The sequence below is a fragment of the Heterodontus francisci genome, chromosome 14, assembly GCF_036365525.1.
Source record: "Heterodontus francisci isolate sHetFra1 chromosome 14, sHetFra1.hap1, whole genome shotgun sequence".
NCBI classification, from domain to species: domain Eukaryota; kingdom Metazoa; phylum Chordata; class Chondrichthyes; order Heterodontiformes; family Heterodontidae; genus Heterodontus; species Heterodontus francisci.
In genome coordinates, this window is record NC_090384.1 from 21,483,635 (window position 1) to 21,605,530 (window position 121,896).

The 121,896-nt window shown below is 46.5% G+C and overlaps 2 protein-coding genes across 2 annotated transcripts; both read left to right on the forward strand.

Moving 5' to 3' along the window:
- The first annotated feature begins 56,852 nt into the window (after positions 1-56,852).
- c1qtnf4 (C1q and TNF related 4) lies at positions 56,853-121,546 on the forward strand. Its single transcript, XM_068046798.1, has 2 exons — positions 56,853-56,946; positions 120,322-121,546. The coding sequence occupies exon 2, from the start codon at positions 120,325-120,327 to the stop codon at positions 121,495-121,497; it is 1,173 nt and encodes a 390-aa protein (XP_067902899.1). The 5' UTR covers positions 56,853-56,946; positions 120,322-120,324; the 3' UTR covers positions 121,498-121,546.
- On the forward strand, positions 59,440-60,546 carry LOC137376889 (uncharacterized). Its single transcript, XM_068045847.1, has one exon. It carries the CDS (start codon positions 59,440-59,442, stop codon positions 60,544-60,546), a length of 1,107 nt encoding a protein of 368 aa, XP_067901948.1.
- Positions 121,547-121,896: the final 350 nt, after the last annotated feature.

The window sequence follows — 121,896 nt, forward strand, 5'->3', positions numbered from 1 at the left end:
GGAGAGGGTTCTCTGGGATGAATGTTGGGGATTTAATGGAGAGGAGTCTCTGGGATGAATGTTGGGGATTTAATGGAGAGGAGTCTCTGGGATGAATGTTGGGGATTTAATGGAAAGGGTTCTCTGGGATGAATGTTGGGGCTTTAATGATGAGGGTTCTCTGGGAGAAATGTTGGGGATTTAATGGAGAGGAGACTCTCGGATGAATGTTGGGGATTAAATGGAGAGGGTTCTCTGTGATGAATGTTGGGGATTTAATGGAGAGGGTTCTCTGGGATAAATGTTGGGGACTTAATGGAGAGGAGTCTCTGGGATGAATGTTGGGGATTTAATGGAGAGGAATCTCTGGGATGAATGTTGGGGATTTAATGGAGAGGAGACTCTGGGATGAATGTTGGGGATTAAATGGAGAGGGTTCTCTGGGATTAATGTTGGGGATTTAATGGAGAGGGTTCTCTGGGATGAATGTTGGGGATTTAATGGAGAGGAGTCTCTGGGATGAATGTTGGGGATTTAATGGAGAGGGTTCTCTGGGATGAATGTTGGGGATTTAATGGAGAGGAGGCTTTGGGATGAATGTTGGGGATTTAATGGAGAGGGTTCCCTGGGATGAATGTTGGGGATTTAATGGAGAGGAGTCTCTGGGATGAATGTTGGGGATTTAATGGAGAGGAGACTCTGGGATGAATGTTGGGGATTGAATGGAGAGGGTTCTCTGGGATGAATGTTGGGGATTTAATGGAGAGGGTTCTCTGGGATGAATGTTGGGGATTTAATGGAGAGGAGTCTCTGGGATGAATGTTGGGGATTTAATGGAGAGGAGTCTCTGGGATGAATGTTGGGGATTTAATGGAGAGGAGTCTCTGTGTTGAATGTTGGGGATTTAATGGAGAGGGTTCTCTGGGATGAATGTTGGGGATTTATTGGAGAGGAGTCTCTGGGATGAATGTTGGGGATTTAATGGAGAGGGTTCTCTGGGATGAATGTTGGGGATTTCATGGAGAGTGTTCTCTGGGATGAATGTTGGGGATTTAATGGAGAGGAGTCTCTTGGATGAATGTTGGGGATTTATTGGAGAGGAGTCTCTGGGATGAATGTTGGGGATTTAATGGAGAGGGTTCTCTGGGATGAATGTTGGGGATTTCATGGAGAGGGTTCTCTGGGATGAATGTTGGGGATTTAATGGAGAGGGTTCTCTGGGATGAATGTTGGGGATTTAATGGAGAGGGTTCTCTGGGATGAATGTTGGGGATTTAATGGAGAGCGTTCTCTGGGATGAATGTTGGGGATTTAATGGAGAGGAGTCTCTGGGATGAATGTTGGGGATTTAATGGAGAGGGTTCTCTGGGATGAATGTTGGGGATTTAATGGAGAGGAGTCTCTTGGATGAATGTTGGGGATTTAATGGAGAGGGTTCTCTGGGATGAATGTTGGGGATTTAATGGAGAGGGTTTTCTGGGATGAATGTTGGGGATTTAATGGCGAGGGTTCTCTGGGATGAATGTTGGGGATTAAATGGAGAGGGCTCTCTGGGATAAATGTTGGGGATTTAATGGAGAGGGTTCTCTGGGATGAATGTTGGGGATTTAATGGAGAGGAATCTCTGGGATGAATGTTGGGGATTTAATGGAGAGGAGTCTCTGGGATGAATGTTGGGGATTTAATGGAGAGGGTTGTCTGGGATGAATGTTGGGGATTTCATGGAGAGGAGTCTCTGGGATGAATGTTGGGGATTAAATGGATAGGGTTCTCTGAGATGAATGTTGGGGATTTAATGGAGAGGAGTCTCTGGGATGAATGTTGGGGATTTAATGGAGAGGAGTCTCTGGGATGAATGTTGGGGATTTAATGGAGAGGAGTCTCTGGGATGAATGTTGGGGATTTAATGGAGAGGGTTCTCTGGGATGAATGTTGGGGATTTAATGGAGAGGGTTCTCTGGGATAAATGTTGGGGATTTAATGGAGAGGAGACTCTGGGATGAATGTTGGGGATTAAATGGAGAGGGTTCTCTGTGATGAATGTTGGGGATTTAATGGAGAGGGTTCTCTGGGATAAATGTTGGGGATTTAATGGAGAGGAGTCTCTGCGATGAATGTTGGGGATTAAATGGAGAGGAGTCTCTGGGATGAATGTTGGGGATTTAATGGAGAGGGTTCTCTGTGATAAATGTTGGGGATTTAATGGAGAGGAGTCTCTGCGATGAATGTTGGGGATTTATTGGAGAGGAGTCTCTGGGATGAATGTTGGGGATTTAATGGAGAGGGTTCTCTGTGATGAATGTTGGGGATTTAATGGAGAGGGTTCTCTGGGATAAATGTTGGGGATTTAATGGAGAGGGTTCTCTGGGATGAATGTTGGGGATTTAATGGAGAGGAGTCTCTGGGATGAATGTTGGGGATTTAATGGAGAGGAGTCTCTGGGATGAATGTTGGGGATTTAATGGAGAGGGTTCTCTGGGATGAATGTTGGGGCTTTAATGATGAGGGTTCTCTGGGATAAATGTTGGGGATTTAATGGAGAGGAGACTCTGGGATGAATGTTGGGGATTTAATGGAGAGGGTTCTCTGTGATGAATGTTGGGGTTTAATGATGAGGGTTCTCTGGGATAAATGTTGGGGATTTAATGGAGAGGAGACTCTGGGATGAATGTTGAGGATTAAATGGAGAGGGTTCTCTGTGATGAATGTTGGGGATTTAATGGAGAGGGTTCTCTGGGATAAATGTTGGGGATTTAATGGAGAGGAGACTCTGGGATGAATGTTGAGGATTTAATGGAGAGGGTTCTCTGGGATAAATGTTGGGGATTTAATGGAGAGGGTTCTCTGGGATAAATGTTGGGACTTAATGGAGAGGAGTCTCTGGGATGAATGTTGGGGATTTAATGGAGAGGAATCTCTGGGATGAATGTTGGGGATTTAATGGAGAGGAGTCTCTGGGATGAATGTTGTGGATTTAATGGAGAGGGTTCTCTGGGATGAATGTTGGGGATTTAATGGAGAGGTTTCTCTGGGATAAATGTTGGGGATTTAATGGAGAGGGTTCTCTGGGATGAATGTTGGGGATTTAATGGAGAGGAGTCTCTGGGATGAATGTTGGGGATTTAATGGAGAGGAGTCTCTGGGATGAATGTTGGGGATTTAATGGAGAGGGTTCTCTGGGATGAATGTTGGGGATTTAATGGAGAGGAGGCTCTGGGATGAATGTTGGGGATTTAATGGAGAGGGTTCTCTGGGATGAATGTTGGGGATTTAATGGAGAGGAGTCTCTGGGATGAATGTTGGGGATTTAATGGAGAGGACACTCTGGGATGAATGTTGGGGATTAAATGGAGAGGGTTCTCTGGGATGAATGTTGGGGATTTAATGGAGAGGGTTCTCTGGGATGAATGTTGGGGATTTAATGGAGAGGAGTCTCTGGGATGAATGTTGGGGATTTAATGCAGAGGAGTCTCTGGGATGAATGTTGGGGATTTAATGGAGAGGGTTCTCTGGGATGAATGTTGGGGATTTAATGGAGAGGAGGCTCTGTGTTGAATGTTGGGGATTTAATGGAGAGGGTTCTCTGGGATGAATGTTGGGGATTTATTGGAGAGGGTTCTCTGGGATGAATGTTGGGGATTTAATGGAGAGGGTTCTCTGGGATGAATGTTGGGGATTTAATGGAGAGGAGTCTCTGGGATGAATGTTGGGGATTTAATGGAGAGGGTTCTCTGGGATGAATGTTGGGGATTTAATGGAGAGGTTTCTCTGGGATGAATGTTGGGGATTTAATGGAGAGGGTTCTCTGGGATGAATGTTGGGGATTTAATGGAGAGGGTTCTCTGGGATGAATGTTGGGGATTTAATGGAGAGGGTTCTCTGGGATGAATGTTGGGGATTTAATGGAGAGGAGTCTCTGGGATGAATGTTGGGGATTTAATGGAGAGGGTTCTCTGGGATGAATGTTGGGGATTTAATGGAGAGGGTTCTCTGGGATGAATGTTGGGGATTTAATGGAGAGGGTTCTCTGGGAAGAATGTTGGGGATTTAATGGAGAGGAGTCTCTGGGATGAATGTTGGGGATTTAATGGAGAGGGTTCTCTGGGATGAATGTTGGGGATTTAATGGAGAGGGTTCTCTGGGATGAATGTTGGGGATTTAATGGAGAGGAGTCTCTGGGATGAATGTTTTGGATTTAATGGAGAGGGTTCTCTGTGATGAATGTTGGGGATTTAATGGAGAGGAGTCTCTGGGATGAATTTTGTGGATATAATGGAGAGGGTTCTCTGGGATGAATGTTGGGGATTTAATGGAGAGGGTTCTCTGGGATGAATGTTGGGGATTTAATGGAGAGGGTTCTCTGGGATGAATGTTGGGGATTTAATGGAGAGGGTTCTCTGGGATGAATGTTGGGGATTTAATGGAGAGGGTTCTCTGGGATGAATGTTGGGGATTTAATGGAGAGCGTTCTCTGGGATGAATGTTGGGGATTTAATGGAGAGGAGTCTCTGGGATGAATGTTGGGGATTTAATGGAGAGGGTTCTCTGGGATGAATGTTGGGGATTTAATGGAGAGGAGTCTCTTGGATGAATGTTGGGGATTTAATGGAGAGGGTTCTCTGGGATGAATGTTGGGGATTTAATGGAGAGGGTTTTCTGGGATGAATGTTGGGGATTTAATGGCGAGGGTTCTCTGGGATGAATGTTGGGGATTAAATGGAGAGGGTTCTCTGGGATAAATGTTGGGGATTTAATGGAGAGGGTTCTCTGGGATGAATGTTGGGGATTTAATGGAGAGGAATCTCTGGGATGAATGTTGGGGATTTAATGGAGAGGAGTCTCTGGGATGAATGTTGGGGATTTAATGGAGAGGGTTCTCTGGGATGAATGTTGGGGATTTCATGGAGAGGAGTCTCTGGGATGAATGTTGGGGATTAAATGGATAGGGTTCTCTGAGATGAATGTTGGGGATTTAATGGAGAGGAGTCTCTGGGATGAATGTTGGGGATTTAATGGAGAGGAGTCTCTGGGATGAATGTTGGGGATTTAATGGAGAGGAGTCTCTGGGATGAATGTTGGGGATTTAATGGAGAGGGTTCTCTGGGATGAATGTTGGGGATTTAATGGAGAGGGTTCTCTGGGATAAATGTTGGGGATTTAATGGAGAGGAGTCTCTGCGATGAATGTTGGGGATTAAATGGAGAGGAGTCTCTGGGATGAATGTTGGGGATTTAATGGAGAGGGTTCTCTGTGATAAATGTTGGGGATTTAATGGAGAGGAGTCTCTGCGATGAATGTTGGGGATTTATTGGAGAGGAGTCTCTGGGATGAATGTTGGGGATTTAATGGAGAGGGTTCTCTGTGATGAATGTTGGGGATTTAATGGAGAGGGTTCTCTGGGATGAATGTTGGGGATTTAATGGAGAGGAGTCTCTGGGATGAATGTTGGGGATTTAATGGAGAGGAGTCTCTGGGATGAATGTTGGGGATTTAATGGAGAGGGTTCTCTGGGATGAATGTTGGGGATTTAATGGAGAGGAGTCTCTGGGATGAATGTTGGGGATTTAATGGAGAGGAGTCTCTGGGATGAATGTTGGGGATTTAATGGAGAGGGTTCTCTGGGATGAATGTTGGGGCTTTAATGATGAGGGTTCTCTGGGATAAATGTTGGGGATTTAATGGAGAGGAGACTCTGGGATGAATGTTGGGGATTTAATGGAGAGGGTTCTCTGGGATGAATGTTGGGGCTTTAATGATGAGGGTTCTCTGGGATAAATGTTGGGGATTTAATGGAGAGGAGACTCTGGGATGAATGTTGAGGATTAAATGGAGAGGGTTCTCTGTGATGAATGTTGGGGATTTAATGGAGAGGGTTCTCTGGGATAAATGTTGGGGATTTAATGGAGAGGGTTCTCTGGGATAAATGTTGGGGACTTAATGGAGAGGAGTTTCTGGGATGAATGTTGGGGATTTAATGGAGAGGAATCTCTGGGATGAATGTTGGGGATTTAATGGAGAGGAGTCTCTGGGATGAATGTTGTGGATTTAATGGAGAGGGTTCTCTGGGATGAATGTTGGGGATTTAATGGAGAGGTTTCTCTGGGATAAATGTTGGGGATTTAATGGAGAGGGTTCTCTGGGATGAATGTTGGGGATTTAATGGAGAGGAGTCTCTGGGATGAATGTTGGGGATTTAATGGAGAGGAGTCTCTGGGATGAATGTTGGGGATTTAATGGAGAGGGTTCTCTGGGATGAATGTTGGGGATTTAATGGAGAGGAGGCTCTGGGATGAATGTTGGGGATTTAATGGAGAGGGTTCTCTGGGATGAATGTTGGGGATTGAATGGAGAGGGTTCTCTGGGATGAATGTTGGGGATTTAATGGAGAGGAGACTCTGGGATGAATGTTGGGGATTAAATGGAGAGGGTTCTCTGGGATGAATGTTGGGGATTTAATGGAGAGGGTTCTCTGGGATGAATGTTGGGGATTTAATGGAGAGGAGTCTCTGGGATGAATGTTGGGGATTTAATGGAGAGGAGTCTCTGGGATGAATGTTGGGGATTTAATGGAGAGGGTTCTCTGGGATGAATGTTGGGGATTTAATGGAGAGGGTTCTCTGGGATGAATGTTGGGGATTTAATGGAGAGGGTTCTCTGGGATGAATGTTGGGGATTTAATGGAGAGGGTTCTCTGGGATGAATGTTGGGGATTTAATGGAGAGGGTTCTCTGGGATGAATGTTGGGGATTTAATGGAGAGGGTTCTCTGGGATGAATGTTGGGGATTTAATGGAGAGGGTTCTCTGGGATGAATGTTGGGGATTTAATGGAGAGGGTTCTCTGGGATGAATGTTGGGGATTTAATGGAGAGGGTTCTCTGGGATGAATGTTGGGGATTTAATGGAGAGGGTTCTCTGGGATGAATGTTGGGGATTTAATGGAGAGGGTTCTCTGGGAAGAATGTTGGGGATTTAATGGAGAGGAGTCTCTGGGATGAATGTTGGGGATTTAATGGAGAGGAGTCTCTGGGATGAATGTTGGGGATTTAATGGAGAGGGTTCTCTGGGATGAATGTTGGGGATTTAATGGAGAGGGTTCTCTGGGATGAATGTTGGGGATTTAATGGAGAGGGTTCTCTGGGATGAATGTTGGGGATTTAATGGAGAGGGTTCTCTGGGAAGAATGTTGGGGATTTAATGGAGAGGGTTCTCTGGGATGAATGTTGGGGATTTAATGGAGAGGGTTCTCTGGGATGAATGTTGGGGATTTAATGGAGAGGGTTCTCTGGGATGAATGTTGGGGATTTAATGGAGAGGGTTCTCTGGGATGAATGTTGGGGATTTAATGGAGAGGGTTCTCTGGGAAGAATGTTGGGGATTTAATGGAGAGGAGTCTCTGGGATGAATGTTGGGGATTTAATGGAGAGGGTTCTCTGGGATGAATGTTGGGGATTTAATGGAGAGGGTTCTCTGGGATGAATGTTGGGGATTTAATGGAGAGGGTTCTCTGGGATGAATGTTGGGGATTTAATGGAGAGGGTTCTCTGGGAAGAATGTTGGGGATTTAATGGAGAGGAGTCTCTGGGATGAATGTTGGGGATTTAATGGAGAGGGTTCTCTGGGATGAATGTTGGGGATTTAATGGAGAGGGTTCTCTGGGATGAATGTTGGGGATTTAATGGAGAGGAGTCTCTGGGATGAATGTTTTGGATTTAATGGAGAGGGTTCTCTGTGATGAATGTTGGGGATTTAATGGAGTGGAGTCTCTGGGATGAATGTTGTGGATATAATGGAGAGGGTTCTCTGGGATGAATGTTGGGGATTTAATGGAGAGGGTTCTCTGGGATGAATGTAGGGGATTTAATGGAGAGGGTTCTCTGGGATGAATGTTGGGGATTTAATGGAGAGGGTTCTCTGGGATGAATGTTGGGATTTAATGGAGTGGAGTCTATGGGATGAATGTTGGGGATTTAATGGAGAGGGTTCTCTGGGTTGAATGTTGGGGATTTAATGGAGAAGAGTCTCTGGGATGAATGTTGTGGATTTAATGGAGAGGGTTCTCTGTGATAAATGTTGGGGATTTAATGGAGAGGAGTCTCTGCGATGAATGTTGGGGATTTATTGGAGAGGAGTCTCTGGGATGAATGTTGGGGATTTAATGGAGAGGGTTCTCTGTGATGAATGTTGGGGATTTAATGGAGAGGGTTCTCTGGGATGAATGTTGGGGATTAAATGGAGAGGAGTCTCTGGGATGAATGTTGGGGATTTAATGGAGAGGGTTCTCTGTGATAAATGTTGGGGATTTAATGGAGAGGAGTCTCTGCGATGAATGTTGGGGATTTATTGGAGAGGAGTCTCTGGGATGAATGTTGGGGATTTAATGGAGAGGGTTCTCTGTGATGAATGTTGGGGATTTAATGGAGAGGGTTCTCTGGGATGAATGTTGGGGATTTAATGGAGAGGAGTCTCTGGGATGAATGTTGGGGATTTAATGGAGAGGAGTCTCTGGGATGAATGTTGGGGATTTAATGGAGAGGGTTCTCTGGGATGAATGTTGGGGATTTAATGGAGAGGAGTCTCTGGGATGAATGTTGGGGATTTAATGGAGAGGAGTCTCTGGGATGAATGTTGGGGATTTAATGGAGAGGGTTCTCTGGGATGAATGTTGGGGCTTTAATGATGAGGGTTCTCTGGGATAAATGTTGGGGATTTAATGGAGAGGAGACTCTGGGATGAATGTTGGGGATTTAATGGAGAGGGTTCTCTGGGATGAATGTTGGGGCTTTAATGATGAGGGTTCTCTGGGATAAATGTTGGGGATTTAATGGAGAGGAGACTCTGGGATGAATGTTGAGGATTAAATGGAGAGGGTTCTCTGTGATGAATGTTGGGGATTTAATGGAGAGGGTTCTCTGGGATAAATGTTGGGGATTTAATGGAGAGGGTTCTCTGGGATAAATGTTGGGGACTTAATGGAGAGGAGTTTCTGGGATGAATGTTGGGGATTTAATGGAGAGGAATCTCTGGGATGAATGTTGGGGATTTAATGGAGAGGAGTCTCTGGGATGAATGTTGTGGATTTAATGGAGAGGGTTCTCTGGGATGAATGTTGGGGATTTAATGGAGAGGTTTCTCTGGGATAAATGTTGGGGATTTAATGGAGAGGGTTCTCTGGGATGAATGTTGGGGATTTAATGGAGAGGAGTCTCTGGGATGAATGTTGGGGATTTAATGGAGAGGAGTCTCTGGGATGAATGTTGGGGATTTAATGGAGAGGGTTCTCTGGGATGAATGTTGGGGATTTAATGGAGAGGAGGCTCTGGGATGAATGTTGGGGATTTAATGGAGAGGGTTCTCTGGGATGAATGTTGGGGATTGAATGGAGAGGGTTCTCTGGGATGAATGTTGGGGATTTAATGGAGAGGAGACTCTGGGATGAATGTTGGGGATTAAATGGAGAGGGTTCTCTGGGATGAATGTTGGGGATTTAATGGAGAGGGTTCTCTGGGATGAATGTTGGGGATTTAATGGAGAGGAGTCTCTGGGATGAATGTTGGGGATTTAATGGAGAGGAGTCTCTGGGATGAATGTTGGGGATTTAATGGAGAGGGTTCTCTGGGATGAATGTTGGGGATTTAATGGAGAGGGTTCTCTGGGATGAATGTTGGGGATTTAATGGAGAGGGTTCTCTGGGATGAATGTTGGGGATTTAATGGAGAGGGTTCTCTGGGATGAATGTTGGGGATTTAATGGAGAGGGTTCTCTGGGATGAATGTTGGGGATTTAATGGAGAGGGTTCTCTGGGATGAATGTTGGGGATTTAATGGAGAGGGTTCTCTGGGATGAATGTTGGGGATTTAATGGAGAGGGTTCTCTGGGATGAATGTTGGGGATTTAATGGAGAGGGTTCTCTGGGATGAATGTTGGGGATTTAATGGAGAGGGTTCTCTGGGATGAATGTTGGGGATTTAATGGAGAGGGTTCTCTGGGAAGAATGTTGGGGATTTAATGGAGAGGAGTCTCTGGGATGAATGTTGGGGATTTAATGGAGAGGAGTCTCTGGGATGAATGTTGGGGATTTAATGGAGAGGGTTCTCTGGGATGAATGTTGGGGATTTAATGGAGAGGGTTCTCTGGGATGAATGTTGGGGATTTAATGGAGAGGGTTCTCTGGGATGAATGTTGGGGATTTAATGGAGAGGGTTCTCTGGGAAGAATGTTGGGGATTTAATGGAGAGGGTTCTCTGGGATGAATGTTGGGGATTTAATGGAGAGGGTTCTCTGGGATGAATGTTGGGGATTTAATGGAGAGGGTTCTCTGGGATGAATGTTGGGGATTTAATGGAGAGGGTTCTCTGGGATGAATGTTGGGGATTTAATGGAGAGGGTTCTCTGGGAAGAATGTTGGGGATTTAATGGAGAGGAGTCTCTGGGATGAATGTTGGGGATTTAATGGAGAGGGTTCTCTGGGATGAATGTTGGGGATTTAATGGAGAGGGTTCTCTGGGATGAATGTTGGGGATTTAATGGAGAGGGTTCTCTGGGATGAATGTTGGGGATTTAATGGAGAGGGTTCTCTGGGAAGAATGTTGGGGATTTAATGGAGAGGAGTCTCTGGGATGAATGTTGGGGATTTAATGGAGAGGGTTCTCTGGGATGAATGTTGGGGATTTAATGGAGAGGGTTCTCTGGGATGAATGTTGGGGATTTAATGGAGAGGAGTCTCTGGGATGAATGTTTTGGATTTAATGGAGAGGGTTCTCTGTGATGAATGTTGGGGATTTAATGGAGTGGAGTCTCTGGGATGAATGTTGTGGATATAATGGAGAGGGTTCTCTGGGATGAATGTTGGGGATTTAATGGAGAGGGTTCTCTGGGATGAATGTTGGGGATTTAATGGAGAGGGTTCTCTGGGATGAATGTTGGGGATTTAATGGAGAGGGTTCTCTGGGATGAATGTTGGGATTTAATGGAGTGGAGTCTATGGGATGAATGTTGGGGATTTAATGGAGAGGGTTCTCTGGGTTGAATGTTGGGGATTTAATGGAGACGAGTCTCTGGGATGAATGTTGTGGATTTAATGGAGAGGGTTCTCTGTGATAAATGTTGGGGATTTAATGGAGAGGAGTCTCTGCGATGAATGTTGGGGATTTATTGGAGAGGAGTCTCTGGGATGAATGTTGGGGATTTAATGGAGAGGGTTCTCTGTGATGAATGTTGGGGATTTAATGGAGAGGGTTCTCTGGGATGAATGTTGGGGATTTAATGGAGAGGAGTCTCTGGGATGAATGTTGGGGATTTAATGGAGAGGAGTCTCTGGGATGAATGTTGGGGATTTAATGGAGAGGGTTCTCTGGGATGAATGTTGGGGATTTAATGGAGAGGAGTCTCTGGGATGAATGTTGGGGATTTAATGGAGAGGAGTCTCTGGGATGAATGTTGGGGATTTAATGGAGAGGGTTCTCTGGGATGAATGTTGGGGCTTTAATGATGAGGGTTCTCTGGGATAAATGTTGGGGATTTAATGGAGAGGAGACTCTGGGATGAATGTTGGGGATTTAATGGAGAGGGTTCTCTGGGATGAATGTTGGGGCTTTAATGATGAGGGTTCTCTGGGATAAATGTTGGGGATTTAATGGAGAGGAGACTCTGGGATGAATGTTGGGGATTAAATGGAGAGGGTTCTCTGTGATGAATGTTGGGGATTTAATGGAGAGGGTTCTCTGGGATAAATGTTGGGGATTTAATGGAGAGGGTTCTCTGGGATAAATGTTGGGGACTTAATGGAGAGGAGTTTCTGGGATGAATGTTGGGGATTTAATGGAGAGGAATCTCTGGGATGAATGTTGGGGATTTAATGGAGAGGAGTCTCTGGGATGAATGTTGTGGATTTAATGGAGAGGGTTCTCTGGGATGAATGTTGGGGATTTAATGGAGAGGTTTCTCTGGGATAAATGTTGGGGATTTAATGGAGAGGGTTCTCTGGGATGAATGTTGGGGATTTAATGGAGAGGAGTCTCTGGGATGAATGTTGGGGATTTAATGGAGAGGAGTCTCTGGGATGAATGTTGGGGATTTAATGGAGAGGGTTCTCTGGGATGAATGTTGGGGATTTAATGGAGAGGAGGCTCTGGGATGAATGTTGGGGATTTAATGGAGAGGGTTCTCTGGGATGAATGTTGGGGATTGAATGGAGAGGGTTCTCTGGGATGAATGTTGGGGATTTAATGGAGAGGAGACTCTGGGATGAATGTTGGGGATTAAATGGAGAGGGTTCTCTGGGATGAATGTTGGGGATTTAATGGAGAGGGTTCTCTGGGATGAATGTTGGGGATTTAATGGAGAGGGTTCTCTGGGATGAATGTTGGGGATTTAATGGAGAGGGTTCTCTGGGATGAATGTTGGGGATTTAATGGAGAGGGTTCTCTGGGATGAATGTTGGGGATTTAATGGAGAGGGTTCTCTGGGATGAATGTTGGGGATTTAATGGAGAGGGTTCTCTGGGATGAATGTTGGGGATTTAATGGAGAGGGTTCTCTGGGAAGAATGTTGGGGATTTAATGGAGAGGAGACTCTGGGATGAATGTTGGGGATTTAATGGAGAGGAGTCTCTGGGATGAATGTTGGGGATTTAATGGAGAGGGTTCTCTGGGATGAATGTTGGGGATTTAATGGAGAGGGTTCTCTGGGATGAATGTTGGGGATTTAATGGAGAGGGTTCTCTGGGATGAATGTTGGGGATTTAATGGAGAGGGTTCTCTGGGAAGAATGTTGGGGATTTAATGGAGAGGGTTCTCTGGGATGAATGTTGGGGATTTAATGGAGAGGGTTCTCTGGGATGAATGTTGGGGATTTAATGGAGAGGGTTCTCTGGGATGAATGTTGGGGATTTAATGGAGAGGGTTCTCTGGGATGAATGTTGGGGATTTAATGGAGAGGGTTCTCTGGGAGGAATGTTGGGGATTTAATGGAGAGGAGTCTCTGGGATGAATGTTGGGGATTTAATGGAGAGGGTTCTCTGGGATGAATGTTGGGGATTTAATGGAGAGGGTTCTCTGGGATGAATGTTGGGGATTTAATGGAGAGGGTTCTCTGGGATGAATGTTGGGGATTTAATGGAGAGGGTTCTCTGGGAAGAATGTTGGGGTTTTAATGGAGAGGAGTCTCTGGGATGAATGTTGGGGATTTAATGGAGAGGGTTCTCTGGGATGAATGTTGGGGATTTAATGGAGAGGGTTCTCTGGGATGAATGTTGGGGATTTAATGGAGAGGAGTCTCTGGGATGAATGTTTTGGATTTAATGGAGAGGGTTCTCTGTGATGAATGTTGGGGATTTAATGGAGTGGAGTCTCTGGGATGAATGTTGTGGATATAATGGAGAGGGTTCTCTGGGATGAATGTTGGGGATTTAATGGAGAGGGTTCTCTGGGATGAATGTTGGGGATTTAATGGAGAGGGTTCTCTGGGATGAATGTTGGGGATTTAATGGAGAGGGTTCTCTGGGATGAATGTTGGGATTTAATGGAGTGGAGTCTATGGGATGAATGTTGGGGATTTAATGGAGAGGGTTCTCTGGGTTGAATGTTGGGGATTTAATGGAGAAGAGTCTCTGGGATGAATGTTGTGGATTTAATGGAGAGGGTTCTCTGGGATGAATGTTGGGGATTTAATGGAGAGGGTTCTCTGGGATGAATGTTGGGGATTTAATGGAGAGGGTTCTCTGGGATGAATGTTGGGGATTTAATGGAGAGGGTTCTCTGGGATGAATGTTGGGGATTTAATGGAGAGTGTTATCTGGGATGAATGTTGGGGATTTAATGGAGAGGAGACTCTGGGATGATTGTTGGGGATTTAATGGAGAGGAGACTCTGGGATGAATGTTGGGGATTTTATGGAGAGGGTTCTCTGGGATGAATGTTGTGGATTTAATGGAGAGGAGACTCTGGGATGAATGTTGTGGATTTAATGGAGAGGAGACTCTGGGATGAATGTTTGGGATTTAATGTAGAGGAGTCTCTTGGATGAATGTTGGGGATTTAATGGAGAGGAGTCTCTGTGATGAATGTTGGGGATTTAATGTAGATGGTTCTCTGTGTTGAATGTTGGGGATTTAATGGAGAGGAGTCTCTGGGATGAATGTTGGGGATTTAATGGAGAGGAGACTCTGGGATGAATGTTGGGGACTTAATGGAGAGGGTTCTCTGGGATGAATATTGGAAATTGAGTGGAGAGGTTTGTTTACGATGAATATTGTTACGACCAGGTGAGAAAGAGGCCTCGGGTTCCCTCTCAGCCTTCACCTGGTCTTACTGTAACAGGGTTTAATTTTAAACACTCTGTGTTTTTAGCTCCCCCTTTGTGACTCCTTGTTCACTACTTTCCACTTATAAGGCAAAGAAACCAGCACAAACAGGCTTTCTTCCATTTAAAGTAAGAAAAGTGAAATTTTATTAAACTTAAACTCGAATTTGGTTAACGCCTACAAATTCACGATGCGCCCATGCTAGCATGCATATACGATACAGATAGATGGAGACCGAAAAGAGCAAAAGAAATAAAGTGGAAAAGTTTGAGGCAATATCTGAAGAGCTTTTGTTACGGGTCTTCGAGCTCACTGTAGAATCCTTGCTTGTAGGCATACTACTCTGTTGGGATCCAGTATTCTTCTTAAAACTTGTTCGCTGTCGGAAACTTTTCTCTCTTAGGGTTCACGTGTCTTCAGTGGATTTTTGGAGCTCTATGAGAAAGAGATGGGAGCAGACAGACAGGCCGGAGGTCTTAATTAATCCAGGAGCAAAGAGCTTTCTGCCAGTTCAAGCACTGTTGCTACAATGTAAAACTCGCCAAGTTGGCCAGCAGGAATGGGAAAGGTTTTCTGGGATGTATGCTGCTAATTGAATGGAAAGAGTTCTATGAGAGGATATTGGAAATTGATTGGGAAGGAAATTTAAAGAAATATTTCATAATTCTCAAAAAATCAGTCCCTTTGAGAAATCTAAACTCTATTGGAATAGCGATCAATCTTTGGCTAAGTAAAGAGGCTAAGGAGAGTAGTATACCTGAGGATTAGGAGAGAATAAGAAATCAGCAAAGGATGACAAAAAATTGGAGAGGGAGAAATCAGAATGTGAGAGTAAACTAGCAAGAAATGTAAAAACAGATTGTAAAAGCTTGTACAACTATGTAAAAAGGAAAAGAGTAGTGAAAGTAAACGTGGGTCCCTTTGAGGCTGAGTCAGGAAAAATTATAATGGGGAATAAGGAAATGGCAGCAACGTTAGCCAAAAGTTTTATCTGTCTTCACAGTAGAAGACATAAAAAACATACCTGAAATAGTGGGGAAACTAAGGGCCTAATGAGAGTGAGGAACAGTAAAATAATTAATATTAGTAAAGAAAAGTACTGGAGAAATTCATGGAACTGAAAGTCGATAAATCCCCTGGAGCTGATAACCTAAGGTTTTAAAAGAGGTAGCACTGGATACACTGGTTATGATTTTCCAAAATTCCCTAGATTCTGGAATAGTCCTTCTGGGAGAGGAGTGGACCTGCGGGGAGAATGCCGAGAGAGGAGTGGATAAATAGAGCCTGAGGATCGCGGCCTAGACACTTACCTTCCGGGAGAGGAACGGCCATGCGGGGAGAATGCCACGAGAGGAGCAGATAAATAGAGCCCGAGGATTGCAGCCTAGACATTTACCTTCCGGGAGAGGAGCGGACCTGCGGGGAGAATGCCGAGAAAGGAGCGGATAAATAGAGCCCAAGGATCGCGGCCTAGACACTTACCTTCTGGGAGAGGAGAGCAGTTCAGGCACGCCAGTGTTTTGAAAAAAAGGTCAACGGTGACATCACAGGAAAGCTGCAAGGTGATTGGTTGGTGAGTAACTGTTGTTAGGGAATAACTCTAAACAGCTGGGTAAGTAACCAAAGAAAAGAGAAAGGTCTACAGTTTTTTTTAATACAGTAGGTAGTGTTTTTTTAGGGAATCAAGGTGCCTAGTGTAAATAATCTAATTTTTGTGTAATTTAAGGGAGTAAATTAAGAGTAAGTCATGGCAGGGCAGCTCGGCAACTTAGAGTGCTCCTCCTGTGCAATATGGGAAGTCAGGGACACTTCCAGTGTCCCGGTTGAACACGTATGCAGGAAGTGTCTACAGCTGCTGCTACTCGAAATCTGCGTTTCAGATCCGGAGCGGTGGCTGGAGACAGTGTGGAGCATCCTCGAGTCTGAGATCATCGTGGATAGCACGTACAGGGAGGTGGTCACACCGCAGGTAAAGACTGCTCAGGCAGAAAGGGAATGGGTGACTGCCAGGCAGAGTAGAAGAACTAGGCAGGTAGTGCAGGAGTCCCCTGGGTCCATCTCCCTATACAACAAATTTTCCGCTTTGGATACTGTTGGGGGAGATAGCTTCTCAGGGGAATGCAGCAAGAGCCAAGTCTGTGGCACCACGGGTGGCTCAGCTGCACAGGAACAGAGGAAAAAAAGTGGGAGAGCTATAGTGATAGGGGATTCTATCATAAGGGGTATACATCGGCATTTCTGTGACCACAAAAATGACCCCAGGATGGTATGTTGCCTCCCTGGTGCTAGGGTCAAGATGTCACGGAGCTGTTGCAGGACATTCTGAATGGGGAGGGTGAACAGTCAGAGGTCGTGGTACACATTGGTACCAACGACATAGGTAGAAAGAGGGAGGAGGTCCTGCAATAAGAATTTAGGGAGCTAGGTAGCAGATTCAAAAGAAGGACCTCAAAGGTTGTAATCTCTGGATTACTCCTGGTGCCACGTGCCAGTGAGTATAGGAATAGAAGGATAGAGCAGATGAATGCGTGGCTGAGGAGATGGTGCAGGAGGGAGGGCTTTAGTTTGCTGGATCACTGGGTCTGTTTCTGGCGCAGGTGGGATCTGTACAAGTTGGACGGGTTGCACCTGAACCGGAACAGGACCAACAAGCTTGCTTAGTGCTGTTGGGGGGTGGAGGGCTTTAAACTAATTTGGCAGGGGGATGGGATACAGAGTGGAGGTACAGTAGGGGGTGATGCACATCCAAATATAGAAGAGAAACTGAATCAGTCTGGAAGGTACAGCAAATATAGACCTGTTAAGGCACAAGTGAAAAATGCAAGGTTGGATTGCATCTATTTTAACGCAAGGGGTCTTATTAGTAAGGCAGATGAATTGAGGGCATTGATTAACACATGAGAATTTGATATTATTACTATCACAGCGACATGGTTGAGGGAAGGGCAGGACTGGTAGCTCAATATTCCAGGGTATAGTCAGGCATGGCAGGGGAGGGGATAAAAGAGGAGGTGGCATTGCACTGTTGATCAAGGAGTCAATTACTGCAGTGAAGAGGGATTATATCTTAGAAGGTTCCTCAAATGAGGTCATATGGGTAGAAGTTAAAAACAGAAAGGGGCAATCACTTGGCTGGGAGTGTATTACAGGCCTCCAAACAGTCAGGGAGAGATCGAGGAGCAGATATCTGGGCAAATTTCAGAGAGGTGTAAAAATAATAGGGTAACAATAGTAGGGGATTTCAACTTCCCCAATATCAACTGGGATAGTCTTAGTGCAAAAGGCTTAAAGGGGGCAGAATTCTTAAAATGCATACAGGAGAGCTTTTTGAGCCAGTACGTAGAAAGTCCTACAAGAGAAGGGACTACAATTCAGTACTGGACCTAATCCTAGGGAATGAAGTCAGACAAGTGGTAGAAGTGTCAGTGGGGGAGCATTTCGGGGAAAGTGACCATAACTCTGTCAGATTTAAGGTAGTTATTTTTTGGCTTTTTTTTGGGCCTCCTTATCTCGAGAGACAATGGATACGCGCCTGGAGGTGGTCAGTGGTTTGTGAAGCAGCGCCTGGAGTGGCTATAAAGGCCAATTCTGGAGTGACAGGCTCTTCCACAGGTGCTGCAGAGAAATTTGTTTGTTGGGGCTGTTGCACAGTTGGCTCTCCCCTTGCGCCTCTGTCTTTTTTCCTGCCAACTACTAAGTCTCTTCGACTCGCCACAATTTAGCCCTGTCTTTATGGCTGCCCGCCAGCTCTGGCGAATGCTGGCAACTGACTAGTTGTTATGGAAAAGGACAAAGATGGACCGGAAATAAAAGGTACTGAATTGGGGGAAAGTCGATTTCAATATGATAAAACAGGATCTGGCCAAAGTGGACTGGGAGCAGCTACTTGTAGGAAAGTCTACATCAGACCAGTGGAGTCATTCAAAAAGGAAATAGTGAGAGTTCAGAGCCAACATGTACCCGTAAAGGTGAAGGGTAGGACCAACAAGTCCAGGGAACCCTGGATGTCAAGGGATATAGAGGATTGGATAAGGAAAAAAAGGAGGCTTATGGCAGATTCAGAGCGCTGAAAACAGCGGAGGCACTAGAGGAGTATAGAAAGTGTAGGGGGTTACTTAAAAAAGTAATTAGGAGAGCGAAGAGGGGATATGAAAAAACACTGGCAGGCAAGATAAAGGAAAATCCTAAGGCATTTTCTAAGTATATTAAGGGCAAGAGGATAACCAGGGAAAGAGTAGGGACCATTAGGGACCAAAGTGGCAATGTGTGTGTGGAGCCGGAGGACATAGGTGAGATTTTAAATGATTACTTTTCATCTGTGTTCACTGTGGAGAAGGATGATGTAGGTGCAGAGATCAAGGAGGGGTTTGTGATATATTTGAACAAATTAGCATTGAACGGGAGGAAGTATTAGCTGTTTAAGCAGGCTTTAAAGTGGATAAATCCCCAGACCCAGATGAGATGTATCCCAGGCTGTTATGTGAGTCAAGGGAGAAGATTGCAGGGGCTCTGACACAAATTTTCAAATCCTCTCTGGCACAGGAGAGGTACCAGAGGACTGGAGGACAGCAAATGTGGTGCCATTATTCAAGAAGGGTAGCAGGGATAAACCAGGTAATTACAGGCCAGTGAGTCTAACATCAGTGGTAGGGAATCTATTGGAAAAAATTCTGAGGGACAGGATTAATCTCCATTTGGAGAGGCAGGGATTAATCAGGAATAGTCAGCATGGCTTTGTCAAGGGGAGATCGTGTCTAACAAATTTGCATGACCTTTTCAAGGAGGTGACTAGATGTGTAGATGAGGGTAAATCGCTTGATGTAGCCTACACGGACTTCAATAAGGCTTTTGATAAGGTCCCAAAGGTTAAGAAGGTAAGAGCCCATGGGATCCAGGGCAATTTGGCAAATTGGATCCAAAATTGACAGTGGCAGGAGGCAGAGGGTGATGGTCGAGGGTTGTTTTTGCGAGTGGAAGCCTGTGACCAGTGGTGTACCGCAGGGATCAGTGCTGGGACCCTTGCTGTTTGTTGTGTACATTAATGATTTAGATGGGAATATAGGAGGTATGATCAGTAAGTTTGCAGATGATATGAAAATTGGTGGTGTCGTAAATAGTGAGGAGGAAAGAAAGCCTTAGATTACAGGATGATGTGGATGGGCTGGTAAGATGGACAGAGCAGTGGCAAATGGAATTTAATCCTGAGAAGTATGAGTTGATGCATTTTGAGGACTAACAAGGCAAGGGAATATATAATGGATGGTTGGACCCTAGGACCTACATAGGGTCAAAGGGACCTTGGTGCACTTGTCCATAGATCACTGAAGGCAGCAGCACAGGTAGATAAGGTGGTCAAGAAGGCATATGGGATACTTGCCTTTATTATCCGAGGCCTAGAATATAAGAGCAGGGAGGTTATGATGGAGCTGTATAAAACATTAGTTAGGCCACAGCCGGAGTACTGTGTACAGTTCTGGTCACCACACTATGGCAAGGATGTGATTGCACTGGAGAGGGTGCAAAGGAGATTCACGCGGATGTTGCCTGGGCTGGAGCATTTCAGCTATGAAGCGAGACTAGATAGGCTAGGGTTCTTTGGAGCAGAGAAGGCTAAGGAGGGACCTGATTGAGGTGTACAAAATTATGAGGGGCATTGATAGGATAGATGGGAAGAAACTTTTTCCCTTAGAGGAGGTGTCTATAACCAGAGGGCATAGATTTAAAGTAAGGTGCAGGAGGTTTAGAGGAGATTTGAGGAAAAAAAATTTCACCCAGAGGGTGGTTGGAATCTGGAACGCACTACCGGAAGAGGTGGTAGAGGCAGGAACCCTCACAACATTTAAGAAGTATTTAGATGAGCACTTGAAACGCCATAGCGTACAAAGCTATGGGACAAGTGCTGGAAAATGAGATTAGAATAGATAGGTGCTAGATGGCTGGCACAGACGCAATGGGCCAAAGGGCCTGTTTCTGTGCTCTATAGCTCTATGACTGAGTCCCAGAGGTTTGGAAGTTAACAAATGTAACATCATTATTCAAGAAAGGAGTGAGAGGGAAAAGCAGGTGACTACAGCCAGAATATTACGCCCTCCCTCAAGGGCAGGCTGGGAGGAGAGGTGGAGGAGCACTTAAAATAGAGTATGAAGTGGGGGCGCTATTCCTGTATTCTACCCGCCTCCACTACTATTTTACCAGTGGCACAGGAGGTGGCAAATGGCCTGCTGCCCCAGGGCAATTTAGGCCCTGAAGTGGCGAATCAATTGCCACTTAAGGGCCTCTTCCCACTGCTGCTTGCCTTTTACCAGAAGACAGGCACTTCAGCACTTTAGCCTCTTTGCAGGCTGGGGGCCCCTCCTGATTGGGCACCCAGTGCCCCACAGAGGCACCCCCCCCAGCAGCATGGACCGCCCCTAATAAAAGTACACCCCTGCCCTAGACTCTGAGCCCCACCCCCTCACTGGGGCCCAGCCGATTGTCCCTGGCGAGGCCTGATCCGCAATTACCCTTTAGGAGGCCAGAGGCCAGCATCCATCGTCTTCTTCTGACTGGGTGCAGTCCCAGCAGTGGCCACTGCTCCCGGTGACGCTGGTGGGACTGAGGAACTGCCGGACCTCTGCTTGGCTGACAGCTCTTGGAAGTAGGACTTCCTGCCTCGGGGGGGCGGAAGTCCCGACCGAGGCCTATTAAGGGCCTGGGACACACAAAATAGCAGCATGGCTTCCAGGCCTGGTGGAGGCGGGCTCAAGCCCAGCTTTTCAGCTGGTGGGTGAGGCTACTGCTAGAATGCAAAATTCCAGTCTACAGGCCAGTTAGCCTGACATCAATTGTTGGGGAAATGCTGGAATCTATTATTAAGTGATAATGGGGCACTTAGAAAATCATATGAATAGGCAGAATCAACATGATTTTATGAAAAAGAAATTATGTTTGACTAATTGATTAGAATTTTTTGAGGATGTAACTAGCAGGGACGATAGAGGAACCAGTGATACAGTATATTTGGATTTTCAAAAGACATTTCCTAAGGTGCCACACAAAAGGCTGTTGCAAAGATAAAGGTTAATGGGGTTGGGGGTAAAATATTGCTTCGGGTAGATTTATTTTCAGTGTAGCAGGCTGCAACTAGTGGAGTGCCGCAAGGATCAGTGCTGGGACCTCAGTTATTTACAATCTATATTAATAACTTAGATGAAGGGATCAATTGTAATGTATCCAAGTTTGCTGATGATACAAAGCTAGGTGGAAATGTAAGCTGTAAGAAGGACACAAAGCGACTACAAAGGAACATAGATAGGTTAGGCGAGTGGGCAGTAAGGTGACAGATGGAGTATAATGTGGGGAAATGTGAGGCTATTCACTTTGGTAAGAATATTTTTAAAATGGTGAGCAACTATTAAATATTGGTAACAAAAACAAGAAATGCTGGAATCACTCAGCAGGTCTGGCAGCATCTGTGGAAAGAGAAGCAGAGTTAACATTTCGGGTCAGTGACCCTTCTTCGGAACCTTCCGAAGAAGGGTCACTGACCCGAAACGTTAACTCTGCTTCTCTTTCCACAGATGCTGCCAGACCTGCTGAGTGATTCCAGCATTTCTTGTTTTTGTTTCAGATTTCCAGCATCCGCAGTATTTTGCTTTTATTAAATATTGGTATCCTTGAACAAGAAACATGATGTTGACAGGCATGTACAGCAAGCAATTAGGAAGACCAATGGTATGTTGGCCTTTATTGCAAGGGCGATTGGGGTACAAAAGTAAGGAATTTTGCTGCAATTATATAAAGCTTTGGTGAGACCACACCTGGAGTACTGGGTACAGTTTTGCTCTCCATATTTAATAAATAATATACTTGTCTTAGAGGGTGCAATGAAGATTCAGTAGATTGATTCTTGTGGTGAGAGGGTTGTCGTATGAGGAGAAGTTGAATAGAATGGAGTTTAAAAGAATGATTTCATGGTGATCTCATTGAAACATATAAGATTCAGAGAGGGCTTGACTGAGAGGTAATGACTGCGAGGTTGGTGAATTTAGAACTAGGATGAACAGTCTCAGGATAAGAAGTCAGCCATTTTGGACTCAAATGAGGAGAAATTTCTTCACTCAGAGGGTTGTGAACACTTCAGATTCTGTGGATGCTCAGTCGTGAAGTATATTCAAAGCTGAGATCAATTGATATTTGGATTCTAAGAGAATCAAGGGATATGGTGATCTGGCAAGGAAGTGGAGCTGAGTCAGAAGATCAGCCATGAAAGTGTTCAATTGTGCAGCAAACTGAGGGGCCAGATGATTTAAACCAGCTCCTATACCATCTGTTATTATGTACAATAGACGGGGAATCTGGTCCAGTCTGTTTAAGGGACGGGGAGTCTGGTCCAGTCTGTTTAAAGGACAGGGAGTCTGGTCCAGTCTGTTTAAAGGACAGGGAGTCTGGCCCAGTCTGTTTAAGGGACGTTGAGTCTGGTCCAGGCTGTTTAAGGGACGGGGAGTCTGGTGCAGTCTGTTTAAAGGACGGGGAGTCTGGTGCAGTCTGTTTAAAGGACGGGGAGTCTGGACCAGTCTGTTTAAAGGACAGGGAGTCTGGTCCAGTCTGTTTAAGGGACGGGGAGTCTGGTCCAGTCTGTTTAAGGGACGGGGTGTGGTGCAGTCGGTTTAAGGGAGTCTGGTCCAGTCTGTTTAAGGGACGGGGTGTGGTCCAGTCGGTTTAAGGGAGTCTGGTCCAGTCTGTTTAAGGGAGTCTGGTCCAGTCTGTTTAAGGGATTGTGATCCAGTCTGTTTAAAGTACGGGGAGTCTGGTCCAGTCTGTTTAAGGGATGGGGAGTCTGGTCCAGTCTCTTTAAAGGATGGGGAGTCTGGTCCAGTCTGTTTAACGGATTCTGGTCCAGTCTGTTTAAAGGACGGGGAGGTCGGTCCAGTATGTTTAACGGATTCTGGTCCAGTCTGTCTAAGGTACGGGGAGTCTGGTCCAGTCTGTTTAAAGGACGGGGAGTCTGGTCCAGTCTGTTTAACGGATTCTGGTCCAGTCTGTCTAAGGTACGGGGAGTCTGGTCCAGTCTGTTTAAAGGACGGGGAGTCTGGTCCAGTCTGTTTAACGGATTCTGGTCCAGTCTGTCTAAGGTACGGGGAGTCTGGTCCAGTCTGTTTAAAGGACGGGGAGTCTGGTCCAGTCTGTTTAACGGATTCTGGTCCAGTCTGTTTAAAGGACGGGGAGTCTGGTCCAGTCTGTTTAAAGGACGGGGAGTCTGGTCCAGTCTGTTTAAGGGAGTCTGGTCCAGTCTGTTTAAAGGACGGGGAGTCTGGTCCAGTCTGTTTAATGGAGTCTGGTCCAGTCTGTTTAAAGGACAGGGAGTCTGGTCCAGTCTGTTTAAGGGACGGGGAGTCTGGTCCAGTCTGTTTAAGGGAGTCTGGTCCAGTCTGTTTAAGGGACGGGGAGTCTGGTCCAGGCTGTTTAAGGGACATGGAGTCTGGTCCAGTCTGTTTAAGGGAGTCTGGTCCAGTCTGTTTAAGGGACGGGGAGTCTGGTCCAGTCTGTTTAAAGGACGGGGAGTCTGGTCCAGTCTGTTTAAGGGAGTCTGGTCCAGTCTGTTTAAGATACGGGGAGTCTGGTCCAGTCTGTTTAACGGAGTCTGGTCCAGTCTGTCTAAGGTACGGGGAATATGGTCCAGTCTGTTTAAGGGACGGGGAGTCTGGTCCAGTCTGTTTAAAGGACAGGGAGTCTGGTCCAGTCTGTTTAAGGGAGTCTGGTCCAGTCTGTTTAAGGGACAGGGAGTCTGGTCCAGTCTGTTTAAGGGAGTCTGGTCCAGTCTGTCTAAGGTACGGGGAGTCTGGACCAGTCTGTTTAAGGGACGGGGAGTCTGGTCCAGTCTGTTTAAGGGAGTCTAGTCCAGTCTGTTTAAGGGACGGGGGAGTCTGGTCCAGTCTGTTTAAGGGAGTCTGGTCCAGTCTGTCTAAGGTACGGGGAGTCTGGTCCAGTCTGTATAAGGGAGTCTGGTCCAGTCTGTTTAAGGGACGGGGAGTCTGGTCCAGTCTGTTTAAAGGACGGGGAGTCTGGTCCAGTCTGTTTAAGGGACGGGGAGTCTGGTCCAGTCTGTTTAAAGGACGGGGAGTCTGGTCCAGTCTGTTTAAGGGACGGGGAGTCTGGTCCAGTCTGTTTAAGGGAGTCTGGTCCAGTCTGTTTAAGGGACGGGGAGTCTGGTCCAGGCTGTTTAAGGGACGGGGAGTCTGGTCCAGTCTGTTTAAGGGAGTCTGGTCCAGTCTGTTTAAGGGACGGGGAGTCTGGTCCAGTCTGTTTAAAGGACGGGGAGTCTGGTCCAGTCTGTTTAAGGGAGTCTGGTCCAGTCTGTTTAAGATACGGGGAGTCTGGTCCAGTCTGTTTAACGGAGTCTGGTCCAGTCTGTCTAAGGTACGGGGAATATGGTCCAGTCTGTTTAAGGGACGGGGAGTCTGGTCCAGTCTGTTTAAAGGACAGGGAGTCTGGTCCAGTCTGTTTAAGGGAGTCTGGTCCAGTCTGTTTAAGGGACAGGGAGTCTGGTCCAGTCTGTTTAAGGGAGTCTGGTCCAGTCTGTCTAAGGTACGGGGAGTCTGGACCAGTCTGTTTAAGGGACGGGGAGTCTGGTCCAGTCTGTTTAAGGGAGTCTGGTCCAGTCTGTTTAAGGGACGGGGGAGTCTGGTCCAGTCTGTTTAAGGGAGTCTGGTCCAGTCTGTCTAAGGTACGGGGAGTCTGGTCCAGTCTGTATAAGGGAGTCTGGTCCAGTCTGTTTAAGGGACGGGGAGTCTGGTCCAGTCTGTTTAAAGGACGGGGAGTCTGGTCCAGTCTGTTTAAGGGACGGGGAGTCTGGTCCAGTCTGTTTAAGGGAGTCTGGTCCAGTCTGTCTAAGGTACGGGGAGTCTGGTCCAGTCTGTTTAAGGGACGGGGAGTCTGGTCCAGTCTGATTAAGGGCTGTGGAGTCTGATCCAGTCTGTTTAAAGGACGGGGAGTCTGGTCCAGTCTGTTTAAAGGACGGGGAGTCTGGTCCAGTCTGTTTAACTGATTCTGGTCCAGTCTGTCTAAGGTATGGGGAGTCTGGTCCAGTCTGTTTAAGGGACGGGGAGTCTGGTCCAGTCAGTTTAAGATACAGGAAGTCTGGTCCAGTCTGTTTAAAGGATGGGGAGTCAGGTCCAGTCTTTTTAAGGGACGGGGAGTCTGGTCCAGTCTGTTTAAGGTAGTCTGGTCCAGTCTGTTTAAGGGACGGGGAGTCTGGTCCAGTCTGTTTAAGGGAGTCTGGTGAAGTCTGTTTCAGGGACGGGGAGTCTGGTCCAGTCTGTTTAAAGAACGGGGAGTCTGGTCCAGTCTGTTTAAGGGAGTCTGGTCCAGTCTGTTTAAGGGACGGGGAGTCTGGTCCAGTCTGTTTAAGGGAGTCTGGTCCAGTCTGTTTAAAGGACGGGGAGTCTGGTCCAGTCTGTTTAAGGGACGGGGAGTCTGGTCCAGTCTGTTTAAGGGAGTCTGGTCCAGTCTGTTTAAGGGACGGGGAGTCTGGTCCAGGCTGTTTAAGGGACGGGGAGTCTGGTCCAGTCTGTTTAAGGGAGTCTGGTCCAGTCTGTTTAAGGGACGGGGAGTCTGGTCCAGTCTGTTTAAAGGACGGGGAGTCTGGTCCAGTCTGTTTAAGGGAGTCTGGTCCAGTCTGTTTAAGATACGGGGAGTCTGGTCCAGTCTGTTTAACGGAGTCTGGTCCAGTCTGTCTAAGGTACGGGGAATATGGTCCAGTCTGTTTAAGGGACGGGGAGTCTGGTCCGGTCTGTTTAAAGGACAGGGAGTCTGGTCCAGTCTGTTTAAGGGAGTCTGGTCCAGTCTGTTTAAGGGACAGGGAGTCTGGTCCAGTCTGTTTAAGGGAGTCTGGTCCAGTCTGTCTAAGGTACGGGGAGTCTGGACCAGTCTGTTTAAGGGACGGGGAGTCTGGTCCAGTCTGTTTAAGGGAGTCTGGTCCAGTCTGTTTAAGGGACGGGGGAGTCTGGTCCAGTCTGTTTAAGGGAGTCTGGTCCAGTCTGTCTAAGGTACGGGGAGTCTGGTCCAGTCTGTATAAGGGAGTCTGGTCCAGTCTGTTTAAGGGACGGGGAGTCTGGTCCAGTCTGTTTAAAGGACGGGGAGTCTGGTCCAGTCTGTTTAAGGGACGGGGAGTCTGGTCCAGTCTGTTTAAGGGAGTCTGGTCCAGTCTGTCTAAGGTACGGGGAGTCTGGTCCAGTCTGTTTAAGGGACGGGGAGTCTGGTCCAGTCTGATTAAGGGCTGTGGAGTCTGATCCAGTCTGTTTAAAGGACGGGGAGTCTGGTCCAGTCTGTTTAAAGGACGGGGAGTCTGGTCCAGTCTGTTTAACTGATTCTGGTCCAGTCTGTCTAAGGTATGGGGAGTCTGGTCCAGTCTGTTTAAGGGACGGGGAGTCTGGTCCAGTCAGTTTAAGATACAGGAAGTCTGGTCCAGTCTGTTTAAAGGATGGGGAGTCAGGTCCAGTCTTTTTAAGGGACGGGGAGTCTGGTCCAGTCTGTTTAAGGTAGTCTGGTCCAGTCTGTTTAAGGGACGGGGAGTCTGGTCCAGTCTGTTTAAGGGAGTCTGGTGAAGTCTGTTTCAGGGACGGGGAGTCTGGTCCAGTCTGTTTAAAGAACGGGGAGTCTGGTCCAGTCTGTTTAAGGGAGTCTGGTCCAGTCTGTTGAAGGGACGGGGAGTCTGGTCCAGTCTGTTTAAGGGAGTCTGGTCCAGTCTGTTTAAAGGACGGGGAGTCTGGTCCAGTCTGTTTATGGGACGGGGAGTCTGGTCCAGTCTGTTTAAAGGACGGGGAGTCTGGTCCAGTCTGTTTATGGGACGGGGAGTCTGGTCCAGTCTGTTTAAAAATGGGGGGTCTGGTCCAGTCTGTCTAAGGTATGGGGAGTCTGGTCCAGTCTGTTTAAGGGACGGGGAGTCTGGTCCAGTCAGTTTAAGATACAGGAAGTCTGGTCCAGTCTGTTTAAAGGATGGGGAGTCAGGTCCAGTCTTTTTAAGGGACGGGGAGTCTGGTCCAGTCTGTTTAAGGTAGTCTGGTCCAGTCTGTTTAAGGGACGGGGAGTCTGGTCCAGTCTGTTTAAGGGAGTCTGGTGAAGTCTGTTTCAGGGACGGGGAGTCTGGTCCAGTCTGTTTAAAGAACGGGGAGTCTGGTCCAGTCTGTTTAAGGGAGTCTGGTCCAGTCTGTTTAAGGGACGGGGAGTCTGGTCCAGTCTGTTTAAGGGAGTCTGGTCCAGTCTGTTTAAAGGACGGGGAGTCTGGTCCAGTCTGTTTAAGGGACGGGGAGTCTGGTCCAGTCTGTTTAAGGGAGTCTGGTCCAGTCTGTTTAAGGGAGTCTGGTCCAGTCTGTTTAAAGGACGGGGAGTCTGGTCCAGTCTGTTTATGGGACGGGGAGTCTGGTCCAGTCTGTTTAAAGGACGGGGAGTCTGGTCCAGTCTGTTTATGGGACGGGGAGTCTGGTCCAGTCTGTTTAAAAATGGGGGGTCTGGTCCAGTCTGTCTAAGGTATGGGGAGTCTGGTCCAGTCTGTTTAAGGGACGGGGAGTCTGGTCCAGTCAGTTTAAGATACAGGAAGTCTGGTCCAGTCTGTTTAAAGGATGGGGAGTCAGGTCCAGTCTTTTTAAGGGACGGGGAGTCTGGTCCAGTCTGTTTAAAGGATGGGGAGTCAGGTCCAGTCTTTTTAAGGGACGGGGAGTCTGGTCCAGTCTGTTTAAGGTAGTCTGGTCCAGTCTGTTTAAGGGACGGGGAGTCTGGTCCAGTCTGTTTAAGGGAGTCTGGTGAAGTCTGTTTCAGGGACGGGGAGTCTGGTCCAGTCTGTTTAAAGAACGGGGAGTCTGGTCCAGTCTGTTTAAGGGAGTCTGGTCCAGTCTGTTTAAGGGACGGGGAGTCTGGTCCAGTCTGTTTAAGGGAGTCTGGTCCAGTCTGTTTAAAGGACGGGGAGTCTGGTCCAGTCTGTTTAAGGGACGGGGAGTCTGGTCCAGTCTGTTTAAGGGAGTCTGGTCCAGTCTGTTTAAGGGACGGGGAGTCTGGTCCAGGCTGTTTAAGGGACGGGGAGTCTGGTCCAGTCTGTTTAAGGGAGTCTGGTCCAGTCTGTTTAAGGGACGGGGAGTCTGGTCCAGTCTGTTTAAAGGACGGGGAGTCTGGTCCAGTCTGTTTAAGGGAGTCTGGTCCAGTCTGTTTAAGATACGGGGAGTCTGGTCCAGTCTGTTTAACGGAGTCTGGTCCAGTCTGTCTAAGGTACGGGGAATATGGTCCAGTCTGTTTAAGGGACGGGGAGTCTGGTCCGGTCTGTTTAAAGGACAGGGAGTCTGGTCCAGTCTGTTTAAGGGAGTCTGGTCCAGTCTGTTTAAGGGACAGGGAGTCTGGTCCAGTCTGTTTAAGGGAGTCTGGTCCAGTCTGTCTAAGGTACGGGGAGTCTGGACCAGTCTGTTTAAGGGACGGGGAGTCTGGTCCAGTCTGTTTAAGGGAGTCTGGTCCAGTCTGTTTAAGGGACGGGGGAGTCTGGTCCAGTCTGTTTAAGGGAGTCTGGTCCAGTCTGTCTAAGGTACGGGGAGTCTGGTCCAGTCTGTATAAGGGAGTCTGGTCCAGTCTGTTTAAGGGACGGGGAGTCTGGTCCAGTCTGTTTAAAGGACGGGGAGTCTGGTCCAGTCTGTTTAAGGGACGGGGAGTCTGGTCCAGTCTGTTTAAGGGAGTCTGGTCCAGTCTGTCTAAGGTACGGGGAGTCTGGTCCAGTCTGTTTAAGGGACGGGGAGTCTGGTCCAGTCTGATTAAGGGCTGTGGAGTCTGATCCAGTCTGTTTAAAGGACGGGGAGTCTGGTCCAGTCTGTTTAAAGGACGGGGAGTCTGGTCCAGTCTGTTTAACTGATTCTGGTCCAGTCTGTCTAAGGTATGGGGAGTCTGGTCCAGTCTGTTTAAGGGACGGGGAGTCTGGTCCAGTCAGTTTAAGATACAGGAAGTCTGGTCCAGTCTGTTTAAAGGATGGGGAGTCAGGTCCAGTCTTTTTAAGGGACGGGGAGTCTGGTCCAGTCTGTTTAAGGTAGTCTGGTCCAGTCTGTTTAAGGGACGGGGAGTCTGGTCCAGTCTGTTTAAGGGAGTCTGGTGAAGTCTGTTTCAGGGACGGGGAGTCTGGTCCAGTCTGTTTAAAGAACGGGGAGTCTGGTCCAGTCTGTTTAAGGGAGTCTGGTCCAGTCTGTTGAAGGGACGGGGAGTCTGGTCCAGTCTGTTTAAGGGAGTCTGGTCCAGTCTGTTTAAAGGACGGGGAGTCTGGTCCAGTCTGTTTATGGGACGGGGAGTCTGGTCCAGTCTGTTTAAAGGACGGGGAGTCTGGTCCAGTCTGTTTATGGGACGGGGAGTCTGGTCCAGTCTGTTTAAAAATGGGGGGTCTGGTCCAGTCTATTTAAAGGATGGGGAGTCTGGTCCAGTCTGTTTAAGGGACGGGGAGTCTGGTCCAGTCTGTTTAAGGGACGGGGACTCTGGTCCAGTCTGTTTAAAAACGGGAAGTCTGGTCCAGTCTGTTTAAGGGAGTCTGGTCCAGTCTTTTTAAGGGACGGGGAGTCTGGTCCAGTCTGTTTAAGGGAGTCTGGTCCAGTCTGTTTAAGGGACGGGGAGTCTGGTCCAATCTGTTTAAGGGAGTCTGGACCAGTCTGTTTAAGGGACGGGGAGTCTGGTCCAGTCTGTTTAAAGGACGGGGAGTCTGGTCCAGTCTGTTTAAGGGAGTCTGGTACAGTCTGTTTAAGGGACGGGGAGTCTGGTCCAGTCTGTTGAAGATACGGGGAGTCTGGTCCAGTCTGTTTAAAGGATGGGGAGTCTGGTCCAGTCTTTTTAAGGGACGGGGAGTCTGGTCCAGTCTGTTTTAAGGGAGTCTGGTCCAGTCTGTTTAAGGGAGTCTGGTCCAGTCTGTTTAAAGGACGGGGAGTCTGGTCCAGTCTGTTTAAGGGAGTCTGGTCCAGTCTGTCTAAGGTACGGGGAGTCTGGTCCAGTCTGTTTAAGGGATGGGGAGTCTGGTCCAGTCTGTTTAAAGGACGGGAAGTCTGGTCTAGTCTGTTTAACTGATTCTGGTCCAGTCTGTTTAAGGTACGGGGAGTCTGGTCCAGTCTGTTTAAGATATGGGGAGTCTGGTCCAGTCTGTTTAAGGGAGTCTGGTCCAGTCTGTTTAAGGGACGGGGAGTCTGGTCCGGTCTGTTTAAGATATGGGGAGTCTGGTCCAGTCTGTTTAAAGGATGGGGAATCAGGTCCAGTCTTTTTAAGGGACGGGTCGTCTGGTCCAGTCTGTTTAAGGGAGTCTGGCGAAGTCTGTTTAAAGGACGGGGAGACTGGTCCAGTCTGTTTAAAGGACGGGGAGTCTGGTCCAGTCTGTTTAAGGGAGTCTGGTCCAGTCTGTTTAAGGGACGGGGAGTCTGGTCCAGTCTGTTTAAGGGAGTCTGGTCCAGTCTGTTTATGGGACGGGGAGTCTGGTCCAGTCTGTTTAAAGGACGGGGAGTCTGGTCCAGTCTGTTTAAGGGAGTCTGGTCCAGTCTGTTTAAAGGACGGGGAGTCTGGTCCAGTCTGTTTAAGGGACGGGGAGTCTGGTCCAGTCTGTTTAAGGGACGGGGAGTCTGGTCCAGTCTGTTTATGGGACGGGGAGTCTGCTCCAGTCTGTTCAAAAACGGGGAGTCTGGTCCAGTCTGTTTAAAGGACGGGGAGTCTGGTCCAGTCTGTTTAAGGGACGGGGAGTCTGGTCCAGTCTGTTTAAGGGACGGGGAGTCTGGTCCAGTCTGTTTAAAAACGGGGAGTCTGGTCCAGTCTGTTTAAGGGAGTCTGGTCCAGTCTTTTTAAGGGACGGGGAGTCTGGTCCAGTCTGTTTAAGGGAGTCTGGTCCAGTCTGTTTAAGGGACGGGGAGTCTGGTCCAGTCTGTTTAAGGGAGTCTGGACCAGTCTGTTTAAGGGACCGGGAGTCTGGTCCAGTCTGTTTAAAGGACGGGGAGTCTGGTCCAGTCTGTTTAAGGGAGTCTGGTCCAGTCTGTTTAAGGGAGTCTGGACCAGTCTGTTTAAGGGACGGGGAGTCTGGTCCAGTCTGTTTAAAGGACGGGGAGTCTGGTCCAGTCTGTTTAAAGGACGGGGAGTCTGGTCCAGTCTGTTTAAGGGAGTCTGGTCCAGTCTGTTTAAAGGACGGGGAGTCTGGTCCAGTCTGTTTCAGGGACGGGGAGTCTGGTCCAGTCTGTTTAAGGGACGGGGAGTCTGGTCCAGTCAGTTTAAGATACAGGAAGTCTGGTCCAGTCTGTTTAAAGGATGGGGAGTCAGGTCCAGTCTTTTTAAGGGACGGGGAGTCTGGTCCAGTCTGTTTAAGGTAGTCTGGTCCAGTCTGTTTAAAGGATGGGGAGTCAGGTCCAGTCTTTTTAAGGGACGGGGAGTCTGGTCCAGTCTGTTTAAGGGTCGGGGAGTCTGGTCCAGTCTGTTTAAGGGAGTCTGGACCAGTCTGTTCCAGGGACGGGGAGTCTGGTCCAGTCTGTTTAAAGAACGGGGAGGCTGGTCCAGTCTGTTTAAGGGAGTCTGGTCCAGTCTGTTTAAGGGACGGGGAGCCTGGTCCAGACTGTTTATGGGACGGGGAGTCTGGTCCAGTCTGTTTAAAGGACGGGGAGTCTGGTCCAGTCTGTTTATGGGACGGGGAGTCTGGTCCAGTCTGTTTAAAAACGGGGGGTCTGGTCCAGTCTGTTTAAAGGACGGGGAGTCTGGTCCAGTCTGTTTAAGGGACGGGGAGTCTGGTCCAGTCTGTTTAAGGGACGGGGAGTCTGGTCCGGTCTGTTTAAGATACGGGGAGTCTGGTCCAGTCTGTTTAAAGGACGGGGAGTCTGGTCCAGTCTGTTTAAAGGACGGGGAGTCTGGTCCAGTTTGTTTAAGGGAGTCTGGTCCAGTCTGTTTAAAGGACTGGGAGTCTGGTCCAGTCTGTTTAAGGGACGGGGAGTCTGGTCCAGTCTGTTTAAGGGACGGGAAGTCTGGTCCAGTCTGTTTAAGGGACGGGGTGTCTGGTCCAGTCTGTTTATGGGACGGGGAGTCTGCTCCAGTCTGTTCAAAAACGGGGAGTCTGGTCCAGTCTGTTTAAAGGACGGGGAGTCTGGTCCAGTCTGTTTCAGGGACGGGGAGTCTGGTCCAGTCTGTTTAAGGGACGGGGAGTCTGGTCCAGTCTGTTTAAAAACGGGGAGTCTGGTCCAGTCTGTTTAAGGGAGTCTGGTCCAGTCTTTTTAAGGGATGGGGAGTCTGGTCCAGTCTGTTTATGGGAGTCTGGTCCAGTCTGTTTAAGGGACGGGGAGTCTGGTCCAGTCTGTTTAAGGGAGTCTGGACCATTCTGTTTAAGGGACGGGGAGTCTGGTCCAGTCTGTTTAAAGGACGGGGAGTCTGGTCCAGTCTGTTTAAGGGAGTCTGGTACAGTCTGTTAAAGGGACGGGGAGTCTGGTCCAGTCTGTTGAAGATACGGGGAGTCTGGTCCAGTCTGTTTAAAGGATGGGGAGTCTGGTCCAGTCTTTTTAAGGGACGGGGAGTGTGGTCCAGTCTGTTTTAAGGGAGTCTGGTCCAGTCTGTTTAAGGGAGTCTGGTCCACTCTGTTTAAAGGACGGGGAGTCTGGTCCAGTCTGTTTAAGGGAGTCTGGTCCAGTCTGTCTAAGGTACGGGGAGTCTGGTCCAGTCTGTTTAAGATATGGGGAGTCTGGTCCAGTCTGTTTAAGGGACGGGGAGTCTGGTCCGGTCTGTTTAAGATACGGGGAGTCTGGTCCAGTCTGTTTAAAGGATGGGGAATCAGGTCCAGTCTTTTTAAGGGACGGCTCGTCTGGTCCAGTCTGTTTAAAGGACGGGGAGACTGGTCCAGTCTGTTTAAAGGACGGGGAGTCTGGTCCAGTCTGTTTAAGGGAGTCTGGTCCAGTCTGTTTAAGGGACGGGGAGTCTGGTCCAGTCTGTTTAAGGGAGTCTGGTCCAGTCTGTTTATGGGACGGGGAGTCTGGTCCAGTCTGTTTAAAGGACGGGGAGTCTGGTCCAGTCTGTTTAAAGGACGGGAAGTCTGGTCCAGTCTGTTTAAGGGAGTCTGGTCCAGTCTGTTTAAAGGACGGGGAGTCTGGTCCAGTCTGTTTAAGGGACGGGGAGTCTGGTCCAGTCTGTTTAAGGGACGGGGAGTCTGGTCCAATCTGTTTATGGGACGGGGAGTCTGCTCCAGTCTGTTTAAAGACGGGGAGTCTGGTCCAGTCTGTTTAAAGGATGGGGAATCAGGTCCAGTCTTTTTAAGGGACGGGTCGTCTGGTCCAGTCTGTTTAAGGGAGTCTGGCGAAGTCTGTTTAAAGGACGGGGAGACTGGTCCAGTCTGTTTAAAGGACGGGGAGTCTGGTCCAGTCTGTTTAAGGGAGTCTGGTCCAGTCTGTTTAAGGGACGGGGAGTCTGGTCCAGTCTGTTTAAAGGACGGGGAGTCTGGTCCAGTCTGTTTAAGGGAGTCTGGTCCAGTCTGTTTAAAGGACGGGGAGTCTGGTCCAGTCTGTTTAAGGGACGGGGACTCTGGTCCAGTCTGTTTAAGGGACGGGGAGTCTGGTCCAGTCTGTTTAAAGGACGGGGAGTCTGGTCCAGTCTGTTTAAGGGACGGAGAGTCTGGTCCAGTCTGTTTAAGGGACGGGGAGTCTGGTCCAGTCTGTTTAAAAACGGGGAGTCTGGTCCAGTCTGTTTAAGGGAGTCTGGTCCAGTCTGTTTAAGGGACGGGGAGTCTGGTCCAGTCTGTTTAAGGGAGTCTGGACCAGTCTGTTTAAGGGACCGGGAGTCTGGTCCAGTCTGTTTAAAGGACGGGGAGTCTGGTCCAGTCTGTTTAAGGGAGTCTGGTCCAGTCTGTTTAAGGGAGTCTGGACCAGTCTGTTTAAGGGACGGGGAGTCTGGTCCAGTCTGTTTAAAGGATGGGGAGTCTGGTCCAGTCTGTTTAAAGGACGGGGAGTCTGGTCCAGTCTGTTTAAGGGAGTCTGGTCCAGTCTGTTTAAAGGACGGGGAGTCTGGTCCAGTCTGTTTAAGGGACGGGGAGTCTGGTCCAGTCTGTTTAAGGGACGGGAAGTCTGGTCCAGTCTGTTTAAGGGACGGGGAGTCTGGTCCAGTCAGTTTAAAATACAGGAAGTCTGGTCCAGTCTGTTTAAAGGATGGGGAGTCAGGTCCAGTCTGTTTAAGGGAGTCTGGTCCAGTCTGTTTAAAGGACGGGGAGTCTGGTCCAGTCTGTTTAAGGGACGGGGAGTCTGGTCCAGTCTGTTTAAGGGACGGAGAGTCTGGTCCAGTCTGTTTAAGGGACGGGGAGTCTGGTCCAGTCTGTTTAAAAACGGGGAGTCTGGTCCAGTCTGTTTAAGGGAGTCTGGTCCAGTCTTTTTAAGGGACGGGGAGTCTGGTCCAGTCTGTTTAAGGTAGTCTGGTCCAGTCTGTTTAAGGGACGGGGAGTCTGGTCCAGTCTGTTTAAGGGAGTCTGGACCAGTCTGTTCCAGGGACGGGGAGTCTGGTCCAGTCTGTTTAAAGAACGGGGAGTCTGGTCCAGTCTGTTTAAGGGAGTCTGGTCCAGTCTGTTTAAGGGACGGGGAGCCTGGTCCAGTCTGTTTATGGGACGGGGAGTCTGGTCCAGTCTGTTTAAAGGACGGGGAGTCTGGTCCAGTCTGTTTATGGGACGGGGAGTCTGGTCCAGTCTGTTTAAAAACGGGGGGTCTGGTCCAGTCTGTTTAAAGGACGGGGAGTCTGGTCCAGTCTGTTTAAGGGACGGGGAGTCTGGTCCAGTCTGTTTAAGGGACGGGGAGTCTGGTCCAGTCTGTTTAAAAACGGGAAGTCTGGTCCAGTCTGTTTAAGGGAGTCTGGTCCAGTCTTTTTAAGGGACGGGGAGTCTGGTCCAGTCTGTTTAAGGGAGTCTGGTCCAGTCTATTTAAGGGACGGGGAGTCTGGTCCAGTCTGTTTAAGGGAGTCTGGACCAGTCTGTTTAAGGGACGGGGAGTCTGGTCCAGTCTGTTTAAAGGACGGGGAGTCTGGTCCAGTCTGTTTAAGGGAGTCTGGTACAGTCTGTTTAAGGGACGGGGAGTCTGGTCCAGTCTGTTGAAGATACGAGGAGTCTGGTCCAGTCTGTTTAAAGGATGGGGAGTCTGGTCCAGTCTTTTTAAGGGACGGGGAGTCTGGTCCAGTCTGTTTTAAGGGAGTCTGGTCCAGTCTGTTTAAGGGAGTCTGGTCCACTCTGTTTAAAGGACGGGGAGTCTGGTCCAGTCTGTTTAAGGGAGTCTGGTCCAGTCTGTCTAAGGTACGGGGAGTCTGGTCCAGTCTGTTTAAGGGATGGGGAGTCTGGTCCAGTCTGTTTAAAGGACGGGGAGTCTGGTCCAGTCTGTTTAACTGATTCTGGTCCAGTCTGTCTAAGGTACGGGGAGTCTGGTCCAGTCTGTTTAAGATATGGGGAGTCTGGTCCAGTCTGTTTAAAGGATGGGGAATCAGGTCCAGTCTTTTTAAGGGACGGGTCGTCTGGTCCAGTCTGTTTAAGGGAGTCTGGCGAAGTCTGTTTAAAGGACGGGGAGACTGGTCCAGTCTGTTTAAAGGACGGGGAGTCTGGTCCAGTCTGTTTAAGGGAGTCTGGTCCAGTCTGTTTAAGGGACGGGGAGTCTGGTCCAGTCTGTTTACGGGAGTCTGGACCAGTCTGTTTATGGGACGGGGAGTCTGGTCCAGTCTGTTTAAAGGACGGGGAGTCTGGTCCAGTTTGTTTAAGGGAGTCTGGTCCAGTCTGTTTAAAGGACTGGGAGTCTGGTCCAGTCTGTTTAAGGGACGGGGAGTCTGGTCCAGTCTGTTTAAGGGACGGGAAGTCTGGTCCAGTCTGTTTAAGGGACGGGGTGTCTGGTCCAGTCTGTTTATGGGACGGGGAGTCTGCTCCAGTCTGTTCAAAAACGGGGAGTCTGGTCCAGTCTGTTTAAAGGACGGGGAGTCTGGTCCAGTCTGTTTCAGGGACGGGGAGTCTGGTCCAGTCTGTTTAAGGGACGGGGAGTCTGGTCCAGTCTGTTTAAAAACGGGGAGTCTGGTCCAGTCTGTTTAAGGGAGTCTGGTCCAGTCTTTTTAAGGGATGGGGAGTCTGGTCCAGTCTGTTTATGGGAGTCTGGTCCAGTCTGTTTAAGGGACGGGGAGTCTGGTCCAGTCTGTTTAAGGGAGTCTGGACCAGTCTGTTTAAGGGACGGGGAGTCTGGTCCAGTCTGTTTAAAGGACGGGGAGTCTGGTCCAGTCTGTTTAAGGGAGTCTGGTACAGTCTGTTAAAGGGACGGGGAGTCTGGTCCAGTCTGTTGAAGATACGGGGAGTCTGGTCCAGTCTGTTTAAAGGATGGGGAGTCTGGTCCAGTCTTTTTAAGGGACGGGGAGTGTGGTCCAGTCTGTTTTAAGGGAGTCTGGTCCAGTCTGTTTAAGGGAGTCTGGTCCACTCTGTTTAAAGGACGGGGAGTCTGGTCCAGTCGGTTTAAGGGAGTCTGGTCCAGTCTGTCTAAGGTACGGGGAGTCTGGTCCAGTCTGTTTAAGGGATGGGGAGTCTGGTCCAGTCTGTTTAAAGGACGGGGAGTCTGGTCCAGTCTGTTTAAAGGACGGGGAGTCTGGTCCAGTCTGTTTAACTGATTCTGGTCCAGTCTGTCTAAGGTACGGGGAGTCTGGTCCAGTCTGTTTAAGATCTGGGGAGTCTGGTCCAGTCTGTTTAAGGGACGGGGAGTCTGGTCCGGTCTGTTTAAGATACGGGGAGTCTGGTCCAGTCTGTTTAAAGGATGGGGAATCAGGTCCAGTCTTTTTAAGGGACGGGTCGTCTGGTCCAGTCTGTTTAAGGGAGTCTGGCGAAGTCTGTTTAAAGGACGGGGAGACTGGTCCAGTCTGTTTAAAGGACGGGGAGTCTGGTCCAGTCTGTTTAAGGGAGTCTGGTCCAGTCTGTTTAAGGGACGGGGAGTCTGGTCCAGTCTGTTTAAGGGAGTCTGGACCAGTCTGTTTATGGGACGGGGAGTCTGGTCCAGTCTGTTTAAAGGACGGGGAGTCTGGTCCAGTCTGTTTAAAGGACGGGAAGTCTGGTCCAGTCTGTTTAAGGGAGTCTGGTCCAGTCTGTTTAAAGGACGGGGAGTCTGGTCCAGTCTGTTTAAGGGACGGGGAGTCTGGTCCAGTCTGTTTAAGGGACGGGGAGTCTGGTCCAATCTGTTTATGGGACGGGGAGTCTGCTCCAGTCTGTTTAAAGACGGGGAGTCTGGTCCAGTCTGTTTAAAGGATGGGGAATCAGGTCCAGTCTTTTTAAGGGACGGGTCGTCTGGTCCAGTCTGTTTAAGGGAGTCTGGCGAAGTCTGTTTAAAGGACGGGGAGACTGGTCCAGTCTGTTTAAAGGACGGGGAGTCTGGTCCAGTCTGTTTAAGGGAGTCTGGTCCAGTCTGTTTAAGGGACGGGGAGTCTGGTCCAGTCTGTTTAAGGGAGTCTGGTCCAGTCTGTTTAAAGGACGGGGAGTCTGGTCCAGTCTGTTTAAGGGACGGGGACTCTGGTCCAGTCTGTTTAAGGGACGGGGAGTCTGGTCCAGTCTGTTTAAAGGACGGGGAGTCTGGTCCAGTCTGTTTAAGGGACGGAGAGTCTGGTCCAGTCTGTTTAAGGGACGGGGAGTCTGGTCCAGTCTGTTTAAAAACGGGGAGTCTGGTCCAGTCTGTTTAAGGGAGTCTGGTCCAGTCTGTTTAAGGGACGGGAAGACTGGTCCAGTCTGTTTAAAGGACGGGGAGTCTGGTCCAGTCTGTCTAAGGTACGGGGAGTCTGGTCCAGTCTGTTTAAGGGACGGGGAGTCTGGTCCAGTCTGTTTAAGGGATGGGGAGTCTGGTCCAGTCTGTTTAAGGGACGGGGAGTCTCGTCCAGTCTGTTTAAAGGATGGTGAGTCAGGTCCAGTCTTTTTAAGGGACGGGGAGTCTGGTCCAGTCTGTTTCAGGGAGTCTGGTCCAGTCTGTTTAAAGGATGGGGAGTCTGGTCCAGTCTGTTTAAGGGAGTCTGGTCCAGTCTGTTTAAGGGACGGGGAGTCTGGTCCAGTCTGTTTAAGTGACGGGGAGTCTGGTCCAGTCTGTTTAAGGGATGGGGAGTCTGGTCCAGTCTGTTTAAGGGACGGGGAGTCTGGTCCAGTCTGTTTAAAGGATGGGGAGTCAGGTCCAGTCTTTTTAAGGGACGGGGAGTCGGGTCCAGTCTGTTTAAGGGAGTCTGGTCCAGTCTGTTTAAAGGATGGGGAGTCTGGTCCAGTCTGTTTAAGGGAGTCTGGTCCAGTCTGTTTAAGGGACGGGGAGTCTGGTCCAGTCTGTTTAAGGGAGTCTGGTCCAGTCTGTTTAAAGGACGGGGAGTCTGGTCCAGTCTGTTTAAGGGACGGGGAGTCTGGTTCAGTCTGTTTAAGTGACGGGGAGTCTGGTCCAGTCTGTTTATGGGACGGGGAGTCTGGTCCAGTCTGTTTAAAAACGGGGAGTTTGGTCCAGTCTGTTTAAAGGACGGGGAGTCTGGTCCAGTCTGTTTAAGGGACGGGGAGTCTGGTCCAGTCTGTTTAAGGGACGGGGAGTCTGGTCCAGTCTGTTTAAAAACGGGGAGTCTGGTCCAGTCTGTTTACGGGAGTCTGGTCCAGTCTGTTTAAGGGACGGGGACTCTGGTCCAGTCTGTTTAAGGGACGGGGAGTCTGGTCCAGTCTGTTTAAGGGATGGGGAGTCTGGTCCAGTCTGTTTAAGGGATGGGGAGTCTGGTCCAGTCTGTTTAAGGGACGGGGAGTCTGGTCCAGTCTGTTTAAGATACGGGGAGTCTGGTCCAGTCTTTTTAAGGGACGGGGAGTCTGGTCCAGTCTGTTTAAGGGAGTCTGGTCCAGTCTGTTTAAAGGACGGGGAGTCTGGTCCAGTCTGTTTAAAGGACGGGGAGACTGGTCCAGTCTGTTTAATGGACGGGGAGTCTGGTCCAGTCTGTTTAAGGGAGTCTGGACCAGTCTGTTTAAGGGAGTCTGGTCCAGTCTGTTTAAGGGAGTCTGGACCAGTCTGTTTAAGGGAGTCTGGTCCAGTCTGTTTAAGGGAGTCTGGTCCAGTCTGTTTAAGGGACGGGGAGTCTGGTCCAGTCTGTTTAAAGGACGGGGAGTCTGGTCCAGTCTGTTTAAGGGACGGGGAGTCTGGTCCAGTCTGTTTAAGGGATGGGGAGTCTGGTCCAGTCTGTTTAAGGGATGGGGAGTCTGGTCCAGTCTGTTTAAGGGACGGGGAGTCTCGTCCAGTCTGTTTAAGATACGGGGAGTCTGGTCCAGTCTGTTTAAAGGATGGTGAGTCAGGTCCAGTCTTTTTAAGGGACGGGGAGTCTGGTCCAGTCTGTTTAAGGGAGTCTGGTCCAGTCTGTTTAAAGGATGGGGAGTCTGGTCCAGTCTGTTTAAGGGAGTCTGGTCCAGTCTGTTTAAGGGACGGGGAGTCTGGTCCAGTCTGTTTAAGGGAGTCTGGTCCAGTCTGTTTAAAGGACGGGGAGTCTGGTCCAGTCTGTTTAAGGGACGGGGACTCTGGTCCAGTCTGTTTAAGGGACGGGGACTCTGGTCCAGTCTGTTTAAGGGACGGGGACTCTGGTCCAGTCTGTTTAAGTGACGGGGAGTCTGGTCCAGTCTGTTTAAGGGATGGGGAGTCTGGTCCAGTCTGTTTAAGGGACGGGGAGTCTGGTCCAGTCTGTTTAAGATACGGGGAGTCTGGTCCAGTCTGTTTAAAGGATGGGGAGTCAGGTCCAGTCTTTTTAAGGGACGGGGAGTCTGGTCCAGTCTGTTTAAAGGACGGGGAGTCTGGTCCAGTCTGTTTAAAGGATGGGGAGTCTGGTCCAGTCTGTTTAAGGGAGTCTGGTCCAGTCTGTTTAAGGGACGGGGAGTCTGGTCCAGTCTGTTTAAGGGAGTCTGGTCCAGTCTGTTTAAAGGACGGGGAGTCTGGTCCAGTCTGTTTAAGGGACGGGGAGTCTGGTCCAGTCTGTTTAAGGGACGGGGAGTCTGGTCCAGTCTGTTTAAGTGACGGGGAGTCTGGTCCAGTCTGTTTATGGGACGGGGAGTCTGGTCCAGTCTGTTTAAAAACGGGGACTCTGGTCCAGTCTGTTTAAAGGACGGGGAGTCTGGTCCAGTCTGTTTAAGGGACGGGGAGTCTGGTCCAGTCTGTTTAAGGGACGGGGAGTCTGGTCCCGTCTGTTTAAAAACGGGGAGTCTGGTCCAGTCTGTTTAAGGGACGGGGAGTCTGGTCCAGTCTGTTTAAGGGACGGGAAGACTGGTCCAGTCTGTTTAAGGGACGGGGAGTCTGGTCCAGTCTGTTTAAGGGATGGGGAGTCTGGTCCAGTCTGTTTAAGGGATGGGGAGTCTGGTCCAGTCTGTTTAAGGGACGGGGAGTCTGGTCCAGTCTGTTTAAGGGAGTCTGGTCCAGTCTGTTTAAAGGACGGGGAGTCTGGTCCAGTCTGTTTAAAGGACGGGGAGACTGGTCCAGTCTGTTTAATGGACGGGGAGTCTGGTCCAGTCTGTTTAAGGGAGTCTGGACCAGTCTGTTTAAGGGACGGGGAGTCTGGTCCAGTCTGTTTAAAGGACGGGGAGTCTGGTCCAGTCTGTTTAAAGGACGGGGAGTCTGGTCCAGTCTGTTTAAGCGAGTCTGGTCCAGTCTGTTTAAGGGACGGGGAGTCTGGTCCAGTCTGTTTAAAGGATGGGGATTCTGGTCCAGTCTGTTTAAAGGACGGGGAGTCAGGTCCTGTCTGTTTAAGGGAGTCTGGTCCAGTCTGTTTAAAGGACGGGGAGTCTGGTACAGTCTGTTTAAGGGAGTCTGGTCCAGTCTGTTTAAGGGAGTCTGGTCCAGTCTGTTTAAAGGACAGGGAGTCTGGTCCAGTCTGTTTAAGATCCGGGGAGTCTGGTCCAGTCTGTTTAAAGGATGGGGATTCTGGTCCAGTCTGTTTAAAGGACGGGGAGTCAGGTCCTGTCTGTTTAAGGGAGTCTGGTCCAGTCTGTTTAAAGGACGGGGAGTCTGGTACAGTCTGTTTAAGGGAGTCTGGTCCAGTCTGTTTAAGGGAGTCTGGTCCAGTCTGTTTAAAGGACAGGGAGTCTGGTCCAGTCTGTTTAAGGGAGCCTGGTCCAGTCTGTTTAAAGGACGGGGAGTCTGGTCCAGTCTTTTTAAAGGACGGGGAGTCTGGTCCAGTCTGTTTAAAGGACGGGGAGACTGGTCCAGTCTGTTTAAGGGATGGGGAGTCTGGTCCAGTCTGATTAAAGGACGGGGAGTCTGGTCCAGTCTGTTTAACGGATTCTGGTCCAGTCTGTCTAAGGTACGGGGAGTCTGGTCCAGTCTGTTTAAAGGACGGGGAGTCTGGTCCAGTCTGTTTAAGGGAGTCTGGTCTAGTCTGTTTAAGGGACGGGGAGTCTGGTCTAGTCAGTTTAAGGGACGGGGAGTCTGGTCCTGTCTGTTTAAAGGACGGGGAGTCTGGTCCAGTCTGTATAAAGGACGGGGAGTCTGGTCCAGTCTGTCTAAGGTGCGGGGAGTCTGGTCCAGTCAGTTTAAGGGATGGGGAGTCTGGTCCAGTCTGTTTAAAGGACGGGGAGTCTGGTCCAGTCTGTTTAAGGGATGGGGGAGTCTGGTCCAGTCTGTTTAAAGGACGGGGAGTCTGGTCCAGTCTGTTTAACGGATTCTGGTCCAGTCTGTCTAAGGTACGGGGAGTCTGGTCCAGTCTGTTTAACCGATTCTGGTCCAGTCTGTCTAAGGTACGGGGAGTCTGGTCCAGTCTGTTTAAGGGACGGGGAGTCTGGTCGAGTCTGATTAAGGGACGGGGTGTCTGGTCCAGTCTGTTTAAGGGACGGGGAGTCTGGTCTAGTCAGTTTAAGGGACGGGGAGTCTGGTCCTGTCTGTTTAAAGGACGGGGAGTCTGGTCCAGTCTGTTTAACGGATTCTGGTCCAGTCTGTCTAAGGTACGGGGAGTCTGGTCCAGTCTGTTTAAAGGACGGGGAGTCTGGTCCAGTCTGTTTAAGGGAGTCTGGTCCAGTCTGTTTAAGGGACGGGGAGTCTGGTCTAGTCAGTTTAAGGGACGGGGAGTCTGGTCCTGTCTGTTTAAAGGACGGGGAGTCTGGTCCAGTCTGTTTAAAGGACGGGGAGTCTGGTCCAGTCTGTCTAAGGTGCGGGGAGTCTGGTCCAGTCAGTTTAAGGGATGGGGAGTCTGGTCCAGTCTGTTTAAAGGACGGGGAGTCTGGTCCGGTCTGTTTAAGGGATGGGGAGTCTGGTCCAGTCTGTTTAACGGATTCTGGTCCAGTCTGTCTAAGGTACGGGGAGTCTGGTCCAGTCTGTTTAAAGGACGGGGAGTCTGGTCCAGTCTGTTTAAAGGACGGGGAGTCTGGTCCAGTCTGTCTAAGGTGCGGGGAGTCTTGTCCAGTCTGTTTAAGGGATGGGGAGTCTGGTCCAGTCTGTTTAAGGGTTGGGGAGTCTGGTCCAGTCTGTTTAAGGGACGGGGAGTCTCGTCCAGTCTGTTTAAGATACGGGGAGTCTGGTCCAGTCTGTTTAAAGGATGGGGAGTCAGGTCCAGTCTTTTTAAGGGACGGGGAGTCTGGTCCAGTCTGTTTAAGGGAGTCTGGTCCAGTCTGTTTAAAGGATGGTGAGTCTGGTCCAGTCTGTTTAAGGGAGTCTGGTCCAGTCTGTTTAAGGGACGGGGAGTCTGGTCCAGTCTGTTTAAGGGAGTCTGGTCCAGTCTGTTTAAAGGACGGGGAGTCTGGTCCAGTCTGTTTAAGGGACGGGGACTCTGGTCCAGTCTGTTTAAGGGACGGGGAGTCTGGTCCAGTCTGTTTAAGTGACAGGGAGTCTGGTCCAGTCTGTTTAAGGGATGGGGAGTCTGGTCCAGTCTGTTTAAGGGACGGGGAGTCTGGTCCAGTCTGTTTAAAGGATGGGGAGTCAGGTCCAGTCTTTTTAAGGGACGGGGAGTCTGGTCCAGTCTGTTTAAGGGAGTCTGGTCCAGTCTGTTTAAAGGATGGGGAGTCTGGTCCAGTCTGTTTAAGGGAGTCTGGTCCAGTCTGTTTAAGGGACGGGGAGTCTGGTCCAGTCTGTTTAAAGGATGGGGAGTCTGGTCCAGTCTGTTTAAGTGACGGGGAGTCTGGTCCAGTCTGTTTATGGGACGGGGAGTCTGGTCCAGTCTGTTTAAAGGATGGGGAGTCTGGTCCAGTCTGTTTAAGGGAGTCTGGTCCAGTCTGTTTAAGTGACAGGGAGTCTGGTCCAGTCTGTTTAAAGGATGGGGAGTCTGGTCCAGTCTGTTTAAGGGAGTCTGGTCCAGTCTGTTTAAGGGACGGGGAGTCTGGTCCAGTCTGTTTAAAGGAGTCTGGTCCAGTCTGTTTAAAGGAAGGGGAGTCTGGTCCAGTCTGTTTAAGGGACGGGGAGTCTGGTCCAGTCTGTTTAAGTGACGGGGAGTCTGGTCCAGTCTGTTTATGGGACGGGGAGTCTGGTCCAGTCTGTTTAAAAACGGGGAGTCTGGTCCAGTCTGTTTAAAGGACGGGGAGTCTGGTCCAGTCTGTTTAAGGGACGGGGAGTCTGGTCCAGTCTGTTTAAAAACGGGGAGTCTGGTCCAGTCTGTTTACGGGAGTCTGGTCCAGTCTGTTTAAGGGACGGGAAGACTGGTCCAGTCTGTTTAAGGGACGGGGAGTCTGGTCCAGTCTGTTTAAGGGATGGGGAGTCTGGTCCAGTCTGTTTAAGGGACGGGGAGTCTGGTCCAGTCTGTTTAAGATACGGGGAGTCTGGTCCAGTCTTTTTAAGGGACGGGGAGTCTGGTCCAGTCTGTTTAAGGGAGTCTGGTCCAGTCTGTTTAAAGGACGGGGAGTCTGGTCCAGTCTGTTTAAAGGACGGGGAGACTGGTCCAGTCTGTTTAATGGACGGGGAGTCTGGTCCAGTCTGTTTAAGGGAGTCTGGACCAGTCTGTTTAAGGGAGTCTGGTCCAGTCTGTTTAAGGGAGTCTGGACCAGTCTGTTTAAGGGAGTCTGGTCCAGTCTGTTTAAGGGAGTCTGGTCCAGTCTGTTTAAGGGACGGGGAGTCTGGTCCAGTCTGTTTAAAGGACGGGGAGTCTGGTCCAGTCTGTTTAAGGGAGTCTGGTCCAGTCTGTTTAAGGGACGGGGAGTCTGGTCCAGTCTGTTTAAGATCCGGGGAGTCTGGTCCAGTCTGTTTAAAGGATGGGGATTCTGGTCCAGTCTGTTTAAAGGACGGGGAGTCAGGTCCTGTCTGTTTAAGGGAGTCTGGTCCAGTCTGTTTAAAGGACGGGAGTCTGGTACAGTCTGTTTAAGGGAGTCTGGTCCAGTCTGTTTAAGGGAGTCTGGTCCAGTCTGTTTAAAGGACAGGGAGTCTGGTCCAGTCTGTTTAAGGGAGCCTGGTCCAGTCTGTTTAAAGGACGGGGAGTCTGGTCCAGTCTTTTTAAAGGACGGGGAGTCTGGTCCAGTCTGTTTAAAGGACGGGGAGACTGGTCCAGTCTGTTTTAGGGAGTCTGGTCCAGTCTGTTTAAGGGATGGGGAGTCTGGTCCAGTCTGATTAAAGGACGGGGAGTCTGGTCCAGTCTGTTTAACGGATTCTGGTCCAGTCTGTCTAAGGTACGGGGAGTCTGGTCCAGTCTGTTTAAAGGACGGGGAGTCTGGTCCAGTCTGTTTAAGGGACGGGGAGTCTGGTCCAGTCTGTTTAAGGGATGCGGATTCTGGTCCAGTCTGTTTAAGGGAGTCTGCTCCAGTCTGTTTAGGGGACGGGGAGTCTGGTCCAGTCTGTTTAAAGGACGGGGAGTCTGGTCCAGTCTGTTTAAGGGAGTCTGGTCCAGTCTGTTTTCAGGACGGGGAGTCTGGTCCAGTCTGTTTCAGGGATGGGGAGTCTGGTCCAGTCTGTTTAAGGGATGGGGAGTCTGGTCCAGTCTGCTTAAGGGAGTCTGGTCCAGTCTGTTTAAGGGATGGGGAGTCTGGTCCAGTCTGTTTAAGGGATTCTGGTCCAGTCTGTTTAAAGGACAGGGAGTCTGGTCCAGTCTGTTTAAAGGACGGGGATTCTGGTCCAGTCTGTTTAAGGGATTCTGGTCCAGTCTGTTTAAGGGAGTCTGGTCCAGTCTGTTTAAGGGATGGGGAGACTGGTCCAGTCTGTTTAAGGGAGTCTGGTCCAGTCTGTTTAAAGGACGGGGAGTCTGGTCCAGTCTGTTTAAGGGAGTCAGGTCCAGTCTGTTTAAAGGAGGTGGAGTCTGGTTCAGTCTGTTTAAGGGATTCTGGTCCAGTCTGTTTAAGGGATTCTGGTCCAGTCTGTTTAAGTTACGGGGAGTCTGGTCCAGTCTGTTTAAAGGACGGGGAGTCTGGTCCAGTCTATTTAAGGGAGTCTGGTCCAGTCTGTTTAAAGGACGTGGAGTCTGGTCCAGTCTGTTTAAGGGAGTCTGGTCCAGTCTGTTTAAGGGATGGGGAGTCTGGTCCAGTCTGTTTAAAGGACGTGGAGTCTGGTCCAGTCTGTTTAAGGGAGTCTGGTCCAGTCTGTTTAAGGGATGGGGAGTCTGGTCCAGTCTGTTTAAAGGACGGGGAGTCTGATCCTATATGTTTAACGGACGGGGAGTCCGGTCCAGTCTGTTTAAGGGTGTCTGGTGCAGTCTGTTTAAGGGACTGGGAGTCTGGTCCATTCTGTTTATGGGACGGGGAATCTGGTCCAGTCTGTTTAAGGGACGGGGCGTCTGGTCCAATTTGTTTAGGGGACGGGGTGTCTGGTCCAGTCTGTTTGTGCACAAATCTGCAGCTCTTCCTCCTCAAATGTTTCGTCCTGTAGAGGTAACCCCTGCCTCACGGAGTCCTGAGTTGTTGTTGCTTCGTTTACAGAGATGAGAATCGCTTAGAAATGAAGGAATGTGGCCAAGAAGTGATTTACATTTGAAAAATGAGTTAAGACAATATCTTGGTTCGTTTTTCTTCACAAGTTTGCTTCACTAATGAAATTGACTTCTTAATCCCAATGTAAAGATCTTTGAGAAGGTCCTTGGAGAATGCAACTATTCATACACTGTCACATTACCAGGAGCACTAATCCTACACAGCAGGAATAAAGGGATCATACCACTGACACTGAGTTTATCAGGCCAGGCTGACAGAGCTAAGCATTTCAAGTACAATGCTAAATCGTGTTTGAAAATAATGAAGCACGCACTCCAGGCAGGGTGACTGAGAATCATCCCACCGTTACATTACACTCTGAATGCAGGAAGTCAAAGCACACTGGAGCAGAGTAAACACTGTTAGCACAACTATAGACTACCTGCTACAGAGGATACAGCTTTTCAGGGGGATCAAGGTGGAAAAGGGATATCTGGCTCATGGCATCATTGCTTTTGTTACCTCTACACTTGACTATTCCAATGCACTGCTGGTTTGCCTCCCACATCCTACTGCTACCCTCCCCCTACTGTAAACTTCAGCTACCCAAAACGCTACTGTCCATGTCCTTAATAACACCAAGTCCCATTGACTTATCACCCCTGTGCTCACTGACCTACATTGGCTGGCTGTTAAGCAATGCTTCAATATTAAAATTCTCGATCTTGTTTTCAAATACCCCCAGGGCCTCACCCCTCCCTATCTCTGCAATCTCTTCCAGCCCTGCAACATCTATAACTTGTATGTATATCGTGACTTTAACATAACAAAATGCCCCAAGGTGCTTCACAAAGGCATTATAAAACAAGGTAAGACACCAAGCCACATAAGGCAAAATTAGGGCAGAATTAGGTAGGTTTTAAGGAGCATCTTAAAAGAGGGAAGAGAAATGGAAAGGGGAAGAGGTTTCGGGAGGGAATTCCAGAGTTTAGTGCCTGGGAAGCTGAATACACAGCCACCAATTGTAGGGCTGGGATTAGAGGAGTCCAGATACCTCGGCAGGTTGTAGGGCTGGAGGAGATTACAGAGATTTTTTTTATTCGTTCTTGGGAAGTGAGCGTCACTGCCAAGGCCAACATTTATTGTTCATCCCTCATTGCCCTTAAAACTGAGTGGCTCACTAGGCCATTTCAGATGGGAGTTAAGAGTCAACCACATTGCTGTGGATCTGGAGTCACATGTAGGCCTGACCAGGTAAGGACAGCAGATTTCCTTCCCTGAAGGACATTGGTGAACCAGAAGGTTATTATAACAATCCATTAGTTTCGTGATTGGTATTAATGAGACTCGCATTTTATTCCAGATTTATTTCCATTAATTGAATTTGAATTCCCCCAGCTGCCATGGTGGGATTCAAACTCATGTCTCTGAAGCATTAGTCTGCGTCACTGGATTACAAGTCCAGTAACATTACCTCTATGTTACCATTCCCTGAAGGATAGGGAGGGACATGGCCATGGAAAGATTTGAAAAGAAGAATGAGAATTTTAAAATCATCACCTTGTTTAAATGGGAGCCAATGCTGGTCAACGAGCACAGGAGTGATAGGGGAACAAGATTTAACACTAGTTAGAACATGGACAGCAGAGTTTTGGATGACTTCAAGTTTACGGAGGGTAGAATGTCGGAAGCCGGTGTTGTATTATCTCTTTTTAGACTAATACAAATGAAGCTGACGGGCTGGCAAAAAGGTCTGCATATGCCGAGCATCTACACGGTTGGTGGGAGAGCCATAATTCGATCTGAGAGTTCAATATCAGAGAAGTTGCTTCTTTTGCTTTCTCTCTGTATTGGTTAACAACTTCATCCAGCCTCTCATTGGCTTTCTTTCTATACAACATGAGTTACAGGCAGTGTAACTCCTTATTCTTCAAGTGAGGCAAGTAATTATACTTAGGGATACAGGAGCCACACAAACTCATTTGCTGGGAAAAGGCATAACATTTCCATGAAAGAGCGCACTGAATGCCAAGGTTTTAGTGAATGGTATCGGTGGGGGGGTTATATACCTGTACCTTTGTATCGGGTGCACGTGGAGTGTGAATTAATGTCTGGAATGGTAACTGTAGGGGTTGTCCATAGTTTGCCTGTAGACGGAGTTGACCTACTCCTGGGGAATTATTTGGCTGGAGAGAAGGTAGTAGCTTCTCCAGTAGTCACGGAAAAACCAAGTGAAGTTAGAGAGACAGAATTGTTGCAGGAAATGGTTCAGGAATTTTTCCTTCATGTGTAGTGACCCAAGCAATGGCTAAACAAGTTCTATTGTTGGAGATCAAATTGGCACCACAGACAGAGAACCAAATATCTGAAACTTTCTTTGGCGATTTGGATAATTTGAAGGAAATGTTTCATAAGTCGTCTCTGATCAAGGCTCAGCAAGCTGATCCAGAGGTAAATAAAGTGGTACAATCAGCTCTCACAGAAGTCGAGGCAAAAGGAGTTCCAGAAGGCTATTATATTAAAAATGGATTCTGATGAGGAAGTGGAGACCTCCTTACAGACCTGCGGACGCAGAATGGATGGTGGTTCATCAGATAGTGATACCGTCCAAGTATGGCTGGGAAATATTAAGGATAGTGCATGAAATTCCTATAGTTGGACAGGTGGGGATCTGGAAGACCCAATCATGTATAAGTCGACATTTTTAATGGCCAGGCCTTTCCAAGGACGTGGTGCAGTTTTGTAAAACATGCCATATGTTCCAGTTTGGAGAAAACTGCAACCTGCCATAAAGCTGGCACCTCGAATTCATATACCAGTTTTTAGGAAACCATTTAGTTGGGTGTTGGTAGACTGTGTAGGACCTTTACTGAAAACAAAAGTGGGACATCAATATATACTCACTATCATGGATATGGCTACTTGGTTCCCAGAGGCCATTCCCTTGAGAACAATTGCTGCTAAGGTAGTGGTAGATAAGGTAACCCAGTTTTTCACTAAATATGGATTACCGATTGAGATTCAGTTGGATCAAGATTCCAATTTTATGCCTAAAATTTTTCTGGAAGTTATGGGTAATCTGGGTATAACACAGTTAAAGTCTTCAGCATACCACCCACAGACGCAGGGGGCTTTAGAAAGGTACCATCAGGCCCTCAAAACGATGATCAGGGTATACTGTCATGAATATCACCATGATTGTCATAAAGAGCTAGAATTTCTTTTGTTTGCCACTAGGGATTCACCCAATGAATCTACCGGTTTTAGTCCTTTTGAAGTAGTTTATGGACATGAGATAAGAGGTCCTCTGAGACTAATTAAAGAAAGCTTTTTAGAACAGAGGGATGGATCTTTTGTGCTGTATTATTTATCTGTGTTCTGGGAATGGCTCACGAGAGCCTGCAAAGTAGCTCAGGAATACCTTAAAGTTTCCCAAACAACCATGAAGAAATGGGCAGACAAGCATGCCAAGACCCAAGCATTTCAACCAGGGGATGAGGTGTTAGTATTACTGCCTTTACAAGGAGAGCCGTTGAAAGAAAGTGGTCCATATAAAAAGATCAAGAGAATTGGTAAAGTAAATTATTTGATTGACACCCTAGATCACCGGAAAAAGAATCGACTGCGTCATATCAATAGGAACAATATCAACGCCAGGAGGATGATAAGCAAGCACAGCTATGTCAGGTAGTAGGGACAGTGAAGGATGAAAAGGATAGTGAGGACGAGGCAGAAGGAGACCTAGACAATTCTCAAATTGAGCCACCTACTATCTGACTAGCTAATACTGAATTGTTAGGGAGATTGGATGCTATACTTTCATATTTAGATGCAGAACAACGAGAAGACCTAACAAGGCAACTCATAGCATTTAAAAGAGTCTGTAGGGCCAAACCAGGATATACAACCTTAGCCACACATGATGTGGATGTAGGGGAATTCTCTCCTATAAAACAGCATCCTTATCGGTTAAGTCCAGAGAAACAGGCCCAGGTAAAAGCAGAAATCCAATACCTGTTGGAAAACCACCTAATTGAACCCACTCAAAGCAGCTGGTGTTCCCCAGTGGTGTTAGTGCCCAAACCTGATGGTTCAACTAGATTCTGCATAGACTACAGAAAGGTTGATGCAGTAACAAAGGCAGAGTCCTACCCAATACCTCGCTTGGAAGACTGTATTGACAGAGTGGGTGGTGCCACAGTTCTTACAAAAATAGATTTGTTGAAGGGATATTAGCAGGTTCCTTTAACACCCCAAGCTAAAGAAATATCGGCCCTTGTCACACCAGACGGTCTTTCCCAATACTGAGTGATGCTATTCAGGCTAAAGAATGCCCAGCAACTTTTTAGAGACTAATGAACCAAGGTGTAGCCAGTGTTCCTAACTGTGTAGTTTTCCTTAATGATGTGCTGGTATACAATGACACTTGGAAGGGCCACTTGAAAGAGCTGTTTAGAAAATTACAACCGGTTGATTTAGTAATAAAACTTGCCAAAAGTGAATTTTCAAAAGCAAGAGTAACATACTTCAGGCATATAGTAGGGCAATGTCAAGTGTTGCCAAGAACAGCAAAAGTACAAGTATTGGTGGAGTTCCCTATCCCTATCACTAAATGAGAAATCATGTGTGGTTTCTAGCAAATGTTTGTACCAAATTTCAGTAGTGTAGCTGCTCCACTGCCAGATTTACTACAGAAAAGAAAATCAAGACAGTGCGGTCAGGGGAGTGCCAAGCATTTGAAAGCCATTTTGGTTAATGAACCAGGTTTGGCTGCTCCAAATTTCACTGAGCCCTTCAAGGTAGCAATTGATGCTAGTGACCTGGGGATCACTGTAGCCCTGTTACAAGATGATGAATCGGGCATAGAAAGGCCAGTGGGATACTTTTCCAAAAAGCTAAAATCGACACCAAAAAGATATTCAACAGTGGAAAAAGAAACCCTAGGTTTATTATTGGCTCTTAAACATTTTGAAATCTATGTCTGCCATGACTACAGAGAGACACTGGTATATACTAGTGAAAACCCCCTAGTCTTTGTGGAAAAATTCAAAAACCTGAATGTCAGACTATTCTGGTGGACTTTACTATTGCAACCTTATCACTTAAAGATTATGCACATTGCGGGCAAAAATAATGTAATTACAGATGCTTTATCTAGAATCTAACTTTGCTTTGAGTTATCTGAGTGCAAAGATGGTACAAAGCAGAATTGTATTAATACAGGTAAAGAGTGAATGAGTATGAATGTGAAAATGTGTTTTAAAATTTTTCCAACTTTGTTTTTTTTCCCACATTTTGTAATGAACCGCATTTCATTCCTCCAAGGATAGAGGTGTTATGAGTGCTTCCTTATTTTTTTGTTAAATTTTGAGAACTTATGTTTTCAAACTGAAAAAAAATTCCAAAGATGTTGGACTTCATGGTTTTTTAGAAAGAGGTCATTAGAAGGTCTGTTGGACTTGGCTTGGAAACAACAGTTACTGAAACGCACCTGTTTTAAAAAAAAACCCAGCAGGGGGCTTTTTGACTTAGGGAAGTTGTTTACAGAGAAGTGACGGGTCAAAATTTATAGGGGTCAGGAGGCTTGACTCCTGAGGTGTTTTTGGTTTTGCTTTGTACAGGCTGTTGGGAATGGACAGAGGTTTGAAAAGGAGTTAAAGAATCAACCTGCCAAGTACAAACCCCAACTCAGCCTGTTCCAGCTGTTTGAAAAAGCTAGCTCATTTTTCTTTCTCTTTAAGAAGCCCTGAGAAGCAAGGGTAAGAAACAAACAGAAACTGTTGCCACATTTCTCCTAGAAAGCCTGTCCAAAATTACCTTCAACGTCGCCTGAAAAAAACTGTTCTAGGAAGATCCCCAGACAGCCGTCTACGCGTATTTGGGATGCCAAACCAGTAAAAAAAAGGACATCTGACATCTTTCCATATCTTCTCCTTTTTCTTCATGAATTAGCAGATATTTGGCCAACATATTTTTTGTTTTTTTTGGTAATAGAGCTTGTCACGGTCCTGTTATTTTTTTTCTCTCCTCGGAAATATGGCGGTACGCCGTGAAGACTATAAAAGATCAATGCATCTTTAAGGCAGCAAGTTCCGGAAGCTCAATGAGCCAAAGTGCATTCTGGTTGCCAAACAGCAGTCACACAGAGAGAGAGGACAGAGATTCAATGTTGCAATTTTGACTTTTAAAAAATTAGCTGAACAGCAGTCAGTTGAGAGACTGTTCCAGCAAGTGAAGGAAGGAGAGCTCTCTGAGACAATTTAAAAGCTGTGTGTTTCTCTCTCAAAATTCTACAAAGCTTCAAGCCAAATTAATTCCCTAAATTTCTTTCAGAATTATTTATTGAGATCGTCTCTGTTCATCGCTGGAAAAAAGAAGAGTTTAATACTACAACAGCCGAACTGCTGAGCCCCTATATTTGGAAGGATCTTCTGTTTCATCGTGCCTTGGAAGACTGCAAGTGAACTTTGACTGTGTTGTATTGGAAAACTCCATTTGTCAGGAACATAATCTACAAAGACTATTTTTTTCTCTATTTTTCGATCAGCTAATTTAAAACTGAGTATATGTATGTGAATGCAGGAGTTAGATTTTTAAATAAGAAATTATAAGGTCTTTAGATATTGGTTTATCTTAGTAGTGCTTAAGATTTTAGTTTTTTTAATAAATAGTTAATTTGTTGATATCTAATGATACCTGGTTTGGATCGCTTCATTCGGAGGTTACTAATTGAACAATTTAACTGTTTTTTTCTTTGATTTAGAAAGCTTAAAGAAATATGATGCGACCTGTGGAGTGACAGGACTGAATTAACAGTGCATGCTCCCACCGCAATTGGAATCATATATTTTGATTGGGGGCTTTGTCCTGAGCGGTCGTAACAAGCTCTAAAGAGTAAATCTCTTTGTTTTTTCAGAGAGAGAGAGAGAGAGAGAGAGAGAGAGAGAGAGAGTGTGTGTGTGTGTGTGTGTGTGTGTGTGTGTGTGTGTGTGTGTGTGTGTGTGTGTGTGTGTGTGTGTGTGTGTGTGTGTGCAGGACTAAAGTAAAAAGGGAAGTTTCATATTTCAATGTGTGTGTCAATGCACTTCATTATTGTTAAGACTTGTTTAATAATAAACTGATAATTTTGTTGATTAATAAAGAAATCTGGTTGGTGTATTTTATTTTGGGATAATTAGAGTATATTATTGATAGTATTGGTAACTGGGAAATGATTTAAATATATGTTGTGACCTGTGGAGAAGGGGAAGTAGAAAAACAGTGCATTCCTCCTGCCTCGGTCGTTTCAGTACAACCAGTATTACCATGTGCACAGCCAGTATTACAATGTGTACAGCCAGCATTATCATGTGTGGAACAAGCATTATCATGTGTGCAGCCAGTAATATCAGGTGTACAGCCAGTAATATCAGCTGTACAGCCAGTATTACCATGAGTACAGCCGATATTATTGAGTGTTGAGTCAGTATTATCAGGTGTACAGTCAGCATTACCAGGTGTACAGCCAGTATTATCAAGTGTACAGCCAGTATTATCAGGTATACAGCCAGCATTATCAGGTGTACAGTCAGCATTACCATGTGTACAGCCAGCATTATTAGGTGTACAGCCAGTATTACCATGTGTACAGCCAGTATTACCATGTGTACAGTCAATATTATCAGGTGTACAGTCAGTATTATCAGGTGTACAGCCAGTAATACCATGTGTACAGCCAGTATTACCATGTGTAGAGTTAGTATTATAAGGTGTACAGCCAGTATTATCAGGTGTACAGCCAGTATTATCAGGTGTATAGTCAGTATTACCATGTGTATAGTCGGTATTACCATGTGTACAGCCAGTATTATCAGGTGTACAGTCAGCATTATCAGGTGTACAGCCAGTATTATCAGGTGTACAGCCAGTATTACCATGTGTACAGCCAGTATTATCAGGTGTACAGCCAGCATTATCAGGTGTACAGTCAGTATTATCAGGTGTACAGTCAGCATTATCAGGTGTACAGCCAGTATTATCAGGTGTACAGTCAGCATTATCAGGTGTACAGTCAGTATTACCATGTGTACAGTCAGCATTATCAGGTGTACAGCCAGTATTATCAGGTGTACAGTCAGCATTATCAGGTGTACAGCCAGCATTATCAGGTGTACAAAAAGTATTACCATGTGTACAGTCAGCATTATCAGGTGTACAGACAGTATTATCGAGTGTACAGTCAGTATTATCAGGTGTACAGCCAGCATTATCAGGTGTACAAAAAGTATTACCATGTGTACAGTCAGCATTATCAGGTGTACAGACAGTATTATCGAGTGTACAGTCAGTATTACCAAGTGTACAGCTTGTACTATCAGGTGTTGTTGCCAGTCCTTCAGCAATAATGCATTCAACTTAAAGGGAGCTAACATTTAAAGATCACGTGGCTGTATTGTGCAGGCAGTTTGTAATTTGACAACCGCCAGAAATGGGCCAAGTTTTGTATCCCAGGAACCAACAGGACCTTTAATTGATCTTTTAAAGCAATCTGGGAGCTGAAATGAAATTATTCATGTAGGGACCCAGATGCAATTGAGTAACTTCATGAATATACTAGTCAACAGATAGCTGATGCAATCAGACAACACAATGGTATGTGTCTATCCAGGTTTAAGTGACCTTTCTCAACATATTGAACTCATGTAACCAGACTGCAAATAGCACTTACAAGCTAACAAGCTGTGAGTTCCAGTATGTCCAGGTGGACACTAGCATCCCTTGGAAATGCTAATCCCAAAAACTGTTTCATTCGGGTGAAACTCATTCACCAACCTGATAATGTTGATAAACCAGAATCTTTCCCATGGAATCACCTTCACATGTTAATGGCTATTCCCAACCCAATTGTTGCACCATTTAAGAAGTTACAATCAAAAGCGGGAGGGATTTGTGTCAATCATTGTCACGGGTGTGATTTTTGTACTGTAAGAAATGTGTGTTCAGGGACAAGAGCAGCGACTTGCAAGGTAACTGTGGCAAGACTGATCATCTGAACAGATGGGAATGTACTCCTCTGAGTGATCGACAGGGTGAGTGCAGTTTGGAAATGAAAGGACAGCATTGGTGAGTATTGATTTAGCTTGAAGGGAGCAGAGTACTGATGTTTGTAAGCTATCGGTAGTACAATAAACTGTTAAAAGAATACCAAGGGTACTGAGCCATTAACCTTGAACATTTTCCCCACCCAGACAGCTTCAGATCAGACTCTAGAGTTAACAGTATAAAATGGGAGGTGCGGGTTCACCGACCGACAATGTACAGCCAGCATTACCACGTGTACAGCCAGCATTACCACGTGTACAGCCAGCATTACCATATGTACAGTCTTAACATTACAGCCATTGCAATTCTATGGGCCCCCCTGCCTCCTAGCCCATCTCCGGGGAGCTCAGACAAATTCTGCCCAATGTGTGCAGCTGGTATCATCATGTACACAGCCAGTTTTACCACGTGTACATTCAGTTTTACTATGTGCACAGCTTTAATATTACGACCGTCGTTATCTTGTGTACAGCAGTGTGGTATCTGAGGGGGCAACCTGTGCAGATTTGGCTTTGATGTGTGCATCGCCTTCTACAGCTTGTCTGAAATCCAGATGAGCAGAAATTTCCTCCAATTAAATATTGGGAAGACCAAAGTCATTGTCTTCGGTCCCCGTTCCAAACTCTTTTTCCATGGTGCCAACTCCATCCCTCTCCCTGGAAGTAGCCTATGGCTGTTCACAGCCTTGCTGTCATATCTGAACCTGAAATGAGCTTCTGACCTCATATTTGTATCATCACTAAGACCATTTATTTCCACCTCCGTAACATCGCCCGACTTCATCTCTGTCTCAGCTCATCTGCAGCTGAAATCCTCGTTCACACCTTTGTTAACTCTAGTTAACTCTTTGTTAACTGACTATTCCAACACATTCCTGGCAGGTCTCCCACATTCTACTCTCCATAAAATTGAGGTCATCCAAAACTCTGCTACCCATGTCTCAACTCACACCAAGTCCTGTTCCCTATCACCCCTGTGCTGGCACCCCTACACTGGCTCCCGGTCAAGCAACACCTTGATTTTAAAATTCTCATCCTTGTTTTCAAATCCCTCTGTGGCGGCTCCCCTCCCTATCTCTGTAACCTCCTCCAGCCCCACAACCCTCCGAGTGGGGTTCTGCACTCCTCTAATTCTGACCTCTTGAGCATCCCTGAATTTAATCACTCAACCATTGGTGGCTGTGCCTTCAGTTGCCTTGGCTCTAAGCTCTGGAATACCCTCCCTACAGATCTCTGCCTCGCTACTTCGCTTTCCTCCTTTAAGATACTCCTTAAAACATACTTCTTTGACCAAGCTTTTGGTCATCTGACCTAATATCTGTTTTTGACAATGCCTTAGGCAGTGATTGCTATGTTAGTCATAGACCAGTTCTCTTTAAAATCATCAGTCACCCTTGAGATCCCCGACACCGGTTTGCATTCCAGGTGTGGCAGAATAAACTGAAGTTGCTTGCACGTTCGCACTGGCCCCTGCATTATATTAGATCATATTAAGGGGAAGTGAGCAGCCTGGGAAGGAGTGAATGGATCTGCAGAAATGATGGAGGTCATGTGCAGCATTGTCGCTGATTCTGGCTCCACTGTTGTCCTTCACAGTTCCCCTTGTTTGATGGCAGCACCCCCTTTCCTCTGTGCTACCTCCAAAGACAGAGCAGTGAGCGTTTCACAGTCACAGTGCAACCCTGGACTGGTGAATTAGAGCATCGACTGCATATGTAGGAGTGAGTCTTATTCACCCTCTTCTCACACACCAGGGATCTTAAGAGGGATTCAATACCAACCCAAACTGACTCCGAAACGCCACTGACGCACAATCACTGAGGTAAGAGAAAAACAACTACTGATTGAGTAAGGCACAAAAAGCACCATCTGAGGAGCCTGTGCTTAGCCCAGTATCGTTTGAAACCTAGATAGCCTTCAGGTAATAAGTCCTATCAATCCCCTGCCGACTGCAGTTAGATTCCTTTACATCTCTATCAAAAACGATTCCAAGGTTTGGTTTTGCAGCTGAGAACAGAATGCAGAATCACAGTGAGTTTGTGGAGTTGTCAGCTTTCTTTTCATATGCAGAATTAAATATAATTTCTCCTTGCATCCCGCTCAGTGTGTGTTCAGTAATACAGGGCAGTGCAGGGATGTGCAGCCTTCAGAGAGACAGGTACTGTCTGTGACTGTGGTTAGCTAGAGTGTGGATAGGGTATAAGTCGAGCCTGGTCTGGAGCTTTCTCTAATGCCAGGGTTGTCACGCCGACCTGTAGATATCAATGAGAAGACACCACTATTGTTTAACAATGCCTCCAGCATGGCACATCCCGCTTTAATGATTCAATGATGTGAGTTCATATTACTGTCAGTTTATTAAATGGTTCTATTAATCTGAACAAAGGTGAAAGAAGGTTTGCCTCTCCCAGTCTCTCTCTGACCCTTTCTCATTCTCTCCCACTTGCTTTTCCCTCCTAGATTGTCTCATCCTTTCTTTCTTTCTCTCGACCTGTCTACCTCTCCCTGTGTTCTTTGTTTCCCGTATCTCAATCCATCTCTCCAAACAGCAGCTTGGATTTATTTACTACCTTTAATGCAGGAAATACATCCCAAAGCACTTCACAGGGATGGATGGAAAAATGGACACGACACTGCCAAAGTAGATGTTAGAGGGAGGGGATAACTTGATCTTTTTATCTCTGTCCCCTTCAGTCTCTCAATCCATCTTGCAATCTCTTCCTCTTCATTTTATCTCTGCACTTCTTATTTAACTCTTTCTGTCGCTCAGTTTCCTTCCTTTGTCTTCCTTGCTCTGTTTCCTAAACACTCTCTTTCCCACTTCACTCTCTTCCTCCTTTTTCCTTCCTATCCTTCAGCTCTCCTTTCTCTCTTTCCCTCTTTGTGCCCCTTGCTCTTTCCCTCTCCTGTTTCTTTTTCGTTCACTTTTGTCTTTCTCTCCTTTTTTCTGTCTCTCTTTTATCCTTCTAATAATCATTCTCTCCTATATTTAACTGTTGACGTTATTGCTGATCTTTCATCAATACAGTGTTTTATGCCCATCACAGTATCTATCTCTGACACACTCTGATGTGTTTGTAACAGGTACATTTTCTGCATAAAATGCTCAATAATCAGATGGAAGAGAATGAGATGAAGGCAGTCTTTCACTGTGAGCAGCCCCCGCTGTGCAGACAGCCACATGCTGTTATTTAGCTGATTTTTGTTTGCATTATGCATATCTGCATTTTGGTGCAGGGGAATCATTCTGTATTGATTGCTATTGGTAGCGACTGTGATTAATGAAAATGAATATCTGGAACCTTTCATCTGGTAGTACTGCATCTACCTGGAGTGGCATATATCTGTATCTTTCTATCCACCTCTGCCTCTCTCCTGGTCAATTGATCTCTCTCGATCTCTGCCTGTAACCCACTCTTCAGGCCTATGTTTCTCCTTTAGAAATGAGTATTAAAGTTTTCCCATTTCTCAATGTGAGTGGCATCATCCATCAAACTGTCAACACCATCTGGACTACATCAGTCAGAATCATGTCTCATAAATTCAGTAATCTCACCCAATTGAAAGCAGCCAATCAGCACACTCATTCTCAACGTGTTCAGGCAGTTTATGGGCTGTTAGTTGTTAATACTTCACTACAGACCCTAAATAGAGCTGTGCAGTGAGAGAAAAGGAGAATGTACAGTCAATGGCTGCTCGTAGTCTTCTCAAAGCCCTGTTTCCTGAACTCACTGCCTGAGTGACTCATCTGTGAGAACCTGGAAGAGTTTCTGAGCAGAGATCTCCTCGCTAGCCAGGTTTGGGGGCAGATACCTGCACAAGGATTACTCAGGCTGTCAAAGGCATCTCAGAAATCCATAGATAGGAGGATAGAAGGCCTGAAAGGGTAGCTGAGGCAGAGACCCTCAACTCATTCAGAAGGAGTCTGGATATTCACCTCCAGTGCCGTAAACTGCAGGGCTATGGACCAAATGCTGGAAGGTGGGATTAGAATAGTTGGATCGTTTTTCAGCCAGCACAGACACGATGGGCCAAGAGGCCTCTTTCTGTGCCTTAAACTTTCTATGATTCTATGAGAAAGTGCCACAGCCTGAGAATAGCCACTGTGGTAATGGAACTGTAGCTTAGCTTAGTCTACACTAGATCCATGTGCAGCCAATGGAAAGCACTTCTGTTGAGGTCGGAGAGAGAGACCTACACCATCTGTTACATTTCAAATTCATATTATCTTCTGATTTGAGGAGCAACTAATGTGAACAGCTCAACACTGTCAAATGGAGAATTATTGTCCCATGCTTAATTTCAAAGATGATCGATGGTAAAATGGGCAATTGATTCAAAGCACCTGAATTTGTGCATCCTGCACCTTCTAGAGATGGTGCAGGAAGCAGAGCAGTCCAGCTCGGTACACCAGCCCAGCTCGGTACACCAGTCCAGCTCGGTACACCAGCCCAGCTCGGTACACCAGCCCAGCTCACTACACCAGCCCAGCTCACTACACCAGTCCAGCTCACTACACCAGTCCAGCTCACTACACCAGCCCAGCTCGGTACACCAGCCCAGCTCACTACACCAGCCCAGCTCACTACACCAGCCCAGCTCGGCACACCAGCCCAGCTCGGCACACCAGCCTAGCTCACTACCCCAGCCCAGCTCGGTACACCAGCCCAGCTCACTACACCAGCCCAGCTCGGCACACCAGCCCAGCTCACTACACCAGCCCAGCTCACAACACCAGCCCAGCTCACTACACCAGCCCAGCTCGGTACACCAGCCCAGCTCACTACACCAGCCCAGCTCGGCACACCAGCCCAGCTCACAACACCAGCCCAGCTCACTACACCAGCCCAGCTCGGTACACCAGCCCAGCTCACTACACCAGCCCAGCTCGGCACACCAGCCCAGCTCACTACACCAGCCCAGCTCACTACACCAGCCCAGCTCGGTACACCAGCCCAGCTCGGCACACCAGCCCAGCTCACTACACCAGCCCAGCTCACTACACCAGCCCAGCTCACTACACCAGCCCAGCTCACTACACCAGCCCAGCTCACTACACCAGCCCAGCTCGGCACACCAGCCCAGCTCGGTACACCAGCCCAGCTCACTACACCAGCCCAGCTCGGCACACCAGCCCAGCTCACTACACCAGCCCAGCTCGGCACACCAGCCCAGCTCGGTACACCAGCCCAGCTCACTACACCAGCCCAGCTCGGCACACCAGCCCAGCTCGGCACACCAGCCCAGCTCACTACACCAGCCCAGCTCACTACACCAGCCCAGCTCGGTACACCAGCCCAGCTCGGCACACCAGCCCAGCTCGGCACACCAGCCCAGCTCACTACACCAGCCCAGCTCGGTACACCATCCCAGCTCACTACACCAGCCCAGCTCGGTACACCAGCCCAGCTCGGTACACTAGCCCAGCTCACAACACCAGTCCAGCTCACAACACCAGTCCAGCTCACAACACCAGCCCAGCTCACTACACCAGCCCAGCTCACTACACCAGCCCAGCTCGGTACACCAGTCCAGCTCACAACACCAGTCCAGCTCACAACACCAGCCCAGCTCACTACACCAGCCCAGCTCACAACACCAGCCCAGCTCACTACACCAGCCCAGCTCACAACACCAGTCCAGCTCACAACACCAGTCCAGCTCACAACACCAGCCCAGCTCACTACACCAGCCCAGCTCACAACACCAGCCCAGCTCACAACACCAGCCCAGCTCACAACACCAGCCCAGCTCAGTGCACAGAATCACACAATCGTTACAGTGCAGAAGGAGGCCATTCGGTCCATCGTGTCTGCACCAGCTCCCCAAAAGAGCAATTCCCTCAGTTCCATTCCCCTGCCTTCTCCCTATAACCCTGCACATTCTTCCTTTTCATATAACTGTCTAATTCCCTTTAGAATGCTTCAATTGAACCTGCCTCTACCACATTCTCAGGCAGCGCATTCCAGACCTTAACCACTCGCTGCGTGAAAAAGTTTTTCCTCGTGTCACTTTTGCTTCTCTTACCAAATACTTGAAATCTGTGCCCTCTCGTTCTTGATCCTTTCACGAGTGGAAACAGTGTCTCTCCTTATTTTGTCCAGACCCCTCATGATTTTGAATACCTCTATCAAATCACCTCTCAGCCCTTTCTTCTCCAGGAAAACAGTCCTAACTTCTCCAATCTATCTTCATAACTGAAGTTCCTCATCCCTGGAACCATTCTCATGAACCCTTTCTGTACTCTCTCCAATGCCCTCACGTCTTTCCTAAAGTGCGGTGTCCAGAATTGGATGCAATACTCCAGCTGAGGCCAAACTAGTGTTTTATACAAGTTCAACATAACTTCCTTGATCTTGTACTCTATGCCCCTCTTAATAAAGCCCAGGATACTGCCTGCTTTATTAACCGCGTTCTCAACCTGTCCTGCCACCTTCAATGACTTATGAACATTGTTATGACCGACCGCTCCAGTCAAAGCCCTCAATCAAAATATACAATTCTGATTGTGGTCAGAGAAAAACACAGTTAATTCAGTCCCATCCCTCCACAGATCGTCTAAAAATCATTTAAAACTTTCCAAATTAAAGAAAGACCCATTCAAATTGTACTATCTATTAACTTCCGAATGAGGCTAACCAAACCAGGTGTCTTTAAATCAACAAACTAACTCTTTAATTAGAAAAACTAAATTGTTAAACACTATGAAGATATAAACAATATTTAAAATAGAAAGAATTAGAGTCTTTACAAACTTACAGTCCAATGTTGCTTGAAATCCTCACAGTCATTCGATAGGGAAAAAAGGTTCTTCCACAGTAGAACAGTCCATAGTCTAATTCCAGCAGTAAGTGATGCTTTCCTTCTCCTTTTCAACAATTAACAACTTGCAAACACTTTCCATAGAATCAATCTGACTTTAGAGTTTTTGAGGGATAAAATATTGTCACAGTCTAACTTCCCTTCCTTCAGTTTAAATTATCAGATCTCTGTTTTGGCTGAATTTTTTTTAGAATTTTGAGAGATAATAAATGAACAGACTAAATTTGCTTCCTTCAGTTTAAATGGCTGAGAACTCTTCTTTCAGGTGCTCACACCAGTTGTCTGTCTGTGTCCTCTGTTAGAACAATCTGTTTGTCCTATAAGCCAGTTCAAAATTGAATTGTAACAAATGTATCTCTTGATGCTTAGTCCCAGTGGCTGTATCCAAGGCAACAAGAATGCACCCTTTGAATCGCAGTCTCCGAATGGCTGTATCCAAGGCAAGCAGAATGCATCTTCTTGGTAACTCCAGAGGCCTGCTTTTTCTTAAAGCAGTACTGATCCTTTGCTGTCTCAAAGACACACTACATATTTCCTGGAAAAAAAAAACTCCAGGATCATAACAACATATACACCTAGGTCCCTCTGCTCCTGCACCCCCTTTAGAATTGTACCATTTATTCTACATTGTCTCTCTATCCTTCCAAAATGAATCACTTCACATTTCTCTGCATTGAACTTCATCTGCCACCTGTCTGCCCATTCCACCAACTTGTCTTTGTCCTTTTGAAGTTCTACACTATCCTCCTCATAGTTCACAATGCTTCCAAGTTTCGTATCATCTGCAAACTTTGAAGTTGTGCCCTGTACACCAATGACTAGGTCATTAATATATATCAGCAAAAGCAAAGGTCCCAACACTGATCCCTGGGGAACTTCACCACAAACCCTCCTCCAGCCTGAGAAACTTCCATTAACCACTACTCTTTGTTTCCTGTCACTCAGCCAATTTTGTATCCATGTTACTATTGTCCCTTTCATTCCATGAGCTACAAGTTTTCTCACAAGTCTGTTGTGTGGCACTGTATCAAATGTCTTTTGAAAGTCCATGTACACCACATCAACAGCATTGCCCTCATCAACCCTCTCTGTTACCTCCTCAAAAAACTCCAGCAAGTTAGTTAAACATGATTTTCCCTTAAGAAATCCATGCTGGCTTTCCTTAATTAACTCACATTTGTCCATGTGACTATTGATTTTGTCCTGAATACTTTTTTCTAGAAGTTTCCCCACCACCGAAGTTAAACTGACTGGCCTTTAGTTGCTGGGCTTATCTTTACACCCTTTTTTGAACAAGGGTGTAGCGTTTGCAATTCTCCAGACCTCTGGCACCATCCCCGAGTCTAAGGAAGACTGAAAAATTATGGCCAGTGCCTCTGCGATTTCCACCCTCACTTCCCTCAGTATCCTTGGATGCATCTTATTGGCCTTGGTGCTTTATCCACTTTAAGTACAGACAGTCTATCTAATACTTCTTCTTTATCAATTTTAAACCCCTGTAGTGTCTGATTTACCTCCTCTTTCAACATTGTCTGGGTTGCATCATCTTCCTTGGTAAAGATAGATGCAAAGTATTCATTTAAAACCTCAGCCTCCATGTGTAAATCTCCTTTCTGGTCCACAATCAGCCCCACTCCTCCTTTTACCTCCTTTTTACTATTTATATGCCGATAGAAAATGTTGGTATTTCCTTTAATGCTAGCTACCAGTCTCTTTTCATGCTCTCTCTTTGCTTCTCCTATTTGCTTTTTCACTTCCCCTTAGTCCTTTTATATTCAGCCTGGTTCTCAATAGTATTTTCTACCTGGCATCTGTCATAAGCACACTTTTTCTTTTTTATCTTAAGCACTACCTCTTTTGTCATTCAGGGAACTCTGGATTTGTTTGCCCTACTTTTCCCCTTCGAGGGAACATACCTTGACTGTGCCCGAACTATCTCTTCTTTGAAGGTAGCCCATTGTTCATCAACCATTTTTCTTGCCAGCTTTTGACTCCAATTTATTCACCCAGCTCCATTCTTATCCCATTGAAGTTGGCCTTCCCCCAGTTAATTATTCTTACCCTGAATGTCACTTTGTCATTTTCCTTAGTCAGCCTAAACCTTGTCATACAATGATCACTCTCCCCTAAATGCTCTCCTACTGATATTTGATCCACTTGGCCCACCTCATTCCCAAGAACCAGGTCTAGCAGTGCCTCCTTTCTCCTTGGACTAGCAACATACTGCTGTAGAAAATTTTCCTGAACACACTCTGGGAACTCTTGCCCCTCACTGTCCTTTACACTACTATTATCCCAGTCTATGTTTGGATAATTAAAGTCCCCCATTATAACTACCCTATCATTTTTGCACCTCTCTGTAATTTCCTTGCAAATTTATTCTTCTACGTCCTTCCCACTAGCTGGTGGCCTATAGACAACACCGAGCAATGTAACTGCACCTTTTTTGTTCCTTAGCTCCAGACAAATTGATTCTGTCCTCGAACCCTCTGGGACATCCTTTTTCTCCAGCACTGCAATGTTCTCCTTAAACAATACCGCCACCCCTCCCCATTTTTTTCCTTTCTTATCTTTCCTGAACACCTTGTATGCAGGAACATTTAACATTCAGTCCTGCCCTTCTTTAAGCCAGGTCTCTGTTATAGCCACATCATATTTCCACATAGCAATCTGCACCTGTACCTCACCAGTCTTCATAACCACACTTCGTGCATTCACATACATGCACATTAACCCTGATTCAGACTTTATTACTTTCTCCATTACTCTGAACCCACCTAATAACTTGCTATTCCCTATTCTCGTTCTATCTCCCCCAGTATTCTGTGCTCCTTGGTACTCCTCTCTGATACTTGCTCCTGGTTCCCACAAGTTCCTGACAAGTTACCAGTTACAAGTACACCAGCCCAGCAGAGTACACCAACACCAGCCTCACAGAGTACGCCAGCCCACAGAGTACGGCAGCCCAACACCAGCCCCGCAGACTACACCAGCCCCAGAGAGTACACCAACACTAGGCCCGCAGAGTACGCCAGCCCCAGAGAGTACGCCAGCCCCATACCAGCCCCGCAGAGTACACCAGCTCCCGAGAGTAGACCAACACTAGAAAAGTAGAGTACACCAGCCCCACAGAGTACACCAGGGCGGCACAGTGGCGCAGTGGTTAGCACCACAGCCTCACAGCTCCAGGGACCCGGGTTCGATTCTGGGTACTGCCTGTGCGGAGTTTGCAAGTTCTCCCTGTGACCGCGTGGGTTTTCACTGGGTGCTCCGGTTTCCTCCCACAGCCAAAGACTTGCAGGTGATAGGTAAATTGGCCATTATAAATTGCCCCTAGCGCAGGTAGGTGGTAGGGAATATGGGATTACTGACGGGTTAGTATAAATGGGTGGTTGTTGGTCGGCACAGACTCGGTGGGCCGAAGGGCCTGTTTCAGTGCTGTATCTCTAAATAAAAGCTCAGTACACCAGACAAGCAGACAACATTAGAGAATTGGTGGAGTGTTCTTTGAGCAGAGAAGGATAAGAGGAAATTTAATAAAGGTGTTCAAATTTATGAAGGATTTTGATAGAAGAAATAAAGAAAAACTGCTTCCAGTGGCAGGAGAGTCAGTAACCAGAGGATGCAAATTTAAGATAATTGACAAGAGAACCAAAGGGGAGATAGGAGAATTTTTTTGCACAGCAAGTTGTTATGATCTGGAATGTATTCCCTGAAAGTCTGGTGTAAGCAAATTCCAATTGCAACTTTCAAAAGGGTATTGGATAAATAATTGAAAAAGGGAAATTTTCAGGGCAGTGCTGAAGAGCGTTTTGATGGGACTAATTGGATAGTTCTTTCAAAGAGCCAGCACTGGCATGATGGGCTGAATAGCCTCCTTTGGGACTGTATCATTTTATGATTCTACAAGCAGTAGAGTACAGTAAACTAGCAGTGTAAAAGGGAGAATAAGGAAGACTTATATTCATACAACACCTTCATAATCTTCGGATATCCATAACATATGCAATCAATAAAGTATTTTGAAGCATAGTCACTATTGTAAAGTTGGGAAACAAAGCAGCTAAGGCCCAACAAAGATCAAATAGATAAACGAACGCATTTAATGTTTTAATGATATTGGTTCAGGGTAAATGTTTTTCAGAACACAGGGAGAACGCTCCTGATATTCTTCAATTTTTTGCATTCACCTGAAAGGGCTGATGGGGCTTCAGTTTAACATCTTATCTGAAAGATTACATTTCCAACAGTGCAGCACTCCTTCAGTACTGCACGGAAGGGGCAGTCTAGATTCTCTGTTCAAGTTTCTGAAGTGGAGTTCAAACACACAAGCTTCTGCCTTAGAGGCAAGAGTTCTATTGTTGAGCCAAGACTGATCTTTAGAAACCTAAGAAATAAGGGTGTTAAGGGATATGAAGAAATGACAGGGAATTAGAATTAAAGAGATGACCAAAACAAACGACAGGGCGGTCTTGGTGGGTGAGATGGCCAACTCCTGTTTCTACATTCCCAAACTTTTATCCTGTCATTTAGGAGATATTCAAGATATTTGTGCTTCTCTAATTCTGGCCTCTTGAGCATCCCTGATTTTAATCACTCCATCATTGGTGGCTGTGCCTTCGAGTTACCTTAGCCCCAAGCTCTGGAATACCCTCTCTACACCTCTCCGCCTCGCCACCTTGCTTTCCTCCTTTAAGAAACTTCTTAAAACCTACCTCTTTGACCAAACTTCTGGTCATCTGACCTACCATCTCCTTTTGTGGCTCAGTGTCATAAATTGTTTCATAATGCTCCTGTGAAGCGTCTTGGAATGTTTTATGACATTAAAGGTGCTATGTAAATATAATTTGTTTTTGTTGAATAAGAACAACAGAGTCTGTGACATTTACACCTACAGATACATAAGCGTGAATTACACAGCTGATGGTAAGTACTCCATGAATATATACTTTTCAGGTAGGATATGCATTCAGGGGCCACATATACATAATCAATAGCACACTGATAATGCTTGGATTTTGCTAGTAACAGTGAAGCAATGGTATTCACTGCTGACCTTGAAGAAAGCTGTCCACAAAGATCCAGGGATCTCTGTGGCGTGGTGTTCCAATTCCCAATGGCAGTTTAAATCTGGCACTAAGTCAAGTGGATGTCTGGGCGTGCAACAGCAGTGATGTCAGCAGGCAAATGTAATAGGCCAATCACACTGAAGTATTCAAACACAGCAAACCAAGACTTTAAAAGCATTTAATATCCTTCACTTTTAATTTAGATGTTCTGATAGCGAAATAAAGGATTATGATTGAATTAAGATAGGAGCTGCAATAAAGATAAATAAGCTTCTAAAAAAACACTTTTTTAAAAAATGTGGAACTTCTTATCATTATGGAGAATTTTGACAGACTATGAATTTAAAATTAGATTCTCAGGGCTAGTGATGGTGTTCAACAGTAATTATGAAGTTAGAACGCCAGTAAAAACCTAATTAGACCTCATTCAACATGTGCAACTATTAGGTGGGATTTTACAGTGAGGCTGACAGTGTAAGGGTGAATTCCTCAGTCTTCTCGTTGTTGGGGTGGGGGAGGAGGTGTGGATGTTGGCGGTGCTGCAACAGCATACCCGGTGGAGAAGAGTAGATTCATTGCTTCTGGGATATCTGCGTTATTCAATACCTGTGTGGACTCCCAGAGTTTTTGTCAGTTTCAGTGGAGTAATGATGATGAACACTGACAGCTACATGTCATTATCACCACAGAAACCAGCCACAATGACAGTCTGTCACTGAAACCTACTTTACACGTTCCTATTAGAAGAAACAAGAATTTAAAAGATGAAACAGGTAATTTAGTCCTCTACAAATCAGACAATAGGGCACAAATAAGACAGTAATAAGCCAGTACAAAATATAACTGGACAGGAATCAGCCTGTGATCAAGTGATAATTGGGATTGTATTAGACAGGATTCAGTCAGTGACCAAATGATGGTTAGGATGGAATTGGACAGGAATCAGTTAGTGATCAAGTGGGAATTTGCATTTTATTGGACACAATTCAGTCAGTGATCAAGGGGTAATTGGAAATATATTGGGCAGGAATCAGTCAGCTACGGAGTGATAATTGGGACTGAATTGGACAGGAATCCAGGAATCAGTTAGTGGTCAAGTGAGATAAAAACAAGAAATGCTGGAATCACTCAGCAGGTCTGGCAGCATCTGTGGAAAGAGAAGCAGAGTTAACGTTTCGGGTCAGTGACCCTTCTTCGGAACCCTTCCGAAGAAGGGTCACTGACCCGAAACGTTAACTCTGCTTCTCTTTCCACAGATGCTGCCAGACCTGCTGAGTGATTCCAGCATTTCTTGTTTTTATTTCAGATTTCCAGCATCCGCAGTATTTTGCTTTTATTTTAGTGGTCAAGTGAGAATTGGGATTGTATTGGATAGGATTCAGTCAGTAATTAAGTGTTAATTGGGAATGAATTGGACAGGAATAAGTCAGTGATCAAATGAAAATTTGGATTGTATTGGACAGTAATCAGTCAGTAACCAAGTGACACAGTGATCAAATGATCAAATGATACTTGGGTTTGAATTGGACAGGAATCGGTTATCAATGATAATTGGGAAAGAATTGAACAGGGATCATTCAGTGATCAATGATAATGGGGATGGATTTGGACAGGAAGCACTCAATGATCAAATAAGAATTGGCATTGAATTGGACAAGAATCAGTCAGTGATCAAGGGATATTTGGGAATCTATTGGATAGGAATCAGTCAATGATTGAGGAATAAATGGGATTGAAATTGACAGGAATCAGTCTGATTGAGTGACAATTGGGAATAAATTGGACAAGATTCAGTCAATGATCATTGCTAATTGGGAAAGTTTTGAACAGGAATCAGTGATCAAGTGAAAATTAGGATTGAATTGGACAGGAATCAGCCAGTGATCAGTGATAATTGGGAATGAATTAGACAGGAATTAGTAATTGTGATAATTGGAAGTGATTTTGACAGGAATCAGTGATCAAGTGAGAACTGGGAATGAATTGGACAGGAATCAGTCAGTGATCGTGTGATAATTGGAAATAAATTGGGCAAGATTCAGTCATTGATCAAGTGCTATTTGGGCATGAATTGGACAGGAATCAGTGAACAAGTGAGAATTTGGATTGTTTTGGACAAGATCCAGTCAGTGATCAGTGATAATTGGAATGCATTTACATAGAATCATAGAAAATAGGAGCAGGAGTAGGCCATTCGGCCCTGCTCCGCCATTCAGTACCCTGTTCCCGCTTTCTCCCCATATCCCTTGATCACTTTGGCATTAAGAAATATATTTATCTCCTTCTTGAATATATTTAATGACTTGGCCTCCACTGCCTTCTGCAGTAGAGAATTCCACAGGTTCACCACCCTCTGAGTGAAGAAATTTCTCTTCATCTCGGGCTCACATTTCTCAGTGTATAAACGGGACAGCTGACAGGAATCATAGAGAGATACAGCACCGAAACAGGCCCTTCAGCCCACTGAGTCTGCGCCGACCATCAACCACCCATTTTTATACTAATCCTACATTAATCCCATTTTCCCTCTCACATCCCCACCTTCCCTCAATTCTCCTACACTAGAGGCAAATTTTTTACGATGGCCAATTTACCTATCAACCCGCAAGTCTTTGGCATGTGGGAGGAAACCGGAGCACCTGGAGGAATCCCACGCGGTCACAGGGAGAGCTTGGAAACTCCGCACAAGCAGTACGCAGAACCGAACTGGGGTCGCTGGAGCTGTGAGGCTGTGAGGGTGTTAACCACTGCGCCACTGTGCTGCCCAATGAGAGATGCTCACATTTCTCAGTGTGTAAATATAACAGCTGACAGGAATCAGTCAGTGATCGAGTGCTAATTGAAATGATATTAGACAGGAATCAGTGATCAATAAGTGGGAATGGATTGGACAACAATCAGTGATCAAGTGAGAATTGGGATTGTATTGGACAGGATTCAATCAGTGATTAAGTATAACTGGGAATCTATTGGACAGAAAACAGTGATCAAGTGATAATTGTGACTGAATTGGACAGTAAGCAGTCAGTGTTCAATGGATAATTGGCAATCTATTGAACAGGAATGAGTGATCTCAGTGGTCGAGGTCATGGGTTTGGAAGTATCCAGTGCCTTCAGCCATTTCTTGATATCACGTGGAGTGAATCGGATTGGCTGAAGACTGGCATCTGTGATGCTTGGGACCTAAGGAGGAGGCCGAGATGGATCATCCACTCGGCACTTCTGGATGAAGGTGGATGCAAATGCTTCAGCCTTGTCTTTTGCACTAATGCGCTGAGCTGCCCCATCATTGAGGTTGGGGCTGTTGTGAAGCCTCCTCCTCCTGTTTGTTGTTCAATTGTCCACCACCATTCATGACTGGATGTGGCAGGACTGCAGAGCTTAGATCTGATCCGTTGGTTGTGTGTTTGCTTAACTCTGTCTATCGCATGCTGTGTCTGCTGTTTGGCATGCAAGTAGTCCTGGGTTGCAGCTTCACCAGGCTGAAACTTCAGTTTTAGGTGTTGCCTGGTGCTGCTCCTGGCATGCCCTCCGGCACTCTTCATTGAACCAGGGTTGGTCCCCAGCTTGATGGTAATGGTAGAGTGGGGAATATGCCGAATCCTGAGGCTACAGATTGTAGTTGAATATAATTCTGCTGCTGCTGATGGCCCACAGCGCCTCATGGATGCCCAGTTTTGCATTGCTAGATCTGTTCGAAATCTGTCCCATTTAGCACTGTGATAGTATCACACAACACGATGGAGGGTATCCTCAATGTGAAGATGGGACTTCGTCTCCACAAGGACTGTGCGGTGGTCACTCCTACCAATATTGTCATGGACAGATGCATCTGCGACAGGTAGATTGGTGAGGATGAGGTCAAGTATGTTTTTCCCTCTCTCACCAGACCCAGTCTTGCAGCTATGTCTTTTAGGATTTGGCCAGTTCGGTCAGTAGCGGTGCTACTGAGTCGCTCTTGGTGATGGACATTGAAGTCCCGCACCCAGAGTACATTCTGTGACCTTGCTACCCTCAGTGCTTCTTCCAATTTGTGTTCAACACAGAGTAGCACTGATTCATCAGCTGAGGGAGGGGGGGGGGGGGGCGGTCCGGTAGGTGGTAATCAGCAGGAGGTTTCCTTGCCCATGTTTGACCTGATGCCATGAGACTTCATGGGGTCCAGAGTCGATGTTGAGGACTCCCATGGTAACTCCCTCCCTACTGCATACCACTGTGCCACCACCTCTGGTGGGTCTGTCCTGCCAGTGGAACAGGACATACCCAGGGATGGTGATGGTAGTGTCTGGGACATTGTCTGTAGGGTACAGTGGCGCAGTGGTTAGCCTCACAGCTCCAGCGACCCAGGTTCAGTTCTGGGTACTGCCTGTGCGGAGTTTTCAAGTTCTCCCTGTGTCTGCGTGGGGTTCTGCCGGGTGCTCCGGTTTCCTCCCACCTCCAAAGACTTTCAGGTTGATAGGTAAATTGACCATTGTAAATTGCCCCTAGTGTAGGTAGGTGGTAGGAGAATGGTGGGGATGTGGTAGAGAATATGGGATTAATGTAGGATTAGTATAAATGGGTGGTTGTTGGTCAGCACAGACTCGGTGAGCCGAAGGGCCTGTTTCAGTGCTGTATCTCTAAATAAATAAATAAATAAGTATGATTCCGTGAGTATGACTATGCCAGGCTGTTGTTTGACTAGTCTGCGAGACAGCTCTCCAGTCCCCAGATGTTAGTGAGGAGGACTCTGCAGGGTCGACAGGACTGGATGTGCCTTTGTCATTTCACTGCCTAGATCGATGCTGGGTAGTCTGTCAGGTTTTATTGTTATTAGACTTTCTCATAGCTATTTGGTATAACTAAGTGGCTTGCTAGGCCATTTCGGAGGGCAGTTAAGAGTCAACCACACACAAGTGAGAATTAGCCTTGACATAGATTATACTGAAATATTACCTGCCAGCCCTCTCCCTGGCAACTATCTGAATCTGAACCAGACCATTCACTACATTGATGTATTTGACTCCAAGATGAGCTTCTGACCAATAGTCACCAAGATTGACGACTTCCATCTCCATAACATCGCCTGGCTCAGCCACTGCCTCAGCTCATCTGCTTCTGAAACCCTCATCCCTGCCTTTGTTACTCTAGACTTGACTATTCCAATATTCTCCTGGTCGGCCTCCCCTTTGCCAACCTTCATAAACTTGAGGTCATCCAAAACTGCTGCCCATATTGTAACACACGCCAAGTTCCTTTCACCCAGCATCCCTGTGCTCAATGGCCTGCATTGGCACCTGATGGGTAATATCAATTGCAAAATTCTCATCCTTGTTTTCAGATTCCTCCATGATCTCGTTCATCCATATCTCTGTAATCTTCTCCATCCGCGCATCCTTCCGAGATATCTGAGCTCTTCTAATTCCATCGTCTTGAGCATCCCTGATTTTAATCACTCCACTATTGGTGGCCGTGCCTTCAGCTGTCTAGGCCCTAAGCTCTGGAATTCCCTCCCTAAATTTTTCTACCTCACTCCATGCTCATTAAAATCTACCTTTTTGACCAAGCTTTTGGTCATCTGTTCAAATGTCTCTTTCTGTGACTTGGAGTCTAATTTTCTTTGATAACATTCCTGTGAAGTACTTTAGAACATTTTACCACTTTAAAAGTGCTATATAAATGCAATTTGCTGATTTAATAATTGGGCTTGATATAGATTGTAATCATCAAGTGATAAGTAAGCTTAGCACAGCTAGTAATAGTCAAGTGATAACTGGGTTTCATAAAATATTACTCATGGAACAATTGGCTTGACACAGACAGTAACTAGTAGGCTTGACATGGACAACAGTCAGGCAGTAGCCAATTAACAATTGAACATAAATTGGCAGCAACAAAATAGTAATGAAATAATCACTGGGTATGAATTAAACAGTAATTGAAATAGCATTAAACTAATAATTGGGACTGGATGGTACAGTAATTGCACAATAACCAATGGACGATTGTGTATAAATTCAGCAGTAACCAGATAGTAATTTAAGGACAAAGCCACATGAATTGGACAGCAACTTGGTAGTACTTAGAATCATAGAGTGGGTACAGTACAGAAAGAGGCCATTCAACCCGTTGTGTCCGTGCTGGCTCTCTGCAAGAGCAACTCACCTAGTTCCACTCCCCTGCCTTCTCCCTGTAGCCCTGCAATTTTTCCTCTGCGGATAATTATCCAATTCCCTTTTGAAAGCCATGATTGACCCTCTCCCTCCATACAATCTCAGGCAGTGCATTCCAGATCCTAGCCAATCGCTTAAGTGATGGATTTGCATAAATTAGATGGTCAAGTGATAATGGGCATGAATTGGACAGCAATCAGATAACAAAGAGGTGACAGTTAGGCTAGTGCTGAACAGCAATGTGGTATCAGCCAGTTGATAGTTGATAATAAATTAAAATATTACATTTATAGCTAAAAGACAATAAGAATGTCCTAATTGTGCATCAATTAGACAAGACCAAAGCCAGAATTGGGTAGGAATGATGATAATTAGATAGTAATTATGTGAAAATGAGGCCTGAATTGGACAATAATCAAACAGTAAAATCACTGAGAATTGGGCATCAACTGGACAATAAGCAAGTGCTAATTGGGTCATGCCTTGGGCAGTAATCTTATCATAATTAGGTGATTCTGCATGACTTCAACTGTGATCTCAAGATAATTGGAATGAGTAGGAATCAGGCAGATAAAAATTAATGATACTTAGGTTCATAGAGCTAGAGTCATTGCGGCACAGGAAGAGGCCATTGAGTCCATGCCAGCTCTCTGAGGAGAATTCCAATCAGTCTCATTTCCCCACTCTATCTCTGTAGCCCTCCAAGTTTATTTCCCTCAAGTGCTGATCCAATTTCCTTTTGAAATCATTCATCATTTCTGTTTCCACCACCCTCATGGGCAGCGAGTTCCCGGCCAGTACCACTCACTGCTTAAAAAGGTTCTTCCTCACATCCCTGCTATTTCTCTGGCCCAAAGACTTAAACCTGTGTCTCCTAGTCCTTGTACTATCAGCTAATGGGAACAGCTTTTCTTTGTCTACCTTATCTAAACCTGTCGTAATCTGGTACACCTCCTATCAAATCTTCTGTCAATGCCCTTTGCTCCAAGAACAACCCCAGTTTCTACAACTTAAGCTTGTCATAAAATCCCTCATCCCTGGAACCATTCTGGTAAATCTCCTCTTCACCCTCTCAAGGACCCTCACATCCTTCCTGAAGTGTGGTGACCAGAATTGGACACAATACTCCAATTGTAGCCTAACCAGATTCACCATAATTTCCCTGCTTTTCTCCTCAACACCTCTATTTATGAAGCTTAAGATCTCATCTGCTTTACTCACCACTCACTCTCAATATGTCCTGCCACCTTCAAAGATAAATGCACATGAACCCCCAGGTCCCTCTATCCCTGCACATTCTTTAGAACTGTGCCATTAAGTATATATTGCCTCTCCCTATTCAATTCTACCAAAATGCATCACCTCACATTTCTCTGTATTAAATTTCATCTGCCATTTGCCTGCCCTTTCTGCTAGCCTACCTATGTCCTGTTGCAGTCAATTGGTATTGTCCTCACTGTTTGCCAATCCTCCACATTTGGTATCATCAGCAAATTTTGAAATTTTACTCTCTATTCCAATATCAAGGTCATTTATATAGATCACTGACCCTTGGGGAACACCACTGTTTACCATCCTCCAGTCTGAAGAACAACCATTTACCACAACTCTGTCCTTAAGCCATTTTTTTTTATCCAAGCTTACACGGACCTTCCTATTTCATGAGCTTCAAGTTTGTTAACCAGCCTTTTATAGAACATAGAACATAGAACAGTACAGCACAGTACAGGCCCTTCGGCCCACGATGTTGTGCCGAACCTTTAACCTACTCTAAGATCAAACTAACTACCTACCCTTCATTCCACTATCATCCATGTACCTATCCAAGTACCTATGTGGTACTTTTTCAAGTGCTTTCTTAAAATCCATGTAGACAACATCCATTGCATTCTTCACATCAAACTTCTCTGTTACTTCATCAAAAAATTCAATTAGATACACCAGCATGATCTGTCTTTTACAAAAATGTGCTGGCTGTCCTTAATTAACTCAAACTGCTCCAAGTGCCTGTTGATTTTTTCCATAATTATTGGTTCTAAATCCTTACCCACCACTGGTGTTGAACTGACTGGCCTGTAGTTACTAGGAATGTCCTTACACTCTTTCTTGAACAAGGGCGTCACATTTGCTACTTTCCAATCCTTTGGCAGCTCCTCCATATCTAGGAAAGATTGGAAGTTTAAGGCAAGCACTTCTGCTATCTCTATCCCCACTTCCTTTAGTAATTTTCCTAATCTGCTGTCAATTGGAGAGCAATCACATCACAATCTGACAATAATTCAGCGTGAATTTGGCAGCAGGGAAAGACTTATCAGGTTGTAAATTAGGCAGCATAGGGGTGATAATCGCAAACGAATAGAATAGTAGTTAAATAGTAATAGAATGATAATTTTGCTACAAAAACAAGAAATGCTGGAATCACTCAGCAGGTCTGGCAGCATCTGTGGAAAGAGAAGCAGAGTTACTCAAGGGTCATCCTTCATCGGTAATCGACCTATAACTGGCCATGAGCTGGATAGCTATCAGTCTATTGTTTTGTATGACTTGATCCTGTACCAATCACTATATATCTGAGCAGGAACCAGGCAGTCATCAACTATTGTTTAGAAGTCAACTGATGATTGCTATCTGATTATTGTCAGGCTGAGAACCAATCAAATGGCAATTGGGAAAGAAACTGGGACGGTATAATGTGATAACTAGGATTAGATTGTACAATAAACTGTAAGCAGACAATTGAGCAACGGTAAAGATTTAGGCACTTATCGCTCAGTAATCATACATTAAATAATGTGTTCCTTTGGCATGAATTTGGCAGTAGCCCAGGGATAGTTTTGCATCAGTTTGACAAATACTCTGAAACTGATAACTGGACATGAAGTGCATACAATTCAGATAGTGAGTATGACAGCTGACAGGAATCAGTGAGAGACGCTCACACTTCTCAGTGTGTAAACGGGACGGCTGACGGGAATTAGTGAGAGACGCTCACACTTCTCAGTGTGTAAATGGGACAGCTGACGGGAATCAGTGAGAGACGCCTTCTCAGTGTGTAAATGGGACGGCTGATGGGAATCAGTGAGAGACGCTCACACTTCTCAGTGTGTAAATGGGACGGCTGACGGGAATCAGTGAGAGACGCCTTCTCAGTGTGTAAATGGGACGGCTGATGGGAATCAGTGAGAGACGCTCACACTTCTCAGTGTGTAAATGGGACGGCTGACGGGAATCAGTGAGAGACGCCTTCTCAGTGTGTAAATGGGACAGCTGACGGGAATCAGTGAGAGACGACTTCTCAGTGTGTAAATGGGACAGCTGACGGGAATCAGTGAGAGACGACTTCTCAGTGTGTAAATGGGACGGCTGATGGGAATCAGTGAGAGACGCTCACACTTCTCAGTGTGTAAATGGGACGGCTGACGGGAATCAGTGAGAGACGACTTCTCAGTGTGTAAATGGGACGGCTGATGGGAATCAGTGAGAGACGCTCACACTTCTCAGTGTGTAAATGGGACGGCTGACGGGAATCAGTGAGAGACGCCTTCTCAGTGTGTAAATGGGACGGCTGACGGGAATCAGTGAGAGACGCTCACACTTCTCAGTGTGTAAATGGGACGGCTGACGGGAATCAGTGAGAGACGCCTTCTCAGTGTGTAAATGGGACGGCTGACGGGAATCAGTGAGAGACGCTCACACTTCTCAGTGTGTAAATGGGACGGCTGACGGGAATCAGTGAGAGACGCCTTCTCAGTGTGTAAATGGGACGGCTGACGGGAATCAGTGAGAGACGCTCACACTTCTCAGTGTGTAAATGGGACAGCTGACGGGAATCAGTGAGAGACGCCTTCTCAGTGTGTAAATGGGACGGCTGACGGGAATCAGTGAGAGACGCTCACACTTCTCAGTGTGTAAATGGGACGGCTGACGGGAATCAGTGAGAGACGCTCACACTTCTCAGTGTGTAAATGAGACGGCTGACGGGAATCAGTGAGAGACGCTCACACTTCTCAGTGTGTAAATGGGACGGCTGACAGGAATCAGTGAGAGACGCTCACACTTTTCAGTGTGTAAATGGTACAGCTGACGGGAATCAGTGAGAGACGCTCACACTTTTCAGTGTGTAAATGGGACAGCTGACGGGAATCAGTGAGAGACGCTCACACTTCTCAGTGTGTAAATGGGACGGCTGACAGAAATCAGTGAGAGACGCTCACACTTTTCAGTGTGTAAATGGTACAGCTGACGGGAATCAGTGAGAGACGCTCACACTTCTCAGTGTGTAAATGGGACGGCTGACGGGAATCAGTGAGAGACGCTCACACTTCTCAGTGTGTAAATGGGACAGCTGACGGGAATCAGTGAGAGACGCTCACACTTCTCAGTGTGTAAATGGGACGGCTGATGGGAATCAGTGAGAGACGCTCACACTTCTCAGTGTGTAAATGGGACGGCTGACGGGAATCAGTAAGAGACGCTCACACTTCTCAGTGTGTAAATGGGACGGCTGACGGGAATCAGTGAGAGACGCTCACACTTCTCAGTGTGTAAATGGGACGGCTGACGGGAATCAGTGAGAGACGCTCACACTTCTCAGTGTGTAAATGGGACGGCTGACGAGAATCAGTGAGAGACGCTCACACTTCTCAGTGTGTAAATGGGACGGCTGACGGGAATCAGTGAGAGATGCTCACACTTCTCAGTGTTATGCCCTGTCCTTTAATTTTGGGAATGTTTATTTGACCCTATCTTTTCACATTACTGGCAGCTGATATCATTGTTGTTGCCTTGAGGTGATTTTCCACCACCCACAGTGCAATTGTTCTGCCACCTGTACTTATTAAATCCCATCTGTCACAGGTTTGCCCATTCACTGACATTACACAGCTCCTTTTGGTTCTTGATACATTTTTCAGGATGGGGTAGGGCTCCTAACTCCAATCCTGATGGTGCACCCTCCGCTCACAGACCCCCACCCCACAGCTCACCTGCAATGTACCTGCTGTGAATCAACATCTAGGTTTTACACCAAGCTCATGGCCTTTAGTGACAGACTTTCTCAAAGGCTCTTTTAAGTGTCCAGTACCCGACTATCATAGAGTCATAGAGTTATGCAGCACAGAAACAGGTCTTTCGGCCCATCGTGTTCGTGCCGGCCATCAAGCACCTATCTATTCTAATCCCATTTTCCAGCACTTGGCCCGTAGTCTTGTATGCTATGGCGTTTCAAGTGCTCATCTAAATACTTGTTAAATGTTGTGAGCATTCCTGCCTCTACCACCCCTTCAGGCAGTGCATTCCCGATTCCAACCATGCTCTGGGTGAAAAAACTTTTCCTCAAATCCCCTCTAAACCTCCTGCCCCTTACCTTAAATCTATGCCCCCTGGTTATTGACACCTCCACTAAGGGAAAAAGTTTCTTCCTATCTAGCCTATCAATGCCCCTCATTATTTTGCATACCTCTATCAGGTCTCCCCTCAGCCTTCTCTGCTCTAAAGAAAACAACCCTAGCCTATCCAGTCTCTCTTCATAGCTGAAATGCTCCAGCCCAGGCAACATCCTGGTGAATCTCCTCTGCACACTCTCCAGTGCAATCACATCCTTCCTATAATGTGGTGCCCAGAACTGTACACAGTACTCCAGCTGTGGCCTAACTAGCGTTTTATACAGCTCCATCATAACCTCCCTGCTCTTATATTCTATGCCTTGGCTAATAAAGGCAAGTATCCCATATGCCTTCCTAACCACATTATCTACCTGTGCTGCTGTCTTCAGTGATCCATGGACAAGTGTACCAAGGTCCCTCTGACCCTCTGTACTTCCTAGGATCCTACCATCCATTGTATATTCCCTTGCCTTGTTAGTCTTCCCAAAATGCATCACCTCGCACGTCTCAGGATTAAATTCCATTTGCCACTGCTCTGCCCATCTTACCAGCCCATCTATATCGTCCTGTAATCTAAGCCTTTCCTCCTCACTATTTATGACACCACCAATTTTCGTGTCATCTGCGGACTTACTGATCATACCTCCTATATTCACATCTAAATCATTAATGTACACTACAAACAGCAAGGGACCCAGCACCAATCCCTGTGGTACACCACTGGTCGCAGGCTTCCACTCGCAAAAACAACCCTCGACCATTACCCTCTGCCTCCTGCCACTAAGCCAATTTTGGATCGAAATTGCCAAATTGCCCTGGATCCCATGGGCTCTTACCTTCTTAACCAATCTCCCATGTGGGACCTTGTCAAAAGCCTTACTGAAGTCCCTGTAGACTACATCAACTGCCTTACCCTCATCTACACATCTAGTCAACGTCTCGAAAAATTCAATCAAGTTTGTTAGACACGATCTCCCCCTGACAAAGCCATGCTGACTATTCCTGATTAATCCCTGCCTCTTCAAGTGGAGATTTATCCTGTCCCTCAGAATTTTTCCCAATAGTTTCCCTACCACTGATGTTAGACTCACTGGCCTGTAATTACCCAGTTTGTCCCTGCTACTCTTCTTGAATAATGGTACCACATTCTCTGTCCTCGAGTCCTCTGGTACTTCCCCTGTGGCCAGAGAGGATTTGAAAATTTGTGTCAGAGCCCCTGCTATCTCCTCCCTTACCTCACATAACAGCCTGGGATACATCTCATCTGGGCCTGGAGATTTATCCACTTTAAAGCCCGCTAAAACCGTTAATACCTCCTCCCTTTCAATGATAATTTGTTCAAGTATATCCCCCTCCCTGATCTCTACACCTACATCGTTCTTCTCCATAGTGAACACAGATGAAAGATAATCATTTAAAACCTCACCTACGTCCTCCGGCTCTACACACAGATTGCCACTTTTGTCCCTAATGGCCCTACTCTTTCCCTGGTTATCCTATTGCCCTTAATATACTTAGAAAATGCCTTGGGATTTTCCTTTATCTTGTCTGCCAGTGTTTTCTCATGACCCCTCTTCGCTCTCCTAATTATGTTTTTAAGTACCCCCCACCCTACACTTTCTATACTCCTCTCGGGCCTCCACTGTTTTCAGCGCTCTGAATCTGCCATAAGCCTCTTTTTTTTCCCTTCTGCAATCCTCTATATTCCTTGACATCCAGGTTTCCCTGGACTTGTTGGTTCTACCCTTCGCCTTAACGGGTACATGTTGGCTCTGAACTCTCACTATTTCCTTTTTGAATGACTCCACTGGTCTGATGTAGACTTTCCTACAAGTAGCTGCTCCCAATCCACTTTGGCCAGATCCTGTTTTATCATATTGAAATTGGCCTTCCCCCAATTCAGTACCTTTATTTCCGATCCATTTTTGGCCTTTTTCATAACTACCTTAAATCTTCCAGAGTTATGGTCCCAAAATGCTCCCCCACTGACACTTCTGCCACTTGTCCGGCTTCATTCCCCAGGATTAGGTCCAGTACTGCCCCTTCTATTGTAGGACTCTCTACGTACTGGCTCAAAATGCTCTCCTGTATGCACTTTAAGAATTCCGCCCCCTTTAAGCCTGTTGCACTAAGACTATCCCAGTTGATACTGGGGAAGTTGAAATCCCCTACTATTACTACCCTATTATTTTTACACCTCTCTGAGATTTGCTCCTCTATCTTTCCCTGACTCTTTGGGGGCCCGTAGTACACTCCCAGCCAAGTGATTGCCCCCTGTTTGTTTTTAAGTTCTACCCACATGGCCTCATTTGAGCAACCATCTAAGATATCATCCCTCCTTACTGCAGTAATTGACTCCTTGATCAATAGTGCAATGTCACCTCCTCTTTTACCCCCTCCCCTGTCATGCCTGAAGATTCTATATCCTGGAATATTGAGCTGCCAGTCCTGCCCTTCCCTCAACCATGTCTCTGTGATAGCAATAATATCATATTCCCATGTGTTAATCAACACCCTCAATTCATCTGCTTTACTTGTTAAGACTCCTTGCGTTAAAATAGATGCAATCCAGCCTTGCATTATTCACTTGTGCCTGAACAGGTCTATATTTGTTTTGCCTTCCAGATTGACTTAATTTCTCTTCTATATTCAGCTGTGCATCACCCCCTACTGTACCTGCACTCTGTATCCCATCCCCCTGCCAAATTAGTTTAAACCCCCCACCCCACCCCCCTCAACAGCAGGAGCAAACCTCCCAGCAAGGATGCTGCTCTCATTCCGGTTCAGGTGCAACCTGTCCAACTTGTACAGATCCCACCTTCGCCAAAAACAGACCCAGTGATCCAGGAAACTAAAGCCCTCCCTCCTGCACCATCTCCTCAGCCACGCATTCATCTGCTCTATCCTCCTATTCCTATACTCACTAGCACGTGGCACTGGGAGTAATCCAGAGATTACAACCTTTGAGGCCCTGCTTTTTAATCTGCTACCTAGCTACCTAAATTCTTGTTGCAGGACATCATCCCTCTTTCTACCTATGTTGTTGGTACCAATGTGAACCATAAGCTTTGAGCCACCCGTGGTGCCACAGACTTGGCTTTTGCTGCATTCCCCTAAGAAGCTATCTCCCCCAACAATATCCAAAGCAGAATATTTGTTAGATAGGGAGATGGACCCAGGGGACTCCTGCACTACCTGCCTAGTTCTTCCACTCTGCCTGGCAGTCACCCATTCCCTTTCTGCCTGAGCAGTCTTTACCTGCGTTGTGACCACCTCCCTGTATGTGTTATCCACGATGATCTCAAACTTGAGGATACTCCACAATGTTCCCAACCGCCGTTCCAGATCCGAAACTCGGATTTTGAGTAGCTGCAGCTGGAGACACTTCCTGCATACATGTTCGCCCGGGACACTGGACGTCTCCCTGACTTCCCACATTGCACAGGAGGAGCACTCCACGTTGCCGAACTGCCCTACCATGACTTATTCTTAATTTACTCAAAAAAATTGAGATTATTTACACTAGAGTCCTTGATTCCCTAAAAACCACTACTTACTATATAAAAAAAAAGTAATAATTACTAGTAATTATTAATAAATTTCACTAATTAAAAACAAAAAACACACTTTAGTAGTACTAACCTTATCACTTATAAGGTAGGTTTTGAGGTTTAAAAAAAAAGAACTTTCCCCTGATTTTTTAAGCTATTTACAGGCACTAACAGCTGTTACTTACCCAACCAATCAGCTTACAGATTTCCCGTGATGTCACTGTAAGTCGTTTTTTTCCTCCTTCTCCTTTGAAACTCAGTGGGCGCCGGAACAGAGGGAGAGCCTGCCGACTGCCGACTGCCGCTCTGGCCCAAGGTTGAGCTGTTCCTTTCACATGGAGCCAGAATGACGTTCCCCTTCAGTCCTTGTGAAGGCCCTGCAACCCACCAGTAACCAGTTAGAGATCCTGATCAGCCTGCTGTCTATTTCTATTCCTCTTGCTACAGCCACATTATTGCTGTTTCTGAAATTATTATTCCATTGATAAATAATCCCTAAATGTGGTCCTGATAATTTACTCCATTCTTCTGTGTTATCAATGAAAGAAGAATGGATCTGTGGTGTCCCAGGTCTAGAAACATCCCAAACAGAGGAAGCAGCATGCGATAGAGTTAAGTGATCTCACAACCAAAGGATCAGATCTAAGCTCTGCAGTCCTGCCGCATCCAGTTGTGATTGGTGGCGGACAGTTAAAGAAATAACTGGATGAGGAGGCTCCAAAAATATCCCCATCCTCAATGATGGCAGAGTCCAGAACATCAGTGCAAAAGAAAAGCATTATCAGCCAGAAGTGCCGAGTAGATGATCCATCTTGTCTCCTCCTGAAGTCCCCAGCATCACAGATGCCAGTCTTCAGCCAATTTGATTCACTCTACGTGATATCAAGAAGTGGCTGAAAGCACTGGATACTGCAAAGGCTATGAGCCCTGACAATATTCCGGCAATAATACTGATGACCTGTGCTCTTTAACTAGCTGCGCCCCTAGCCAAGCTGTTCCAGTACAGCTACAACACTGGCAAGAACCCAGCAATGTGGAAAATTGCCCAGGTATGTCCTGTGCACAAAAAGCAGGACAAATCCAACCCGGCCAATTACCGCCCCATCAGTCTATTCTCAATCATCAGCAAAATGATGGAAGGGGTCGTTAACAGTGCTATCAAGTGGCACTTACACAACATTAAACTGCTCACCAATGCACAGTTTGGTTTCCACCAGGGCCACTTGGCTCCAGACCTCATTATAGTCTTGGTCCAAATGTGGACAAAAGAACTGAATTCCAGAGGTGAGTTGAGAATGACTGCTCTTGACATCAAGGCAGCATTTGACCAAGTGTAGCATCAAGGAGCCCTAGCAAAATTGAAGTCAACGAGAATCAGGGGAAAAACTCTCTGCTGGTTGGAGCCATACCTTGCACAAAGGAAGGCAGTTGTAGTTTTTGGAGGCGAAACACCTCAGTCCCAGAACCTCACTAGAGGAGTTCCTCAAGGTAGTGTCCGAGACTCAACCATCTTCAGCTGCTTCATCAATGACCACCTTTCCATCATAAGGTCAGAACTGGGGATGTTTGTCAATGATTGCACAATACTCAGTACCAGTCGCATTTCCTGAGATACTGAAGCAGTTCGTATCCACGTGCAGCAAGACCTGGACAAAATTCAGGCTTGGGCTGATAAGTAGCAAGTGATATTCCTGCCACAAAAGTGCCAGGCAATGCCCATCGCCAACCAGAGAGTATCTAACCATTTACCCTTGATGTTCATTGGCATTACCATCACTGATGCCCCCACCATCAACATCCTGGGGCTTATCATTGACCAGAAACTCAACTGGACCAGCCATTTAAATACTGTGGCTACAAGAGCAGGTCAGAGGCTGGGAATTCTGCAGTGATGTGCGAGTGCTATTGGGAAAGGTTTAAATTAACTTGGCAGGGGTGAGGGGACCAGGAGGAAATATCAGAGAGGAACTTCAAGGTGTGTAGAATACTGGGACAGATAGATAGCACTCGAAAAGGGAATTGTAAGTTATTAGGTGGGGTCAGAGTAAGGGAGAAAGTAATGAAGTATAAATCCTGCTTAATGTGCATGAATGTGAATGCATGGAGTGTTGCTAATAAGATTGGTGAGATACAGGTGGAGATTGACCTGTGGAAATATGATATTGTGGCTCTAACAGAGACCTGTCTCAACGAAGAGCAGGACTGGGTGTCAATGAAGCGTAGGTAGTTAGTTTGATCTTAGAGTTTAAAGTTAGATCTTAAAGGTTCGGCACAACATCGTGGGCCGAAGGGCCTGTACTGTTCTATGTTCTATGTTCAAATATTCCTGGATACAAGGTGTTCAGGAAATATAGGAAAGGGAAAATAGGGGGTGTGGTGGCAGTATTGATTAAGGAGAACATTGCAGTGCTGGGGAAAAAGGATGTCCCAGAGGGTTTGAGGACAGAATCAATTTAGCTAGCGCTAAGGAACAATAAAGGTGCATTTACATTGTTTGGTGTTGTCTATCGGCCACCAGCTAGTGGGAAGGATGTAGAGGAACAAATTTGCAAGGAAATTACAGAGAGATGCAAAAATGATAGGGTAGTTATAATGGGGGACTTTAATTATCCAAACATAGACGGGGATAATAGTAGTGTAAAGGACAGTGAGGGGCAAGAGTTCCTAGAGTGTGTTCAGGAAAGATTTCAACAGCAGTATGTTTCCAGTCCAACAAGAAAGGAGGCACTGCTAGACCTGGTTCTTGGGAATGAGTCAGTAGGAGAATCATAAGCTTTAGACTGACTATGCAAAAGGACAAAGAACGATCCAGAGAAAGATGAATTAACTGGGGGAAAGCTAACTTCAGTGGGGTAAGAATGGAGCTGGGGCAAATAAATTGGAGTCAAAGGCTGGCAGGAAAAATGGTAGCTGAACAATGGACTACGTTCAAAGAAGAGATAGTTCGGGCACAGTCAAGGTATGTTCCCTCAAAGGTGAAAGGTAGGGTAAACAAATCCAGAGCTCCCTGGATGACGGAAGAGATAGCGATTAAGATAAAGAAGAAAAAGTGTGTTTATGGCAGATGCCAGATAGAAAATACTATTGAGAACCAGGCTGAATATACAAGAAGCAGAGGGAAAGGAAAAGACATATGAGAGAAGCAAAGAGAGAGTATGAAAAGAGACTGGCAGTTAACATAAAGGGGAATCGCAAAATTTTCTGTCGACCTATAAATAGTAAAAAGGTGGTAAAAGGAGGACTGGGGCTGATTAGGGACCAAAAAGGGGATTTGTGCATGGAGGCAGAGAGCATAGCTGAGGTATTAAATGAATACTTTGCATCTGTCTTTACCAAGGAAGAAGATGCAACCCAGGCAATGTTGAAAGACGAGGTAAGTCAGACTCTAGAAGGGTTTAAAATTGATAAGGAGCAGGTACTGGATAGGCTGTCTGTTCTTAAAGTATATAAGGCACCAGGATTGGATAAGATGCATCCAAGGATACTGAAGGAAGTGAGAGTGGAAATTGCGGAAGCACTGGCCACAATTTTTCAGTCTTCCTTAGACTCAGGAATGGTGCCAGAGGGTTGGAGAATTGCAAACATTACACCCTTGTTCAAAAAAGGGTGTAAAGATAAGCGCAGCAACTACAGGCCAGTCAGTCTAACTTCAGTGGTGGGGAAACTTCTAGAAAGAAAAATTTGGGACAAAATCAACAGTCACATGGACAAATACAGGTTAATTAAAGAAAGCCAGCATGGATTTCTTAAGGGAAAATCATGTTTAACCAACATGCTGGAGTTTTTTGAGGAGGTAACAGAGAGGGTTGATGAGGGCAATGCTGTTGATGTGGAGTTCATGGACTTTCAAAAGGCATTTGATACAGTGTCACACAACAGACTTGTGAGCAAAGTTATAGCCCATGGAATCAATGAAACAGTAGCAACATGGATATGGAATTGGCTGAGTGACAGGAAACAAAATAGTGATTAATGGATGTTTTTTGGGCTGAAGGAGGGTTTGTAGTGGAGATCCAAGGGTTCAGTGTTGGGATGAGAACGAAAGTGCCAGAAATACTCAGCAGGTCTGGCAGCATCTGTGTGGAGAGAAACAGAGATAACGTTTCAGGTTGTGACCCTTCATCAGAACTGGCAAAAGTTAGAAATGGGACAGTGTTTGAGCAAGTGACGGGGGGAGGGGGAAGCAGAACAAGAGGGAAGGACTGTGATAAGACGTAGGGGAGAGAGCTTAAATGACAGAGATGTCATGGAACAGAATGCAAATTGAGTGCTAAATAGTTGTAAAGAAAGACAAAGCATGAGTCCAGAGAGAGTGCTAAAGGCAGAACAATGAACAGCTCTGGTGAGGAGAGAGGAGGTAAAAGGGCAGGTATTGCATCTCCTGTGATTGCATGAGAAGGTGCCGTGGGAAGGAGACAAGGTGGAGGGGGAGTGGACCAGGTGTCATGGAGGGAACGATCCTTTCGGAATGCTGACAGGGGAGGAGAGGGGAAGATGTGTTTGGTGGTGGCATCACGCTGGAGGTGGCGAAAATGGCAGAGGATGATCCTTTGAATGTGGAGGCTGCCGGGGTGGAAAGTGAGGACAAGGGGAACCCTGTCGCGGTTCTGAGAGGGAGGTGAAGGGTTGAGGGCAGAGGTGTGGGAAATGGGTCGGACACGGTCAAAGGCCCTGTCAACCACAGTGGAGAGGAATCCTTGGTTGAGGAAGTGCTGTGTGGAAGGTTGCATCATCAGAACAAATGCACAGAGACGGAGAAACTGGGAGATTGGGATGGAATCCTTACAGGAGGCAGTGTGTGAAGAAGTGTAGTCGAGGTAGCTGTGGGAGTTGGTGGGCTTATTATAAATACTAGTGGACAGCCTATCCCCAGAGATGGAGACAGAGAAGTCGAGGAAGGGAAGTAAAGTGTCGGAGATGGACCATGTAAAGGTGAGAGAAGGGTAGAAATTGGAAGCAAAGTTTAGGGCAAGAGCAGGAATCAGCACCAATACAGTCATCAATGTACCGGAAAAAGAGTTGGGGGAGGGGACCCAAGTAGGACTGGAACAAGGAATGTTTGACATATCCCACAAAAAGACAGGCATAACTAGGACCCATGTGGGTACCTTTAGCAACACCTTTTACTTGAAGGAAGTGAGTGGAGTTGAAGGAGAAGTTGTTCAATATGAGAACAAGTTCAGCCAGGCGGAGGAGGGTGGTGGTGGATGGGGACTAGTTGGGCCTCTGTTCCAGGAAGAAGCAGAGAGCCCTCAAACCATCCTGGTGGGGGATGGAGGTGTAGAGAGATTGGACGTCCATAGTGAAGAGGAGGTGGTTGGGGCCAGGAAACTGGAAATTGTCAAAATGATGTAGGGCGTCAGAAGAGTCAGGGATGTGGGAAGAGACTGGACAAGGGGAGATAAAATTAAACCAAGATAGGAAGAAATAAGTTCAGTAGGGCAGGAACAGGCTGAAACGATGGGTCTGCCAGGACAGTCCTGTTTGTGGATTTTGGGAAGGAGGTAGAAGCGGGCTGTCCGGGGTTGCAGGACTATGAGGTTGGAAGCTGTAGAGGGGAGATCTCCGGAGGAGATGAGGTCAGTGACAGTCCTGTGGACAGTAGCTTGATGTTCGGTGGTGGGGTCATGGTCCAGGGGGAGGTAGGAAGAAGTGTCTGACAGTTGGCGCTCAGCCTCTGCAAGGTAGAGGTCGGTACGCAATACAACAACAGCACCAGCCTTGTCTGCAGGTTTGATCACAATGTCAGGGGTAGACCAAAGAGAACAGAGTGCAGCAAGTTCAGAGGGAGGCAGGTTTGAGTGAGTGAGGGGGGCAGAGAAATTTAAGACAGCCGATGCCACGCCGACAGTTCTTAATGAAAAGATCAAGAGCAGGTAAGAAGCCAGAGGGAGGGATCCAGGTGGAGGGAGAGTACTGGAGGTGGCTGAATGGGTCTGCTGGTCAGGGGGAGGACTCCTGGTCACAGAAGTGAGCCCAGAGGCAAAGGCGATGAAAGAAATGCTCAACATCATGCCGAGTGCAAAATTCATTGAGGTGAGGGTGTAAGAAAATAAAACGGAGTCCTTTGCTAAGTACAGATCGTTTAGCGCAGAGAGGGGAGGGTCAGAGGATATTGTGAGTACACAGCAAGGGGTGAGATTAGGAGAAGGGATGGGTCAGAGAGAAGGGAAGGGGAAGAAAGATCTAGATGGACATTGGTACCCATGAGTTGCTGGAGCTTGAGTTCCTTAATACCTGAAAGTAAGACAAAAAGTTTTTTGTTAATGCGTGGGATAAGGCAAAGGATGAATTGAAACAGTGGATTAGAACAGCTTTGAGATAAGGTGAGGCGGTGCTTCTGGAGAGAGAGGTCCAGTGTGTACATGTGGCGGCGCATAGCACTGAGTGTGGATCTCAGGATGTGGCGAGAGCAGCAGTTCAAGGAACGTTGTATTTCTCTGACATATCTGTACTCCTGGGTGGATTCAAAACATGAAGGATGAAACTGCAGTTGGAATCCACATGGAATAAGTCGGAGCCGGAGACTGTCACTGGGAAAGGAGATGTGGCTGTGAAAACGAGTTTTAGCAGAAACCTTGTCAAACACCAAGAGGGAAATAGAAAGCAATGAAGGTGAACAAGGTAAAAGAGACAAACTGAAATCTTGTCAGAGAGAAGAGCAGAACTTCTTCAAGGTAGGCTTTCCTGAAGAGACGTGGCAGTGAATTAAACGTTAAAATAAGAACTGCAGATGTTGGAACTCTGAAATGAGAACAGAAAGTGTCAGATATACTCAGCAGGTCTGGCAGCATCTCTGTAGAGAGAAACACAGTTAACGTTCCAGGTCTGCGACCCTTCATCAGAACTGGCAAAGGTAGAAATGTAACAGTCTTTGAGCAAGTGAAAGGGGGGAGGGGGGAGAACAAGAAGGAAGCACTGTAATAGGACAGAGGGGAAAGAGATTAAATGACAGTGATGTCATGAATCAGAATGCAAATAGAGTGTTAAATAGTTATAGTGAAAGATAAAGCATGAGTCCAGAGAGAGTGATAATCGCAGAATAATGAACAGCTCTGACCGAAAGCACAACCAAGAGAAACCAGTTCAAGACTAGCACATGGTTAAAAAAAATATATAAAAATAAATTTTAAAAAATAATAAAAAATAATGGGGCTCATGGTCTGAAATTATTGAACTCAGTATTGAGTCTAGAGGGCTGTAGAGTGCCTAATTGGAAGATGAGGTGCTGTTCCTCAAGCTTGTGTTGAGCTTCACTGGAACACTGCAGCAGGCCGAGGACAGAATGTGGGTGTGAGAGCAAGGTGGTGAATTAAAATGGCAAGCAACTGGAACCTTGCTTGCGGACCGAGTGGAGCTGTTCTGCAAATTTGTGTTTGGTCTCCCCAATGTAAAGGAGACCGCATTGTGAGCAGCGAATACAGTATACTAAATTGAAAGAAGCACATGTAAATCACTGCTTCACCTGTAAAGAATGTTTGGAGCCTCGGATGGTGAAGAGAGAGAAGGTAAAAGGGCTGGTATTGCACCTCGTGTGATTGCATAGGAAGGTGCCGTTGGAAAGGTCGAGGTGTTGGGGGTGATGGAGGAGTGAACCAGGGTGGCGCAGAGGGAACGATCCCTTCGGAATGTTGATGGGGGGGGGGAGGGGAGAGATGTGTTTGTTGGTGGCATCACGCTGGAGGTGGCAGAAATGGTGGAGGATGATCCTTTGGATCTGGAGGCTGGTGGGGTGGAAAGTGAGGACAAGGGGAACTCTGTCACAGTTCTGGGAGGGAGGGGAATGGGTGAGGGCAGAAGTGCGGGAAATGGGTCGGGCACGGTTGAGGGCCCTGTCAACAACAGTGGGGGGGATTCCTCGGTTGAGGAAAAAGGAAGACATATCAGAACAGCTATTGTGGAAGATTGCATCATCAGAAAAGATGCATCTGAGACGGAGAATGTGGGATAATGGAATGGAATCCTTACAGGAGGTAGGGTGTGAGGATGTGTAGTCGAAATGTAGTCAGTGTTGGGGCCCTTGCTTTTCCTGATATATATTAATGACCTAGACCTTGGTGCTTCACAAACCACTGACCACCTCCAGGCACGTATCCATTGTCTCTCGAGATAAGGAGGCCCAAAAGAAAAGAGACCTTGGTGTACAGGGCACAATTTCAAAGTTTACAGATGATACGAAACTTGGAAGCATTGTGAACTGTGAGGAGGACAGTGTAGAACTTCAAAAGGACATAGACATGTTGGTGGAATGAGCAGACAGGTGGCAGATGAAGTTCAATGCAGAGAAATGTGAAGTGATTCATTTTGGTTTAAAGAACATGGAGAGACAATATAAAGGGTACAATTCTAAAGGGCGTGCAGGAGCAGGGGGACCTGGGTGTTTATGTGCATAAGACATTGAAGGTGACAGGACAGGTTGAGCAAGCTTTTAATAAAGCATACAGTATTAATTAATTATATTATTAATAGGGACATAGAGTACAAGAGCAAGAAGGTTATGTTGAACTTATAAAAGACACTAGTTCGGCCTCAGCTGGAGTATTGTATCCAATTCTGGGTGTTGCGCTTTAGGAAAGATGTGAAGGCATTGGAGACAGTACAGAAAAGATTCACGAGAATGGTTCCATGGATGAGGAATTTCAGTCATTAAGATAGGTTGGAGAAGTTAGGACTGTTTTCCTTGGAGAAGAGAAAGCTGAGAGGTGATTTGATAGAGGTATTCAAAATCATGAGGGGTCTGGACAGAGTAGATAGAGAGAAACTGTTGTGAAAGGATTGAGAATGAGAGGGCTCAGAATTAAATTGTTTAAGAGAAGCAAAAGCGACATGAGGAAAAACGTTTTCACACAGCGAGTGGTTAAGGTCTGGAATGCACTGCCTGAGAACGTGGTGGATTCAACTGAAGCATTCAAAAGGGATTTAGGCAGTTATATGAAAAGGAAGAATGTGTAGGGTTATGGGGAGAAGGCAGGAGAATGGCACTAGGTGAAATGCTCATTAGGAGAGCTGGCGCAGACATGATGGGCTGAATAGCCTCCTCCTGCTCTGTAACAATTATGTGATTCTGTGACCTCCTGACTCCCCAAAGCCTGTCCACCATACAAGGAACAAGTTAGGATTGTCATGGAATACGTCTCCACTTGCCTGGATGGGTGCAGCTCCAACAACACTTAAGAAGCTCGGCACCATCCAGGACAAAGCAGCCCGCTTGATTGGCACCCCATCTACAAACATTCACTCCCTCTACCACCAACGCACAGTGGCAGCAGTGTGTACCATCTACAAGATGCACCGCAGCAATGTACCAAGATTCCTTCAACTGTACCTTCCAAACCTGCAACCACTATCACCCAGAAGTACAAGAGCAGCAGATGCATGGCAGCACCACCACCTGCAAGTTCCCCTCCAAGCCACACCATCCTGACTTGGAACTATATCTCAGTTCCTTCACTGTCACTGGGTCAAATTCCTGGAACACCCTTCATAACAGCACTGTGGGCATACCAAGCCACAAGGCAGCTCACCACGACCTTCTCAAGAGCAATTTAGGAAGGGCAATAAATACTGGCCTAGCCAGCGACACTCATATCCCAGGAATGAGGAAAAAAAGTTATCCTTTTTTTGAATGTGGGCACTGCATTATCTCTTCAATCCAACAACAATTGTTTAGCACTCAATCAGGTAGAAAGTCTTTGTTGCTCAGTTTCCAGTCTGAAGGCAGTGATGAAGTCCCAACAGGCTCCTGAACCCCTACGCCCAAGGCTGACACAAAATTGAACTTCAGGTCTGATCTAAATGGTCTAGGTGAGCTACCAATGCTGGTCGCCCTTCCACAGGTAGGGCACATGAATGAGGATCAGGCCGCCTGGCTCGCTAGCAGAGGCCTCTGGTGACCGTGGGAGAGCTTGGGCTAATCAGAGCTGACAACACTGTGGAATCGGCCGAGAAGGAGTCCTTCTCTTAACTGCACATCAAGAATTTTGTGAATTATTGAAGCTCACCAGTTCCTAGGATACATCCAGGCCATGCTCTCTGGAGAGTGCTGCCGACTTTAATCATAGAATTACATAGAATCTATAACACAGAAACAGGCCATTCAGACCAAGTGCTTTGTGCCAGTGTTTATGGTTCACACAATTCTCTTCCTACCCTACTTCACCTCATCCTATCATCATATAACTCTATTCCTTTCTCCCTCATGTACATATCCTCATAAATACATCTGTACGTTTTACCTCAGCTGCTCTATGTAGTAGAGAGCTACACATTCTAATCACTCCCTGAGTAAAGAGGTTTCTTCTAAATTCCTTATTCTCTTTATCAGTGACTAATTTATATTAATGACCTTTTGGTCAGTTTTGGACTCCTCATAGGTGGAAACATCTTTTTTACGTCTACCCTATCAAACCTGTTCATAATTTTAAAAACCTTCATTAGGTCATCTTTCACTCATTTCTAGAGAAAAAAAGCCAACCTATTCAAACGTTCCTAATAGTTGCACTCTCGCACTACTGGTATCATTCTTGTAAATTCTTCTTACACTTTCTCCAGTGCCTCAATATCCTTTCGGTAATATAGAGATCAGGACTGTGCACCGAATTCTAAGGGCTGGATTTTGTGCAGGAGACAGGGCTCCCAGTGCCGGACCGCAAAGGGTGGCAAACCTCGCCTCGGCCTTTTCGTTCACCCCACCATGGCACGATCCTCCATTGTTCCGGAGGCAAAGTTTCCTGCGCCGGGATCCCCATCCCGTCAACGATGGGGATCCCGTCTCCAAGAGCTGCTGGTCAATCACGGGGCCGGCAGCTCAGCAGTATCAGCAGAGCCACTGGGAGCACTGGCCACTGCCAGTACTGCAGAGGCCTCGACCCCAGGCACAGTGCTGAAAACCCAGACCTCAGGCAAGTGAGGCGGGGCCACTGGGGCCAGTCCAGAAGACCCCGGCGAGGGGGTGATGTGGAGGGCGTGAAGTCCAGGGGGAGGGGGGGGGGTCCATGAGGTTGTAGGTTTTGCTGGAGGGGGTCCTCCATGGGCCACAGATTGCCCACAAAGGAGGGAACCCACCCCCCACCAAGCCCACAGGGAGTGCGCCTCATTTTACCAAGGCAGCCCCTGCCGCTGGTTAGATTCCAGGGGTGGCGGGAAGAGGCTTAAAGTGGCCCCAAATAGGCCATTTTAGGGCCTCAATTGGCCTCTGTGCAGGAAGACCATTGTTGGTTTATCCCGACCCCACCAAATGCCTTGGTGAAGGGGCAGTGATGGGCCCTCCGCCCCCACCACCTCTCGCAATTTTATGGACACCCCGCCTCCAAACCCGTCTCGGGGGGGCCATAAAATCTTGCCCTAAGTATGGTCTAATCAAGGTTCTATATAAATTTAACACAACATCCCTGCCTTTCAATTCTATTCCTCTAGAAATGAGCTCCAGGGCTTGGTTTGCATGTTCATATTTCTGTTGACGTGCTATTTTTCGTGATTTCTGAATCAGTACCTCTTGATCTCTTTGTGTGACTCTACCCCATTCACACTCTGTTATCTAAGTAGTTTGTGGCCTCATTGTTCATCCTAACAAAATGTGCCAACTCACACCTACCTATATTGAAATTAATTTGTCAATTACAGACAAATTCTGCAAGTTTGTTAACGTCTTGTATTTTATTGCAGTCTTCCTCAGTATTAACTGTACCCACAATTTGGTGTCATCTGCAAATTTCAATATTGTACTTCTGGTTTCTGACTCCCAATCCTTTATGTAAATAATGAATAACAGTGGTGAAACACATTGAAACAGTGGTCCCAGCTCCAATCCCTGTGGAACAACACTTCCTACCTTCTGCCAGTCTGAGTAGCTGCCCTTAAACCCTTCTCTCTGTTTTCTGTTTTGTAGCCAGCTTTAATCCATTCTGCTACTTGTCTCCTGATTTCACATGCTCTTGCCTGATAAAGGAGCCGACTATCCGGTAGACATAAGGTTTTTGAAAGTTCAAAAATATACCTTTTTTCATTCTTGGGATGTGGGCATCACTGGCAAGACCAGCATTTATTGCCCATCCCCAATTGCACTTGAGAAGATGGTGGTGAGCTGCCTTCTTGAACTGCTGCAATCCATCTGCTGAAGGTACACCCACAGTGCTGGTAAGGAGGGAGCTCCAGGATTTTGTTATGTAGAAACACAGATAATTTACAGCACAGAAGGAGGCCATTTGGTCCATCATGTCAATTTGCCCGTAAAAGAACTATCCAGCCTAATCCCAGCTCTGGGTCCATAGCCCTGTAGGTTATGGCACTTCAAATGACCCAGCAATGATGAAGGACTGGCGATATAGTTCCGAGTCAGGATGGTGTGTGACTTGGAGGGGAACTTGCAGGTGGTGGTGTTCCCATGTGCCTGCTGCCCTTGCTCTTCTAGGTGACAGAGGTTGCGGGCTTGGGAGGTTCCTTTGAAGAAGCCTTGCTGAGTTTCTCAAGGTGCGCAAAGGATTAGGAGAGATAGATAACACTAGAGGCAGAGACAGTAAGGTAGGTAGGTAGGGTCAAAGAAAGAGGGAATGCAGTAAGGTCTAAATTAGGTTTACTGTGCATGTATGTAAACACACAAAGCATGATAAGAAATGTTGGTGAGTTGCAGGTGCAGATGACCACATGGGAGTCTAATGTCATGATGATAATGGAGACCTGGCTCAAAAAAGGATACAAGGTATTCAGGAAAAATAGGGAAGGAAAGAAAGGAGGAGGGGTGGCAGTATTAATTAAAGAGAATATTACAGTACTGGAGAGAAAGGATGTTCTAGCGGGGTCAAGAACAGATCTATTTGGTTAGAGTTGAGAAGCAATAGAGATACCATTACACTACTGGGTGTATTCTATAGACCACCAACTAGTGGGAAAGATATAGAGGAACAAATTTTCAGGGAAATTACAGAGAAGTGCAAAAGCTATAGAGTAGTGATAATAGTGGACTTTAATTATCCTAATGTAGACTGAGATAGTAATAGTGCAAAAAGGGCAGAGAGGGGGAAGTTTCTGAAGTGTGTTCAGGAGAATTTTCTCGATCAATATCTTTCTGGCCTAATGAGGAAGGAAGCATTGCTGGATCGGATTCTGGTCGCGAGATGGGTCAAGTGGATCAAGTGCCAGTAGGGGAACATTTAGGGAACAGTGATCATAGTATCATAAGTTTAAGGTTGGCTATGGAAAAGAACAAGGAGCAATCCAGAGTAAAAATACTTGGAGGAGAGCCAATTTCGGTGGGCTGAGAACAGATCTGTCCCTTGTAAATTGGAATCAAAGATTATCAAGCAAAGCTGTAGCAGAAAAATAGAGTCATAGAGTCATAGAGTTGTACAGCACAGAAACAGGTCCTTCGGCCCACCGTGTCTGTGCCCATCAAGCCTTTCTATTCTAATCCCATTTTCCATCACTTCACCCATAGCTTTGTATGCTATGGCATTTCAAGTGCTCATCGAAATACTCCTTAAATGTTGTGAGGGTTCCTGCCTCTACCACCCCTTCAGCGTGTTCTAGATTCCAACCACCCTCTGGATGAAAAAAATGTCCTCAAATCCCCTCTAAACCTCCTGCCCCTTACCTTAAATCTCTGCCCCCTGGTTATTGATCCCTCCGCTAAGAGAAAACATTTCTTCCTATCTACCCTATTATGCCCCTCATAATTTTGTATACCTCAATCAGGTCCCCCCTCAGCCTTCTCTGCTCTAAGGAAAATAACCCTAGCTTATCCAGTCTCTCTTTCATAGCTGAAATGCTCCAGCCCAGGCAACATCCTGGTGAATCTCCTCTGCACCCTCTCCAGTGCAATCACATCCTTCCTATAGTGTGGTGTCCAGAACTGTACACAGAAAATGGGCTGCCTTTAAAGAGGAGATCATTTGGGTACAGTCAAGGTAAATCCCACAAGGGGGGAAAGATAGGGCAAGCAAAACCAGAGCTTCCCAGATGTTGAAAGAGATAGAAAGTGAGAAGGAGCAGCAAAAGGGTGTGTATGATAGATGTCAGAGTTCATTATACAAATAAGAACCAGCTGAATATAGAAAGTTCGGAGAGGAAGTGAAAAAGGAAATCGAGTGTATGAGAAGAGACTGGCAACTAACATAAAAGGGACTCCAAAAGTCTTCTATAGGCATATAAATAGTCAAAGCTTTGTAAGAAGAAGTGTGGAGTTAGTTATAGATACCAATGACATCAAGGGATTGGGGATAATGTGGGAAAGTGGCATTGAGGTAGGTGATCAGCCATGATCTAATAGATGGCAGAGCAGGCTCGCAGGGCTGAGTGGCCTACTCCTGCTCCTATGTTCCTATTGATTAGGGACCAATAATGGGATCTATGTATGGAGGCAGGGGGCATAGCTGAGGTACCAAATGAGTACTTTGCATCTGTCTTTGCCAAGGAAGAGATGCCGCCAAAGCCGGATCGGGAGTCCCGCATGGTGTGTTGCCTGCCAGGGTGCAGGACATCTCTGACCGGCTTGAAAGGATATTGGAGCGGGAGGGGGAGGATCCAGTTGTTGTGGTCCACGTTGGGACTAACAACATAGGCAAGGCTAGGATGGAGGACCTGTTTGGAGATTATAAAGCACTAGGAACTAAATTAAGGAACAGGTCCTCGAGGGTCATAATCTCCGGATTACTGCCCGAGCCACGTGCAAATTGGCTTAGGGATAAGAATATTAGGGAAGTAAACACATGGCTAAGGGAGTGGTGTGGGAAAGAGGGGTTCCATTTCATGGGGCATTGGCATCAGTTTTGGAACCGGGGGGATCTGTACCGATGGGACGGTCTCCACCTGAACTGATCTGGAACCAGTGTTCTAGCGAAACGGATAAATAGGGTGGTCTCTAGGACTTTAAACTAGTGACTCGAGGGGAAGGGAAAGGGAAAACGACAGGGAGTATGATGATAAATAAAAAGGTAAGCAGCAGGCTAACATGTGTGCAGGAGGGTTTAGGTTCAAGGCAGACGATGAAAGAAGCAGAAAGGAAGAATAACTCAGGAGTTATTATTAGAGATGTTGGGAATCATGAGGGTAAGAAAGCGAGCATAAAGGCACTTTACCTGAATGCTCGTAGCATTCGTAACAAGGTTGATGAGTTAACGGCACAAATCATCGCGAATGAATATGATTTGGTAGCCATTACGGAGACATGGTTACAGGTTGGTCACGACTGGGAGTTAAATATCCAGGGGTACCAGACTATTCGGAAGGACAGACAGGAAGGTAAGGGAGGTGGTGTAGCTCTGATACTCAAGGACGACAGCAGGGCGGTGCTGAGAGATGATATAGGTTCTATGGAGAATGAGGTTGAATCCATTTGGGTGGAAATTAGAAACTCTAAGAAGAAAAAGTCATTGATAGGCATAGTCTATAGGCCACCAAATAATAACATCACATTGGGGCGGGCAATAAACAAAGAAATAACTAATGCCTGTAAAAATGGTACGGCAATTATCATGGGGGATTTTAATCTACATGTAGATTGGTCGAACCAGCTCAGTCAGGGTAGCCTTGAGGAGGAGTTCGTTGAGTGTATCCGTGATAGTTTTCTTGAACAGTATGGAATGCAACCGACGAGGGAGCAAGCTATCCTAGATCTAGTCCTGTGTAATGAGACAGGAATAATTAATGACCTCATAGTTAGGGATCCTCTTGGAAAGAGTCATAGAGTGATCACAGTATGGTTGAATTTAAAATACAGATGGAGAGTGTGAAGATAAAATCCAATACCCGGGTCCTGCGCTTGAACAAGGGGGACAACAATAGAATGAGGGAGGACTTGGCTAAAGTAGACTGGAAACAAAGATTTTATGGTGGGACAGTTGACGAGCAGTGGAGGACTTTCAAAGCAATTTTTCAAAGTGCTCAGCAAAAGTATATTCCAGTGAAAAGGAAGGACTGGAAGAAAAGGGGTAATCTGCCATGGGTGTCTAAGGAAATAAGGGAGGCTATCAAATTGAAAAAGAAGGCATACAAAGTGGCCAAAAACAGCATGAAACTAGAAGATTGGGAAAAGTTTAAAGGTCAACAGAAAGCTACAAAAAGAGCTATAAAGAAAAGGAAGATGGAACATGAGAAAAAACTAGCACAGAATATAAAGACAGATAGCAAAAGTTTCTATAAATATATAAAACGAAAAAGAGTGGCTAAAGTAAACGTTGGTGCTTTAGAGGATGAGAAGGGGAATTTAGTTATGGGATATGATGAAATGGCCGAGGCATTGAACAGGTATTTTGTATCGGTCTTCACAGTGGAGGACATTAATAATATGCCAGTAATTGACAAAGAGACGAACGTAGGTGAGGACCTGGGAACAATCATTATTACGGAAGAGGTAGTGTTGGGCAAGCTAATGGAGCTAAGGATTGATAAGTCTCCTGGCCCTGATGGAATGCATCCCAGGGTACTAAAAGAGATGGCGGGAGAAATAGCAGGTGCACTGGCAGTAATTTTCCAAAATTCGCTGGACTCTGGGGTAGTCCCAGTTGATTGGAAAACAGCAGATGTGACGCCACTGTTTAAAAAGGGAGGTAGACAAAAGATGGGGAATTATAGACCGATTAGCTTAACCTCTGTAGTGGGGAAGATGCTTGAGTCTATTATCAAGGAAGAAATAGCAGGGCATCTCGATAGAAATTGTCCCGTTGGGCAGACGCAGCATGGGTTCATGAAGGGCAGGTCATGCTTGACAAATCTTTTGGAATTCTATGATGACATTACGAGCAAGGTGGACAATGGGGACCCAGTGGATGTGGTGTACCTAGATTTCCAAAAGGCCTTCAACAAGGTGCCGCACAAGAGGCTGCTGCATAAGATAAGGATGCATGGCGTCAGGGGTAAAGTATTAGCATGGATAGAGGATTGGTTGACTATCAGGAAGCAGAGAGTGGGGATAAATGAGTGCTTTTCTGGTTGGCAATCAGTCACTAGTGGTGTGCCTCAGGGATCTGTGTTGGGACTGCAATTATTTATAATTTATATAGATGATTTGGAGTTGGGGACCACGTGTAGGGTGTCAAAGTTTGCAGATGACACTAAGATGAGTGGCAGAGCAAAGTGTGCAAATGACTGTGAAACTTTGCAGAGGAACATAGATACATTGAGTGGGCAAAGGTCTGGCAGATGGAATACAATGTTAATAAATATGAAGTCATTCGTTTCGGTAGGAGTAGCAGTAAAAAGGATTATTACTTGAATGGTAAAAAGTTGCAGCATGCTGCTATGCAGAGGGACCTAGGTGTCCTTGTGCATGAATCGCAGAAGGTTGGTCTGCAGGTACAGCAAGTAATTAGGAAGGCAAATGGAATTTTGTCCTTCATTGCTAAAGGGATTGAGTTTAAAAGCAGAGAGGTTATGTTGCAGCTGTATAAGGTACTGGTGAGGCCGCACCTGGAGTACTGTGTGCAGTTTTGGTCTCCTTACTTGAGAAAGGATATACTGGCACTGGAGAGGGTGCAGAGGAGGTTCACTAGGTTGATTCCGGAGTTGAGGGGGTTGGCTTATGAGGAGAGACTGAGTAGATTGGGATTATATTCATTGGAGTTCAGAAGAATGAGGGGGGATCTTATAGAAACATATAAAATTATGAAGGGAATAGATAAGATACAAGTAGGGAGGATGTTTCCACTAGCAGGTGAAGCTAGGACAAGAGGGCATAGCCTCAAGATTAGATGGAGCAGGTTTAGGACTGAATTAAGAAGGAACTTCTTCACCCAGAGGGTTGTTAATCTATGGAATTCCTTGCCCAGTGAAGTAGTTGACGCTTCTTCAGTAAACGTTTTTAAAGCTAAGGTAGATATCTTTTTGAACAATAAAGGAATTAAGGGATACTGTGAGAGAGCGGGTAAGTGGATCTGAGTCCACGAAAAGATCAGCCATGATCTTATTGAATGGCGGAGCAGGCTCGAGGGGCCGGACGGCCTACTCCTGCTCCTAGTTCTTATGATCTTATGATCTTATAGTGAAACAGAAGGTAGTTGAGACACTGCACAAAAAATTGAGGAGGTATTAGAAAGGTTGGCTGTACTTAAAGTTGCTAAGTCACCAGGACCGGATAGGATGCATCCAAGGATCTCAGGAAAGTAATGGTGGAAATTACAGAGGCACTGGCCATAATCTTCCAATCCTCCTTAGATACAGGGATGGTGCCTGAGGACTGGAGAATTGCAAATGCTACACCCTTGTTCAACAAAGGTATAAGGATAAACCCAGAAACTACAGGCCGGTCAGTTTAACCTCAGTGGTGGGAAAGCTTTTAGAAATGATAATCCAGGGCAAAATTAACAATCTCTTGGACAAGGGTGGATGGATTAATCAAGGAAAGCCAGCATGGATTTGTTAAGGGTAAATCATGTTTAACTAACTTGCTGGAATTTATTGATGAGGTAACAGAGAGGGTTGATGAGGGTAATGTGGTTGATGTGGTGTACATGGACTTCCAAAAGGCATTTGATAAAGTGTCATATAATAGGCTTGTTAGCAAAGTTGAAGCTTGGGGAATAAAAGGGACAATGGCAGCTTGGAGATGATGTTGGCTGCGCAACAGGAAACAAAGAGTAAACATAGAAACATAGAAAATAGGAGCAAGAGTAGGCCATTCTGCCCATCGAGCCTGCTCCGCCATTCATTATGATCATGGCTGATCATCCAACTCAGTCACCTGTTCCCGCTTTCGCCCCATATCCTTTGATCCCTTTAGACCCAAGAGCAAAATCTAACTCCTTCTTGAAAAGTATAGTGGTGAATGGTTGTTTTTCAGACTGGAGGGATGTATACAGTGGGGTTACCCTGGGATCGGTATTAGGACCACTATATATTTTTGACCTAGACTTGGGTGTGCAGGCAAAATTTCAAAATTTGCAGATGATACAAAACTTGGAAGTATAGTGAACTGTGACAATGATAGCAAGAGAACATTGACAGGTTGGTGGAATGGGCAGACATGGGACAGATGACATTTAATGCAGACAAGAGTGAAGTGATGGGGGGTAGGCAGGAAAGTGGAGATAAGGCCACAGTTAGATCAGCCATAATCCTATTGAATGGCAGAGCAGGCTAGAGTGGCCGAATGGCCTACACCTGCTCATATTTCTTATGATCTTAGAAATAGAATAATAGATAGCTGGGAGTGAGTTACAGACTGGAATCTAATCGAGAGCTTCAGGCGGTTTATATATAGAATAATAGATACCTGGGAGTGAGTTACAGACTGGAATCTAATCGAGGGGTTCAGGCAGTTTATATATAGAATAATAGATACCTGGGAGTGAGTTACAGACTGGAATCTAATCGAGAGCTTCAGGCGGTTTATATATAGAATAATAGATACCTGGGAGTGAGTTACAGACTGGAATCTAATCGAGAGCTTCAGGCGGTTTATATATAGAATAATAGATACCTGGGAGTGAGTTACAGACTGGAATCTAATCGAAAGGGGTTCAGGCGGTTTATATATAGAATAATAGATACCTGGGAGTGAGTTACAGACTGGAATCTAATCGAGGGGTTCAGGCAGTTTATATATAGAATAATAGATACCTGGGAGTGAGTTACAGACTGGAATCTAATCGAGGGGTTCAGGCAGTTTATATATAGAATAATAGATACCTGGGAGTGAGTTACAGACTGGAATCTAATCGAGGGGTTCAGGCAGTTTATATATAGAATAATAGATACCTGGGAGTGAGTTACAGACTGGAATCTAATCGAGGGGTTCAGGCGGTTTATATATAGAATAATAGATACCTGGGAGTGAGTTACAGACTGGAATCTAATCGAGGGGTTCAGGCAGTTTATATATAGAATAATAGATACCTGGGAGTGAGTTACAGACTGGAATCTAATCGAGGGGTTCAGGCGGTTTATATATAGAATAATAGATACCTGGGAGTGAGTTACAGACTGGAATCTAATCGAGGGGTTCAGGCAGTTTATATATAGAATAATAGATACCTGGGAGTGAGTTACAGACTGGAATCTAATCGAGGGGTTCAGGCGTTTTATATATAGAATAATAGATACCTGGGAGTGAGTTACAGACTGGAATCTAATCGAGGGGTTCAGGCAGTTTATATATAGAATAATAGATACCTGGGAGTGAGTTACAGACTGGAATCTAATCGAGGGGTTCAGGCGGTTTATATAAAGAATAATAGATACCTGGGAGTGAGTGACAGACTGGAATCTAATCGAGGGGATCAGGCAGTTTATATATAGAATAATAGATACCTGGGAGTGAGTTACAGACTGGAATCTAATCAAGAGCTTCAGGCGGTTTATATATAGAATAATAGATACCTGGGAGTGAGTTACAGACTGGAATCTAATCGAGGGGTTCAGGCAGTTTATATATAGAATAATAGATACCTGGGAGTGAGTTACAGACTGGAATCTAATCGAGGGGTTCAGGCAGTTTATATATAGAATAATAGATACCTGGGAGTGAGTTACAGACTGGAATCTAATCGAGGGGTACAGGCAGTTTATATATAGAATAATAGATACCTGGGAGTGAGTTACAGACTGGAATCTAATCGAGGGGTTCAGGCAGTTTATATATAGAATAATAGATAGCTGGGCATGAGTTACAGACTGGAATCTAATCGAGGGGTTCAGGCAGTTTATATATAGAATAATAGATACCTGGGAGTGAGTTACAGACTGGAATCTAATCGAGAGCTTCAGGCGGTTTATGTATAGAATAATAGATACCTGGGAGTGAGTTACAGACTGGAATCTAATCGAGAGCTTCAGGCGGTTTATGTATAGAATAATAGATACCTGGGAGTGAGTTACAGACTGGAATCAAATCGAGGGGTTCAGGCAGTTTATATATAGAATAATAGATACCTGGGAGTGAGTTACAGACTGGAATCTAATCGAGGGGTTCAGGCAGTTTATATATAGAATAATAGATACCTGGGAGTGAGTTACAGACTGGAATCTAATCGAGGGGTTCAGGCAGTTTATATATAGAATAATAGATACCTGGGAGTGAGTTACAGACTGGAATCTAATCGAGAGCTTCAGGCGGTTTATATATCGAATAATAGATAGCTGGGCATGAGTTACAGACTGGAATCTAATCGAGGGGTTCAGGCAGTTTATATATAGAATAATAGATACCTGGGAGTGAGTTACAGACTGGAATCTAATCGAGAGCTTCAGGCGGTTTATATATAGAATAATAGATACCTGGGAGTGAGTTACAGACTGGAATCTAATCGAGGGGTTCAGGCAGTTTATATATAGAATAATAGATACCTGGGAGTGAGTTACAGACTGGAATCTAATCGAGGGGTTCAGGCAGTTTATATATAGAATAATAGATACCTGGGAGTGAGTTACAGACTGGAATCTAATCGAGGGGTTCAGGCGGTTTATATATAGAATAATAGATAGCTGGGCATGAGTTACAGACTGGAATCAAATCGAGGGGTTCAGGCAGTTTATATATAGAATAATAGATACCTGGGAGTGAGTTACAGACTGGAATCTAATCGAGGGGTTCAGGCAGTTTATATATAGAATAATAGATACCTGGGAGTGAGTTACAGACTGGAATCTAATCGAGGGGTTCAGGCAGTTTATATATAGAATAATAGATACCTGGGAGTGAGTTACAGACTGGAATCTAATTGAGGGGTTCAGGCGGTTTATATATAGAATAATAGATACCTGGGAGTGAGTTACAGACTGGAATCTAATCGAGGGGTTCAGGCAGTTTATATATAGAATAATAGATACCTGGGAGTGAGTTACAGACTGGAATCTAATCGAGGGGTTCAGGCAGTTTATATATAGAATAATAGATAGCTGGGCATGAGTTACAGACTGGAATCTAATCGAGGGGTTCAGGCAGTTTATATATAGAATAATAGATACCTGGGAGTGAGTTACAGACTGGAATCTAATCGAGAGCTTCAGGCGGTTTATATATAGAATAATAGATAGCTGGGCATGAGTTACAGACTGGAATCTAATCGAGGGGTTCAGGCAGTTTATATATAGAATAATAGATACCTGGGAGTGAGTTACAGACTGGAATCTAATCGAGGGGTTCAGGCAGTTTATATATAGAATAATAGATACCTGGGAGTGAGTTACAGACTGGAATCTAATCGAGGGGTTCAGGCAGTTTATATATAGAATAATAGATACCTGGGAGTGAGTTACAGACTGGAATCTAATCGAGGGGTTCAGGCAGTTTATATATAGAATAATAGATACCTGGGAGTGAGTTACAGACTGGAATCTAATCGAGGGGTTCAGGCAGTTTATATATAGAATAATAGATACCTGGGAGTGAGTTACAGACTGGAATCTAATCGAGGGGTTCAGGCAGTTTATATATAGAATAATAGATACCTGGGAGTGAGTTACAGACTGGAATCTAATCGAGGGGTTCAGGCAGTTTATATATAGAATAATAGATACATGGGAGTGAGTTACAGACTGGAATCTAATCGAGGGGTTCAGGCAGTTTATATATAGAATAATAGATACCTGGGAGTGAGTTACAGACTGGAATCTAATCGAGGGGTTCAGGCAGTTTATATATAGAATAATAGATACCTGGGAGTGAGTTACAGACTGGAATCTAATCGAGAGCTTCAGGCGGTTTATATATAGAATAATAGATACCTGGGAGTGAGTTACAGACTGGAATCTAATCGAGGGGTTCAGGCAGTTTATATATAGAATAATAGATACCTGGGAGTGAGTTACAGACTGGAATCTAATCGAGAGCTTCAGGCGGTTTATATATAGAATAATAGATACCTGGGAGTGAGTTACAGACTGGAATCTAATCGAGGGGTTCAGGCAGTTTATATATAGAATAATAGATACCTGGGAGTGAGTTACAGACTGGAATCTAATCGAGGGGTTCAGGCAGTTTATATATAGAATAATAGATACCTGGGAGTGAGTTACAGACTGGAATCTAATCGAGGGGTTCAGGCAGTTTATATATAGAATAATAGATAGCTGGGCATGAGTTACAGACTGGAATCTAATCGAGGGGTTCAGGCAGTTTATATATAGAATAATAGATACCTGGGAGTGAGTTACAGACTGGAATCTAATCGAGAGCTTCAGGCGGTTTATATATAGAATAATAGATAGCTGGGCATGAGTTACAGACTGGAATCTAATCGAGGGGTTCAGGCAGTTTATATATAGAATAATAGATACCTGGGAGTGAGTTACAGACTGGAATCTAATCGAGGGGTTCAGGCAGTTTATATATAGAATAATAGATACCTGGGAGTGAGTTACAGACTGGAATCTAATCGAGGGGTTCAGGCAGTTTATATATAGAATAATAGATACCTGGGAGTGAGTTACAGACTGGAATCTAATCGAGGGGTTCAGGCAGTTTATATATAGAATAATAGATACCTGGGAGTGAGTTACAGACTGGAATCTAATCGAGGGGTTCAGGCGGTTTATATATAGAATAATAGATAGCTGGGCATGAGTTACAGACTGGAATCTAATCGAGGGGTTCAGGCAGTTTATATATAGAATAATAGATACCTGGGAGTGAGTTACAGACTGGAATCTAATCGAGGGGTTCAGGCAGTTTATATATAGAATAATAGATACCTGGGAGTGAGTTACAGACTGGAATCTAATCGAGGGGTTCAGGTGGTTTATATATGGAATAATAGATACCTGGGAGTGAGTTACAGACTGGAATCTAATCGAGGGGTTCAGGCGGTTTATATATAGAACAATAGATACCTGGGAGTGAGTTACAGACTGGAATCTAATCGAGGGGTTCAGGCGGTTTATATATAGAATAATAGATACCTGGGAGTGAGTTACAGACTGGAATCTAATCGAGGGGTTCAGGCAGTTTATATATAGAATAATAGATACCTGGGAGTGAGTTACAGACTGGAATCTAATCGAGGGGTTCAGGCAGTTTATATATAGAATAATAGATACCTGGGAGTGAGTTACAGACTGGAATCTAATTGAGGGGTTCAGGTGGTTTATATATAGAATAATAGATACCTGGGAGTGAGTTACAGACTGGAATCTAATCGAGGGGTTCAGGCAGTTTATATATAGAATAATAGATACCTGGGAGTGAGTTACAGACTGGAATCTAATCGAGCGGTTCAGGCAGTTTATATATAGAATAATAGATACCTGGGAGTGAGTTACAGACTGGAATCTAATTGAGGGGTTCAGGCGGTTTATATATCGATAACAGATAGCCAGGAGTAAGTTACAGGCTGGAATCTAATCAAGGGTTTCGATGGTTTATATTTACAATAAAAGATATCTGAGAGTGAGTTACAGGCTGGAATCTAATCAAGGGTTTGGATGGTTTATATTTACAATAAAAGATATCTGAGAGTGAGTTACAGGCTGGAATCTAATCGAGCGGTTCAGGCAGTTTATATATAGAATAATAGATACCTGGGAGTGAGTTACAGACTGGAATCTAATTGAGGGGTTCAGGCGGTTTATATATAGAATAATAGATACTTGGGAGTGAGTTAATGGCTGGAATCTAATCGAGGGGTTCAGGCAGTTTATATATAGAACAATAGATACCTGGGAGTGAGTTACAGACTGGAATCTAATCGAGGGGTTCAGGCGGTTTATATATAGAATAATAGATACCTGGGAGTGAGTTACAGACTGGAATCTAATCGAGGGGTTCAGGCAGTTTATATATAGAATAATAGATACTTGGGAGTGAGTTAATGGCTGGAATCTAATCGAGGGGTTCAGGTGGTTTATATATCGATAACAGATAGCCAGGAGTAAGTTACAGGCTGGAATCTAATCAAGGGTTTCGATGGTTTATATTTACAATAAAAGATATCTGAGAGTGAGTTACAGGCTGGAATCTAATCAAGGGTTTGGATGGTTTATATTTACAATAAAAGATATCTGAGAGTGAGTTACAAGCTGAAATCTAATCGAGGGGTTCGGATGGTTTCTATATAGAATAATAGATACCAGGAGTGAGTTACAGGCTGCAGAACTTTGAATTTTTCTAGACTGCTGCACAAATGTGTCAGTCAGAAGATGTCTGTCACTTGACTAACAGTGAAATGTCATGGCTTCTGTTGCCTGTGGTATTTGGTTCAGTCCATGGTGCTGGCTTTATGTGAGAGCTGAGCTGAGCTGAGCTGACAAGTCAGTACTGCATCAGCTGCTGCAAGGTCCTAGCCAGGGACTGTCAGTACAGGTTACATAGCCTCAGGAACAAGCTTGATAAGGCAACTTGGAAAGTGATTTTATTCTGGAGGAAGATGCCCTCTCCTTTTTTCTTTGTCCTGATGTCCTGCCCACTGTGATCAGCAGGTGTTGCCAATCGGCCAAGCTCTGTGAGCTGCTGCCACCTCCTGGACAGTAGAGCCAGTGCCAGATGTCTGGAACAGTATGTGTTTGATATCAGCCCAGCCTGCAGATCTTCTCCCTTTTAAATTTCTCACTGCCGACATAGTGACTGTCCTTACCCTCCTCCCTTACCCACTCTGTGACTGCAGGAAGAGGTGCAGCGTGGGTGGGAAGAAGATGAACAGCGACTAAAGGCTGTGGAATTGGAGGTCGGGAGAGAGTCACGGCAGACTGCGGCTCGAGGAAGAGTGTCAGAGGTGTGAGAGTTGGGGGTGGGAGCACAATGAGAGAGAGAGACTGGGGTTAAGGAGGTGAGGATAGAAGAAAATTGGAGAATGGAGTGGCTGGGCGTGGGACCCAACATTATCTGCAGAGCCAGGAGCAGCGACATGGGGTGGAATTTAACGGGAGCTGATGGAGCAGAAAGCAAGGCCGGGAGTGTGGGGTGTTGGGGGCGAGGGGGTGGTAGAATCCCACAGGAGGTGCTGTTGCAGGAGTCCGATGGTGGGATGTCTGAGGTGTGTTATGCTGGTGGCGGTGAGGCAGTGAGATCATAAGAACATAAGAACAAGGAGCTGGAGTAGGCAATTCAGCCCCTCGAGCCTGCTCTGTCATTCAATACAATCATGGCTGATCTCATTTCAGCCTCAACTCCACTTTCCTGCCCGTTCCCCATAACCCTTCAACCCATAATCATCAAAAAGGTGCTTAAGTCTCATTTACATGCTATTGAAAATTATTTAATACTACCTTGTGAATTAACTGTGCGGTAAAGAGGGATCAGGGCCATCAGATCCCCAACCACTCGAAGGTGGCAGCATCCAGATCAGGTCTCATATTCTGAGGGGAAGGTTAGCGAGGGGAGAGCTGCCTTCCTCTGGAGTGGAAACTCTTACAGAAAGGGGAGAGGTGGCCACTGCAATCACTCAGTTCAGAGGAGCGGAGGGGCAGACACTCAGCGGGGCAGCTCAGAGGGGCGGAGGGGCAGACACTCAGCGGGGCAGCTCAGAGGGGCGGAGGGGCAAACACTCAGCGGGGCAGCTCAGAGGGGCAGACATTCAGCGGGGCAGCTCAGAGGGGTGGACACTCAGAGGGGCAGAGGGGCAGACACTCAGCGGGGCAGCTCAGAGGGGCAGACACTCAGCAGGGCAGTTCAGAGGGGCAGACACTCAGCGGGGCAGCTCAGAGGGGCTTCTCACTCGGAGGGAAGTCCAGCTGTCTCATTCCCCTCTCACTCGGAGGGAAGTCCAGCTGCCTCATTCTCCTCTCACTTGGAGGGAAGTCCAGCTGTCTCATTCTCCTCTCACTCAGAGGGAAGTCCAGGTGCCTCATTCTCCTCTCACTCGGAGGGAGGTCCAGCTGCCTCATTCCCCTCTCACTTGGAGGGAAGTCCAGCTGCCTCATTCCCCTCTCACGTGGAGGGAAGTCCAGATGCCTCATTCTCCTCTCACTCGGAGGGAAGTCCAGCTGTCTCATTCTCCTCTCACTCGGAGGGAAGTCCAGCTGCCTCATTCTCCTCTCACTCAGAGGGAGGTCCAGCTGCCTCATTCTCCTCTCGCCTGGAGGGAAGTCCAGCTGCCTCATTCTCCTCTCACTCGGAGGAAAGTCCAGCTGCCTCAGTCTCCTCTCACTTGGAGGGAAGTCCACCTGCCTCATTCTCCTCTCACTCGGAGGGAAGTCCAGCTGCCTCATTCCCCTCTCACTCGGAGGGAAGTCCAGATGCCTCATTCCCCTCTCGCCTGGAGAGAAGTCCAGCTGCCTCATTCTCCTCTCACTCGGAGGGAAGTCCAGCTGCCTCATTCTCCTCTCACTTGGAGGGAAGTCCAGCTGCCTCATTCTCTTCTCACTCGGAGGGAAGTCCAGCTGTCTCATTCCCCTCTCACTCGGAGGGAAGTCCAGCTGCCTCATTCTCCTCTCACTTGGAGGGAAGTCCAGCTGCCTCATTATCCTCTCACTTGGCCATTCCTGCATGGCCAAAGCAGTTTGTGCACATATCTGGCAGCCACTGATTGGTCTGCTGAATCTGCCTCTCTATGAGAGTCGCCAACCTCTTGATGAAGGAAGCCTTGCCCTCATACACCAGAGACATGGCAGCACCCTTAGCCTGGATGGACTCATCCAACATCTACTCATGGCTGTGCATGGCCTCTGACGTCTCCGCCAGATGTTCCCCTACCTGTCTCTGCATTTCCAGGAGGTGACGTGTGCCTGATACCAGAGGCCCATCATCAACCTGGGGCTCAGCATGGGCCTGGCCTCCAACAGTCCTCAGACTGTCAGGACCCTCAGCCGACACAGCCTCCATCAGCTGGTCCAGCGTGTGACCCTGAATCTAGTCGTGAGCACAGATCCACCGAAGTGAATGTATCTGTGCTGGTGGAGGGTGTGGGAAATGATGTGACAGTGCATCCTCTGAGGAATCATTGTCCTCCACAGGGTGGACCACAGGTTCCTGGTTGAAGCAGCGGCCAGTCCTTCCAGAATGCAGAAACCTGCATGGGAGAGCACAGATGGTTAGGCTAAGGCTTTCCCATTCCCTCCTTCCTTTCTGACCAGCGGTGGACAACAAATTCGAGGCCCTCTCACTCTCTTCACTCTGCACTCCTGTCTCACCAGCTGCTATTATCTGGCCACCCTGCTGTCCAGCCAGATCGAGGGCCTCCTCCCCTGTGGCCATGAGAACACCATATCTGCTACAGCTCCACCGCTCTTGGCCCTCTCCTTCATTGTGCTCCTTCATTTTCTCGCAGACAGAAGGGGAAAGTGAATCTCAACACAATGATCAGCTGACCTCCTAATCAGCTGGCGTCTCTCTGACACACAATGAGGGCTCCTGGATGTCTCACGGGACTGGGAGGATGCTGCCACCGAGAGGCAGACGCCTGTCGCCCACATGTGGCCATTCATCGTGAGGCAGCTGATGCTGGTGCTCAAAATCCTTTTGCCCACCTGGCCAATCCCTCCCCATGTTGAGCTCCACCGCGTGTTGCTCACATGAAAGCCACTACATTCTATGCATTTGGTTACACCCACCCTGGCGGTGCAGTGTAGGTCACTGACCCACTTGTAACACTGCACCATGTACGTTGCTGGATCCTATGGTTGCTGACCTCCACTGACATCTCTGTCCAGGCTTCCTTGGTCATGCAGGTGGATCTTTCCTTCCTGTCCATCGGGAACAGTACCTCCTACCATTCCCATACAACCTGGGGGAGAACCTCCAGGGACGCATCACTGAACTGTGGAGCCACCCTTTGTGTGCCCTGCGACATGCTCCTGCTCACAGTTACCTGTTACTCTCCATTGACGCTCTGCATACGAGGTGGGGGTGGTGGGGGATGGGGTTGATGATTCTCTAAGGGCAACACCAATGAGGAGAGCTCTTCAGGGGCCACAAGGTTGGACCTCTTAGTGGCTCCTACAGTGGCCCATGAGGGTCAAGATCTCTGCAGGGCAGTCAGGCTGCTATTGAAAAATGGCAGTAGCACCTGCCCTCACATCAGGGTGGACCGCCTTCCTGCTCGCCTCCGGCATTTGATTGGCTGTGTCCCGCGCTTCCATCTTGCTAATTGGCCAGCTGCTTCCACCCTGAATGACAATGCTGCCCGCTTCCAGGTCCGCTGTTGAGACCTGCGCCGCTAAATTCCGCCCATGGTGAGCGGGAGCAGTCAATGGCTGGAATTTTATGGGCCCCCAGGGATGGAAACGGAGGTGGGCGGTCCCATAAAATTGTGACGGAAGGCGGTGGCTTGAGTGCCCGTCACCTTCCCGTCACCATGCAATTTTGTCAGGGCGGGAAAGGCCTTCCCACCCACAGGCCAATTGAGGTCCTTAAAGGCCTCTTCCCACTGCTGCTGGTATTTTACCCAGCAGCAGGGGAGGGGGCCTCCACCACGTGGAGATGTCATCTAGAGAAACAAGGCAGTCTCCCTGTGGGCTGTGGGGGCCTCTTCTGTGGGCAATCTGTGGCCCATAGAGGGTCCCCGGTGGCAACAGCCACCCCTCCATGAACAATTCAACGCCCTTCCCCCACCCCCTCACTGGGGCCAGCCAGACTGGCCCTGGCGACCTCGCCACACTTACCTGAGGTCTGGGTCTCCAGCACTGGGCCTGGCTCCAAGGCCTCTTGTAGTACCGGCAGTGGCTACTGCTCCCAGTGGTGCTGTCAGTACTACTGAACTGCTGGCACTCTGATTGGCTGTCAGCTCAGGGAGGCGGGATCCCCGTCCATAAATGGACGGGGATCCCGGTGTCAGGCTGTTAATTACCCGAGCACCATTAAATAGAGCTGTGGGGGTCTCCAGTGGGCCAAGGTGAGATTTCCCTCGCCTGTTGGGCTCAGCGTCAAGACCCCTGCTGGCTCCACAAAATTCAGCCCAATGAATGCAAGGAAACATACAGCTCTGGAGGTATAGGGCAAGCCCGTGGTTCTCTAATATCATCATGATTTAGCTTGGTCTTTCCCTGATAGAATGTAAGCTAACTGAGCCCCCTGACTAGATTCCAGCCTGTAATTCATTCTAGTATTGATGCAGGATGTGACCTCATCCCGTAAGAGGCTCCAATAGCTTTCGTCTCCCTGTGAACTGCTGTGTTTTCACTCCTGGTGTATTTTGAGAGATGTTGAGCTCATGGCAGCCCAGGTAAGAGAGAGGATTGCAACAATAAGACACAGTGGTGTCTGTGTTCACTCTCTGTTGGGAAGCAGTCCAGTGCTGATAGCTTCTCTGCAGGGCTTTGCAGCTGGACCCCGGGCTCTGTACTGCCACTGAACGCTGACAGCTTATATCCAATGTGAGTAGGATGTCGTGCTGGGACAAATCAGACAGTCAGAGCCCCAGCTGTGAAGAATAATAGATTACAACTTCAAACAGAGCTGGTCTGGAGAAATCGGAACTGAAAGCAGCAGCCTCCTTACACAACAAGCTTTTGAAAAGTTCAGCTGGAGGAAGAAAGGAAACCCAATTCTGTATCTCCGGCTTGAACTGCAATTTGTTTTTGTGGGAAAAAGGGGAGAATAAATGTAGGATGTTAACAATATTAACAAATTTAGAGAGTGCACTATTGATAGATACATTATCAACAAATATCAGGGGTGTTATTATTGATTGGAATTCCAGCCCCAGTCTCTCTGACTGGAGGTTAGTGTTGGAGGACTGCTGGATGAGTCTGCCTCACGTTGCTGTGTCCATTATTTGAATGAAGGTGTTCAGCACTAATGTTCCCCTGTGAGTGGAGCACAGAGAATGTCCCCTGAATATGTTGAACCTCTGCCGCTATCATCAACAGGAATTTCTAACCTGGGGTAAGCTTTAAACTTGGCCCCCGGGGATAGGACTGACAGTCTACTTCAGTTCCCATTACAGAAACAACCTGGTTTTTAATTCCATGTTTACGCCAGTTTGACACTGGAGCAAGTTTTAAAAATCTACCCACTTGTGTTTAAAAGGTTAAAATCAAAAATATTCCAGAGACACGGTAGGTTGATCAACAGCTAAACAAGGGAAAAAGAGGATAATATTTGGACAGGATTCTTCATCAGGATTCAGTTCTGCAGTGTCAGTAATAGTGACTTGTCCTCATCGTTCCCAAGCTCAAGAATTCCCCTCAATCCGAGAAATCCCGCCCTCTCCCTCTGGGTGGATGTGATAGCTGGGACAGGGATCAGTGAAACACTGAGCCTGGTTTGATTGTCAATCGAGGATTCAGTTCACAAATAAACCTGAAACCGAGGTCAGGAGATTAGGGATTGGGAGATTAGGGATCAGGAGACCTGGGATTGGGAGATTAAGGACCAGGAGATTAGGGATAGGGAGATTAGGGTTCAGGAGATTAAGAGTCAAGAGATTAGGGATCAGGAGACTAGGGATTGAGAGATTAGGGATCGGGAGATTAGGAGTCAAGAGATTAGGGATCAGGAGACTAGGGATTGAGAAATTAGGGATCGGGAGATTAGGGATCAGGAGACCTGGGATTAGGGATCGGGACATTAGGAGTCAAGAGATTAGGGATCAAGAGACCTGGGATTGGGAGATTAAGGATCAGAAGATTAGGGATTGGGAGATTAGGGTTCAGGAGATTAGGAGTCAAGAGATTAGGGATCAGGAGATTAGGGATTGGGAGATTATGGTTCAGGAGATTCAGAATCAAGAGATTAGGGATTAGGAGACTAGGAATTGGGAGATTAGGGATTCGGAAATTAGGGATTGGGAGATTAGGGTTCAGGAGATTAAGAATTAAGAGATTAGGGATCAGGAGACTGGGAATTGGGAGATTAGGGATTGGGAGATTAGGAGTCAAGAGATTAGTGATCAGGAGATTAGAGATTGGGAGATTATGGTTCAGGAGATTAAGTGTCAAGAGATTAGGGATCAAGAGACTAGGGATTGAGATAATAGGGATTGGGAGATTAGGAGTCAAGCAATTAGGGATCAGGAGACCTGGGATTGGGAGATTAAGGATCAGGAGATTAGGGATCAGGAGATTAGGAGTCAAGAGATTAGGGTTAAGGAGACTAGGGATTGAGAGATTAGTGATCAGGTGATTAGGGATCAGGAGATTAGGGTTCAGGAGATTAAGAGTCAAGAGATTAGGGATCAGGAGACTAGGGATTGAGAGATTAGGGATTGAGAGATTAGGAGTCAAGAGATTAGGGATCAGGAGACCTGGGATTGGGAGATTAAGGATCAGAAGATTAGGGATTGGGAGATTGAGTCAAGAGATTAGGGATCAGGAGACTAGTGATTGAGAGATTAGGGATTGGGAGATTAAGAGTCAAGAGATTAGGGATCAGGAGACTAGGGATTGGGAGATTAGGGTTCAGGAGATTAGGAGTCAAGAGATTAGGGATCAGGAGACTAGGGATTGAGAGATTAGGGATCAGGAGATTAGGAGTCAAGAGATTAGGGTTCAGGAGATAAAGAGTCAAGAGATTAGTGATCAGGAGATTTGGGATCGGGAGATTAGGGTTCAGGAGATTAAGAGTCAAGAGATTAGGGATCAGGAGACTAGGGATTGGGAGATTAGGGTTCAGGAGATTAAGAGTCAAGAGATTAGGGATCAGGAGACTAGGGATTGGGAGATTAGGGATTGGGAGATTAGGAGTCAAGAGATTAGTGATCAGGAGATTAAGAGTCAAGAGATTAGGGATAGGGGACTAGGGATTGGGATATTAGGGTTCAGGAGATTAAGAGTCAAGAGATTAGGGATCAGGAGATTAGGGATCAGGAGATTTGGAGTCAGGAGATCAGAGATCAGAATGTCTGGACAATTATCAGCTTTGGGCTTCATCCGAAAATAGCTGGTGTGCTGCTGGCGCTAAACAGTTGGGAAATTGGTCCGTACTCACAGAGGGTATAGAGGATGGGGGAAGCACAGGCTAACAGAGGGCCGCAGTATTTTTGTGGAGCCAGGAAAGCATTCCTACTCCTTCCAGTCAGACAATCATTCCACCCCACCACGGAAGAAAAAATATCTGGGGCGTTCTTGAAGCAGACACCAGCAACCCCTTAATGCCGACCAGTTAGGCCGTTTTCTGCCTAGTCTAAATGGGTGAAGCCTCAGAGAGTCATAGAGTTATACAGCACAGAAACAGGCCCTTCAGCCCATCGTGTCTGTGACAGCCATCAAGCATCTATCTATTCTAATCCCATTTTCCAGCACTTGGCCCATAGCCTTGTATGCTATGGCATTTCAAGTGCTCATCTAAATAATTCTTAAATGTTGTGAGGGCTCCTGCCTCCACCACCCTTCAGGCAGTATGTTCCAGATTCCAACCACCTCTAGATGTCAAAGCTTTTCCTCAAATCCCCTCTAAACCTCCTGCCCCTTACCTTAAATCTATGCCCCCTGGTTATTGACCCCTCCGCTAAGGGAAAAGGATTCTTCCTATCTATCCTATCAATGCCCCTCATCATTTGTATACCTCAGTCAGGTCTCCCCTCAGCCTTCTCTGCTCTAGGGAAAACAACCCCAGCCTATCCAGTCTCTCTTCATAGCTGAAATGCTCCAGCCCAGGCAACATCCTGGTGAATCTCCTCTGCACCCTCTCCAGTGCAACCACATCCTTCCGATAGTGTGGTGCCCAGAACTGTACACAGTACTCCAGCTGTGGCCTAACTAGTGTTTTATACAGCTCCATCATAACCTCCCTGCTCTTATATTCTATGCCTCGGCTAATAAAGGCAAGTATCCCATATGCCTTCCTAACCACATTATCTACCTGTGCTGCTGCCTTCAGTGATCTATGGACAAGTACACCAAGGTCCCTCTGACCCTCTGTACTTCCTAGGATCCTACCATCCATTGTATATTCCCTTGCCTTGTTAGACCTCTCAAAATGCATCACCTCACATTCCTCAGGATTAAACTCCATTTACCACTGCTCTGCCCATCTTACCAGCCCATCTATATCTCCCTGTAATCTAAGGCTATCCCCCTCACTATTTACAACACCACCAATTTTCGTGTCATCTGCGAACTTACTGATCATACCTCCTATATTCACATCTAAATCATTAATGTACACTACAAACAGCAAGGGTCCTAGCACCGATCCCTGCGGTACACCACTGGTCACAGGCTTCCACTCACAAAAACAACCCTCGACCATTACCCTCTGCCTCCTGCCACGAAGCCAATTTTGGATCCAATTTGTCAAATTGCCCTGGACCCCATGGGCTCTTACCTTCTTAACCAATCTCCCATGTGGGACCTTATCAAAAGCCTTACTGAAGTCCATGTAGACTACATCAACTGCTTTATCCTCATCTACACATCTAGTTACCTTCTCGAAAAATTCAATCAAATTTGTTAGACACGAGCTCCCCCTGACAAAGCCACGCTGACTATCCCTGATTAATCCCTGCCTCTCCAAGTGGAGATAATCCTGTCCCTCAGAATTTTTTCCAATAGTTTCCCAACCACTGATGTTAGACTCACTGGCCTGTAATTACCTGATTTATCCTGACTACCCTTCTTGAATAATGGTACCACATTCGCTGTCCTCCAGTCCTCTGGCACCTCTCCTGTGGCCACAGAAGATCTGAAAATTTGTGTCAGAGCCTCTGCTATCTCCTCCCTTGCCTCACATAACAGCCTGGGATACATCTCATCTGGGCCTGGGGACTTATCTACTTTTAAGCCCGCTAAAACAGCTAATACTTCCGCCCTTTCGATGTTAATATGTTCAAGTATATCACAATCCCCCTCCCAGATCTCTACACCTATATCATCCTTCTTCATAGTGAACACAGATGAAAAGGAATCATTTAAAACGTCACCTATGTCCTCCGGCTCTACACACAGATTGCCACTTTGGTCCCTAATGGGCCCTAGTTATCCTCTTGCCCTTAATATACTTAGAAAATGCCTTGAGATTTTCCTTTATCTTGCCCACCAGTGTTTTTTCATGTCCCCTCTTCGCTCTCCTAATTACTTTTTTAAGTACCCCCCCCTACACTTTCTATACTCCTCGAGGGCCTCCGCTGTTTTCAGCACTCTGAATCTGCCATAAGCCTCTTTTTTTCCCTTATCCAATCCTCTATATCCCTTGACATCCAGGGTTCCCTGGACTTGTTGGTCCTACCCTTCACCTTTACGGGTACATGTTGGCTCTGAACTCTCACTATTTCCTTTTTGAATGACTCCCACTGGTCTGATGTAGACTTTCCTACAAGTAGCTGCTCCCAATCCACTTTGGCCAGATCCTGTTTTATCATATTGAAATCGGCCTTCCCCCAATTCAGTACCTTTATTTTCGGTCCAATTTGTCCTTTTTCATAGCTACCTTAGCTCTTACAAAGTTATGGTCACGATCCCTGAAATGCTCCCCCACTGACACTTCTACCACTTGTCCGGCTTCATTCCCTAGGATTAGGTCCAGTACTGCCCCTACTCTTGTCGGACTCCTTTATACAATTTAAGAATTCCACCCCCTTTAAGCCTTTTGCACTAAGACTATCCGAGTTAACATTAAGGAAGTTGAAATTCCCTACTATAATTACCCTATTATTTTTACACCTCTCTGAGATTTGCCTACATCTCTGCTCCTCGATCTCTCTCTGACTGTTTGGAGGCCTGTAGCACACACCCAGCCAAGTGATTGCCCCCTTTTTGTTTTTAAGTTCTACCCATATTGCCTCATTTGAGGAACCTTCTAAGATATAATCCCTCCTTACTGCAATAATTGAGTCCTTGATCAACAGTGCAATGCCACCTCCTCTTTTACCCCCTCCCCTGTCACGCCTGACTATACCCTGGAATATTGAGCTGCCAGTCCTGCCCTTCCCTCAACCATATCTCTGTGATAGCAATAATATCATATTCAATGTGTTAATCAACATCCTCAATTCACCTGTCTTACTAGTAAGACTCCTTGCATTAAAATAGATGCAATCCAGCTTTGATTTTTCACTTGTGCCTTAATAGGTCTATATTTGCTCTGCCTTCCAGACTGACTCAGTTTCTCTTCTATATTTGGCTGTGCATCACCCTATACTGTACCTCCAATCTGTATCCCATCCCCTTGCCAAATTAGTTTAAACCCCCCCCCCCTCCCCAACAGCACTAGCAAACGTCCCAGCAAGGATGTTGGTCCCTTTCCGGTTCAGGTGCAACCCGTCCAACTTGTACAGGTCCCACCTTCGCCAAAAACAGACTCAGTGATCCAGGAAACTAAAGCCCTCCCTCCTGCACCATCTCCTCAGCCACGCATTCATCTGCTCTATCCTCCTATTCCTATACTCACTAGCACGTGGCACTGGGAGTAATCCAGAGATTACAATCTTTGAGGTCCTGCTTTTTAATCTGCTACCTAGCTCCCTAAATTCTTGTTACAGGACCTCATCCCTCTTTCTACCTATGTCATTGGTACCAATGTGAACCACGATCTCCGACTGTTCAGCCTCCCCCTTCAGAATGTGCTGCAGCCGCTCCGTGACATCCTTGACCCAAGCACCAGGGAGGCAACATACCATCCTGGAGTCACATTTGCGGCCACAGAAATGCCTCTCTGAACCCCTTACAATAGAATCCCCTACCACTATAGCTCTTCCACTCCTTTTCCTCCCCTCCTGTGCAGCTGAGCCATCTGTGGTGTTTCAGACTTGGCTCGTGCTGCATTCCCCTGAGAAACTATCTCCCCCAACAGTATCCAAAGTGGAATATCTGTTAGATAGGGAGATGGACCCAGGGGACTCCTGCACTTCCTGCCTAGTTCTTCTACTCTGCCTGGCAGTCACCCATTCCCTTTCTGCCTGAGCAGTCTTTACCTGCGGTGTGACCACCTCCCTGTACATGCTATCCACGATGATCTCAGATCCGAAACGCAGATTTTGAGTAGCAGCAGCCGGAGACACTTCCTGCACACGTGTTCGCCCTGGACACTGGAAATGTCCCTGACTTCCCGCATTGCTCAGGAGGAGCACTCCAAGTTGCCGAGCTGCCCTGCCAGGATTTACTCTTAATTTACTCCCTTAAATTACCCAAAAATTAGATTATTTACACTAGGGACATTGATTCCCTAAAAAATAACACTACCTACTGTATTAAAAAAAACTGTAGTCCTTTCTCTATACTTTTAGTTACTTACCCAGCTATTTAGCCTGCGCCTATTTCTACCTCAAAATAACAAATGAGGTCTTCAATTGGCACAAAACCTGATTTGCATTTGTATGGAACTCCTGACCAGAACAGGCATGTACACTCAAAGTGCATCAGGCAAGCCTCGAGTGCCAAGAGGAGGATGAAGTCTCCGTGCCCCCATTTTCAAAGCTGCCCACTCATTTATCAAGCAAGCAACAGGCAGCCAGTAGTTAGAATCACTCCAGATGGCCGACACCTTGGAGCCGAATTTTATCCTTACTTTCATTCCGGAATAACTATATTCCAGTTCTGGTAGCATACAAGTTTCATGTTTAAATTTGATTTGTTGCTTTACAATTCCAGGTGCAAACTCCATTGCTCACACACTAGTAGGAGATGAAAATGTGTGTCAGTCAAATTTAAAGGGATGGAGACAATTAAAGGGGGGTTACAGAAGGTGGGAGATATAAATTGGGAAGGCTTTAAGTTCATGAACAACACTCAGCTCAACGTCAGTAAAATGGGACCTGACCCAAATCTCGCTCTCGATCTCTCTAATAATAGTGGGGTCAGCTAGGCCTGTGCTTGGGATCACAGCAAGTCACTATGGCCTGGTTCCACTCTGATTAGGATATTACCCACCTATGTGTATTGTGTACACTTCTAATTTTTCAGCAATTTATAGACATCCCCTAACATTAAGCCTAATTATAATACAAAGCACGAGTTTACATTTCCAACACTCTTTATCTCATCCTGTAAACATCCCAAAGCACTTCACAGCCAATGAGTTACTTTGAAATGCACTCACTGTTGTTCTGTGGGAAATGCAGCAGTCAAGATGCACACAGCATGATCCCACAAACAGATGGGCAAAGCGTTGATCTGATTTTGGTGGGCAGGACAATGTTACTCTTCTTCAAAATCGGGCCAGGGAATTTTTTTATGCCCATCTGAGCGGGCAGGCGAGATCTTAGCTTAATGTGTCATTTGAAAGACGGCACTTCCAACAGTGCAGCACTCCCTCAGTACTGCACTGGAGTGTCAGCTTGGATTATGGGCTCAGGTCTCTGGTGTGGGCCTGAGTTAGAGATGAGAGTGCTACCACTGAGCCAGGGCGGACAATGTGTAATAAACCTGAGTAAAGGGGGCCTGTGTTAGAGTCCGGGCTGGGCCTAGTGCCCAGTCTCCCTGATCTGGGCCCAATTCTCCATGTTTTACTTCAGAGATATCTAATTTTAAAAATATATATTTTGCAGGAAATGATGTTGCCACAAGTGCAGCTGCTGATTGGTTTGCTGTGTCATGTGATGTACCGGGAGGTGTTGAGTGTGTCGATGGAGCCGGTGGCAGAGACCAGATCAGCGTTCTCAGCAGCCAGGACCAACAGCATGGTGGGGGGCGCCCAGATGGTGGTGACCTTCGACAAGGTGTACGTGAACATCGGGCACGACTTTGACCCCCGCACAGGCCTCTTCACCTGCCGCGTGCCCGGGGCGTACTACTTCTCCTTCACCGTGGGCAAGTACCCCAGGAAGAGCCTCTCGGTAATGTTGATGAAGAACAGGAAGGAGGTGCAAGTCATTGTCTATGATGAGCATCATCGGCAAGAGCGTAAAGTGCAGAGCCAGAGTGCCATGCTGCGGCTAGACCGCGGTGACGCTGTGTGGCTCCGCTTGCACGGTGACCCAAAATACGCACTGTACAGCAACATGGGGCCCTACACCACATTCAATGGCTACCTGATCTATCCCGACAGCAACTCCCCCTACTCCGAGAAGAGTGACAGCTCCCAGCAGACCGAGACCCCCCGTCAGCTGGAGCCCTGGCACAAGAGTGGGGAAAGGAATGGCGTCGATCCAGCCATGAGCTACCCATGGGAGAACATGCCCACTCTGGACAATCAACCGGCTCCGGCTGGGGAGGAGCAGCCGACCATCGGAGGGCCCACCCTGACCGAGCAGCCAGCCCCACGGTCGGCCTTCTCTGCTGCCAGAACAGAGAGCCTCCTGGGAGACAATGGTGACAGGTACAAACACGACCCCATGCCCTTTGACATGGAGTTCGTCAACATTGGCGGGGACTTTAACACCTCCCTAGGTGTGTTCACCTGCCGCGTGCCCGGGGCCTACTATTTCTCCTTTAACATCGGTAAGCTGCCCTACAAGACCATGTCAGTCAAGCTGATGAAGAATGAGGATGAGGTGCAGGCCATGATCTATGATGACAGCCACTCCAAGCGGCGGGAGATGCAAAGCCAGAGCCTGATGCTGTCACTGCAGACAGGGGACCGTGTCTGGCTCTACAGCTACCAGCACGATGGCTACGGAGCCTACAGCAACCATGGAAAATACATCACCTTCACCGGGTTCCTTGTCTACCCGGAGCCCCAGGCACTCAACTGGAAAGCAGACCCGAAGAGTAACAAACTGTGACAACACAACCGTAACTGCATGAAGATTAAACTGCAAGAATTGAAACCGTAGTGATGTATAACACTAAACTATGTGTTGTTCTATGTGTAAATGTTTCATTATGTCATTGCATAATGTCTGGTATCAACTCAAATATAGTTGCAAAAATTTCATTAATATTTTATTGAAACAAGCAGCTTGTTTGTGTGGCTGTTTAATCCGTACTGAGATTGGATGTGTGTGTAGGGGATTGGGGCGTGATGCAGGGGGTGAGAGGTGAGGGTCAGGAGACAAGGGGCAGGGGGGCAGTGGGCAGGGAGCTGAGGGAGGTAACACTTGGATAAGATGCGTCACCAGTTACTGAGCTGCTCCAGGGTAAGGGCCCCACAGTCACTAACCAATCAGCACAAGTGAGTTAAC

What these genes read in the sequence shown, in the direction of transcription:
- LOC137376889 (XM_068045847.1), top strand. Translation starts at nt 59,440, where the DNA reads ATGGTAAAATGGGCAATTGATTCAAAGCACCTGAATTTGTGCATCCTG.
- c1qtnf4 (XM_068046798.1), top strand. Translation starts at nt 120,325, where the DNA reads ATGATGTTGCCACAAGTGCAGCTGCTGATTGGTTTGCTGTGTCATGTG.